Source organism: Bos indicus, chromosome 18 (assembly GCF_029378745.1).
Source record: "Bos indicus isolate NIAB-ARS_2022 breed Sahiwal x Tharparkar chromosome 18, NIAB-ARS_B.indTharparkar_mat_pri_1.0, whole genome shotgun sequence".
NCBI classification, from domain to species: domain Eukaryota; kingdom Metazoa; phylum Chordata; class Mammalia; order Artiodactyla; family Bovidae; genus Bos; species Bos indicus.
In genome coordinates, this window is record NC_091777.1 from 61,368,513 (window position 1) to 61,496,600 (window position 128,088).

A 128,088-nucleotide genomic window follows, 5' to 3' on the forward strand; every position below is an offset into this window, starting at 1 on the left:
ATCCAACATGTGTCAGAATTCCCTTCCTTTCTAGTACAGTCAGTGGGCACTTGGGTTGCTTTCATGTTTTAATTATTGTGAAAAATGCTGCTGTGACCATGGGTGTACTCTCAGTTCTTTTTGGTATATCCTCAGAGGTAGAATTGCTAGATCATAAGGTTTTAAGATTTTTATCTGCTTGTGATGGAGAAGACGTTCACATATTGAGGTATGGGGAAGTCATTTTCCTTATACATGATTCATCTTGAACTGTGCATGAACTAAAACAGCCTGTTTAACCCTCACAGCTCATCTGCTTTAACCATTGAGGTAAAGAGCATCTGTTTTGAAGATAAGAATGAGTAACTCCCTTTTCATGGTGTCCAAGTTAACACTGCCTCCAAGATAAGGTTCCCTTCCTGGACACCAGGGCCCTGCTGTCTCACTGTCTACATACTAAGTCTGTCTCTTTTGAAACCTTGAAGGAGTACACCCTGTCATGTGTGATGTATGTTCTCTGTTGGATGAGACATAAGACTGTGCTGGAAACCATGCTTCAGTGGGACAGTTCTGAGAATTCCCTGGCAGTACTCTGTGTTCTCACTGCAGTGGGCATGGGTTCGATCCCTGATTTGAGAACTAAGGACCCTGCACACTCCCCTCCTCCCACACGCCATGCAGCTGGGCCAAAAAAAAAAAAAAAAAAAACCACAGCAGTTCTTCAGAGTTATTTAAGTGGTTGCCTCCCAGGCTATAGTGCTCAGCTTGGCTCAAATAAAACTCTTTTATTCCTGTTAGATTGTTTATTGATTCTTTCCATGGACACCTGAACTCATTTGATCATAAAGGACCATGAGACATGTGAGCTGTAAGACTTGGGACCCGACTTACAACCCTGCTCCCTCCCAGTCCTCTTGCTGGATACCCACTGTCTATACATGACCTGAGACACTCCAGTGCGGGGGGACACACAAGCCCGGCTGGACCCCAACCAGGAGAAGGGGAGCTTAAAGCCTCTGATGTTAATTCAAGCAACACAAACATGGAACCAGCCTCTCACGTGCACCCAGCCTTGCACAAAGGAGGGAAAAGGGTAAAGAGGGTGTGACTTGGACTGCTTCTTCAGGGAGCTCTGTTTGCTGGGAGAGCTGAGCACAGAGACAGAGAAGGAAAATGATGCAAGAGATCAGGAGCTCTGCTCCTCTTGGAAGGAAAACCCGAGAGTGAGAGGGGAATGTTGCAGTTTTGGAGGATGCTAGTGAAGTGGTGACTAGATTCTGACCCGAGTCAAGTGACCCACATGCTAGAACACTGGGCACAAACCAGCAAAGTGAAATGAAAGTCGCTCAGTCGTGTCTGACTCTTTGTGACCCCATGGACTATACATTCCGTGGGATTCTCCAGGCCAGAATACTGGAATGGGTAGCCTTTTCTTTCTCCAAGGGATCTTCTCAACCCAGGGATCAAACCCAGGTCTCCCTCATTGCAGGTGGATTCTTAACCAGCTGAGACACAAGGGAAACCCAAGAATACTGGAGTGGGTAGCCTATCCCTTCTCCAACCGATCTTCTTGAGTCAGGAATTGAATTGGGGTCTCCTGCATTGCAGGAGGATTCTTTACCAACTGAGCTATCAGGGAGTAAAAGGAGACATAAATGCAGTACTTGATTGACTCTCACATTAACTTTTTTAACATTGAAGTATAGTTGATTTATAATATTGCAAATTAAACAAAACAAAAACCCAAACAGCCACACAAGATGAAATGGCTTAACCTATTCCAGAAAGTTTTAGTTGGTCGAGTGAGGACTCATTTGAAACCCCAAAGTTGGTAGGAAAAGTGTAGTGTTAGTTGCTCAGTCATGTCCAACTCTTTGTGACCTCATGGACTGTAACCCACCAGGCTCCTCTGTCCATGGGATTCTCCAGGCAGGATTACTGGAGTGGGTTGCTGTTTTCTTCTCCAGGGGATCTTCCCAACTCAGTGTTTGCACCAGGGTCTCCTGCATTGCAGGCGGAGTCTTTTCCATCTGAGCCACTTCTGTGTTTCTTTTTGGCTGGGAAGGGTCTTTGTGCTGCGGGGGCTTTCTCCATTTGCAGTGATGGGGGAGGGGGCTGCTCTCTAGCCGCGGTGCTCAGGCTTCTTTTGTTGGGGAGCATGGACTCTAGGGTCACAGACTTCAGCTGTGGCACAGGGGCTGTAGAGCACAGGCTCAGTAGTCAGGGGGATTACTTTAAAAGAAGACATTGGAGATGCAATGGATGCAGAAAGAAGTCTTCTCAGAGCCTCTCTTCTCAGACTTGAAGCAGAAAGTTCTGGTAAGTATAGCTGCCAGAAAGTCCCTCTCTGGGGAGAGGCTGCTCCCAAGAGGACGGTGAGTGAAACTATGACAATAATTGTGGACATGGGGAAGGAGATGGTGGAATGCATTGAGAGAGGAGCATGGAGACATACACTTGACCATGTGTAAAGCAGATGGCCAGTGGACATTTGCTGTATGACTTAGGGAGCTCAGACCTGATGCTCTGTGACACCTAGAGAGGTGGGATGGGGTGGGAGGTGGGAGGGAGGCTCAAGAGGGAGGGACACATGTCTACCCAGGGCTGATTCACGAGGATGTATGGCAGGAACCAACACAAAGTTGTAAGGCAATTATCCTCCAATTAAAAACAGAGACATTTACATTAAAAAAAAATTCACCCTCTCAGAGTTTTCTAGCCTGAAGAAGCTGGAAAGACCACTCACACCTGTAGAGACAAACATTATTACAAAGCGTCTCATCTCTGGTTTCTTATTTCCCTTTCCCAAAGAAACCCATTTGTTCTTCCCATAAAACCCTTTCTCCCTACACCCCTCTACTAAGCTAGGTACAGAAGCCTGTAGCTTTAATCATTTAGCAAGTTATACTTTTGTTGTCTCCTGTATATAATCCTTCCTCCTGGTAATTTGCCTTTTCTGTGTCTTTTTTGCAGACTTCACTCAAAAAACCTAAGAGGATAAAGGGGGGAAGTGTTTCTGTTCCAAGAGCAGCGAGGTTTAACTGTTTCCACTGTATAATGTTGTTACTGCATAAAATGTGTGGCCAGGTAAAGGAAGTAGTGGACAGCATTCAGGCATTTAACGTTGCCATAGAGACGACTATGTGTCAGGAACTAAAATAGGCATCAGAGACTAAGGAAAGAGCACTCCCCACTTTACAACAGGGGGCATTGGAGACAGTTTATCTGGAATACATTTCACACATCCTTTTTTTTTTTTTTAATTTTTAATTGGAGGATAATTGCTTCACAATGGCTTATTGGTTTCTGCCATATATCACCATGAATCAGCCATAGGTACATGTATGTCCCCTCCCTCTTGGGCCTCCTCTCCCACCTCCCACCCCATCCACCCCTCTAGATTGTCACAGAGCACTGGGTCTGAGCTCCCTGGGTTATAGACCAACTTCCCATTAGCAATCTGTTTTACACCTGGTAATGGAAATGTTTCAATGCTCCTCTCTCCATTCGTCCACCCTCTCCTTCCCCCACTGTGCCCACAAGTCTGTTCTCTATGTCTGTGTCTCTACTGCTGCCCTACAGATAGGTTCCTCAGTACCACCATCTTTCTAGATTCCATACCCACGCGTTAATGTAGGATATTTGTTCTTTTCTTTCCAACTTACTTCACTCTGTAGTAAAGGCTCTAAGTTCATCCACCTCATTAGAACTGAGTCAAATGCATTCCTTTTTATGGCTGTGGGTCATACTATTTAATTGGTATAAAAACTGAGCCATTTTTCTGCCCTGGAGAATTGTCAACATTCTGGTTTTGGTTGACTGTGTTTTCAGTTGAAATGTGAATCTGTCCCTTATGTTCACGATGAGCTGTAGTTGATCTAGAGGCTTGATGACTTTCTGATTCAGCTTTTCATCAGGACTGTGTTCCAGGCGGTATTCTGTATTGCCTGTTACAGCACACCGGGTAACACTGGATATCTGGTTGTCCCCCAGCGGTTAGGGAAGAACAGCAATCAGGTGATGTCAGCCTCTTCCATCAGAGTTTCACCCGACAGTTTCAGTCTCCATTGTTTTCCCAGTCTGTATTTCAGTAGACCTTGCAAGACAGTGAACTTGCAGAATTTTCCTAATTCTGTTCATCTTCCTCTATTTATTTTTAAATTCATTTAGCAACTTTGCAGTTCAGTTTCTTGATCTCCATCCCTCCTTCTCTCTACTGCAGTTGCTCATTCCCACAAACAATCCTCTACTTCATGATTACCAATATCTTTCATGTCCATAATCTCTGTTTCAAGCATTATATTCTTCAGTAACACCTTTTTATTTTTACTTTTCTAGTTTCACTTCCTGTCTTTAGTTCTACCCATTCATAGACCAACCATAACTTCCGACGCTCTTCCCTCACCTCTGGCAATGCAGGATTTTTATTTTTTCAATTAAAGAACTTTTTCTCATCAACTCCACTATATAAATCTAAGAGTCTGTGACAGAAAAATAAAGTGCTTATTATACAATGTGATATATATCTCAGTAAAGCTGGGGGAAGAGATAAAAATCACCATTTCTCTTTCTCATTGCAAAATAACCCATTTTATTTATTATTATTCTCTTTTTCTTAAAATCTCTTTTATCTGATATTAATATGGCTGTGCTAGCTTTCTTGTGTTACTGACTGCACAATATATCTCTTCCTTCCCTTCTGCTTCCAACCCATCAGTTTTCTCATATAAAAATGCAATTCTTTTTAAAAATGTATTATGTATTTTTTTTCTTATTTTTTGGCCACACTGCACAGTTTGTAAGGTCTTAGTTTTCTGACCAGAAATTGAACCCTGGTCATGGCAGTGAAAGTGCTGAGTCCTAACTCCTGGGTCTCCAGGAAATTCTCTAAAGTGCAACTCTTTTTTTTTTTTTAACATGGACTATTTTTAAAGTCTTTATTGCTTCTGTTTATGTTTTGGTTTTTTGGCTGTGAGGTATGCCCACATACCTTAGTTCCACAACCAGGTATTGAAAGAGCACTCCCTGCATTAGAAGGCAAAGACTTAGCCACTGGACTGCCAGGGAAATCCCCTAAAGTACAGCTCTTGTCACAATATATGGTTACCCGTGTTTCCTCCCCATGTGACAATCTATGTGTTTTCCCTGGAAACAGGCACAAGAAGACACTGCTTACGTGCTAGTTAATACTTTATTTCTTTCTCTTGAAACAGAGGAGGACTCTTATGATCGTTGCCCCCCTGCCCCACCATGTTCTCTGCCTGCCTTTTGCCTGTGAAACACTTTAGTCAAAGAAGAAGTGAGAAATGCTGAAATTTTCAAAGGATAACAGTCTAAGGAGACTAAATAATAATAATATAGTCATTAAGCACAATCAAGGATCTTCAGTCCTTTCTCAAGGGCTGTAGATAATATTCTGAGCCACATCCTGTGAGCTGTCTTATAGATACTAAAATCTCAGGTGGAGAATTAACTACATGATGGCCAGATTGTACCCAGGACCTGAGCTGCCACCATTCCGAGAACTGACCCCCCAAAATGGGAACAAGTGCACCCCAGAACTAAAGATAAACTGTACCTAAAACAACCAAAGCTATGGCCAACCTAGACAGCATATTAAAAAGCAGAGACATTACTTTGCCAACAAAGGTCAGTCTAGTCAAAGCTATGCTTTTCCCAATAGTCATGTATGCATGTGAGATTTGGACTATGAGGAAAGCTGAGAGCCGAAGAATTGATGCTTTTGAACTGTAGTGTTGGAGAAGATTCTTGGGAGTCCCTTAGACTGCAAGGAGATCAAACCAGTCAATCCTGAGGGAAATCAGTCCTGACTATTCATTGGAAGGACTGATGCTGAAGCTGAAACCACAATACTTTGGCCACTTGATGTGAGGAACTGACTCACTGGAAAAGACCCTGATGCTGGGAAAGAGTGAAGGCAGGAGGAGAAGGGAACGACAGAGGATGAGAGGGTTGGATGGCATCACTGACTCCATGGACATGAATTTGAGCAGACTCCGGGAGTTGGTGATGGACAGGGAGGCCTGGTGTGCTGCAGTCCATGGGGTCACAAAGAGTCGGACATGACTGAGTGACTGAACTGACTGAAAACAACCAAGATGATGGTAGTCAGACCACTGAAGACCAATTGAAGATATGAAATGACTGTGCTGTTTCTGCATGTAACCCCCTCCCCCAACTCTGTCTATAAATGCTCTTACACTCTGCTTGTCAGCTAGGGGAGTGGGGGAATTGGCTTTTGGACAGATGTCTGCCACCCTCCCCTCCTACCCTCCTCTCCAGTTGCCAGCATCTGAAATAAAGCAAATTTTCCTTTCCACCAGCCTGGCCTGTTTACTGGCTTTTGAGCAGTGAGCAGCCAGACCCCTCCCCCAACCCCCCGTCCCCATACATACCTTTCAGTAACAGATTTGGGTGCCCAACGTGAGGTCAGCTACTGCTGGCTATGACTGGCACCTGAGCTTTCATGATGCTTGACTCTTCTGGGTCTTCCAGGGGAGAACTATGTCTATGACAGTGAGTCAGCCTGCTGCTCATGGCTAGCTAGCCTGGAGTAGGGGATTTGGGAGACATTCCTAGAAGCTGCCAAAACCATTTGTTTTGAGGATACTCCCTGTTTCTCTCCTGCTTGGCACTGGCTGACAACTTACGCTCTTCTTGGTGGGATGGAAACTTGCATTTGGAATAAGTGGATGAGCTCCAAGACCTGGTAAGTCCACTGGTGTGCACACAGATGGCCTTCCTATTTGTGAGTGCTAGTGCTGTTTGGACATTCTTGCCAGTTGCTTCTGATGTGTGTCTGATGTTGAGAACTGTTTGGGACACGAGGTGTTATTTGGGCATTTTGCCAATTGATTCTGACATCTGAGTATGATTGCGGACTGTTTGTGTCAGGGAAGTGTTTCTCTGGGACTCTGTACTGGTCACTCTCAGAGAGGGTTTATGACAGATCTGTCATTTGGTGTGTGAGTGTATATTCCATTTGTGTGACTGGTACTCCTGTTGCCTTATGTAAAATGGGAAATTCAGATTCAATTCATTAAGAAAAATTTAGCTGTGAAATTATGACTGAAAAAGAAAGATGATTTTTTTGGACAATGTATGGCTACAGTATTCTTTAGACTCCAGAGAAAATTGGTTAAGATGAAGGTCTTGAAATTCAAAAAAACAGTTCTTTTTGCATATGCAGTTAGTGAAATCTAGCTTGATAAAACACTTTTTTCAGACCCTGAGGAAATAGAAAAATGCCTAGGAGAAAATTTGAAGTTAATGCTTATCATGTCCTTGAAATACAAACACCATCCACTTTGCTTGGATCTTCAGCCTTGGGTAAATTGTTAAACTTCAAATCAAAGAAAAAAAGGAGAAAAGCCTTTAAAATTAAATGTATAATTTGGCTATTCTGGCTCTATTCCATAAACTGATTACCTACTTTTGTCTTTTTCTAAGACAAAGAGGAAAACTAAAGATGTTTGGGTTTATCATACATGCCGTACCACTGAAGAAAAATCATGCTACGAAAAAAATGTATGTTTTTTGAGGTTATGAAATATGTTCTTAAGTTGTCAATCAGAAAATGCTGATGTAACATTTCAATCACTCGTTTCTTGGTGTTGTTAAATTTTTCAAGGGTTAAAAACTGTGATATGTAAGAATGATAAGTGAAACATTTCGGTATGTAAAGCAAGTAGGATACATGTAGACAAAGAGAAGATATAAAGAATGGAGATATTTTTGTTGAGGAAAAATGATGATAATAATTTTGTCCTCTACTTGTTTATTTCTGGATGAAGAAATGCAGGGCAAATTTGTTTGGATCTAGAAAGTGGCAAAAGGTTTGTGAAAAAGGAATTTTGAAAAAAAAATTTGTATGTTGTCAGGATTAAGATTAGAATGACTTTAATTAGGTAAATGAATTTTGTTACTAACAGAAAACTGATGCAAGACTGAAGTTGGTTTTCTCTGTTAAGAAAACAAAGTTCTTCTGGAATATTGATCTGATTTTGGTAACAGAGACTTCTAACAGGAAGTAATAGTTTTGTTTCTAATCATACTTTTGACCCCAAGATTCAGGATGGAAAAGTTGTCCAGTAAAGCTGTCTCAGAGTAACTGCTCATGATGTGTAGCACTACTGGCTTTAAGTGTACTGCTTAAAGCGCAGGTATGGATATGAATGATAAAGTGTATGCTGCTGCTGCTAAGTCGCTTCAGTCGTGTCCGACTCTGTGCGACCCCATAGACGGCAGCCCACCAGGCTCCCCCGTCCCTGGGATTCTCCAGGCAAGAACACTGGAGTGGGTTGCCATTTCCTTCTCCAGTGCATGAAAGGGAAAAGTGAAAGGGAAGTCACTCAGTTGTGTCCAACTCTTAGTGACCCCATGGACTGCAGGCCACCAGGCTCTTTCGTCCATGGGATTTTCCAGGCAAGAGTACTGGAGTGAGGTGCCATTGCCTTCTCCGGATAAAATGTATAGCATTTCCCTATTAACCTCCGAGTCTGTTCATGATATCTGATTAGTTAACTAGACAAATACAAACATAAAAAGGAGGTCTAGCACCGAGGGATGTGGATGGACCCAGAGCAGGCAAATGAACCACTCTGGCAGCGTTAGAAAAAACATATTGATTATCATTGCTCTCCATGGAAAGAGTTAACAACTTAAAAGGTGAAAAATGAGGGAAGAAATAGTCACATTTTGAGGTATGGGGAAGTCATTCTGGCCTATACATGATTTAATTTAAACTTGAGGCTAAATGAAACAGCCTGTTTGTGGCCTCTTAAACATATATTGTATATCTGCTTTAATCATTAAGGAAAAAAAATAGTACAAAGGTGGATTTTTATTATTGTACTCATTGAACTATGTCTCCAGGAGTTGGCGATGGAAAGGGAATCCTGGCCTGCTGCAGTCCATGGGGTCACAAAGAGTCAGATACGACTGAGTGACTGAACTGAACTGATGGATGAGGTGGGCATCTCATGGAAAGCTGTGAAGAATTTTTAAAATGATTTATTCTTGGTGTAGATTGATTAGGGGGATAAAATAGTTGGCAAAAGCAGGAGACGGAGCGATTCATGAACGTGTTATTCCACCGAAATTCATAAAGATGGGTGGTTCCCACAGGGCAGGGAGTCAGTGAATGGTTGTGAGCAGGGCAAAAAGGTGAAGAAGGGGTTTTGGGAGATGACTGAGGATCTGCTGTCTTTCCAGGGACTGCAGTGCAACATGGACACCCTCCAGGCTTTATACATTCCTCTTCTCCCACCACAAGCCTCCCACTTTACTGGCCACATAAGCCTAGAAAAGTCACCTAACCTTCCCTCTAACCCTCTAAAGATTTGGCAAAGAAGTGGAGAAATAAGACAAAGGATGAGTCCTTACATAACCTATGTAAGATGGTGTTACCGAAAGGTACATGTGGGGTCATTCGGCTGCTTGCCGGTCAAAAGCTAATAAACAAATCAGGTTGGTGGAAAGGAAAGTTGGTTTTATTTCAGATGCCAGCAACTGGGGACAGGGGGAGGGTAGCAGACATCTGTCCAAAGGCCAACTCCGCGTCTGCCCTGACAAGCAGTGTTGAGGGCATTTACAGACAGAGTTGTAGGGGGTTCCATGCAGAAACAGCACAGTCATCTCTAACAGTCATCTTTAAATAGGTGATCACTGGTCTGACCAGCATCATCTTGGTTGTTTTCAGTTCAGTTCACTTCAGTTCAATCACTCAGTCATGTCCGATGCTTTGCGACCCCATGAATTGCAGCACGCCAGGCCTCCCTGTCCATCACCAACTCCCGGAGTTCACTCAAACTAATGTCCATCGAGTCGGTGATGCCATCCAGCCATCTCATTCTCTGTCATCCCTTTCTCCTCCTTCCCCCAATCCCTCCCAGCATCAGAGTCTTTTCCAATGAGTCAACTCTTCCCATGAGGTGGCCAAAGTACTGGACTTTCAGCTTTAGCATCAGTCCTAATGAACACCCAGGACTGGTCTCCTTTAGGATGGACTGGTTGGATCTCCTTGCAGTCCTAGGGACTCTCAAGAGTCTTCTCTGGCACCACAGTTCAAAAGCATCAATTCTTCGGCACTCAGCTTTCTTCACAGCCCAACTCTCACATCTATACCAGACCACTGGAAAAACCATAGCCTTGACTAGATGGGCCTTTGTTGGCAAAGTAATGTCTCTGCTTTTGAATATGCTATCTAGGTTGGTCATAACTTTCCTTCCAAGGAGTAAGCATCTTTTAATTTCATGGCTACAGTCACCATCTGCCATGATTTTGGAATTCAAGAAAATAAAGTCCGTCACTATTTCCATTGTTTCACCATCTATTTGCCATGAAGTGATGAGACCAGAAGGAAAGTTATGACCAACCTAGATAGCATATTGAAAAGCAGAGACATTACTTTGCCAACAAAGGTCCGTTTAGTCAAGGCTATGGTTTTTCCAGTGGTCATGTATGGATGTGAGAGTTGGACTGTGAAGAAGGCTGAGCACCGAAGAATTGATGCTTTTGAACTGTGGTGTTGGAGAAGACTCTTCAGAGTCCCTTGGACTGCAAGGAAATCCAACCAGTCCATTCTGAAGGAGATCAGCCCTGGGATTTCTTTGGAAGGAATGATGCTAAAGCTGAAACTCCAGTACTTTGGCCACCTCATGCGAAGAGTTGACTCATTGGGAAAGACTCTGATGCTGGGAGGGATTGGGGGCAGGAGGAAAAGGGGATGACAGAGGATGAGATGGCTGGATGGCATCACTGACTCGATGGACGTGAGTCTGAGTGAACTCCGGGAGTTGGTGATGGACAGGGAGGCCTGGCGTGCTGCAATTCATGGGGTCGCAAAGAGTCGGACAAGACTGAGCGACTGAACTGAACTGAACTGACTGATGAGACCAGATGCCATGACCTTAGTTTTCTGAATGCTGAGTTTCAAGCCAACTTTTTCACTCTCTTCTTTCACTTTCATTAAGAGGCTCTTTAGTTCCTCTTCACTTTCTGCCATATGGGTGGTATCATCTGCATATCTGAGGTTATTGATATTTCTCCTGGCAATCTTGATTCCAGCTTCTGCTTCACCCAGCCCAGCATTTCACATGATGTACTCTGCATATAAGTTAAATAAGCAGAGTGATAATATACAGCCTTGACACACTCCTTTCCCAATTTGGAACCAGTCTGTTGTTCCATGTCTGGTTCTAACTGTTGCTTCTTTACCTGCATACAGATTTTTCAGGAGGCAGGTCAAGTGGTCTGGTATTTCCATCTCTTTAAGAATTTTCCAATTTGTTGTGATTTACACAGTCAAAGTCTTTGGCATGGTCAATAAAGCAGAAGTATATGTTTTTCTGGAACTCTCTGGCTTTTTTTGATCATCTGACAGATGTCGGCAATTTGACCTCTGGTTTCTCTGCCTTTTCTAAATACAGCTTGAACATCTGGAAGTTCACAGTTCACGTATTATTGAAGCCTGGCATGGAGAATTTTGAGCATTACTTTGCTAGCATGTGAGATGAGTGCAGTTGTGCAATAGTTTGAACATTCTTTGGCATTGTCTTTCTTTGGGGTTGGAATGAAAACTGACCTTTTCCAGTCCTGTGGCCACTGCTGAGTTTTCCCAAATTTGCTAGCATATTGAGTGCAGCACTTTTACAGCATCATCTTTTAGGATTTGAAATAGCTCAACTGGAATTCCATCACTTCCACTAGCTTTGTTTGTAAGTGATGCTTCCTAAGGCCCACTTGACTTCACACTCCAGGATGTCTGGCTCTAGGTGAGTGATCACAGCATCATAGTTATATGGGTCATTAAGATCTCTTTTGTATAGTTCTGTGTATTCTTGCCACCTCTTCTTAATATCTTCTGCTTCTGTTAAGTCCATACCATTTCTGTCCTTTATTGTGCCTATCTTTGCATGAAATGTTCCCTTGGTATCTCTAATTTTCTTGAAGAGATCACTAGTCTTTCCCATTCTATTGTTTTCCTCTATTTCTTTGCACTGATCACTGAGGAAGGCTTTCTTATCATTCCTTGCTATTCTTTGGAGCTCTGCATTCAGATGGATATATCTTTCCTTTTCTCCTTTGCCTTTCCCTTCCCTTCTTTTTTCAGCTATTTGTAAAATCTCCTCAGACAACCATTTTGCCTTTTTGGTTTTCTTTTTCTTGGGGATGGTCTTGATCACTGCCTCCTGTACAATGCCTGTGGTATTTGCTTGCAGTGTCCCTCCCTCCCCACAACACAACTGAACAAGTGACCCTAATTAAATAGTCACCTTCATCCCCTTGTGTGAGGGCAGAAATTAGACACTGAAGAGACTTGCAAACAGAGGAAGCCAAAATAAACAAAGAAGGGGGGGACCACTCTGGAAGTGACAGGTGCAGCAGATTAAAACCCTGCATTTATGTATTTATTTTAAATTTATTTATTTTAATTGTGGGCTAATTATAATATTGTAGTGGTTTTGCCATACATTGACATGAATCAGCTATGGATATACATGTGTTACCCATCCTGAACCCCCCTCCCACCTCTCTCCACATCCCATACCTCAGGGTCATCCCAGTGCACCAGCCCTGAGCACCCTGTCTCATGCATCAAACCTTGACTGGTGATCTGTTTCACATATGATAATATACATGTTTCAATGCTGTTCTCTCAAATCATCCCACCCTCGCCTTCTCCCACAGAGTCTGAAAGACAGTTCTTTTTCATCTGTGTCTCTTTTACTGTCTCACATATAGGGTCATCATTATCATCTTTCTAGATTCCATATATATGTGTTAGTATACTGCATTGGTGTTTTCCTTTCTGACTTACTTCACTCTGTATAATAGGCTCCAGTTTCATCCACCCCATTAGAACTGACTCAAATGCATTCTTTTTAATGGCTGAATAATATTCCATTGTGTATATGTACCACAGCTTTCTTATCCATTCATCTGCTGATGGACATCTAGGTTGCTTCCATGTCCTGGCTATTGTAAACAGTGCTGCGATGAACATTGGGGTACACGTGTCTCTTTCAATTCTGGTTTCCTCAGTGTGTATGCCCAGCAGTGGGATTGCTGGGTCATATGGCAATTCTCAGGGAAGGCAGTGGCAATTCAGTCCAGTACTCTTGCCTGGAAAATCCCATGGATGTGGACAGAGGAGCCTGGTAGGCTACCGTCCATAGGGTCGTGAAGAGTTGGACACGACTGAATGATTTCACTTTCACTTTTCACTTTCATGTATTGGAAAAGGAAATGGCAACCCACTCCAGTATTCTTGCCTGGAGAACCCAAGGGACAAAGGAGCCTGGTGGGCTGCCGTCTATGGAGTCGCACAGAGTTGGACACGACTGAAGCGACTTAGCAGCAGCAGCAGCACCACCAGCAGCAGCATGGCAGTTCTATTTCCAGTTTTTTAAGGAATCTCCACACTGTTCTCCATAGTGGCTGTACTAGTTTGCATTCCCACCAACAGTGTAAGAGGGTTCCCTTTTCTCCTCACGCTCTCCACCATTTATTGTTTGTAGACTTTTTGATAGCAGCTATTTTGACTGGCATGAGATGGTACCTCATTGTGGTTTTGATTTGCATTTCTCTGATAATGAGTGATGTTGAGCATCTTTGCATGTATTTGTTAGCCATCTGTATGTCTTCTTTGGAGAAATGTCTGTTTAGTTCTTTGGCCCATTTTTTGATTTGGGTTGTTTAATTTTCTGGAATTGAGCTGCAGGAGTTGCTTGTATATTTTTGAGATTAATTCTTTGTCAGTTGCTTTGTTTGCTATTCTTTTCTCCCATTCTGAAAGCTGTCTTTTCACCTTGCTTATAGTTTCCTTCGTTGTGCAAAAGCTTTTAAGTTTAATTAGGTCCCATTTGTTTATTTTTGCTTTTATTTCCATTACTCTGGGAGGTGGGCCATAGAGGATTCTGCTGTGATTTATGTCAGAGAGTGTTTTGCCTATGTTTTCCTCTAGGAGTTTTATAATTTCTGGTCTTATGTTTAGGTCTTTAATCCATTTAGAGTTTATTTTTGTGTTTGGTGTTAGAAAGTGTTCTAGTTTCATTCTTTTACAACCAGTTGATCAGTTTCCCCAGCACCACTTGTTAAATATATTGTCTTTTCTCCATTGTGTATTCTTGCCTCCTTTGTCAAAGATAAGGTGTCTATAGGTGCATGGATTTATCTCTAGGCTTTCTATTTTGTTCCATTGATCTATATTTCTGTCTTTGTGCCAGTACCATACTGTCCTGATGACTGTAGCTTTGTAGAGCCTGAGTTCAGGTAGGTTGATTCCTTCACTTCCATTCTTCTTTCTCAAGATTGCTTTGGCTATTGGAAGTTTTTTGTATTTCCATACAAATTGTGAAATTATTTGTCCTAGTTCTCTGAAAAATACCATTGGTAGCTTGATAAGGTTTGTATTGAATCTATAGATTGCTTTGGGTAGTACACTCATTTTCACTATATTGATTCTTCTGATCCATGAACATGGTATATTTCTCCACCTATTTGTGTCATCTTTGATTTCTTTCATCAGTGTTTTATAGTTTTCTATATATAGGTCTTTTGTTTCTTTATGTAGTTTTATTCCTAAGTATTTTATTCTTTTCATTGCAATGGTGAATGGAATTGTTTCCTTAATTTCTCTTTCTGTTTTCTCATTTGTTAGTGTATAGGAATGTGTCAGGAAGCATTTAACAGGAGGCTTTCTGTGTGCTGTTTCAGATCTTTCAGGAATCCTCTGTACCTTATTAATTCCTGAATATTCAGGAATTAAGAGGAGAGGCAAGCCTCTCCTGGGGCTGAGGAATCCAGGCATTTCCTTAGTTAGTTTTTCAATATGGTGATAAGTACCCTCTTCCTTCTTATGAACCATACGGTAAAAGTGATTGTTTACAACTCTCTCTCTCTTTTTAATATGGATCGCCTATGTTTTGTAAGTCTGGAATTTTAATCTTTATCTTTGCTGAGAATAACTACAGTATATATGCCCACACCATGTAATTAAAACACCTTTGCTCCATCAGAGCTTTGGTCCCTGTGTCTTGCTTTCTCTCTCTCTCTCTCTCTCTCTCTCTCTCTCTCTCTCAGACTAATTCTTTTGGAGCACAGAGACCTGTCGTGCTCATTCTCCTGCCCAGGCTTCACCCACTAAATAGGGCATCAGGTGCCTTCATGAGCGACACAAAGCCCTGTGTTATTGGTTTTCTGCATAAACCAAGGAAATATCAGCCTCTTTCTTTCTCTTTTTTACTTTCTTATAGTTGACTCCTGACCACCAGGTTCTGGTCCATTAAAGGACCTCAACAGGAATGCAAGGGATTTCTGTATGTTAATTTTATATCCTCCAACTTTACTATATTCATTGATTAGCTCTAGTAATTTTCTGGTGGAGTCTTTAGGGTTTTCTATGTAGAGGATCACATCATCTGCAAACAGTGAGAGTTTTACTTCTTTTCCAATCTGGATTCCTTTTATTTCTTTTTCTTCTCTAAGTGCTGTGGCTAAAACTTCCAAAACTATGTTGAATAGTAGTGGTAAGAGTGGGCACCCTTGTCTTGTTTCTGACTTTAGGGGAAATGCTTTCAGTTTTTCACCATTGAGGATAATGTTTGCTGTGGGTTTATCATATATGGCTTTTATTATGTGGAGGTATGTTCCTTCTATGCCTGCTTTCTGGAGGGTTTTTATCATAATTGGATGTTGAATTTTGTCAAAGGCTTTCTCTGCATCTATTGAGAGAATCATATGGTTTTTATCTTTCAATTTGTTAATGTGCTGTATCATATTAATTAATTTGTGAATATTGAAGAATCCTTGCATCCGTGGGATAAAGCCCACTTGGTCTTTTTAATATGTTGTTGGATTCTGTTTGCTGAATTTTGTTAAGGAATTTTTGCATCTATGTTCATCAGTGATATTGGCCTGTAGTTTTCTTTTTTTGAAGCATCTTTGTCTGAAAACCTCACATTTAATACTGGAGGCTCTGCATTTGGGTGGCACCTATAGACCCCTCAGTCATGTCTGACTCTTTGTAAGCCCATGGACTGTACAGTCCATGGCATTCTCCAGGTCAGAATACTGGAATGGGTAACTTTTTCCTTCTCCAGGGGATCTTCTCAACCCAGGGATCGAACACAGGTTTCCCACACTGCAGGCAGATTCTTTACCAGCTGAGTCACAAGGAAAGAAATATCAATAACCTCAGATATGCAGGTGGTACCACCCTTATGGCAGAAAGTGAAGAGGAACCTAAAGAAGCTCTTGATGAAAGTGAAAGAGGAGAGAGTGAAAGAGGAGAGTGAGAAAGTTGGCTTAAAACTCAGTATTCAGAAAACTAAGATCATGGCATCTGGTCTCATCACTTCATGGCAAATACATGGGGAAACAGTGGAAAGAGTGGTTGGCTTTATTTTGGGGGGCTCCAAAATCATTGTAGATGGTAACTGTAGCCATGAAATTAAAAGATGCTTGCTCCTTGGAAGAAAAGTCATGACCAACCTAGACAGCATATTAAAAAGCAGAGACATTACTTTGCCAGCAAAGGTTTGTCTAGTCAAAGCTGTGGCTTTTCCAGCAGTCTGGTATGGATGTTAGAATTGGGCTATAAAGAAAGCTGAGTGCCAAAGAATTGATGGTTTTGAACTGTGGTGTTGGAGAAGACTCTTGAGAGTCCCTTGGATTGCAAGGAGATCAAACCAGTCCATCCTAAAGGAAATCAGTCCTGAATATTCATTGGAAGGACAGATGTTGAAGCTGAAACTCCAATACTTTGGCCACCTCATGTGAAGAGCTGACTCATTGGAAAAGACCCTGATGTTGGGAATGATTGAAGGGAGGAGGAGAAGGGGACGACAGAGGATGAGATGGTTGGATGGCATCACCAACTCAATGGACATGAGTTTGAGTATAATCTGGGAGTTGGTGATGGACAGGGAGGCCTGGCATGCTGCAGTCCATGGGGTCACAAAGTGTCAGACATGACTGAGTGACTGAATTGGACTGAACTATAGACCCCACAAGAGACTGACCCAGACTTGCCTGTGAAAGTTCAGGAGTCTCTTGTGGAGGCGTGGGTCGACAGTGGCCCGTTTCAGGATCACGGGTACTGAATACCACAGTTCGTGCACAAGACCTTTTGAAGGAGGTTGCCATTATCTTCATTACCCAGGCCATAGTCTCAGGCCAAACAACAGGGAGGGAACACAGGCCCACCCATAAACAGAAAATTGGATTAAAGATTTACTGAGCATGGCCCCCCTCGGAACAAGGCCCAGTTTCCCCCATAGTCAGTCTCTTCCATCAGGAAGCTTCCATAAGCTTCTTATCCTTATCCATCAGAGTGCAGACAGAATGAAAACCACAATCACAGAAACTAATCAAATTGATCACATGGACCACAACCTTGTCTAACTCAATGAAACTATGAGCCATGCCATGTAGGGCCAACCAAGATGGATGGGTCATGGTGGAGAGTCCTGACAAAATGTGGTCCACTGGACAAGGAATGGCAAACTACTTCAGTACTTTTGCCTTGAGATCCCCATGAAGAGTATGAAAAGGCAAAAAGATATGACCTCATCCATCACTTCATAATTTTCATATGAAAGTGAGGCCAGATCAGGGAATAAGTTCTCATCTCACAGAGTCCCTTCATCACCTTCTCTTCACTCCCTCTTCTCTCTCCTTGCCCCAATTTCCCTCTGCATTTCTTTCCTCCTGCAACACAATCTAGGCCTCACCATTGATAAATGAGACATGACTTTAAAGACTCATTTTGTATTCTAAGTAGTTTAACAAAATGTTTCCTCTACAAATCAAATACTGTGGTCTCCCTTTGATAATTTCTGGTAAATGAAAGGTTCCTCATCTTGGGTCATGTAAAATATTATGTGTAGGTGAGATTCTTTCATTATATGGCTCATCAAATGTAACTGAGCACTTACTGTGTTCCAGACCCTATTTTAGCTACTGGGAAGCAAAAGTGGGGGTCAAGTGTTATGGTCTGAAGTTCTCCCCACTTTTGAATTCATAGGTTGAAGTCTTAACCCCTACAACCTCGGATTGTGACTGTATGTGGTGGTAGCGACTTAACGAGGGAATGAAGGGACTTCCCTGGTGGTCCAGTGGTTAAGTATCCACCTTCCAATACAGAGGATGTGAGTTCGATCTTTTGTTCAGACTAAGTCCAAATGGCAACTACTGAGCCCAAGCACAGCAACTAAGACCCGAAGTAGCCAATAAATAAAGGTGAGACTTAAATGAAGAAAGGTTTTCCCTGGTGGCTCAGCAGATAAATAACCTGCCTGCAATGAGAGAGACCCGGCTTCGATTCCTGGGTTGGGAAGATCCCTTGGAGAAGAGAATAGCAACCCACTTCAGTATTCTTCCCTAGAGAATCCCATGGACAGAGGAGCTTGGCAGGGTACAGTCTATGGAGTTGCAAAGAGTCGGACATGACTGAGCGACTAACACTTCACACTTCAAAAGAAGAAAATTATCTTGAAACGAGGTAATTAAAGTTAAATGAGGTCATAAGAGTGAGCCCTAAAGAAATAAAACTAATGTTCTTATACCAAGAGGATATTAGAATGCAGAGAACATACACAGAGACCAAGGGGTGAGAGATTTAGCAAATAATATTACAAGACAGCCAGATACATTGAATTTAGGTAAAGAATGAACACATATATTTTAATACATATATTATATACACATATCTTATGCATATTAATTATACTTATTTTTATATGTATACATACACAGGTGCAGGCATATATAATTTTACTATGCTTCACAGATACTGCATTTTTTTGCAAATTGAAGGTTCATGGCAACCCTGAGTTGTCAGATAATGGTTAGAATTTCTTAGCAATAAAGTATTTTAAAATTAAGGTATGTACCTTTTTGGGGGGGCGGGGGCATACTGCATGGCTTGTAGGATCTTAGTTCCCCAACCAGGGATCAAACCTGTATCCCTTGCTTTGGAAGGCAGATTCTTAACCACTGGACCGCCAGGGAAGACTTTTGTCTGTTCAGTCTCAATTACTACCTTTTAATCCCAACCAACTATTTATCAACTAACCATTACTTCCCACCCACTTCTTCCACCACTGGAAATGCAGGTTTTTTTTTTTTTAAGAACTTTTCCTCATCAACTCTATTGCATACCTCTAAGAGTCTCCTACAGAAAAGAAAAGAAAAAAGACCATTTATACCATGTTACACTACACCTTAATAAAGCTAGGGGAAAAGATACAAATGATCATTTCTCTTTCGCATTACGAAGTGATCCACTTTATTATTATTCTCATTTCATCAAAGTCCATTTTTATAGTAAATAGCTAGCCTAGCTTTCTCATATTGTGGTTGACACAATGTATACACTCCTTTCCTTTTATTTCTGACACATTTGCATCCTCATATTTAAAATGCAATTCTTTAAAAAAAATTTTTTCACTTATTTCTTTTTGGCTGTGGCAGGTCTTTTTTGCTGTGCAGGCTTTTCTCTAGTTGTGGTGAGCAGGGGTTACTCTTTAGTGGCAGTGTCTAGGCTTCTCATTGCGGTGCCTTTCCTTGTGGTTCCCAGGCTCTAGAGCACAGGCTCAGTAGTTGGTGCACCAGCTTAGTTGCTCCACGGCATGTGGGATCTTCCTGGATCAGGGATTGGACCCATGTCTCCTGAATTGGCAGGTGGACTCTTTACCACTGAGCCCCCAAGGGAAGCCCCAAGGTATTGTCTTTCGTTATTGTGGACTCATTGTTGTTTACTCACTAAGTCATGTTTGACTCTTCTGTGACCCCATGGCCTGTAGCCCACCAGGCTCCTCTGTCCATATGATTTCCCAGGCAAGAATACTGGAGTGAGTTGCCATTCCCTCCTCCATAAAGTGCAACCCATGACACAATACACTGATTGAGTTTCTTTCCTATGTGAATTTCTTTCCTCTTGCTGGAAATAGGCACAAGGAGGAGATTTTTATGTGCTAATTGATATTTTATTTCTTCCTCCAGTTCCTGCTTATATTCTCGTACATTGTTTTGTGAACTTTTATCTTGTTGTATGCTTATGAAACATGGACTTTTCTGTATGTATATTTTTAATTTATACAACTTTAAAGTCATTTTATCTTCTGTCAATGAATACACAGCTATAAGTGCATGCTGTGTTCATACTGTATCAAGGCTCACAGTGTCCCATGAACCAACAGACTCTCAAGTGTGTGGAGGGATTCCACACAGCAGCTGTTTCCTGTGGTTAAGATGACTCAGGACCGGGGATGTTTTTGTAAAGAGTTTGGGAGGTGGAGGCTGGTGGTTATTGCTCATTGTTTTCCTCCAGGCTGTGTCAGATCCCGTATCCAAAGTATATAACAGATCCTAGTAGGGAAATGAGACAGTGAGAAGGGAAATTAGGTGCTCTACTCACTTACAAATGCCCAGTTGTTCTTTAGTCACTAAGTCATAAAAGGCCTCCTATTATGGCATCTGACGCAGTTTGGGGATGAAGTAAAAGGAAGTGGTTCAGTCACCCAAGAGGCCTCTTTAGCCCAGAAGGCAACTTACCAATGGCATTCCAGACTCCACATTGGGCCCATGTTGCAGGGGTTAACTGCATCATCAAGTAAACATTCACAAAGATGCTCACCAGTGGGAGGACAGGCAGAGCAGGGGCCTGTGGGCAGAGTCAGTTCATCCCTGAGCACAGCCCAGACGTCTGAAAGGGAGACCCTACCCCATGTAGGCAAGAACACTAGTCCTCAGCCCATGTGTTAAGTCCCTACTGAGACTGGATTTTTTTTTTTTTTAAACTTTACGTAATTGAATTAGTTTTGCCAAATATCAAAATGAATCCGCCACCGGTATACATGTGTTCCCCATCCTGAACCCTCCTCCCTCCTCCCTCCCCATACCATCCCTCTGGGTCGTCCCAGTGCTCTAGCCCCAAGCATCCAGTATCGTGCATCAAACCTGGACTGGCATCTCGTTTCATACATGATATTTTACATGTTTCAATGCCATTCTCCCAAATCTTCCCACCCTCTCCCTCTCCCATAGAGTCCATAAGACTGTTCTATACATCAGTATCTCTTTTGCTATCTCGTACACAGGGTTATTGTTACCATCTTTCTAAATTCCATATATATGCGTTAGTATACTGTAGTAGTATTTTTCCTTCTGACTTACTTCACTCTGTATAATAGGCTCCAGTTTCATCCACCTCATTAGAACTGATTCAAATGAATTCTTTTTAATGGCTGAGTAATACTCCATTGTGTATATGTACCATAGCTTTCTTATCCATTCATCTGCTGATGGACATCTAGGTTGCTTCCATGAGACTGGATTTTTAAACACTGAGTGTGGATCAGGGACAAGTCCACTGGTTGTAGCAGCTCCCCTCAATTCCTTGTCCATTGAAGGATTTTAGACCTCAAAGCATGTGACTTTATTCACTCAGGTGGATATTTTCAGCACGTAAGATCACCTACCTTGAAGTGAAGAGGAGAGGGGCTCTGGCGCTGCCTCCAGATGATGACCGTGACCCCAGTGATGAGCAGCAGCAGCAGCACAGCCACTGTTGTGAGCACGGGGTCTCAGGAGAACAACTAACTGGGCCACTGGGCCAGGATCAGGCTCAGGATGATCAGCAGGAGAACTGCAAGGGTCAAGATGGAGGAGAATGGCCTGGACCCAGAAGACAAAGATGTCAGGACCTTGGGCCACACCCCTCCCCAGGCTCCCCACATCAGGAATGGCTATCATATTTCCAAGATTCCTCCTCAGCTGACAAAGACACAGAATTCCACCCTATCCTGTCAGTTTTAGAATGCAACCAAAGAGAAATCCCACTGCTCACAGAGCAGGAAGGTACACCCCTAGACAATCTGGCCAGATTTCCAGGTGGGGGTGGTGCTGGTAGGGAACCACAGAGTCTTTAGGATGTTTGAGGTTCCTGTTTCAGGTACAGAGTTCAGAGGATATTCTTCAACTTTAGTCTCCATCTCAACTTCCTCCTCTGTTTTCTCATTCAGGTCTAGCTGGTACCTGGATAGAGGTATTAAGGCAATAATAACAACAGTCCCTACTAATCCAACATCAGACAGTTTATTTGTCTCTTTCCTGCCTTATGAAGGACAGGACATATAGAAGGCAGCATGAAACCAGAAGGGGATTACCTCTCTATCCACCCCCAGGGGTCCAAGACCCCCAGCCAAGGTATAGGGGACTCTTATCTGAGAACAAGCACAGAAAAAGTCGCAAGGGTGTAAGCAAGCATGATCCCAGTTAACATGAGTTCCACAATATGACCAAGGTCCAAGAGTAACACCTTGATGGCTAGAATGAGGACAGGAGCAAGGTAGAGAAGGGGGTGAGAAACCACTAGAAAAATCCAAGTTAAGTAAATTGGTTGGAGAAAGAGTGGGTTTTGTTTACTCACCTGCAAGACTTCCAGAAGACATGATGGCCATGATGGGGGTGCTTGTGTGGGCATGGATCTGGGCAAGGCCCCGGAAAAGGAGCCCATCCTTAGCCATTGCACAGGTGAACCAAGACATGAAAAATATGCTAAACAGAAGGCTGGAAAACAAAATAGAAACACGTGTGGAGACGTGGAGAAGAGGGATAGACTAGGGCATCTCCTCTCTTGTCTTCATGGGGTAAGGTGTCTTCTCGCTTGTCTGTCAATCTCAAGGGCTGGAACACCTGAAAACCAGACAGTAGACAGGGAGAAAACCATGGCACTGACCTGTATAAAAAAGAACACAGGAAAAGAACAGCCATGATGTAGCTGGCAGGAGCCCACCCGATTTGGAGAAAGGCCTGCGGTAAAGGATTGTAATGATGAATCTGGTAGTAGGGCACCATGAGGCTGAGTGCTGCTGAGACTCCAAAATATGTCAAAAAGCCGACAGAGATGGAGATCATCATGCTCAAGGGGATGGAATGCTGAGGATTTCGGGCTTCTCTCCCTGCATGGTGAGTAGAAGTCTTGGGTGAGGAAAACACACTGGTATGAAAGGAAAAAAAAAAAAAAAATCCCCTTTCCTCTTGCATCTTCCAAAGCAGGCTAACCATCTACCAACCCCTGTGCCAAAGGGCAGTTGAAATTGTGCCCAAGCCCCAGATGGGACACATAATGACCATGTTACCTGTAGCAACCACGGCTTCAAGAGCAAAACATGGGTAGAAACATAAAGCTGCTCCTCGGAGAATCCCATTAAAGCCCAAGGGCACAAACCCTCCACCACTGAGAGGGCCCAAGCTATGGTGAGAGAAGGAATGAGAAAGAACATGGATGGGATGTGCTCAGCTGTCTCTACTGGATTCCTCCCTTCATACCACAAGTCCTGGGCTCCAGCACCCCCATCATCTGATCATGTGGCTTCACCAGCCCAGATCTCTCTAGTCCCTACCGTATTCCCAGCTCAGCACTGCCCCCTCCCCCACTTCACAAGCATTACTCTGGCCAAGGGTCATAGCGTCCTAACCTATAGATGTCACTGGATCCGGATGTGTTCAGTCTATAGTCCTGTTCTGTGAGCTGCCAGTTGTGCAGGTCTCCCTTAATAAAGCCAGAGATGATCGTGAAGATTGGAACAAAAAATTTGATGCCTGTGAACACTTTGATAATCAGGGGTGACATATGAGGTCCCAGAAGTGTTACTCCTATGGGAAAAAAAGGAATATGAAACACTAAAAAAATAAAATAAAAACTATATATAGAGAAAGTAGACAATGGTTGCTAGAGGTGGATAATTGGCAGACTGCGGCGAGGTGGTGGACGGATAGTGACTGCTCAGTGGGTACAGGAAGCAGTCTTTCCTTTGAGGAGATGAACATGTTTGGAAGTAGATGGAGGCGATGGTTGCACAACATGGTGAATGTACTAAGAGCCACTGAATTGTACACTTTCAGATGGTTGATTTTTTATCTCACAATACATGTCTATGAAATCATCAGGTTGTATACCTTAAACTTATACAGTGCTGGATGTCATATAGATCTGAATAAAGCTGGGAGAGAATAATAAAATTTTTAATTTTATGCTATGAGAATTTCCTTTAAATTGAAAAAAAAATTACTTTTGGTCTCAATGCAGAGGAAGAAACTTGTTGGTCTAAGTAAAAGATTCTGAGCAGGGGTGATTTTGTTCCCCAAGCAGTTGGCTCTGTCTGGAGACTTTCTGATTGTCACAGCTTTTTGAGGGGATGGGTGTCACTGGTATCTAGTGAGTAAAGTCCAGGGATGCTACTGAACACCTGAAAATGGTTTCTTAAAAACCGTATAATGCACAGGACAGCCCCCCCACACCAAGAATAATCCAGCCCAAATTGTCAATGGTGCCAAGGATAAAAATAACAGTTATGTTCTCCCCTCCTGGCACCTTTGTTTCTAGTCCTAACCCCCCTCATTCTGCCACCCAAGCCTTTCCCTCCCCAGCTCCTGCTCCACATCCCACTCTTCTCATACTGTCTCTGTCCCCTTCTCACCAATCATCACCAGCAACAGGGCCAGAGCGACAAAGTCTGGGAACGTGGCCAGGAAAGAGGGCATATACGGAGAGAAAGTCTCCTTTAATGCCTGAGAGATGTGGTTTCTAATTAGACTGTCAAAGGTGATGCTCCACACTTTGGACAAACTGGCAGTGGCTGCAGAGGCAGAAGGAATACTCAGTAACAAGCATAAATTGATTCTTGACTATGTGTCATGGGATGTATTAAAAAAAAGAAAGACAAAATACCTAATCTCAAAGAGCTTCTCTTGGAGTGGGAAGAGCAGACCCAGATAACTCACAAAATAGGTCACTATTTGATATAATTAGGAGATCAATGTTATGCAAGAAAAGAACACAGGAAAGTGGGACCAGGGAGGCTGGGAGATGAGGGTGGAAATTTTATATCTAGTGGTAAAGGAAAATCCCACGAAGACAACAGCTGAGCAGAGGCTTCAATATGGTGAAGGGATGAGCCTGTGGGACATGCAACCCACTCCCTACAGTTTCCTGTCCTTTGAATTCTTGGTATATCATTTAAGGAAAACAGGATAGAGCTGAGTAGAATGAAGTGGAATTTTCCTGCCACTATTATCCACCTCACCCACGAGGTAGATAACAAAGTGCTTGTGAATGAGAGAAGACCCCAATCCTCCTCTCTCCTAGTTTCCTGATCTTAAGTCCCAGGCCTTCCTCCCCATGCCCCTCCGCCCCATCACCTCACCAATGAGTAAGGTCAGGATGAGGTTCCAGCCAGTGATGAATGCGCGCAGTTGTCCCATGGTGACAAGCTGTAGAGATACACAGAACCGGAGCGTGGTACTCTGGCCCATAACTCAGTGTAGCAGAGAGCACACATCACACAAGGCAGGGCGGCCACCAAGAAGGAGATGGCAATCGCTGGTCCAGTTATGTATTTGGCCACTATACCAGCCACGATGTATATGCCAGCTCCCAGGGTGTTGGCCACACCCAAGATCACCATCTGCAGGGTGTTCAAATGAGCCACAGGACTCTCAGTCTCCTCTCTGGGCTCCAGCCGCCACCTGCGGACCAGCTTCTGACCAAGTTGGTGAACATACTGACGCAGCATCCTAGATGGAGTTGAGGAGGCTACGATCTGCTGAGAATGCAAGACACAAGGTCATTAAGCATGTCCATCCTAAACAACAGGTCCTACTGTGTAGCCCAGGAAACTCTTTTCGATATCCTGTGATAAAGCATAATGGAAAAGAATATGAAAAAGAATGTATATATATGTATCACTGAATCACTTTGCTGTACAGTATAAATTAATACAACACTGTAAACAGCTTTACTTCAATTAAAAAAAAAAAACGGTTCCATCTGCCCTTGACCCTGGGAATCCAATTCCATGGAATAATGGACTGATGTGGAGCAGGTGGTAAAAGGACACACTGGGTAAGTTCTCTGTCTCTGAGCTTTTGTTTCTTAAACATAAATACATCTTTTAATATGATTCAAAATTACTGGAAGGGTTGCTTGAAGAGAAGTGAGATAAAGTGGATTATCTCTGCCCAAATGTGCCTCTTTGGCAGGTAGACTGTTTTGAGTTGAAGGCCGTTAAGACCCAGCAGACTCAGGAGAAGCTCCTTGTCTCTCCCTTCAGTTCATTTCATTTCAGTTCAGTTGCTCAGTTGTGTCCGATTCTTTGTGAGCCCAGGGACTGCAGCACACTGGGCTTCCCTGTCCACCACCAACTCCCGGAGCTTACTCAAACTCGTGTCCATTGAGTCAGTGATGCCATCTAACCATCTCATCCTCTGTCGTCCCCTTCTCCTCCTGCCTTAAATCTTTCCCAGCATCAGGGTCTTTTCCAATGAGTCAGTTCTTCGCATCAGGTGGCCAAAGTATTGGAGTTTCAGCTTCAGCATCTGTCCTTCCAATGAATATTTAGGACTGATTTCATTTAGGATGGACTGGTTTGATCTCCTTGCAGTCCAAGGGACTCTCAATAGTCTTCCTCAACACCACAGTTCAAAAGCATCAGTTATTCAGCACTCAGCTTTCTTTATAGTCCAACTCTCACAACCATACATGACTACTGGAAAAACCATAGCTTTGACTAGACGGACCTTTGTTGGCAAAGTAATGTCTCTGCTTTTTAATACACTGCCTAGGTTTGTCACAGTTTTTCTTCCAAGGAGCAAGCATCATTTAATTTCATGGCTGCATCCACCATCTGCAGTGATTTTGGAGCCCCCCAAAATAAAGTCTGTCACTGTTTCCACTGTTTCCCCATCTATTTGCCATGAAGTGATAGGATCGGGTGCCATGAATGTTTGAGTTTTAAGGCAGATTTTTCATTCTCCTCTTTCACCTTCATCAAGAGGCTCTTTAGTTCCTCTTTGCTTTCTGCCATAAAGGTGGTGTCATCTGCATATCTGAGGTTATTAATACTTGTCCCGCAATCTTGATTCCAGCTTGTGCTTCATCCAGCCCAGCATTTTGCATGATGTACTCTGCATATAAGCTAAATAAGCAGGGTGACAATATACAGCCTTGACGTACTCCTTTCCTGATTTGTCTCTCCCTTAAGTCTCAAAATAATTAGATTAGTGGACCTATGGCAAGAAAATAGGTATTACCAGAGAGAACTTATAACCTCAGAAAGACTTCCCTGCCTGGAGTGGCAAACATTTTTTCACCAAGCACTTGCTCTTCCCATCACCCTATGGATGTCCTCCCTTTTGAAGCCCCAGATCCTTACCTCATTCTGTTAAACTAATGGTACATATGAGCCTCCACTGGCTGACTCTCTTGAGCCTCAAGTTTTTATGGGGCTCTCAAAACACAACAAATTAAATTTATTAATTTGTCTCATGTCAGCTTAATTATTAAACCAGCCAAAAAACCTAGAAAGAAAGGTTTCCTACTTCTTGAGAAGCCAAAGATTCAAATGCAGTGTTGACACACAGTAGGTAATTAACTGGTATAAGTTGAGTGCATAAGAAGAGGGGCTTCCCAGGTGGTTCAGTGGTAAGGATTCCGCCTGCCAATGCAGGAGACGCAGGAGACATAGGTTCACCCTGCATTGGGAAGATGCCCTGAGGAAGAAATAGCAACATACTCCAGTATTCTTTTCCTGGAAAGTTCCATGGACAGAGGAGCCTGGTGGGCTACCATCCATGAGGTCACAAAGAGTCAGACATGACTGAGTGACTGAGCAGGCATGAATGAATGAGCGGGTGAGAATATATTTTTTTTAATTGAAATCAACCAGCTCTGCTGGTTCAAATCCAGCTCTGGAACATATAAATTTTTCTGAGTTTTCACAAACTACCTAACATCTTTGCCCTCCTGTCCTGTATAACACAGGGAAAATTGCTATCATCATTATTCCCTTCCCTCTTTGATATGTGTGAAATGACTCTTTTAGGAGCTTGGTAATCAAAGAGCTCAGACTCCATACATTTCTTCAGCAAGGATCCTGAAACCTAATAGCTTTCTGCTTCATTGCTTGCAGAGTGACATGAAATAGGAACTCTGCTTTGGGACAGAAGAATATGGAATTTGTAGGAGGAACAGACTCTAGCCCAGCTCAGTCAAAGCATCAAACCAGAGAGGTCTCACAACTGCCTGGAGGGGGGGCAACTAACCTTCATTCTGAATCAGAAATGACAGGACTCTGTTTCCTGCTCCTTTGAGGCCTGAAATGTTGCCTCACTATACTGTTCTGCGGGGCTAGGATGACCCAGTGACCACAAGTTACCTTCAGGGGGCTCTCTCTTCCCATGCTCTTAAGCTCAAGCTCAGCATTTGGGTTAAGAGCAAGGATTACAACGTGTTCCCCATCCTGAAACCCCCTCCCACCTCCCTCTCTGTACGATCCCTCTGGGTCATCCGTATACACCCATGGCGGATTCATGTTGATGTATGGCAAAACCAATATAATACTGTAAAGTAATTAGCCTCCAATTAAAATAAATAAATTTATATTTTAAAAAAAGAGCAAGGATTATGAACCCAGGAGAATATTATTAGAATGTTGGCTTTCTCACCACTCCTATGGCTTTGAAGAACTCATTTACTTCTCCAGATCTCCGTTTTCCTCTTTTTTATGTTCTGCAGATGAATCCTTGTGCATGTTAAATGGTGCATCTGCTATGGACAAAGTATGATAATTTCCCCAAAAGCTAAAAGTGGATTGATTTAATATATGATCCATTCACCCTATGGGTGTATACCCAAAATAACAGAACAGAGATTCTCAAAGAAATATTTGTACACACATATTCAAAAGAGAATTATCACAATAGCTGAAAGTTGGAAGCAACCCAAATGTCCTTCCACAAAGAATGGATAAACACAGTGTGGTCTGTATATACAGTGAAATATTATGCAGCCTTAAAAAGACAGGAAATTCTGATGTGTACTACAAGGTGGAGGAAACCTGAGGATATTATGTTAAGTAACCTAAACCAGTAACAAGAAGACAAATACTGCATGATTTCACATCTATGAACCTCCGAGAGTTATCCAATTATAGAGACAGAAAGCAGAAAGGTGATCTTCCAGGGGCTGGGATGAAGGGGGAAGTGGAGAGTTATTGTAAAGTGGGGACAAAGTTTTAGTTTTACAAGATGAAAAATGGTCTAGAGATTGGCTGCACAACGATGTAAACATACTTAGCATAGTGAACTGTGTACTCAAAAAGTTTTTTAATTGGAGGATAATTGCTTTACAATGTTGTGTTGGTTTCTGCCACACAACAAAAGGAATCAGCTGTAACTATATATGTGTTCCTTTCCCTCTTGACCTTCCCTCCCATCCCCCCATCCCACCCCTCTAGATCATCACAGAGCATCAGACTGGGCTCCCCATGATATACAGCAGCTTTCCATTAGCTATCTATTTCACACATGACAGTGTATACATGTCAGTGTTGCTTTCTCAACTTTCCACCCCCCCTCCTTCCCCCACTGCATACTTAAAATCATTAAGATGGTTAATTTATGCCATGTGTATTTTACAACCATTAAAGAAATTGCTGCCAATGATAAACAACAGAGCCAGCATCACAGAGTTCCTAGATGTAGCAAACCCAAAACTGACTTAATATAAGTTACCACACAGTTGTCCTCCACACTTACCAAAATCCATAATTTTTCATGTTGATACGGTTGCCCCAATATCTGCAGTTGAGGAACCCATAGATTTGGAGGGCCAACAGTATACAGGAGACTGAGATCAGATTCACATAATGGAAACCCTAGATAAAAGTAATCTTTTTTTTAAGAGTAATTTAACCTTTTTATTTTGCATTATAGCCGATTAATAATGTTGTGATAGTTTCAGGTAGGCAGCAAAGGGATTCAGCCACACATATAGATGTATTAATTCTCTCCCAAACTCCCCTCCCATCCAGGCTGCCACATAACACTGAGCAGAGTTCCCTGTGCTGTACAGTGGATCCTTGTTGGTTATTCATTTTAACCACATATAGCAGTGTGTGCATGTCCATCCCAAAGTCACTAGCTATACCCCTTCCCCCTATCCTAAAGGTATTCTTTCATATTGTTTGAACATCAGTCTAAGAAGAGTTTCCCAACCTCCAGACTTGATCCAAATCCCGACCCCTACCCATTCACTCACAAACACAAGAATTCTCAGCTCTTCCTCCTTTCAACTAAAAACTGGTCTCTCTTCCCTCAGGCTGGAGCCGGGCTAACCCCCTGCACTCTGGGGTTGCAGAGGTCTCTTTGGGAGGATGTGAACTTAGCGCCCAGTCTCCTACAGAAGACGGTGACCGGAGACTTACTGGATCCTTGGAGCAGAGCCTGGAGAACTGGGTCAGTCAGGGAGGCTGAGGTTAAGCCATGCAGGGCTGGAGCTGAGACATCTCCAAGAACTGAAGCGGGGAGTCCTGAGCACAGAAGACAGTCCTCACCCTTGGGTTGTTGGGGTGGAGATGGGGCTGGGCCAGAGGGGAGTTTCTGCAATGTTGTTATCAGCTCTTGACTCTTCTGTTGTTACCCTCAGGGTGGGGGGTGATTCTGAATTTTTTTTATTGTGTAATATATAGTACATAAAATTTACCATTTTAACCATCTTTAAGTGTGCAGTTCAGTCGTGTTAAGTATTTCACATTTTGTGCAACCAAACTCCAGGACTTTTTTCATCTGGCAAAACTGAAACTCTACCCATTCAACAAAATTTCCCCTTTCTTCTTTCCCAGTTCCTGGAAACCACTACTACTTTCTCTCTCTATAAATATGACCGCTCCAGGTACTTCATTTAAATGGGATCAAATAGCTTTTGTCGTTTTTTGTCACGATTCTTTTACTTAGTACAATGTCCACAAGGTCAGCTGCATTGTAGCTTATATTTCCTTCTTTAAAAGAACATTTTTAAAAATTTTGGCTGTGCTGGGTCTTTGTTGCAGTGGGCAGGCTTCATTTAGTTGCAACTCTCAGACTTCCTCTATGGCATGTAGGATCTTAGTTTCCTGACCAGTGGATGAACCCACATCCCCTGCCTTTCAAGGCAGATTCTTAACCACTGAACCACCAGGGAAGTCTCTTCCCTTCTTTTTAAATACTGAATAATACTTTATTATTGGTACATACCATATTTGGTTTACTTATTCTTTGGTCAATGGACACTAGGGTTGCTTTCATGATTTAACTATTGTGAATAATGTGTTATGAACATGGTTGTTCAAATATCTCTCCCCAAGTGTGCTTTCAATTCTCTGGGTACATCTTCAGAGGTAGAATTGCTGGATCAGAATGTTCTAAGATTTTACCTGCTTGTGATGGAGAAGATGTTCACATGTTGAGGAATGGGGAAGTGATTTTGACTTATCCATGGTTCACCCTGAATTGTGTGTGAACTAAACAGCCTGTCTAACCCTCACAGCTCATTTGCTTTAACCACTGAGGTAAAGAACATCTGTTTTGAAGATAAGGATGAGTAACTCCCTTCTCATGACATCCATGCTAACATTTCCTCCAAGATAAGTTTCCCTTCCCAGACATCAGAGTCCTGCTGTCTTGCTGTCTATGTCCTAAGTCTGTCTCTTTTGAAACCTTGAAGGAGTACACCCTGTCGTGTGTGAGTATATTCTCTGGATGAGGCATAAGACTGTTCTGGAAACCATGCTTCAGTGGGACACTTCTGAGAATTCCCTGGCAGTACTCTGTGCTTCCACTGCAGTGGGCATGGGTTCAGTCCCCGGTTTGAGAACTAAGGACCCTCCACCCTCCCCTCCTTCTTCATGCCATGCAGCGGGGCCAAAAAAAAAAAAAAGAAAGAAAGAAAGAAAGAAAACCAGAGCAGTTCTTCAGAGTTATTTAAGTGGTTGCCTCCCAGGCTATAGTGCTCAGCTTGGCTCAAATAAAACACTTTTATTCCTGTTAGATTGTTTATTGATTCTTTCCATGGACACTTGAACTCATTTGATCATAAAGGACCATGAGACGTGTGGGCTGTAAGACTTGGGACCCGACTTACAACCCTGCTCCCTCCCAGTCCTCTTGCTGGATACCCACTGTCTATACATGACCTGAGACACTCCAGTGTGGAGGGACACACAAGTCCAGCTGGACCCCAACCAGAAGAAGGGGAGCTTAAAGACTCTGATGTTAATTCAAGCAACACAAACATGGAACCAGCCTCTCACGTGCACCCAGCCTTGCACAAAAGGATGGAAGAGGGTAAAGGGGATGTGACTTGATCTGCTTCTTCAGGGAGCTATGTTTGCTGGGAGAGCTGAGCACAGAGACAGAGAAGGAAAATGGTGTAAGAGATTAGGAGCTCTGCTCCTCCTGGAAGGAAAGCCCAAGAGTGAGAGGGGAATGTTGCAGTTTTGGAGGATGATAGTGAAGTGGTGACTAGATTCTGACCCAAGTCAAGTGACCCACATGCTAAAACACTGGGCACAAACCAGTAAAGTGAAGTGCAAGTCTCTCAGTTGTGTCCTACTCTTTGCGACCCCATGGACTATGCAGTCCATGGAATTCTCCAGGGCAGAATACTGGAGTGGGTAGCCTTTTTCTTCTCAAGGGGATCTTCCCAACCCAGAGACTGAATCCAGGTCTCCTGCATTGCAGGCGCATTCTTAACCAGCTGAATCACAAGGGAAACCCAAGAATGCTGGAGTGGGTAGCCTATCCCTTGTCCAGAGGATCTGCCTGATCCAGGAATTGAACCGGGGTCTCCTGCATTACAAGTGATTCTTTACCAACTGAGCTACCAGGGAGCAAAAGGAGACATAAATGCTTGACTGACTCTCACATTAACTTTTTTTTTTTTTTAACATTGAAGTATAGTTGATTTACAATATTGTAAATTAAAAAAAAAAAAACAGCCACACAAGATGAAATGAAGTGGCTTACCTATTCCAGAAAGTTTTAGTTCATTGAGTGAAGACGCACTTGAATCCCCAAAGTTGGTTAAAAAAAGCAGTGTCTCAGTCCTGTCTGACTCTTTGTGAGTCCATGGACTGTAGCCCACAGGCTCCTCTTGTCCATGGGATTCTTCAGGCAAGAACACTGGAGTGGGTAGCCATTTCCTTCTCCAGGGAATCTTCCCAAACCCTGTGTTTGCACCAGGGTCTCCTGCATTGCAGGCGGAGTCTTTACCATCTGAGCCACGTCTGTGTTTCTTGTTGGCTGGGAAGGGTCTTCATGCTGCGGGGGCTTTCTCCATTTGCAGTGATGGGGGGTGGTGTGGGTGCTGCTCTCTAGCCGCCTTGCTCAGGCTTCTCTTGTTGGGGAGCACGGACCCTAGGGTCACAGGCTTCAGCTGTGGCACAGGGGCTGTAGAGCACAGGCTCAGTAGTCAGGAGGATTACTTTAAAAGAAGACATTGGCCCATTTATTTGATTGGGTCATTTATTTTTCTGGAATTGAGCTGTAGGAGTTGCTTGTATATTTTTGAGATTAGTTATTTGTCAGTTGCTTCATTTGCTATTATTTTCTCCCATTCTGAAGGCTGTCTTTTCACCTTGCTTATAGTTTCCTTTGTTGTGCAAAAGCTTTTAAGTTTAATTAGGTCCCATTTGTTTATTTTTGCTTTTATTTCCAATATTCTGGGAGGTGGGTCATAGAGGATCCTGCTGTGATGTACGTCAGAGAGTGTTTTGCCTATGTTCTCCTCTAGGAGCTTTATAGTTTCTGGTCTTACATTTAGATCTTTAATCCATTTTGAGTTTATTTTTGTGTATGGTGTTAGAAAGTGTTCTAGTTTCATTCTTTTACAAGTGGTTGACCAGTTTTCCCAGCACCACTTGTTAAAGAGATTATATTTAATCCATTGTATATTCTTGCCTCCTTTGTCAAAGATAAGGTGTCCATAGGTGCATGGATTTATCTCTGGGCTTTCTATTGTGTTCCATTGATCTATATTTCTGTTTTTGTGCCAGTACCATACTGTCTTGATAACTGTGGCTTTGTAGTATAGTCTGAAGTCAAGCAGGTTGATTCCTCCAGTTCCATTCTTCTTTCTCAAGATGGCTTTGGCTATTCGAGGTTTTTTGTATTTCCATACAAATTGTGAAATTATTTGTTCTAACTCTGTGAAGAATACCATTGGTAGCTTGATAGGGATTGCATTGAATCTATAAATTGCTTTGTGTAGTATACTCATTTTCAGTATATTGATTCTTCCAATCCATGAACATGGTATATTTCTCCATCTATTAGTGTCTTCTTTGATTTCTTTCATCAGTGTTTTATAGTTTTCTATATATAGGTCTTTTGTTTCTTTAGGTAGATATATTCCTAAGTATTTTATTCTTTTCATTGCAATGGTGAATGGAATTGTTTCCTTAATTTCTCTTTCTATTTTCTCATTATTAGTGTATAGGAATGCAAGGGATTTCTGTGTGTTGATTTTATATCCTGCAACTTTACTATATTCATTGATTAGTAAATCAATTAATTTAGTAAATCAATGAATGGGCCAAAGAACTAAATAGACATTTCTCCAAAGAAGACATACAGATGGCTAACAAACACATGAAAAGATGCTCAACATCACTCATTATCAGAGAAATGCAAATCAAAACCACTATGAGGTACCATTTCATGCCAGTCAGAATGGCTGTGATCCAAAAGTCTACAAGCAATAAATGCTAGAGGGGGTGTGGAGAAAAGGGAACCCTCTTACACTGTTGGTGGGGATGCAAACTAGTACAGCCACTGTGAAGAACAGTGTGGAGATTCCTTAAAAAACTGGAAATAGAACTGCCTTATGATCCAGCAATCCCACTGCTGGGCATACACACTGAGAAAACCAGAATTGAAAGAGACACGTGTACCCCAATGTTAATCACAGCACTGTTTATAATAACCAGGACCTGGAAGAAACCTAGATGTCCATCAGCAGATGAATGGATATGAAAGCTATGGTACATATACACAATGGAGTATTACTCAGCCATTAAAAAGAATACATTTGAATCAGTTCTAATGAGGTGGACGAAACTGGAGCCTATTATACAGAGCGAAGTAAGCCACAAAGACACCAATACAGTATACTAACGCATATATATGGAATTTAGAAAGATGGTAACATAACCCTGTATATGAGACAGCAAAAGAGACACTGATGTATAGAACAGTCTTTTGGACTCTGTGAGAGAGGGAGAGGGTGGGATGATCTGGGATAATGGCATTGAAATATGTATAATATCATATATGAAACGAGTCACGAGTCCAGGTTCGATGCACGATACTGGATGCTCGGGGCTGGTGCACTGGGACGACCCAGAGGGATGGTATGGGAAGGGAGGAGGGAGAAGGGTTCAGGATGGGGAACACATGTATACCTGTGGCAGATTCATTTCAATATATGGCAAAACCAATACAATATTGTAAAGTTAAAAAATAAAATAAAAGTTAAAAAAAGAAAAAAAAGGATTACTCTACCAAAATATGATTATTCTTAATAGAAGCAATTTGTGTGCATTAGTTGCTCAGTCACATCTGACTCTTTGTGACCCTATGGACTTTAGCCTGCCAGGCTCCTCTGTCCATGGGATTCTCCAGGCAAGAATATTGGAGTGGGTTGACAGTTCCTTCTCCAGGGGATCGTCCCAACCCAGGGATTGAGATGTCTCTTTCTTCAGTGGCAGGAGGAAAGAAACTACAAGTGTCCCTCTTTTCCCCTTCTCTATACAAAATTAAAAGGAGGTTCCTCTTAAAATTCTGTGTTGCCATGATGACACCTGGTTCTACCTGAACTTGTATCAAACTTTGAGCTAACCAATGCGTTTTTCTTATGGAAATGTTTGTCTTAAGCCATGTTGAAGAACTATGTATTTACCCCAGACTCTGTCTTTCTCCAAGTCAATTAGGGGCTCAACAAACCAGTATGTTTTGCTCATACCTTGTTCTCCTAATCTATGTTAATGAAACTATATATTTACTTGGAAACCTGCCTTTCTTCAAGATTCATGTCAATCATTTTATGGCCCAGGACAGCTCGCCTTGTGCCAATGTTATCTCAAAATGCATGTTGTGGGTGAGGGCCTGGTACTAGTCTTTGAGTTTTGAGAATTCCCTTTCTCTAATTAGCAGCCTGCTAGTAGCTATATAACATCTGGCTAAAGACGTGCAGGGGGGCACTGTTTCTGCCCGCTTCTGAAGTCTATGTCAGAAGCTTTTTCTATCTCTTTTATGCTTTAATAAAACTTTATTACACACACATAAAAAAAAATAATAAAAGAAGACATTGGAGATGCAACGGATGCAGAAAAATCTTTCTCGGAGCCTCCCTTATCAGACTCAAAGCAGAAAGTTCTGGTAAGTATGGCTGCCAGAAAGTCCCTCTCTGGGGACAGGCTGTGCCCAAGAGAAGGACGGTGAGTAGAACTAGGGCAATAATTGTGGACACAGTGGGGGAAGGAGAGGGTGGGACGCATTGAGAGAGTAGCATGGAGACATACACGTGATCATGTGTAAAGCAGGTGGCCAGTGGAAATTTGCCGTATGACGCAGGGAGCTCAGACCTGATGCTCTGTGATTCCTAGAGGGGTGGGATGGGGTGGGAGGTGGGAGGGAGGTTTAAGAGGGAGAGGACACATGCCTACCCAGGGCTGATTCATGCAGATGTATGGCAGAAACCTACACAAAGTTGTAAGGCAATTATCCTCCAATTAAAAACAGAGACATTTACATTTTTTAAAAATTTCACTCTCTTGGAGTTTTCTATCCTGACGAAACTGGAAAGACCACTCATACCTGCAGAGACAAACAAAATTACAAAGCGTCTCATCTCTGGTTTCTTAATTTATTTGTTTTTCCCAAAGAAACCCATTTGTTCTTCCCATAAAACCCTTTCTCCCTACACCCCTCTACTAAGTTAGGTACAGAAGCCTGTAGCTTTAATCATTTAGCAAGTTATACTTTTGTTGTCTCCTGTATATAATCCTTCCTCCTAATAATTTGCCTTTTCTGTGTCTTTTTTGCAGGCTCCAGTCAAAAAACCTGAGGATAAAGGGGGGGACGTTTTTCTGTTCCAAGAGCAGCCAAGTTTAACTGTTTCCACAATATGATGTTGCTACTGCATAAAATGTGTGGCCAGGTAAAGGAAGTAGTGGACAGCGTTCACGCATTTAACGTTGCCATAGAGACGACTATGTGTCAGGAACTAAAATAGGCATCAGAGACTTAGAAGGAAAGAGCACTCCCACTTTAACAACAGGGGGTACTGGAGACAGTTTATCTGGAATCCATTTCACACACCTTTTTAAAAAAAAATTTAATTGGAGGATAATTGCTTTACAATGACTTATTCGTTTCCACCATACATTGCCATGAATCAGCCATAGGTACACGTATGTCCCCTCCCTCTTGGGCCTCCTCTCCCACCTCCCACCCCATCCACCCCTCTAGGTTGTCACAGAGCACTGGGTCTGAGCTCCCTGGGTTATAGACCAACTTCCCATTAGCAATCTGTTTTACACCTGGTAATGGATATGTTTCAATGCTCCTCTCTCAATTCGTCCCACCCTCTCCTTCCCCCACTGTGCCCACAAGTCTGTTCTCTATGTCTGCATCTCTATTGCTGCCCTACAGATAGGTTCCTCAGTACCACCATCTTTCTAGATTTTATATATATGTGTTAATGTAGGATATTTGTTCTGCTCTTTCTAACTTACTGCACTCTGTATTAAAGGCTGTATGTCCATCCACCTCATTAGAACTGAGTCAAATGCATTCCTTTTTATGGCTATTGGTCATACTATTTAATTGGTATAAATACTGGATCATTTTTCTGCCCTGGGGAATTATCAACATCCTGGTTTTGGCTGATTGTGTTTTTACTCAAACTGTGAATCTATCCCTTATGTTCACGATGAGCTGTAGTTGATCTAGAGGCTTGAGGACATTCTGATTCAGCTTTTCATCAGGACTGTGTTCCGGGCGGTGTTCTGTGTTGTCTGTTGCAGCACACTGGCTAACACGGGGTATCTGGTTGTCCCCCAGCGGTAAGGGAAGAACAACGATCAGGTGATGTCAGCCTCTTCCATCAAAGTTTAACCCGACAGTTTCAGTCTCCATTGTTTCCCAGCCTGTATTTCAGTAGACTTGCAGGACAGTGAACTTGCAGGATTTTCCTAATTCTGTTCATCCTCTTCTATCTATTTTTTTAAAAACTCATTTAACAACTTTGCTGCTTAATTTCTTTACCTCCATCCCTCTTTCTCTCTACTGCAGCTGCTCCTTCCCACAAATAGTTGGGTACTTCATAATAATCAATGTCCTCCATGTCCATAATCTGTTTCAAGCATTATTTTCTTCAGTAACGTCTTTTTATTTTTACTTCTCTAGTTTCGCTTCCTATCTTTTAGTTCCACCCAGCCATAACCATGGTCTTCCCTGTGGCTCAGCTGGTAAAGAATCTGCCTGCAATACAAGAGACCTGGGTTCGATCCCTGGGATAAGAAGATCCCCTGGAGAAGGGAAAGGCTACCCACTCCAGTATTCTGGCCTGGAGAATTCCATGGACTGTATAGCCCATGGGGTTGCAAAGAGTCGGACATGCTTGAACAATTTTCACACAACCGTAACCATTCATCAACCAATCATTACTTCCCACCCTCTTTCCTCACCTCTGGCAATGCAGGGTTTTTATTTTCCAATTAAAGAACTTTTCCTCATCAACTCTACTATCTAACTCTAATAGTCTGTGACAGAAAAGTAAAGTGCTTATTACACAGTGTGATATATGTCTCAGTAAAGCTGGGGGAGAAGATGAAAATGACCATTTCTCTTTCTCAGTAAAATAATTCCATTTATCTATTATTATTCTCTTTTTCTTAAAATCTCTTTCATCTGATATTAATATGGCTATGCATCTTTCTTATGTTACTGTTTGCACAGTGTATCTCTTCTTTCCTTCTGCTTCCAATGCATCTGCTTTCTCATGTTTAAAATGCAACTCTTTTTTTAAACTCGCATTTATGTTTTGTTTTGTTTTTTTTCTTATTTTTTGGCCACACTGCACAGTTTGCAGGATCTGAGTTCTCCAACCAGGGATTGAACCCTGGCCGTGGCCGTGAGAGCACTGGGTCCTAAATCCTGGACCTCCAGGGAATTCCCTAAAGTGCAACTCTTTTAAAAAAAAAAAAAAAATTTTTTTTTTTAATGTGGACCATTTTTAAAGTCTTTATTGCTTCTGCTTTATGTTTTGATTTTTGGTTGTGAGGCATGTGGGATCTTAGCCCCACGACCAGGGATCGAACTGGCACCCCCTGCATTAGAAGGCAAGTCTTAACCACTGGAGTGCCAGGGAAACCCCCTGAAGTACAGCTCTTGCACATATGGTTACCTGTGTTTCCTTCTCCTGTGACAATTTGTGTGTTTTCACTGACAACAGGCATAAAAGGACACTGCTTATGTGTAAGTTAATATTTTATTTCTTCCTTTGGTTTCTGGTTACATTTCTGTACATTTTTCATGAAAATTCTCTTTTCTGGGTGTGTATTACCCAACTCGATGAACAAGAATTTGAGTGAACTCCGGGAGTTGGTGATGACAGGGAGGCCTGGCGTGCTACGATTCATGGGGTCGCAAAGAGTCAGTCACAACTGAGCGACTGAACTTAACTGATTATGCTTTTAAATGCTTCCTTCAGCATTTGCAGCATTAAAGTCACTTTGTCCACTAGCAATAAATACACAGCTATAAATGCATTCTGCCTTCACAGTCCATAGAGGCTCACAGTGCCTCTCAAAGCAGATCCTCCAGTGCATGGAGGGATTCCACACAGCATCTCTCACCTGTGGTTAAGATGATTCATCACTAGGGATGTTTTTGTCCAGCATTTGGGAGGTGGAGGCCAGTGTGTTGCTCAGTGTTCTCCTCCAACTTGTGTCGGATCCCATATCCAAAGTATATGGCAAATCCTAGTAGGGAAATGAGACAGTGAGAAGTAAAAGCAGGCACTCTCCTCACTTATAAATGCCCAATAGACCTCCTATCATGGTATCTGACACAGTTTAGGGGAGAGGTGGTAGGAAGATTGGGTTCGTTTATCCAAGAGGCCTCTTTACTCCAGAAAGTCACTTACCAATCCCCATCCAGATGCCAAATAGGACCCAGGTCCAAGTAGTCATGTGCACCATCAGGTAAATGTTCACAAAGATGCTCACCAGTGGGAGGAAAGGCAGAGCAGGGACCTGTGGGCAGAGTCAGTTCATCCCTGAACACATCCTAGGCATCTGAAAGGGAGACCCTATCCCATGTGGGTGGGACAAGTTCAGTGCCATTCAGGCTGTGTGTTCAGTGGCTACTTAGTGCATGTAAAGCACTGAGTGTGGATCAGGGAAGGGTCCATAGGTTTCAGCAACTCCCCTTCTTCCCTGGTTCAGCAAAGGAAGCTTAGACCTAAAGCACGCAGACCTCCTTCACTCAAGGTGGACACTTTGGGCACATGAGGTCACCTACCCTGAAGTGAAGAGCAGTGGGGTCCTGGGGCTGCCTCCAGATGATGGCCGTGACCCCAGTGATGAGCAGCAGCAGCAGCACAGCCACTGTGGTGAGCACGGGGTCTCCAGAGAACACCTGGCTGGGCCACCGGTACAAGATCAGGCTCAGGATTATCAGCAGGAGAACTACAAGGGTCAAGGTGGAGGAGAACAGAACAGGTTCGACTCCAGAAGCCAAAGATGTCAAGATCTTGGGTCACACTCCTCCCCAAAACTTCTCACATCATGAAGGCTCATCATACCTTCAGCATTCCTCAACTGATGAAATACACATTCCCACCTTATCTTGTCAATTTCAGAATACCGCCAGAGACAGATCCCAATGCTCACCAAGCACTATGGCACATCCATAGACAATCTGGCCAGATGTCCGGGTGGGGATGGTGCTGGCAGGGAACCACAGACTCTTGAGATTCCTTGAGATGTTGGCTTCAGGTACAGGGTCCAAAGACCTTTCTTTGACTACAAGCTCCATCTCACTTTCTTCCTCTGTTTTTTGGTTCTTGCTTAAATTCTGGTCTGAGTGATACCTGAATTAGAAGTATGATGCAACATGAACAGCAGTCCCTACTCACCCAACATCACACAGTCGAATCCATCTTTTTTTCCCACAAAAGCAGAGCAGGACATTTAGAAGGCAGCATGAAGGCAGAGAGGATTAGCCCCCATCAATCCCCACAAGTCAAAGACCCCCAGTCAGGGTGGAGTGGAGTCTCACCTGAGCACAAGGACAGAAAAATCGACCACCAAGTTAGCAAGCAGGGACCGAAGTGACATGAGATCCATCAGATCACTGAAATGGAAGAGTAACGCCAAGACCCCTAGAAGGAGGGCATAAACAAGGTGGGGGGATGGAGTGAGAAACAGCTGGAAATATGCAAGCCAAGGAAGATAATCCAAAGGCAGTGGGTTTTGTTTATCTACCTGCAAAGATTCCAGAAATCATGATAACCTTGATGTGAGTGCGTGTACGGGCGTTGATCTGGGCAAGAAATCGGAAAAGGAGCCCGTCCTCTGCCATTGTGTAGATCAACCAAGACATGGCAAACATGGTGTTCAGGAGGCTGGAAAAGAAAACAGAGAGGAGTGAGAACGTGCAGAAGCAGGAGAGACCAGGGCATCTGCTCCCTCGTCTACACGGGGTAAGGTGTCTTTCTCTCTTGTCTCTCAATCCCAAGGGCTGGGATACCCGAGCATCTGACAGTCAACGAGGAGAAAGCCATGACACTGACCTGGATGAAAGAGCACAGAGGATGCCAACAGCCACGACATATCTGGCAGGGCCCCACCCAACATGGAGAAAAGCCTGTAGAAAGGGGCTGTCAGGGTGAATTTGGTAGTAGGGCACCATGAGGGTGAGCGCTGCTGAGACACCAAAATATGCCACAAAGCAGATCAAGACTGAGACCACGATGCTGATGGGGATGGACCGCTGAGGATTTTGGGCTTTTTCCCCTGCAGGATTAGAGGAAATACTGGGTCAGGAAACACACCAGAGTGAAAGCACAAAATCCGCTTTCCTGTTGAACCTCCAAAAGAAACCCCTATGCCCAAGGGCAGCCCAATCCGTGCCCACACCCTGGATGGGACACAGGGTGACCATGTTACCTGTAGTGACAATGGAATCAAAACCAATAAACATGTAGAAACATAAAGCTGCTCCTCGGAGAATCCCATCAAGGCCAAAAGGCACAAACCCTCCAGAACCCAGAGGGCCCAAGCTATGGTGAGAGAAGAAACAAGAAAGAACGTGGGTGAGGTGTGTTCAGCCATGTATACTGGACTCCTCCCTTAATATGACAAGTCCTGGGCTCCAGGACCCCCTCCACCTGGATCTCTTTAGGTTAGTTTCTCAGTTGTGTCCAACTTCAAACTCAGATTGTAGCCCACCAGGCTCCTCTGTCTGTGGAATATTCCAGGCAAGAATACTGGAGTAGTTAGCCATTCTATTCTCCAGAGGATCAGGAAGACCCAGGGACTGAACCCTGGTCTCCTGCACTGCAGGTGTATTCTTTATCATCTGAGCCACCAAAGAAGCCCAAGATCTCTTCAACCCCCAGATTCCCAGATGGGTACCCTTTCTCACGCCACACTTTACTAAGGTCAAGGACATCCTCCTAACCTATAAATGTCATTGGATTCAGATGTGTTCAATGGGTAGTCCTGTTCCGTGAGCTTCCAGTTGTGCAGGTCTCCCTTAATGAAGCCAGAGACGATGATGAAGCTGAGGACCGAAATGTTGATGCCCATGAACACTTTGTTAACCTGGGGTAACACATGAACTCCCAGAACCAGTAGTCCTGTGGGGTAAAATTGGAAAATGAAACTTTCCAAATAACTAAATCCAGGACTCCCCTGGTAGTCCAGTGGTTAATACTCCAAGTTTCCATGGCAGGGGGCACAGGTTTGATCTCTGGTTGGGGAAGTTCTGCATGCTCATGATGAGGCCAAATAAATAACTAAATCCGTAGAGATAGAAAGTAAACACATTTTTGCCTAGGACTGGTGGTTATGGGTGGTGGACAGACAGTGACTGCTCAGTGGGTATGGGGCTTCCTTTTGTTGTGAAGAACATGTTTGGAACTGGAAGGAGGTGATGGTTACACAACATTGAGAATGTACTGAGTGCCACCAAATTGTACACTTTCAGGTGGTTAATTTCTTATTGTGGCCATCACCTCACAATATACATGTCTATCAAATCATCTTAAACTTATACAGTGTTGTATGTCAATTATATCTCAGTAAACTGGAAAAGTTTCCTCTCAGTTAAAAACAATCTTTGTGGGGTGGGAGGGAGGCTCAAAAGGAAGGAGATATATGTGTACATATGGCTGATTCACAATGATGTCCAGCAGAAACTAACACAACATTGTAAAATAGTTATATTCCAATAAAATAATAAAGTAAAAAAATAATAAAAAATAATTTTATAAAATCTTTGGTACTTCCCTAATGGTGCAGAGGTTGAGAAACTGCCTTGCATTGCAGAGGATATAAGTTTGATCTCTGGTCCAGGGACTAAGATCCCATGTTCCATGCCGCAACTGCTGAGCCTAAGCACAGCAATGAAGAGCCTGAAGGTCACACAAGAAGACCCAGTGCGGCCAGGAAGAAAAAAAACAACTTTGATTCTCAACTGGGGTAATTTTATCCCACAAGGGACTTTTGGCACTGTCTGGAAACATTGTGATTGATACAGTTTGGAGAGCTGGGTATCATTGGTATATAGTACATAAAGTTCAGCGTTGCTACTCAATATTCAACAATGATCTTTTTTGGGGGGGAGGGGTGACCCGCTTGCCAGGTGGGATCTTAGTTCCCCAATCAAGGATTGAACCTGCACCTTTATTAGTGAAAGCACAGAGTCCTAACCACTGGACCACCAGGGAATTCCCCAAAAAATGATTAAAAAAAAATACTGAAATGCCCAGGACAGCCCCCAACCCCAAAGAACAAAAGTGTTAGTCATTCAGTCGTGTCCGACTATTTGCGACCCCATAGACTGTAGCCCACCAGGCTCCTCTGTCCGTGGGATTCTCCAGGCAAGAATACTGGAGTGTGTAACCATTCCCTTCTCCAGGGGATCTTCCGGACTCAAGGATGGAACCCTGGTCTCCCGCATTGCAGGCAGATTCTTTACTATCTGAGCCACCTATTACCTCTACCTCAAAGAATGATCCAGCCCAAATTTTCAATAGTCCAAGGGTAGGGAAATTGCCTTCCTCTCTTTTTTATTCCAAACCTTCCTTCCCAGTGCTAATCCCCTCTCCACTCAGTAACCCTGAGGCTTTCCCAACCCAGCTTCCCTTTCACATCGCACTCTTCCCATCCTAACTCTGACCCCTGACTCACCCATGAGCAGCAGCACCAGGCCCAGGGCGAAAAAGTCTGGGTACTTGGCCAGGTAGTAGGGCATATACAGGGAGAAAGTTCCCTCTAACCCCCGAGAGATGTGGTTCCCAGTCAGGCTGTCGAAGGTGTAGCTCCAGGCCCGGGCTATACAGGCAGTGCCTACAGCAGCAGAAGAAGGAATGTTTATGAGCAAACAGAAATTGAACCACAATGATCTAGGGAGAGGAGTGAACAACAGCAACAACAAAAAACCCATAATATCTAGGGATTCAAAGAGTTTCTTCTCATCAGGTGGGGAGGGCAGGCCCAGATGATTCACAACATAGGTCAACTCTTTAATATGCTAGGAGATCAAAGTTACAGAAAATAAACAAAAAGCACAGGGAGGTGGGACCAGGATGGTGGGATCGGAATTGGCATTTTAAATCAGAGTGTCAGGAAAAATCCCGGGAAGTCAGCAGCTAACCAAAGTCTTCACTATGATGAGGAGATAATCCTGAGGAATTTGCCTCCCTCTACCCACTCCCTGTGCAGGGGGTGGTTCAGATGGTAAAGAATCCGCCTGCAATGCGGGAGACCGGAGTTCGATCCCTTGCCTGGGAAGATCCTTGGGAAAAGGAGATGGCAACTCATTCCAGTATTCTTGTCTGGAGAATTCCATGGATAGAGGAGCCGAGAGGGCTATAGTCCATGGGATTGCAAAGAGTCGGACAAGACTGAGTGACTAACACACACACACACACACTCCCTAGAGTTCCCTTTCCTTCAGGGTTATTTGTTGTCACTGTGTTTAGCCCTTAAGTCGTGTCCAGCTCTTTGTGACACCATGGGCTGCAGCACACCAGGCTCCTCTGTCTGTGGAATTATGCAGGCAAGAATACTGGAGTAGTTTGCCATGGCTTTCTTCAGGGATTCTTCCTGACCCAGGGATTAAACCCAAGTCTCCTGTACTGGCAGTCAGATTTTTTGCCACTGAGCCACCTGGGAAGCCCTCAAGGTTCTTAGTCTCATCGTTTAAGGAAAGCAGGATTGAAGGGAAACCTGGCGTGTTGCAGTTCCTGGGGTTGCAAAGAGTCAGACACAATTTAGAGACTGAACATCAACAATGGCATCAAACTGAGTAGAATGAAGTTGTAGAGCCTTTCTGTCACTATTACCCATCTCCCCCCACAAGGTGGGGTTTGATCCCTGGATTGGGAAGATCCGGGAGGAGGGCATGGCAACCAGGACATGGCAACTCACTCCAATATTCTTGCCTGACAAAATCCCAAGGATAGAGGAACCTAGAGAGCTACAGTCCATGGGGTCAAAAAGAGTTGGACACGACTGCAGTGACTAAGGACAGCACAGCCCCGCAAGGTGGATAACATCTGCTTGTGAATGAGCAAAGATCCCATTCATATCTCCTAGTCTCTTGATCTGAAGCCCCACCCCTTCCTGTACCCCAATATCTCACCAACAGTTAAGGACAGTATGCGATTCCAGCCGATGATGAAGCCATACACCTGACCCATGATGGTATAGCTGTAGAGATACATAGAACCAGAGCTTGGTACCCGGGCCCCAAATTCTATATAGCAGAACCCAGACAACAGAGAAGACAGGGCAGCCACCAAGAAGGAGAGGACGATTGCTGGTCCAGCGATGTACTTGGCCACTGTACCAACCAGGATGTGCACGCCAGCTCCCAACATCCTGCGCACGCCTATGATCACCAGGTCTAGGGTGTTCAGACAACCAGCCATGTGATGCTCAGTCTCCTCTCTGGGACCCAGTGGCCGCCTGCGCACCAGCTTCTGACCAAATTGGCGAGCATCCTGAAGCATCCTAGATGGAGGTCACGAGGCTACTATCTGCTGAGGAAACAAGATGCAAAGCCATCAAGATGATAAACCCCCCCACTTCTTCTGACACAGCACAACAGCTCCCAGCTCCTTCTACTTTCATCTGGAAAATGGGTCTCTCTACCCTCAGGCTGCAGGCGGGCTGACCCCCTGCACTCTGGGGTTGCAGAGGTCTCCTTGGGAGGATGTGAACTCAGCGCCCAGTCTCCCACAGAAGAGGGTGACCCGAGACTTACTGGATCCTTGGAGCAGAGCCTGGAGCACTGGGTCAGTCAGGGAGGCTGAGGTTAAGCCATGCGGGGCTGGAGCTGAGATATCTCCAAGAACCGAAGCGGGGAGTCCCTGTGAGCAAAAGACAACTTTTTGTTGGGGTGGGGATGGAGTTGGGGGCAGGAAGGAAGCATCTGCAGAGTTGCTATCAGCCCTTGATTCTTCTGTGGTTACCTCAGGGGGTGCTTCTGAGAGGGTTTTTTTGTTTGTTTGTTTGTTTTTTTTTAATTGTGTTGTAATACCCAGAATGTAACATTAACTATTTTAATCTTTTTTAAGTGTGTAGTTTAGTTAAGTACATTTACATTTTGGGCAACCAAACTGTAGAACTTTCTTCATCTTTTAAAACTGAAACTCTGTACCCATACAACAAAATTCTTCCTTTCTTCTCCATCAGTCTTGGCAACCACCATTACACCCTGTGTCTCTGTGAGCCTGACCACTCTAGAGCTAGTGCTAAGTTGCTTCAGTCATGTCCAACTCTTTGGGACCACTCTAGGTACTTCATTCTTGTGGGTTCATACACTATTTCTCTTTTGTTGTCAGGCTTTACTTAGTACAATGTCAACAAAATTCATCCATGTTGTAGCATGTGTTAGAATTCCATTTTTAATGCTGAATAATACTCCATAGTATTATAAGTACATGCCACACCTGGCTTATCTGTTTCTTGGTCAATGGACACTTGGGTTTCTTTCATGCTTTGGTTATCGTGAATAATGCTGCTATGAACACAGGTATACACATATGTCTTCCAGACTGTGCTTCTCTCCAACTCTTCTGGGTGTATACTCAGAAGTAGAATTGCTGGATCATATGGTTTTAAGATTTTTATCTGCTTGTGAGGGAGAAAATGTTCATATATTGAGGAATGGGGAAGTCATTTTGGCTTATTTGTGGTTCAGTTTGAACTTTGTGTGAACTAAGACAGCCTGTCTGACTCTCACAGCTCATCTGTCTTAACCACTGAGATAAAGAACATCTGTTTTGAAAATAAGGATGAACAACTCCTTTCTTATGGTGTCCATGAAAAGACAAGGTTCCCTTCCCAGACGGTGTCCTGCTGCCTGAAGAACTTGTAACTGTGGTCTCTGACTATTTCTGTCGCCCACCCAGTTGAATCTCTTAAATTCTGTCATACTCGACACTGTTCTGAGTCAACTGGCCTCTTAGGAGGTACCGTAACTCCCTTCACCCAATGTCACTTTGGCTTGATATAATCGTCTGAACCTTGCAATTTTCCTTCCAGCACCTCAAGATGACAGCAACCCTGACTGCTTGGTGCTAACTGATTACCTTCTTACTCCTATACCTGTGCTATTAGGGTGGCTCCTAACCCCACATGACTAATGCTCTTCTAAGAAGAGAGTAGAATACAGAGAGTATACATGGACACCAAGGAGTGAGCGATTTAATAAATAAAAATACAAAACACCTAGATATACTGAATTTCAGACAAAGAGTGAATATTCAAATACATATTTCAATACACAGCTTTTATATAAATGCATATTTGTGCATTAATTATACTTATATTTTAAATCTGTACATATCCATGTACAAGCACTATCATGCACTGATTTATTGTGCCTCAAAGATACTGCCTTTTCTTATAAATTGAAGGTTTGTGGCAACCATGTGATGGTCAAATGATTGTTAGCATTTTTTCTTTTTACAAATATAGTATCTTAAAATTACAGAAGAATCTGAAAGAGCAAGAAAACTTGGAGCCTGGCTGGCTACAGTCCTTGGGGTCGCAAGACTCAGACACGACTGAGCAGCTGAGCAACAGCAACACAGCAGGGAGCGATTTGCTGGTGGTGGCTGTAGGCGCCCAGCTCTGATTCCCGGCGTGTTTCTCGAAAGTTGATGAGGAAGCACTGCTTGGGCAAGGGACATGCTGGGAGTTGTAGATCAGGCAGACAAGAGAAAGAGGAAAGGAGAGAGAAAAACATTGGCACCCCACTCCAGTACTCTTGCCTGGAAAATCCCATGGACAGAGGAGCCTGGTGGGCTGCAGTCCCTGGGGTCGCTAAGAGTTGGACACGACTGAGCGACTTCACTTTCACTTTTCACTTTCATACAATGGAGAAGGAAATGGCAACCCACTCCAGTGTTCTTGCCTGGAGAATCCCAGGGACCCGGGAGCCTGGTGGGCTGCCGTCTATGGGGTCACACAGAGTCGGACACGACTGAAGCAACGAAGCAGCAGCAGCAGGGCTCCTTCACTGTGCGGACCTAGATTCAGCCCTGTGGGTCTTGGAAAGAGAACAAAGCAGAGAGTGAGAGTAAGCAAGTTGTCATGGGAGAGAGAGAGAGTCAGAAGTCTCCAGCCAGCAGTTTGGGGAGACTGGCAGTTTACCTTGAAATCCCAGGCTTCAGCATCAGTAATCTTGGAGAGAGATCAACCGTGAGGAGTGGCTTATTTCTCTGCCCAGGAATTGGACCCGGGTGGCCTGGGTGAAAAACCAGGAATCTTAATCTCTAGTCCACCAGTGGCTAGAAACTAGAAACAAGGTTCTCCTGGTTCTTGCTCCCAGTAAAAAATGCATTTCTCCAGGAGGCAAAAACTAAAAATATGATAAACGTGCGTTACTGGAGACACAGCACAGTCGTGGGGGAGCACACAGGAGATTTGTTAAGACAGAAGTCAGGCAGAGTTCACACACAATAGAAAGGCTGTGAGCGTCCTCCCGAAGGAGGAGGAGCCCCATAAAGAGACTGTTAAATCATCTGTACAGGGTGGTTCTTCCCGTCTTTGTTTGTCTTTGGCTAATTATCTGCCCTGCCCTACGACCCTCCCTGACAAGTGTGTGCAGCCTTTTTCCCTAGACGGATTCCAACACACAGGCCTCTGGGGGCCCTGGACATCACCTATTACGGGATGGCACTCCCATCTTTTTGCCCCCCAAGGAGACTTTCTGTGCATGTGCGGTGCCCTAAAGATAGAAAATATGTGACCTCTTGATCTTTTACACACACAGGGTTTAGCCCCTCTTTGTCCGTGCCATGATTGTTATATTACCGTGTCCACAGCAGACAAAGTCCAGCTATTTACTCTGTTCCTGTCATTTCCATCTCCCAGTGGGAACAGAAGGCAGATTGTAAATATCTAGCCTAGAGCCCACTTGCCTTCTTTCTTGGGAAATGTAAACAGAAGGCTTCTTTCTCCTGTTCATCTACTCTTCGTGTGTCTACTTTGCAGGTTCCAGACAAAGCACCTAAGAGGATAGAGGACACGATATTCTGCCCCAACAGCAATAAAGTTTAAATGCTTCAACAAGATGATATAAGCTTCTCTGGTGGCTCAGACAGTTAAAAAATCTGCATGCCATGCAGGAGACATAGACATGTGGATAGTGAAGATCCCCTGCAGGAGGGAACTGCAACCTGCTCCAGTGTTCTTGCCTGGAGAATCCCATGGACAGAGGAGCCTGGCACCCTATAGTCCATGGGGTCACAAAGAGTTGGACACAACTGAACAACTAACACTTTCACTTTTCTTTCACTAATAAAATATGTGGCCAAAGAAAGAAGCAGTGTACAGATTCATCCAGCTAATATTGCCAAAGTTCAGTTCAGTTCAATCGCTCAGTCGTGTCCGACTCTTTGCGACCCCATGAATCGCAGCACACCAGGCCTCCCTGTCCATCACCAACTCCCAGAGTTCACCCAGACTCACGTCCATCGAGTCAGTGATGCCATCCAGCCATCTCATCCTCTGTCATCCCCTTCTCCTCTTGCCCCCAATCCCTCCCAGCATCAGAGTCTTTTCCAGTGAGTCAACTCTTCACATGAGGTGGCCAAACTACTGGAGTTTCAGCTTTAGCATCATTCCTTCCAAAGAAATCCCAGGGCTGATCTCCTTCAGCATGGACTGGCTGGATCTCCTTGCAGTCCAAGGGACTCTCAAGAGTCTTCTCCAACATCACAGTTCAAAAGCATCAATTCTTCGGCGCTCAGCCTTCTTCACAGTCCAACTCTCACATCCATACATGACCACAGGAAAAACCATAGCCTTGACTAGACGGACCTTTGTTGGCAAAGTAATGTCTCTGCTTTTGAATATGCTATCTAGGTTGGTCATAACTTTCCTTCCAAGGAGTAAGTGTCTTTTAATTTCATGGCTGCAGTCACCATCTGTAGTGATTTTGGAGCCCAGAAAAATAAGTCTGACACTGTTTCCACTGTTCCCCATCCATTTCCCATGAAGTGATGGGACCGGATTCCATGATCTTCGTTTTCTGAATGTTGAGCTTTAAGCCAACTTTTTCACTCTCCACTTTCACTTTCATCAAGAGGCTTTTGAGTTCCTCTTCACTTTCTGCCATAAGGGTGGTGTCATCTGCATATCTGAGGTTATTGATATTTCTCCCAGCAATCCTGATTCCAGCTTGTGTTTCTTCCAGTCCAGCGTTTCTCATGATGTACTCTGCATATAAGGTAAATAAACAGGGTGACAATATACAGCCTTGACGAACTCCTTTTCCTATTTGGAACCAGTCTGTTGTTCCATGTCCAGTTCTAACTGTTGCTTTCTGACCTGCATATACATTTCTCAAGAGGCAGATCAGGTGGTCTGGTATTCCCATCTCTTGAAGAATTTTCCACAGTTTATTGTGATCCACACAGTCAAAGGCTTTGGCATAGTCAATAAAGCAGAAATAGATATTTTTCTGGAACTCTCTTGCTTTTTCCATGATCCAGCAGATGTTGGCAATTTGATCTCTGGTTCTTCTGCCTTTTCTAAAACCAGCTTGAATATCAGGAAGTTCACTGTTCACATATTGCTGAAACCTGGCTTGGAAAATTTTGAGCATTACTTTACTAGTGTGTGAGATGAGTGCAATTGTGTGGTAGTTTGAGCATTCTTTGGCATTGCCTTTCTTTAGGATTGGAATGAAAACTGACCATTTCCAGTCCTGTGGCCACTGCTGAGTTTTCCAAATTTGCTGGAATATTGAGTGCAGCACTTTCACAGCATCATCTTTCAGGATTTGAAAGAGCTCCACTGGAATTCCATCACCTCCACTAGCTTTGTTCGTAGTGATGCTTTCTAAGGCCCACTTGACTTCACATTCCAGGATGTCTGGCTCTAGGTCAGTGATCACACCATCGTGATTATCTGGGTCGTGAAGATCTTTTTTATACAGTTCTTCTGTGTATTCTTGCCACCTCTTCTTGATATCTTCTGCTTCTGTTAGGTCCATACAATTTCTGTCCTTTATCGAGCCCATGTTTGCCTGAAATATTCCCTTGGTATCTCTAATTTTCTTGAAGAGATCTCTAGTCTTTCCCATTCTGTTCTTTTCCTCTATTTCTTTGCATTGATCGCTGAAGAAGGCTTTCTTATCTCTTCTTGCTATTCTTTGGAACTCTGCATTCAGATGGATATATCTTTCCTTTGCTCCTTTGCTTTTCACTTCTCTTCTTTTCACAGCCATTTACAAGGCCTCCAAAGATAGCCATTTTGCTTTTTTGCATTTCTTTTCTATGGGAATGGTCTTGATCCCTGTCTCCTGTACAATGTCAGGAACCTCATTCCATAGTTCATCAGGCACTCTATCTGTCAGATCTAGGCCCTTAAATCTATTTCTCACTTCCACTGTATAATCATAAGGGATTTGATTTAGGTCATACCTGAATGGTCTAGTGGTTTTCCCTACTTTCTTCAATTTAAGTTTGAATTTGGCAATAAGGAATTCATGATCTGAGCCACAGTCAGCTTCTGGTCTTGTTTTTGCTGACTATATAGAGCTTCTCCATCTTTGGCTGCAAAGAATATAATCAATCTGATTTTGGTGTTGACCATCTGGTGATGTCCATGTGTAGAGTCTTCTCTTGTGTTGTTGGAAGAGGGTGTTTGTTATGATCAGTGCATTTTCTTGGCAAAACTCTATTAGTTGTAGCCATCATGGTCAACAAAAGAGTCCGAAATGCAGTATTTGGATGCAGTGTCAAAAACGACAGAATGATCTCTGTTCGTTTCCAAGGCAAACCATTCAATATCACAGTAATCCAAGTCTATGCCCCAACCAGTAACGCTGAAGAAGCTGAAGTTGAACGGTTCTATGAAGACCTACAATATTGCCAAAAGGCACCCTAAAATAGGCACTAAAAGAGACATATAAAACATGGCCAACTCGCACAGGAAAAGATGGCCATCATTCATAATTATTCAGTTCAGTTCAGTCACTCAGTCTTGTCCGACTCTTTGCGACCCCATAAATCACAGCACACTAGGCCTCCCTGTCCATCACCAACTCTCAGAGTTTACTCAAACTCATGTCCATCAAGTCGGTGATGCCATCCAGCCATCTCATCCTCTGTTGTCCCCTTCTTCTCCTGCCCCCAATCCTTCCCAGCATCAGAGTCTTTTCCAATGAGTCAACTCTTCGCATGAGGTGGCCAAAGTATTGGAGTTTCAGCTTCAGCATCATTCCTTCCAAAGAACACCCAGGACTGATCTCCTTTAGAATGGACTGGTTGGATCTCCTTGCAGTCCAAGAGTCTCTCAAGAGTCTTTTCCAACACCACAGTTCAAAAGCATCAATTCTTTGGTGCTCAGCTTTCTTCACAGTCCAACTCTCACATTCATATATGACCACTGGAAAAACCATAACCTTAACTAGACAGACCTTTGTTGACAAAGTAATATCTCTGCTTTTTAATATGGTACCTAGGTTGGTCATAACTTTCCTTCTAAGGAGTAAGTGTCTTTTAATTTCATGGCTGCAATCACCATCTGCAGTGATTTTGGAGCCCCCCAAAATAAAGTCTGACACTGTTTCCACTGTTTCCCCATCTATTTCCCATGAAGTGATGGGACCAGATGCCATGAGAAATGCAAATCAAAACAACGATGAGGTACCACCCCATGCTGTTCAGAATGACTATGATTAACAAGTTTACAAATAATAAATGTTGGAGAGGGTGTGGAGAAAAGGGAACCCTCTTACACTGTTGGTGGGAATGTAAAGTGGTGCAGTCATTATGGAAAACAGTATAAAGGGTCCTCAAAAAATTAAAAATTGAGTTGATGTAGGATCCACTTCGGACTGTATACCCAGACAAAACTATAATTCAAAAAGATACATGCATCCCTATGTTCATAGCAACACTATTTACAATAGCCAAGGCATGGAAACAACCTAAAACTCATCAATATGTTAGGGGAAGTATGCTGGTTGAAACCGCCCACCCTAGCCAAGCACCATAATAACCATTTTCATGAGCTGTTTTATGACAGGAGGTTCTGGTAAGGAACAGGTAACTAATAAGCCTCCACCAACCAGAAGAATTTGGGAAAGGTCAAAAGGAGACACCACCTGTCCACCCACCTCCCAGAATCCTTCTCTCTTGTATCCATCTTGGCTGAACAAGGCATGCACCGCGAGGAAGAACTCTGAGTCTGATTGGCTAAAGACAGCCCAGAAACTAATCCCATCACCATAAAACCCGAGACTGCAAGACATGAGACAGAGCTGTTCTCCTGAGTTCCCTTACCCTACTGCTCTCCACCTGGGTGCCCTTTCCCAATAAAATCTCTTGCTTTGTCAGCACACGTGTCTCCTTGCACAATTCATTTCCAAGTGTTAGACAAGAGTCCAGTTTTGGGCCATGGAAGAGGTCCCCCTTCCTGCAACAAATAGATGAATGGATAAACAAGATGTGATATATATATGTGTGTGTGTGTGTGTGTGTGTGTAAATATTTAGTGGCTCAGTGGTGAAGAATCTGCCTGCAGAAGAAGATCTCCTGGAGAAGGAAATGACAACCCACTCCAGTATTCTTGTCTGGGAAATTCCATGGACAGAGGAACGTGGCTAACTACAGTAAATGGGGTCGCAAAAGAGACAGACAGAACTTAGCAAATAAACAACAACAAATATATATATTCAGACATACATACATACTGACAGACTGCTCAGCCATGAAAAATGAAACAATGCCACTTGCAGCAGTATGGACGGACCTAGATAATGGGATTATCATACTTAGTGAAGTAAATCAGAAAGAGAAAGACAGATACTGTATGATATCATTTATATGTGGAGTCTAAAATACGACCCAAATGAATCTATCTATGAAATAGAAACAGACTCACAGATATAGAGACCAGACTTATGATGGCCAAGGAAGAGGGAAAAGGAAGGATTGGGAGTTTGGGATTAGCATGTGCAAACTATCGTATGCTGCTGCTGCTGCTGCTAAGTCGTTTCAGTCGTGTCCGACTCTGTGCAACCCCATAGATGGCAGCCCACCAGGCTCCCCCATCCTTGGGATTCTCCAAGCATGAACACTGGAGTGGGTTGCCATTTCCTTCTCCAATGCATGAAAATGAAAAGTGAAAGTGAAGTCGCTCAGTCGTGTCCGACTCTTCACGACCCCATGGACTGCAGCCCACCAGGCTCCTCCATCCATGGGATTTTCCAGGCAAGAGTACTGGAGTGGGGTGCCATTGCCTTGACTAGATAAACAACAAGGTCCTATTGTATAACACAGGAAACTATAATCAATATCTTGTGATAAACAGTCACGGAAAAGAAAATGAAAAAGAAGATATCAATACATATGCATAACTGAGTCACCTTGCTTTACAGAAGAAACTAACACAGCACTGTAAATCAACTATACTTCAATAAATTAAAAAAAAAATTCAGGTTGAGGCAGCCAAACAAGAGAGTATAAATTTAGAAGAAAAAAAAAAAAAGACATCTAAAATAGGCATTGGGGATTTAGAAGTAAGGAGCACTCCCCTCTTTAATAACAGAAAGACATTTGGAATCAAGTCCACATACAAATGTTGAAAAAAATTCCACATCATGTTTTTAAGAGTCTGACTTTTCAAACAGCTATAATATAATAGGAGAAAACATACAGAGTTTAAAGTAATGTGAGGACAGACACTTAAGCCTTGAGAATGGCATGTCTGATATCACATCGTACAGAATTCTTTTGCTTTTGTTGCTGTTTAGTCACTCAGTTGTGTCTGAATCTTTGCGACCTCATGGACTGTAGCCTGCCAGGCTCCTCTGTCCATGGTATTTCCCAGCCAAGAATACTAGAGTGGGTTGCCATTTTCTCCTTTAGGGGATCTTCCTAACTCAGGGATCAAGCCCATGCCTCCTGCATTGGCAGGAGACCAATTGGCTTCTTACTGCCTGCATTGGCTTACCACCTTCTCCTGCATTGGCTTCTCACCACCAAGCCACTAGGGATGCCCAGTAGACAACCCCAATTGTCAGGTACTGTCTTCCTGTTATGATTCATGAGAGAGTCACTCAGGTCCACTTCTGCTGCTTTTTCCCCACCCTCTCATCTTTTCAACATAATTTCCCATGTTTTTAATTCATCTCACGGAGACTGAGATATCACAGATATGCTCACATTCCTTTTCTTTTTCCTTTCTCATTGAAGAGCCACCCTGTATTTCAAGGTGAGTGTCCTGATCATCACCCCTCCCCTAAATTTCCCAGCCTTCTGACCTCTATCTCTCAAATGTTAACACCTTTTCTTTTTCATGTACTTCCTGAAGCATCTGAAATTATTTCTCAATTGTATAACCATTGCTGAGTTTGGGTGCTTTGCATATACATTATATATGAATATTTTAAATTGATGTTGCATTCATGGTGACCTGTAATTCACTATTGATAATCTGCTCCTACCTTCTCACCGCCAGTCTTTAGTATCTTAATCCTTCTGTCTTTGCCTCCTCCTCCTGCCTCTTTTGGGCTTCCCTAGTGGCTCAGACAGTAAAGCGTCTGCCTACAATGCGTGAGAGCTGGGTTCCATCCCTGGGTAGGGACGATCCCCTGGAGAAGGAAATGGCGACCCACTCCAGTACTCTTGCTTGGAAAATCCCATGGAAGGAAGAGTCTGGCTGGCTACAGTCCACAGGGTTGCAAAGAGTCGGACCCGACCGAGCAACTTCACTTCACTTCACTTCCTGCCTCTTTTCTATCTCAGATGGAAACACTTCATCTCACTCTCTCTCTCTTGCCTTCTGCCCCCTCCCCCCATACATCCTGTTTTTGACATGAATTCATTACTGTGCCTTGGACCAGTAGATTTCCTGCCTTGGTTGCATTTGGAAACCATCCAAATCTCTAGCCCTGACAGAACAGAAACTAAGTCAGAGGGGAGTTGAAAGAAAACCATGTGACATGAGAAGAGAATGAAAAAATTCCCAATCACGGTATCATCAAAGATTCTTCCATTATGAGGGGACCCTCCAAAGAATACACACTGACAACTCAGGTTTTCTCCATTATCTTATACAAGGAAGGAGTCTAGAAATAAATGTAGTCTTTTGTGTTTGTTAAAATTCTTAGTTTTTTGGACTTCCCTGGTGGCATAAGTGAATGAGAATCTACCTGCTGATGCTCATGCTGAAACTCCAATTCTTTGGCCACCTGATGTGAAGAGCTGACTCATTGGAAAAGACCCTGATGCTAGGAAAGATTGAGGGCAGGAGGAGAAGGGGGCAACAGAGGATGAGATGGTTGGATGGCATCAATGATTCAATGGACATGACTTTGAGCAAACTCCAGGATACAGTGAAGGACAGGGAAATCTGGCGTGCTACAGTCCATGGGGTTGCAACGAGCGAGACAAGACTGAGGGACTGAACAAAAACAGCAGCAACTGCAAGGAGAAGCATGCATACGAAAATGGAGAGTAGCCCCGGATCACTGCAACTGGAGAGAAAGTCCTCCCGCAGCAACAAAAACCGAGTGCAGCCAAAATTGTTTAAAAATTTTTTTAAATCAAATGTTTTGTAGAATTCACCGATGAAACTATCTTTTCTGTGTTGAGAGGTTTCTTATCACTGATTCAACCTCCTTTCTAGTTATTGGTTTATTCAGATTGTTTATTTTTTCCTTCCAGGTTATCCAATTTGTTGGCGAATACTTTTTCATAGTAAAGAAATGTGTATAAGACATTTGAAGTACCATTTACAATATCTCCTCTTTCATTTCTGATTTTACTTATGTGAGTGTTCTCTTTTTTGATTTTTTATTGGCGTATAACTGTTTTACAATGTTGTGTTAGTTTCTGCGACACAAAGAGGTGAATCAGCTTTGTTGTTGTTTAGCCACTCAGTCATGTCTGACTTTGTGCCACTCCATGGGCTGTTGCCCACCAGCTCCTCTGTCCATGGGATTCTCCAGGCAAGAATACTGGAGTGGGTTGCCATTTCCTAATCATGGGGATCTTCCTGATCCAGGGATCAAAACTGTGTCTCCTGCATTGGCAGGCCAATTCTTTACCACTGAGCCACAAGGGAAGGAAGCCCAGTGAACAGCTATATGTATACATATGTCCCCTCCCTGCTGGGCCTCCCTCCCACCCCGTCGCCCACCCCAAGCCTCTAGGGCATCACAGAGCTGCAAGCTGAGGTTCCTGTGCTCTCTGCAGGTTCCTATTAGCTTTCTGTTTTGCACATGTAGTGTATGCATGTCAATCCTAATCCCCCAGTTTGTTCAACCTTCTCCTTCCCCCACTGGGTCCACATGTCAGTGAGCTGTCACCTCACAGATGTCAGAATGGTCACCATTGGAAAATCTACAAACAATAAATGGTGGAGAGGATGCGGAGAGAAGGGAACTCTTCTGCCCTGTTGGTGGGAAAGTAAGCTGACACAGGCACTATGGAGAACAGGATGGACATTCCTGAACAAACTAGCAATAAAACTACCATATGACCCGGAAATCCACTACTGGGCATAAACCCTGAGAAAACCAAAGTCAAATCAAACCAAATCACAAAGATACATGTATGTGAATGTTCTTTGCAGCCCTGTTTACAACAGGCAGGACATGGAAACAACCTACATGTCCTTAGACAGATGCATGGATAGAGAAGATGTGGTACATATAGGCAATGAAATTGCTCAGCCATAAAAAGGAAAGAATTTGAGTCAATTGTAGTGAGGTGGATGAACTTAGAACCTGTTATACAGAGTGAAGTAAGTCAGAAAGAGAAAAACAAATATTGTATATTAATGTGTGTGTATATATACATATACATATATATATATATGCAATCTAAAAAAATGGTACAGATGAACCTATTTGCAGGGCCAGAATTGAGATGGAGTCATCGAGATTGGACTTGTGGACACAGCGCAGGAAGGAGAGGGTGGGATGAATTGACAGAGTAGCATTGACATGTATACACTATATGTGTAAAATGGAGTTAGTGGGAAGCCTCTGCACAGCTCAGGTTGCTCAGCCTGGCTCTCTGTGAGGATGTAGACACATGGGATGGGAAGGGGGAGGGAGGCTCACCAGGGAGAAAGTATATTTATAATTAAGACTGATTCACTTTATCATACAGCAGAAACCAACACAACATTGTAAAACAATTATCCTCCAATGAAAAAGCAAAAAAAAAAAAAAAGTTCCTAATTAATTATTATTGAATATCGAAAAAAAGGAAAACCAAACCAACCTCCCAAGAGCCTGGAGGAAGAGAGGACTAATCTTCATTCTGAATCAGAAACAAAAGACTCCATTTTCTATCCTTTGGGACATAGAATGTCTCCCCATTACACTGCTCTGCAGGGCCAGGCTGACTCAGAGAACACGAGTTAAGAGCAGGGGGCTTCTGTCCATGTTACTCTAAGGTCCGAGTTGAGCATTATGGTTGAGGGCAAGCATTCAAAGAGTCAGGAAGCCATGATTAGGATCTTGGCCCCACCTCTCGGCCCTTGAACAAGTCATATACTTCCCTGGACCTGTGTTTCCTTCTTGTTCAAACGCTGCTGATGAACTTTTGAGCCCTGTCTTTAGGAACATAAAATGGTACAGTTGCTGTGGGTAAAGTATGGTGGTTCCTCCGAAAAACCAAAAGTGAAATTACCATCATGGTTGAGCAATCCCACTCCCGAGTGTACACCCAAAAGAACTGAAAGTGAGGTCACAGGAGACGTTTGTACACCCATGGTGGTATTATTCAGATTAGCTGAAAGACGAAAGCAACCCAAATGGCCATCCATGAAAAATGGATAAAAACAATGTGCTCATACCTACAGTGGAATATTATTCAGCCTTAAAAATATGGGAAATTCTGACCCATGCTATAACATGGAGGAAACTTGAGGACAATATGCTAAGTGATATAAGCCAGTCACCATAAGACAAATACTGTATGATCCCACTTCTATAAAATAGCTAATACAGTCAAATTTACAAAGACAGAAAGTAGAATGCTGGTTTGCTAGGTGCTGGGTGAGGGGGGAAATGGGGAGTCATTGTTCAATGCACACACGGTTTCAGTTTACAAGACAAAAAGAATTCTGCGAACTGGTTACACAGCTGTGTAAATTTACCCAGTACTGCTGAAGGCTCATTTAAAAATGGTGAAGTTGGCAAATTTATGTGTATTTCACCACAGCTTTTAAAATTGTATGCCGGGGATAAACTGGAGAGCCAGCTTCACAGAGTTGATGAGTGTACAAAACTCCAAGGTAATTCAACACAAAACACCACTGAATTGTCTTCAGCAGAATGCTCAGCTCCTAGAGGAGGCATCAGCAGACGTGGAGGGCAGAGAGGAGACAGGAGACTGACGGCAGTGGTACCCGCATCACAAACTCTCTGTGAGGGTCATCTTAGGGTTGTGTGAGCACCAGACCAAAACCAGTCCAAGAGCCCCTGGACATTGATCCAATCTCTCCCAGCCCCTCCTCTCCTCACACAAACACAGACAGTTCCCAGCTGCTTCTACTTTCATCTGTAAAACGGGTCTCTCCACCCTCAGGCTGGAGCCGGGCTGACCCCTGCACTCTGGGGTTGCAGGGGTCTCTTTGGAAGGATGTGAACTCAGCACCCAGTTTCCCACAGAAGAGGGTGACCCGAGACTCACTGGATCCTTGGAGCAGAGCCTGGAGCACTGGGTCAGTCAGGGAGGCTGAGGTTAAGGCGCACAGGGCTGGAGCTGATGTTTGTCCAAAATTTAAAGAGGGAAGCCCCTGAGCACAGAAGACAACCCTTAACCTTGGGTAATTGGGGTGGGGATGGGGCTGAGAGGACCTGAAGCTTATGCAAAGTTCCTGTTAGCACTTAACCACAGCCCTCTGTGGTTACCCTTGCGAGATTTTCTAAGATGTTTTTAACTGGGGTAACATACACGTAACAGGAAATTTTAACCGTCTTGAAGTATTCAGTTCAGTCATTTTGTAACCGAAAGCAAAGTCTGGCTGCTGGCTGCTCAAAAGCCATTCAGGAGGCCAGGTTGGTGGAAGGAAAGTTTGCTTTATTTTGGATACCGGCAGTGGGGGGAGGGCTTTACACTCCTGCCAAAGGTCGACTCCCCTCCCACCCCAACAGGCAGCGGGTAAGAGGTTTAGACAGAGGGAGGGGGCTACATGGAGAAACAGCATGGTCAGCTCTGACAGTCATCTTGCAACTGGTCATGGATGGTTGGACCAGCAGCATCTTGATTGTTTTAGGTACAGTTACTCTTCAGTCACAAGGTCAGTGTGTTCCCATTTCCTTGAGGCCATTCGTTCCCATTTCCTTGAGGCGGTTCTCAGAATTGGGGCAGCTGTTGTCATGGCTACACTCTGGTCCTCAGCTAGTTACTCTCTTGCACCTGATGGAGGTGTCCGTCTCTACACACTCTCAGAATATTGTCTGGAGCCCTTGAGAAGGAACTATAGGTCCGTGACTATGCTTAATCACCACATTATTATTATTTGTTCTCCTCTGGCTGCTGTCCTTTGTTTCCGCATGCTCTCACGTCTTGGATTAAACTTATTCTTTGGCTAAGCTTTTCCCACAGACAGAAGGCAGGCAGAGGACATGGGGGTCAAGGACCCTAGGGTCCTACTCCGTCTCCATGTTAAGTACATTCACATTTTGTGCAACCAAACTCCAGGACATTTTTCCTCTGGCAAACAGAAACTACACATTCAACCACAACAATAAAAATCCCCCTTTATCCTTTCCCAGTTCTTGGCAATCACCTTTCTATTTTCTGTCTCAATGACTCTGATTACTCCAGGTTGTTCATTTCGGTGGAATCATCCAATATTTGTCCTTTACTATCGGGTGTATTTTACTGAGTGTAATATCCACTAGGTTCATCCATGTTGTAACATGTGTTATGTTCCCTTCTCTTTAAATGCTGAGTATACTCTACTATTGGTACCTACCACGTTGGCTTAACCATCCTTTGGTCAATGAGCACTTAGGTTGCTTTCATGTTTTAGTTACTGTGAATAATGGTGCCGTGAACACTGAGTGTACACATGTCTTTCCCCGAGTGTGGCTCCAACTCTTCTGGGTATATCCTCAGAGGTATAATTGCTGGATAATATGGCTCTAAGATTTTTAGCTGCTTGTGATGGAGAAGATGTTCACATATTGAGAAGTGGAGAAGTCTGTCTGTCTTATACATGATTCAGCCTGAACTTTGTGTGAACTAAGCCTGCCCAACCCTCACAGCACATCTGCTTTAACCACTGAGGTAAAGAAAATCTGTTCTGAAGATAAGGATGAACAATTCTGTTCTCATGGCATCCATGTTAACACTCCCTGGAAGATAAAGTTCCCTTCCCTCACACCAGGGTCCTGCTGTCTCACTATGTACTAAGTCTTTTTCTGAAGCCTTGAAGGAATACACCCTGTCATGTTTGATACATGTTCTTTGTTTGGATAAAGTATAAGACTGCGCTGAAAACTCTTGCTTCACTGAAGCAGTTCCTCAGAACTATCTGAGCATCTCTCACCCACAGTACAGTCCTCAGTTTGGTTCAAACAAAACCCTTTCATATTCTTATCATAGATGGTTTGTTGATTATTTCTTTGGACACTTGAATTCACGGATCTCAGAAGGGGTGTAAAACTGGGGGCCCCACTCAGATCCTGCTCCCTCCCAGTCCTCTTACACTTCTCAGCTCCCCACAGTCTGCACCTGACCTGAGACACTCCAGTGTGGGGACCCCAAGGCCAGCTGGACCCCAACCAGGAGGAGGGGAGCTTAAGATCTCTGATATTAATTCAAGCAACAAAAGCATTTAACGAGCCTCATGCCTGCATCCAGCCTTGCACAAAGGGATGGAAGAGGACAAAGGACATGTGACTTGGTCCCCTTCTTCAGGGAGCTCTGTTTGCTGGGAGGGCTGAGTGCACAGGCAGGGAAGGAAAATAGGAGATAAGAGACAAAGAGCTCTGGTCTTCAGGAAGGAAAATCCGGCAGCAGGAAGTGGAATAGTGAAGAGGGTGGGGGTCCTGGTGAAGGGCTGACTAGATTCTGAAATCTATAAGTGACCCATAAGGTAAGACCCTGGACACAGTCCATCAAAACAGGACTTAAGTGTAGTAGTTGACTCTTATATTGACTGTGTTTTTTTAATTGAAGTATAGTTGACTTACAATATTGTAAATTTTTTTTTAAAGGCAACCACACAAAGTAGGGGATTCCCTCATGGCTCAAAGGGTATAAAGAGTCTGCTTACAATGCAGGCGCCCTGAGTTTTATCACTTTCACTTTAAGCTGTCATGGAGAGTTTAGACACTATCCATCTGTTATAGGAATTAGCCTCTAAGTGGCATGATACCTCCACAGACAAACTACAATTCTGCTCACCAGTTGTGAAATATTTAAGTCATTTCATATCTAAGGAAGAATGTTGATTGATTCTGAAAGAATTAAGGGAACCCTGGCTTTCTCAGTTCCTGATATCTCAGGGCATTTCTAAGTCTAACCAGACATCAAGAGAATTAGGTGCCTAGATGTTCCTGCATTACCCAACCTCTCTATGCATTACTAAACTCTACCCAACCAGACCCAGCTGAATGAATAAGCAGAAAAGACTATCGATGCTTTAAAATCTGCATTAGCCCAGGCTCCAGCAGTAGGCCATCCTAACTATAAATTACCACGTTTAATCTTCATGCATGAGGAGAGAGAACTCACCCTGGGTATATTAACTCAGAGGCAAGGTGACCAGCATTGACTCATTGGCTATCCTAGCCCAGCACTTAGATCTGTAACTGACGGCAGGTTTGGCCACTTACTGCTCAACAGACAATACATCAAGTGACAGGTTTCCATAGAGAAGAAAGATTCTTTCTTCAGAAAAGCCAGCAATCTGGGGAGAACGTGGACTTGTCCGTGACAGTTCCCCTCAGCCAAAACAATCTTTAAAGGGAAACAGTCTCAGTTAATCATTAAGCCGGGAGGTCAGATTCTCTGTCATTTGTCCATTGCCACAAGCCTGCTGATTCCCTCTGTCTTCCCTGGGACATTGTCCTGCTCAAGTGACTCACCTGCAACTGGAGGCTCTCTTGCCCTTGTGGTCCACTTGCAAGTTTACCAAGAGGAAGCTAGGGGCAGAGAATCAAGCATTCTTAAACTACTTAATTCTTTTTCTTTTTTTCTTTTTGTGGCCACATCCTGCAGCATGCGACCCACTAGGCTGTAGCCCACCAGTCTCCTCTGTCCATGGGAATCTCCAGGCAAGAATACTGGAGTGGGTAGCCATTCCTTTCTTCCAGGGATCTTCCCAACCAAGGGTCAGACCCGGGCCTCTTGCATTGCAGGCAGATTCTTTATTAATGAGCCACCAGTGAAGCCCCTGAAACATCTCAGATTCTATTATGGATGATCTCACCTGGACTACAAATGATACACTGAAGCTGAGTAATCACTTACCTCTATGTCTATCTCCATAGATTGTGGAGTGGGTTGCCATTTCCTTCTCCAGGGGATCTTCCCAACCCAGGAATCGAACCCACGTCTCCCTCATTGTGGGCAGACACTTTAACTACTGAGCTACCAGGGAAGCCCATAGAGATTGTTAAATCTAACCTAATTGTTGGGTACAAACCATGCATGTCTAATACATTGCATTTTTTTCTGAGCCAAAAAAAAAAAAAAAGCAGAATTGCCCTTCAGTTAACAACATTATTGGAATCTGGAGTTACATTCCAAGAACTGCTCATCCTGGGAACCAAGGGAGGTAAAATATTCCCTTTAGGGATTTCCTGGTGGTCCAGTGGCTAAGACTCCATGTTCCCAATGTGGGTGGCCTGGGTTCAGTCTCTGGCTGGGGAACGAGATGCCACATGTCACAAGTGCAGGTCCTGCATGTCACAGCTAGGACCTGGCTCAGCCAAATAAAACAAACAAATTTTTTTAAACTCCTCTATATGGGTCATACTTATTCCATGAAAATTTCCGTTTACACTAACACCTTGTTAGTAAAATTGTGTTCCGCTTGAAGATTCGTTGATTCCCTTTTCCTTTTAGTTTGTGTTCTAGACCATATCTTCAAACAGATACGCTTCTTCTGCAGCACGGCCATAATCAACTCTTTTCAAACCCTTATGCTATGAATCACCAGCCCTAAAAAGCTTGGGTTCATTTTTGTTTTACTCATTTACAACATTAAATGAAAGAGCTCCCAGTTCCGGTGCAGCTCATTAGCATGTGTGTGCATGCTCAGTCGTGTCTGACTCTTTGTGACCCCATGGACTGTAGCCCACCAGGCTCCTCCATCCATGGGATTCTCCAGGCAAGAATACTGGAGTGGGTTGCCACTTCCTCCTCCAGGGGATCTTCCCATCCCAGGGGTCGAACCCAAGTCTCTTACATCTCCTGCATTGGCAGGCAGTTTCTTTATCACCAGTACCACCTGGGTAGCTCCCATTAGCATGTAGTCAGGTATAAATGGTTTGTCTGGTAACGAGTACCATGAAAATTCACCCAGGCACAGAGGAAACTGGGATGGGTGTGGGAGCAGCTGTCCTGGCTGGGTTGGTCTGGATGTCCTGTCAGCGTTGGAGCTGAGCCCTTGATAAAGTAAGACGTGTAACCATGGTAAGGAAATACCTGAAGATTCATTGGAAGGACTGATGTTGAAGCCGACACTCCAATAATTCGGCCACCTGATGCTAAGAGCCAACTCACTGGAAAAGACCCTGAAGCTGAGAAAGATTGAAAGCAGGAAGAGAAGGGCAGCAGCAGAGGATGAGATAGCTGGATGGCATCACCAACTCAATGGACACGAGTTTGAGCAAGCTCCAGGAGTTTGTGATGGCAGGGAAGCCTGGCGTGCTGCAGTCCATGGGGTCAATAACAACAATGATGGTAAGGAGGCTGAGAATGAAAGAGATTGATATGGGGTGGGGTGGGGGGAGGTGGATGAAGAAGTTTGGTACAGAAGGTCAGAAGCCCGGCAGGATGCACACTCTGGACAGACGACCTGCCCAAACCCAGCCAGTTCCTCCAGTCCAACCATCCTTCCTGCCCATATTTTAGACCTTGTGGAGAATTCATGGATCTGGCAGGGTTTCTGAAAGTGATGAAGAGCCATGACGATACAATCCCTTCGGTGAGATTTCCACATTCCAAGTTTTTGCTGAAAATACAAACCTTCTGGAGAGATGTCTCACTGAATTCCCCAGACGAGCTTACCCTGATAGCATGCTGGATTGAACAAGTGAACTATAGGATATCCAGTACAACTTGAAATTCAGATAAACAATGGATGATGTTTTAATATAAATGTCCCATATATTGAATATTTGGGACATGTGAAAATGTTTGAAAATGTTAGCTCAGTCGTGTCCAGCTCTTTGCAATGCTATGGACTGTATAGCCTGCCAGCCAGGCTCTTCCGTCCATGAGATTTCCCAGGCAAGAATACTGGAGTGGGTTACCATTCCCTTCTCCAGGGGATCTTCCTGACCCAGGGATCGAACCTGGGTCTCCTGCATTGCAGGAGGATTCTTTACCATCTGAGCCACCAGGGAAGCCCTCATTTGGGACATTCTTATAGGGAAAAAAATGAGTTGCTATTGAAGTGAGGAAATTATCTGTTATTTAAGCCTGTAATATGTGAGAATACTTCTTTGAATAGCAGACGATTCATTGTTTACTAGGAATCCAAATGTCACTGAGCATCCTGTATTTTTTTTTTTTTTTGCTATTTATTTTTATTTATGTGGCTGCACCAGGTCTTAGTCGCAGCATGTGGGACCTAGTTCCCTGACCAGGAATCGAGACCGGGCCCCTCGCATTGGGAGAGCAGGGTCTGAGCCACCGGACCACCAGGGAAGTCTTGAGCATCCTGTGTTTTTTTTGTTTTTAACATCCTGTATTTTATGTGGTCACCTCTTCTGCCACCCAGAGGTCTGTGAGTGCACTTGCCTCACAGAACCATCTCTGCACCTTTGTTGATGTGGCCAGACAGCTCTAAGTCCCACGTTGGAAGACATCATTTCTGGTTGAGAAACATGTTTGGGGGCAAGAAGCTACATCAAACACTACTACTGTTGGGATGGGTGAACTCAAGAATGACAACAGTTCTCAAGGAACTTATGGTCCTAGCAGAGCAGAGAAAATCACATCATGAAATAAAATAGAGATCGATGAACAATCTTCCCTTTTCTGCTGCTTCCCCATCACCCAGACTCTTCCCCATAAATTATATTCCCTTTGTTCTAGTCTGTATTGTAGAACTTGAGCAATTTGACCTGTAAGGGTGTCCCATGGTCTGGATTTTTCTGGCCAAATCTTCCTGGTGCAATGACCATTGGTCTTTATTTCCTGCCAGTTGACAGTAAGATCTGGAATTGGTTCAGATGCTTATACCTGGTATGCTTCCTGTTCATTTTGTAACATTTTATTTCATTTTTTAAAAAAGTTCCCATCTTCAAAAAAAAAATCATTACAATAGAAGCTTCTGAGTATGATCCACCACACCCTGCAAAAAAAAAAAAAAAAATGTGGTCTGTTTTGCAGAGAAAAAGAGAGGGTACTTTGGTCTTGCCAGGAACATATTTTCTGAGGAAATGGCATTTACCTTTAAAAGGACACACAGGGTGGTGATTAGCTAGCTAAAAGCATTCCAGGCAGAGTGGATCAGGCTGACAGCCCTCTTCAGAAAAGCAACAAAGCACAGTGAGCGGGGTTGACATCTAATGAGACAGAGAGGGGTAATGATGATTCAGAGCTTGCAGGGATAGTTATTTAAGTCCCTGTAAGGGCTGGTAAGAATTTGCCTTTACAAGGACTTTGGTTCCATTAACGTTTTTTTTGAGCTGGGTTTAGGTCAGGATAATTATGTGCGTTTTGAAAAGAACATTGTGGTCTAGCTCCAGAGCAAATCCTGGAGAGGCCAGAGTGGATGCAGGGCAAGTGCAAAAAGGGATACTCACAGAGCATCCTCCTCTGGGTGAGATGCTGCCGCCCAGTGAGACGCAGCAGGAGGAAGGGGCTTGTTTGCAGGCTGGATCCTTCAGCAGCTGGAATCAAGGCCTTTAAGTCTGAGGAATGGGAGTGTGTATGAAAGGAACGGGACGGTATACAACAGGTAATGGATGAAGATCAACAAGCCAAGTTTGACCTCTATCCAAAGTGACCTGCACACGTCTCTGTGTGTGCTCAGTCCCCAAGTTGTGTTCGATTTTTTGCAACCCCATGGACTGCAGCACGCCAGGCTTCCCTGTCCATCACCATCTCCCGGAGTTTGCTCAAATTCATGTCCATTGAGTCGGTGATGCCATCCAACCATCTCGCCCTCTGTTGTCCCCTTCCCCTCCTGCTTTCCATCTTTCCCAGCATCAGGGTCTTTTCCAATGAGTCAGTTCTTTGCATCAGGTGGCCAAAGTATTGGAGCTTCAGCTTCAGCATCAGTGCTTCCAATGGATCTTCAGGGTTGCTTTCCTTTAGGATTGACTGGCTTGATCTGCTTGCAGTCCAATCGGCTTTCAAGAGTCTTCTCCAGCACCACAGTTCAGAGCCACCAGGGAAGCCAGCAAATGCTTTTTGGATTTAATTGTTGCCATAGGATTTTTCACTTTGAAGTACAGCCTCAATGTTTCAGCAGTTCGGTTTCTCACTGGTTTTTTTCAGCAGAACGAGTTTCACTTCCATGGACTATTTGTTCATATCTTTTGCCCACTTGGGGGCACAGATTTCCAAAGATATTTGATCATTTGTTTTGGGATGTACCCCAGTCCTCTCTGTTCACAAGGGCTGATCTGAATGATCTAGCATCCCCTTATTTTATGTCATTCTCACTCACCCTGACTATAACACCATAACATTGGAATTTTTTTTTTTTTGGTTGTGCTGTGTGGAATGCTGGATCTGAGATCTCCACCCAGGGATCTAACCCTGTCTTGGTAGTGGAAGCAAAGTCTTAACCATAGGACCAGAAGAGAATTCCATTCCTTTCCCCATGCCCCCTCACCTCCATTTTTTAAAAAATTATTTTTTATTTGAGTATAGTTGATCTACAATGTTGTGTTAGTTTCAGGTGTACAGCAAACTCATTCAGTTATACATGTATCTATTCTTTTTCAGATTCTTTTCCCATATAGGTTATTACAGAGTATTGAATAAAATTCCCTGTGCTGTACAGTAGGTCCTTGTTGATTATTTTATATACAGTAGTGTGCATATGTTAATCCTAAATCCTAATTTATATACCTTACAGAAAGAAAATGCAATTTTCAATATCATCATTGAAAAAAATGAAATTGGGCATAGTGGGAAATCTATGTAAAGTGACTGACATCATGGCTTACTTGTGATAATCTTATCACATTAACCTTATCTCATTAATTGGGAGGCAATACTTTGGCCACCTGATGCAAAGAGTGGACTCTTTGGAAAAGACCCTGATGCTGGGAAAGATTGAAGGCAAAAGAGAAGAAGGCGGCAGAAGATGAGATGGTTAGATAGCATCATGGACTCAATGGACATGAGTTTGAGCAAACTTGAGATAGTGAAGAACAGAGAAGCTTGGCGTGCTGCGGTCTATAGGGTTACAAGAAGTCAGATGGGACTTAGTGACTGAACGACAATTAACAACCTGAGGCCAAAAAAAAAAAAAAAATCCCAACAAAAACAAAAAAAATACCAGAAGCTTCCAGTAGATGGGGTAATAACACAAATTAGATCTGGAGCCAGCGTGTAAATCCTGGCTTGTAGGAGCTTCTAGATTTTTAAGCAAGGGGCTTGACATCTCTGAGTCCTGAAGTCACTATGAGAACTGCGTTAGCCATGTCCGGGGTAAATAAATGTAAGCACATGCTCTTTACGCACTGGGAATGCAGATTTGCTAAATGGAGCCATAATCTGAGCTCCTCCGCCAGATCTTCTGAACAAGGGCTCAGTGAAATCACTCACTGGTTCATTTCAGCCACTCAGCAAGCTCTCTGCAGATCAGCACACACGCTGAATCCAGAGACGTGTCTGTCTTGTTCTTGGCTTTGAGGTGCTCCCACTCTGATGGAGAAGACAGTCACAACCCAGGTGGCACAAACAATGGATTGCTTGTGTTGATTTAAAAACACGCACGTAGTGAGAGTTGGGAGCCAAGGACGTTTGTGTGCTTGTGATTGTCGCAGTCGTGTCTGACTCTTCGAGACCCCATGGACTGTAGCTGCTAGGCTCCTCTGTCCATAGGGATTCTCCAGGCAAGAATACTGGAGTAGATTGCCATGCCGTCCTCCAGGCAGTCTTCCCCACCCAGGGATCAAACCCAGGTCTCCCACATTGCAGGCAGATTCTTTACCCACTGAGCCATCAGGGAAGCCCCCAAGTAAATTTATTTGGGGGCAAAATGAGGACCGCCGCTGGAGAGACAGTACCTCAGGCAGCTCTGAGAAACTGCTCGAAAGAGGCAGGGGGAAGGTCAGCTATGTGTGTGATTTTGGGGAAGAGAAGTATATGCAATCAAGCACTTTTTTTTTTTTCTCCCTGCAGGTTTCTACTAGTCACGAGGAGCAGACATCACCATGTAGGATTTTAGTGCTTTCCTAGATATGGGAAGATACAAGACCTGGGCTCATAAAATCAGCTCCTGGAAATATCTTTCTGAAGACCTGTCCTGCCAGTTTTTCCTGGAGTACAGACTACCTCATTTTGTTACTGAGTCCAAGCTGCTCTGCTTGCTGCACAATAATAGGCCAGTGAATCGGAGAGGCGAGGTGTTGAAGCAAAGAAGAGAGTTTAATCGGGAGCCGGCAGACGGAGAAGAGGGCAGGCTAGCACCTCAAAATCACCATCTTACTGGGGTCTGGATGCCAGGTTCTTTTCCAGATCAGAGAGAAAGAAGCAATGAGGGACTAAAGTCAAAAGGCGAGAGACGGAGAGGCAGAGAGGAAGTAGTGGAAGGGTCTTCAGGCCTGCAAAACGTCTCCAAGGGGGGGTCCAGCCTTCAGAAGGGGTGTGTTAATCTGTTCTGTTCACAGGTGCGGAGGAGCACATTATCTCTCCTTGAGCTGAACAAAGGCACTTTAGTTTACAGACAGGCAGAAGGGCAGAGTCCTCCAGGCAAGCCATTAAGTATGATTATAATAACAAAGGCAGGCCGAAGAAACAGTTTCCAGCATGGAGTCAGAGTTGGCCTCCTCTCTGCAACAGTTTCTGCTCTCCACCCTGAGCTCCTTTCAGGGGGTGTTGAAGGTCAGCAGCTGCAGTAGCATCAGATTTAATCCTTGTAGAGGTGGATGGCAAGTGCCAATTTGTAGCTGAAGCATGTTGAGTCACAGATTTCACTCACTAAACAGAAGTTTTCACTCCAAAATAAAGTCCTGGGATAACTGCAGACATGTGTCTTCCTGGGGGGTTACACCTCTTCCTCAAAATTTGTTTCTAGTCTACTCAGCCCCTCTTCTTTCTCCACGTTCACCCCAAATTTGCTTTCCTGTTCAGTTAGCTGATTTGTCAGCTGGGACCACATTTTGCTGGGGTCTCAGTGTGCCCATCTGTGAAATGGGTATCTGCTATATTGTAAGTCACTTCCAGTCATGTCTGACTCTTTGTGACCCTGTGGATTGCAGCACACTAGGCTTCCCTGTCCTTCACCATCTCCTGGAGTTTGCACAAACTTATGTCCACTGAGTCAGTGATGCCATCCAACCATCTCATCCTCTGTCACCCACTTCTTCTGCTCTCATTGAGCTTCTATTTCAGAAATCGGGTTCTTGACTATGAAGTTTCAGCTTTACTCACCAGCCCCACCATTCCAGCCTCATAAAATCTGGAAAAACATTCAAGAGGAAATTCTCTGGCGGTCCAGTAGTTAGGACTCTGGCTTTCACTGCCCAGGGTGCTAGAAGCCACAGGCCTTGGCAGTGGAACCCCACTCCAGTACTCTTGCCTGGAAAATCCCATAGATGGAGGAGCCTGGTGGGCTGTAGCCCATGGGGTTGCTAAGAGTCCGACACGACTTAGCGACTTCCCTTTCACTTTTCACTTTCATGCATTGGAGAAGGAAATGACAACCCACTCCAGTGTTCTTGCCCGGAGAATCCCAGGGACGGACGAGCCTAGTGGGCTGCCGTCTATGGGGTCGCACAGAGTCGGACACGACTGAAGCGACTTAGCAGCAGCAGCAGCAGCAGGAAGTTTTGTGGACAAATTTCAAAAGGGGTTATAACACTCAGTCAGATACAATCATATAGATCACTGGGAGACTATATTCACTTAGCCAAAGTAACGAAGATTTCAAAGGTAAACAGAACAGATCCCTTCAGAGGTAAAGAAACTTAAAATCCAGTATCAAAGGCAGCTCAACATCTCAAGAAAACTTGTATTTATGCACAAGACTCTTCCCTTGGGGTCCACTTTCCATAAAATATTCTTATCTCTTTCTGTACCCATTACAAGGCAATGGCACCCACTCCAGTACTCTTGCCTGGAAAATCCTATGGACAGAGGAGCCTGTTAGGCTGCAATCCATGGAGTCGCTAAGAGTCGGACACGACTGAGCGACTTCACTTTCACTTTTCACTTTCATGCATTGGAGAAGCAAATGGCAACCCACTCCAGTGTTCTTGCCTGGAGAATCCCAGGGACGGGGGAGCCTGGTGGGTTGCTGTCTATGGGGTCACACAGAGACAGACACGACTGAAGTGACTTAGCATAGCATAGCATAGCATAGCAATGGCTCCAAAACAAAGCTTTTCAGATTAAACTTTTTATCCTGTGAATGTGAGTTTTTATAACACCTTTACATACCCCCTCACCCTACTATGCTTGCCTGTCTTACTTCCCTTTGAAATGGGGGCCCACATGGAATCCCAGAGTTCACGTAAAATAATCTTTAATCCCCAAACTATCCTTATTCCTGTGTGTGTTGTTTGTTTGTTTTGACTGTACTGTGAGACAAATGTGATCTGAGTTCCCCAACTAGGGATTTTAACCTCACCCCTGCAGTGGAAGCAGTCTTAATCACTGGACCACCAGGGAAGTTCCTTTTGTCCCAAAATTATATTTATCCCAAAATAAAAACAATTCAGCTGCTGAAAGTGCAGAAAGAAATCTTAGATAAGCTTCATTTGCCTCCCCCAAAAATAGCTGCCCTCAACCACTTCCTCCAAGGGAAGTTTCCTGTAAATTCAGTTGCCAAGGCAGAAGGCCCATAGCCCTAGCATCAAAAAGCCCCATAGAACTTTCCATACCCTCCCACTGAAGCCCTTATGCGCTCCCCTTCAGTTAAAGCGTTAATTGCTCTTTGCAACACGGTGCACTGTAGCCCGCCAGGCTTCTCTGTCCATGGGCTTCTCCAGGCAAGGATACTAGATTGGATTAGCCATGCCCTCCTACAGGGGATTTCCCAACCCAGGGGTCAAACCCAGGTCTCCTGCATTGCAGGCGGATTCTACACCATCTGAGCCACCAGGGAAGCCTTATGTAAAAGTTTCTCTCGTTTCTCGATACTGGGAGGTCCCTCATGCACTTGTTAATAAGCTTCTTTTCTCCTGTTAATCTTGCTACTGTTAGTTTTCTGGCCTTCAGCTACTAGACCTGATTTGGAAGAGGAATGTTTTTCCTCCCAAAGCTTTCTTTAGAATGTCTTTCATAGGATCTCAGACCAGAGGAGTCACCCCATACTGTCCCCTCCACCCAGTGGCCATAGCTCAGCTTCTGAGCTTTTGAGCATGGACCCCAAGTACTAAGGGATTATATCTCCCTTTCTTACCAGTGAATTAGGACCCAGAAAATAGATTTCAACTAATACCTAATGAACAAATAAATTGCTCAAAAGAAATCTTCAGGAATATTCAGTGAAATTGGATTTTGGAAACTAAAAAAGTGTCCTAGCAAATCCTAAACAGATGCAAAAGAAAATGAGATTAAGCCCTACCCTCAAACCTCTTCAGGATTCTAGAGTCATCCAAGAGGAATTTCCTGCTAAGTAAGCTATCTTCTTTGTGTTAAAAATATCTTTTTGCATCTAGCTCAGGAGACTCAGTTCTTTGAAATGAGCTGAACATCTGAAATCTCTTTTCCAGGAGCTGTAATACCTTGGAATATTTTCTAGACCTCTTCTCTGTCAATGAAAGATCAGTCAATCCAAGAAAAAAATGGAAAACTTTATTCTAGCTGAATTTGAGGATCAGCGGGGCTCAGAAAATAAAGAATGCCCCTGCAATGCAAGAGACCCAACTTTGATCCCTGGGTCAGGAAGATACCCTGGAGAAGGAAATGGGAACCCACTCCAATATTCTTGCCTGGGAGATCCCATGGACAGAGGAGCCTGGCAAAGAGTTGGACAGAAGCAACTCATACACACGTACAAGACTAACCTTGGTGGCTCCTGTGACCCCTTACAAGATCTCGAAGGAATCCTCTTTTTTTGTTTTGTTTTGTTTGCCTTGCTGCAAGACTTGCAGGATCTTAGTCCCCCACCAGGAATCAAACCCATGCCCCTCGAAGTGGACGTGTAGTCACAGCCATTGGACCCCTGGGGAATTTCCGCAGCTTCAGATATAACTGTTCATCCTGTATTTTGCCTGGCAACTCCAGACTGAGGAGCTGAATTTTTTTCCCCACCTGTTTCTTTTTTTTTTTATTGAAATAAAGTTGATTTACAATGTTGTGTTAATTTCTGCTGTACAACAAAATGACTAAGTTATACATATATACAAATTTTTAAAATCTTCTTTTCCATTATGGTTTATCTCAGGATACTGAATACAATTCCCTGTGCTATTCAGTAGGACCTTGTGAGGAGCTGAATTCTTAATTAATTAAATTTTAAAGAGCTACACATGGCTAATGGTTATTGTGTTGGAAACACAGTTGATGGTAAAAATGAGTCCAGAGAGCAGATAACAGGACCTAATTATTGAGATGATTCCCAGGGCTGAGTAGAGAGGTCCTTCATGGCCCATCCCTTTCCTCCCTTATCTCCAAACCTTCATCACTGTAGCATGTTCTCTCTCTTTTTTCTTAAAGTACATCATCAGTAAAACCCATCTGAGTGTAGAATCCTAGAATAAATGGTATGGTTCTGAGTGTTTAACCGTGCGGGTTCTGGAACAAGTATTAAAAAAAAATCCACTGGACACTTGTTAAAAGTTGGTGAAGACTTGGGAATTCTCAGGTGGTCCAGTGATTAGGACTCCATGCTTTGGTCCTTGCCCCCCACACCGTATCTTCTGCCTGCCTTTTGCCCGTGGAAGACTTTAGTCAAAGAATAAGTGTGATCAGAGAAGGAGAAATGCTGAAACAAAGGAAAACAATCAAAGGAGACTAAATAATAATGTAGTCATTCAACATAGTCAAGGACCTTTAGTTCCCTCTCAAGAGCTATGGACAATATTCTGAGCCGTATCTGTGAGCTGTCTTATAGATACCAAAGCAGCAGGTGGAGAAGTTAACTACAGGGCGACCGGACTGCACCCTGGACATGAGCTGCCACAATTCAGACAATTGACTGGAAAGAAATGCGAAAAAATGGACCCTGAAACTGAAGGTTAACTGTACCTAACACAATCAAGTTGATGCTGCTCAGACCACTGATGACCAATTTGAAGATGACTGTTGGAGAGGACTGTGCTGTTTCCGTCTGTAGCCCCCCCTCCCCCTGTCTATAAAAGCTCTCATCCCTTTTTGGGGTGGGGTGGAGTCGGCCTTTGGATCGATGTCCACCATCCTCCCCCAACCTAGTTGCCAGCATCTGAAATAAAGCAAACGTTCCTTCCCGCCAACCTGGCCTGATTATTTGCTTTTGAGTGGCAGGCAGCCAGACCCCACACACGCTTTTGGTAACACTTTTTGCTGAGGGCCCAGGTTCAATTCCTGGTCAGGGAACTAAGATCCCATAAGTGGCACCGTGAAGCCAAAAAAAGGTACAGACGATCAACTGCAAGTTCGCACTTGACTCTACAAGGACTAAATTGTGAGCTGTGGCAGCTGTTGCCCTTCAAAGGAGCTCACAGAAAGGAGGCACGCTGTGCTCAGTGGAAAAACTGGCAGGACAGGTCTTCAGAAATTTAGATATTTTCAGGAACTGATTTTATGAGCCCAATTCTTGTATCTCCTCATATCTAGGAAAGGCACTAAAATCCTTTTTGGTGATATCTGCTCCTCCTCGTGATTAGCAGAAACCTTCTGCAGAAAAAAAAAAAAAAAAAAAAAAGTGCTTGATTGCATAACTTCTCTTCCCAAAAATCACATACAGACTGACCTTCCCCCTGCCTCTCTGGAGCGGTTTCTCAGAGCTATCTGAGGTCTGTCTCTAGACTGCAGTCCTCATTTTGTCCCAAAGAAAACTTAACTCGCAACTCTCACATAGTGCTTTCTTTCTTTCTTTCTTTTTTAAGTTGACAAGACTTAACAGAAACAGACTAACAGATTTAGAGAAGGAACTTATGGTTTCCAGGGGGGTAAAGGGGGAAAGACAGACTGGGAGTTTAGGATGGACACGTACACACTGCTATTCTAAAACAGGTAACCATCAAGGACCTGCTGTATGGCACAAGGACCTCTACTCAAAATTCTATGATAATCTAAATTGGAAAAGAATTTGGAAAAGAATATGTGCTGTGCCCAGTTGAGTCTGATACTTTGTGAGCCCAGAGACTAGAGCCCACCAAGCTCCTCTGTCCATGAGGAGAAGCCTGGAGGGAGTTGGCATTTCCTCCTCCAAGGGTTTCTTCCCAACCCAGGAATTGAACCTGGGTCTCCTGTATTGTAGGCAGATTCTTTACCATCTGAGCCACCAGGGAAGCCCAGGGGGATTGAGATTGGGCTCAAATTCAGGGAGTCAGAGCCTGAACAGTGGAGTAAAGGTGAGTGAGTGGCTGGAAAATTACCAGGAGGAGACCTCATGGTGGGGGGATACTTACTAAACTCGCTTAACAGGATTCTTGCTGAAAGCCAGCCAAGGGTTTAGACATCAGGGGTGTTGGATGAGGAATTTGATCAGAGATCAGAAGTTATCGGTTAACAAGGGTGGGGTGGAGACAGGCATATTTTTTTGCCAAGATTGGACTGGGAGGGCCACGGGCAAGTCAAGGTCGAGGTGTAGTTAAGAGGCTACAGGGGAGCCTGACTCAATCAGGCTTAAGTCAAAGACAGAGTCTTGGTCAGTGTTGTCCAGAAGGAAGAAATGTGCCTCTCCTCTTCTAGGTTCTCTTGTTCTAAATTGACATGAGATCAATAATTCCCTGGTGGACCAGTAACTGGGACCCGGCGCTACCACTGCAGGGGGAAGACTGGGATGCGACTGAGCGCCTGAACAACAATACATGAGGGAGCCTGAGGAAAATGGAGTAAATAGCCAGACTGGCCCAAACCTTTGCCTTAAAATGCCACCTTCAGCTAAGACAAAAGAAGATGCTGAGGCTGGTGGAATGGGACTTGAGAGAAGGGCAATTCACATGGAGATGAAAGCAAATGTTTGGTAAACAAACATTTGCTAGGGCCGGGCTGGGACCATGGAACTCAGAGGGGAGTCTGATCTCCAGGCCTCCAGGTTCTCCCCCTTCTCGACACACATACTTGCCACATATTCTTTGTAGACATCGCTGGTGGTAGCTTTATTCTGGGAACAGGTTGTCTCTCTCTTTTCTTTTAATGTGTAAATTTCTTAAATTTTTGGCAGCACCTTGTGGGATGTAGGATCGAATCTGTGCTCCCTGCATTGGAAGCTCAGTCTTAGCCACTGGCTGCTGCTGCTGCTGCTAAGTCACTTCAGTCATGTCTGACTCTGTGCGACCCCATAGACGGCGGCCCACCAGGCTCCTCCATCCCTGGGATTCTCCAGGCAAGAACACTGGAGTGGGTTGCCATTTCCTTCTCCACTTAACCACTGGACTACCAGGGAAGTCCCCAGGCTCTCTATGTAAACTCTTAAGGCCGTTCACTTGTGTCCGACTTTTGCGACCCCATGGACTGCAGCCCACCAGGCTCCTAATCTAATTATGAGAAAAACAGGAGACCAATCCCAACAGAGAAGGCTGGCAGATTAGGGTTCCTGGGGTCCCCAAGAGACAGACACAACTGGGCAACTGAGCACATAATCCCAGCTGAAGCACATTCTATAAGATCTGAGCAGAAGGCCTCAAAACTGTCCCAAAATAAAAGCCTGAGAAACCCTCCCAGCCAAGTGTAACCCCCCCCCCCAAAAAAACTAAGGAAACCGAATTAACCATGGATTACAGCTGATAATAATATTGGCTTATTAAATGTAACAAGTTTATTGTACTAATGTTCTAATAGCAAAGCTAAGGAAATATAAATTAACTATGGACTGCTTGAGAGTCCCCTGGACTGCAAGGAGATCCAACCAGTCCATTCCAAAGGAGATCAGCCCTGGGTGTTCCTTAGAAGGAATGATGCTAAAGCTGAAACTCCAGTATTTTGGCCACCTCATGCGAAGAGTTGACTCATTGGAAAAGATTCTGATGCTGGGAGGGATTGGGGGCAGGAGGAGAAGGGGACGACAGAGGATAAGATGCCTGGATGGCATCACCGACTCGACGGGCGTGGGTTTGAGTGAACTCCGGGATATGGTGATGGCCAGAGAAGCCTGGCATGCTGCGATTCATGGGGTCTCAAAGAGTCGGACACGACTGAGCGACTGAACTGAACTGAACTGATGGACTGCAGCTAATAACAGTAATGATATTGGTTTATTCACTGTAACATGTGTGTTCTACCAATGTACTAATGATGTATTTTAAAATTTAATTTTATAGGTATCAGTTATTTTTCAAATTCTTTTACCATTTAGGTTATTATAGAGTACCCAGTTCTCTGTGCTCTATTACATTTAAAAAGCCAATATATTGCAGGCAGACGCTTTACCGTCTGAGCTACCAGGGAATCCCATTATTAGCTGCAGTCCATGGTTAATTCAGCTTTCCCTAGGTTTTTTTTTTTTTTTAACCTTAACCTAATGTCATTTTCTGTTCCAGCATCCCACTCAGAACATCGCATTACACACAGTTGTCCTGTTTTCTTAGGCTCCACTTCTGCCTTTGGCTGCGCGGGTTTCTCAGTCCTTGTTGGAGTTATAATGTATTCATGTATAGGGGAAACTGGGAGTAGGCATAGTGGAAACTCTACATGTTGCAGTTTCTCTGTAAATCTAAACTTGTTCCAAAAGGAAAAGTTTCATTATTTAATTTTTTTAAGTTTCTTTTTTTAAAAAAGAAAAAAAGCCGTAAATTAAAAAACTGTTCTGGCTCAGTCATTTCTTAGAAATCCAAAGAATGAGAGTAAGTCCCACCTAGTCAAGTCCCCACCCCTAGGGCTTTCATAGTAAATTTGCCTACTCTTTGTGTGCTGGTGATATTCAAAATACTCTCTGAAACAGCTATCAAATCTCATTATTTGTGCTGAATGAGGGTCTGAACCTCTTTCCTGAGGAGAAGGAAGGAATTTCTGCCCTTAAGTCCCCTTTTCCCTTTCAGATTGCCACCCCCATCCATCGCCATTAGCTTTTGCATCAATTTCCGCAGCCTGGCCCCACGAAATCTGTCCTTCTGCCCCACAGGTAGAATTTGTAATTGAGGGAATAATGAGCTTGACTTTGACCCTGAGCCTGCCTTCCAGGTTTTAGCAAAGAATCCTGCTAAATCTTTTCCCTGACCCTTGAGAGCTAATCACCTCTCATGCCAGATCAAGTTCCTCTCCCTCCATTTAATCTCTGAGTCCTTGACCTGCCTTAATGAGAATCCTATTAGACTCACTTAGTAAGATCCCTCCTCACTTTGGTATCTCTTCTCAAGGATTTTGCATCCACTGACCCCGTCACTCAACACTCTGGCTGCAAATCGCCATTTCACCTTGAGAAAGACCCTGATGCTGGGAAAGACTGAAAGCCAAAGGAGAAAGGGACGGCTGAGGATGAGATGGTTAGATAGCATCACCGACTTAATGGACATAAATTTGAGCAAACTCCAGAAGATAGTGAAGGACAGGGAAGCCTGGAGTGCTGCAGTCCATGGGGTCACAAAGACACGACTTAAAAACTGAACTTGTAATCAGATATTCTCTCAATCCATCTCCCCTACTGAGAAAATTTGTACCCTGAAAGAATTCAGAACAGGCCACCCCAAACTATGTGGCTGTGTGTCCACTGGAGAAATTGATTAGTGAAGTGGTTTGCAAGATCTTACAAGATTTGCCTTCAGAATCCCCTGAATTAAAACTCCTGGGACTTCCCTGGTGGTGGTCCAGTGTTTAAGATTCCACACTTCTGCTGCTCTGGGCATGGGTTCCATCCCTGGTTAGGAACTAAGATCCTGCATGCCACGTGGGTGGCCAAAAAAGAAAAAAACTTAAAACTCGTGACTTTGCTTCCATCTAAAGCTGAGGCAAACTCATGTCTTCTCGGTGTTAACAACAGTGTCAGACATATTTGAACACCTCTGACACTTGGAAGCTCATGACTCTCATACCTTCCTCTCTCTTATCAATTACATTCATCCATCACCAATATTAGTTAGAATGGCCATCCTCACAGGCTTCCCTGGTGGCTCAAGATGGTAAAGAATCTGCCTGCAATGAGTCAGACCCAGGTTCAATCCCCAGGTCAGGAAGATCCCCTGGAGAAGGGCATGGCAACCCACTCCAGTCCTCTTGACTGGAGAATCCCAAGGACAGGAGCCTGGTGGGCTACAGTCCATGAGGTTGCAAAGACAGACATGACTGAGAGACTAACACTTTCTTCCTCACAGAGCTTGAATATAGATGGTTAAATTAGGCAAAAGTCATAAAAACATATACTCTTTAAATGAATTTCTTATCCACACAATGTAAAGAACCCTGAAGGAAATGCAAAATAATCAAGGTGAAAACCAGGACACAACTCTTAAGATGCCTGACAAATATTCTCGATGAGGGCTATGTGACTCCAAGCATACCCCATCCTAAGTGACTGTGATCAACATTTGAAATGCCTCCCTAAGGTTTCCTCTTGGTTCTCTGCTGCTTCTGCTGCTAAGTTGCTTCAGTCACGTCCAACTCTGTGCGACCCCAAAGATTGCAGCCTACGAGATTCCCCTGTCCTTGGGATTCTCCAGGCAAGAACACTGGAGTGGATTTGCCATTTCCTTCTCCAATGCATGAAAGTGAAAAGTGAAAGTGAAGATGCTCAGTCATGTCCGACTCTTAACGACCCCATGGACTGCAGCCTACCAGGCTCCTCCATCCATGGGATTTTCCAGGCAAGAGTACTGGAGTTGGGTGCCATTGCCGTCTCCCTTGGTTCTCAGTGGGCGTTACTAAAAGTAGAGGTTTGCTTTTTGTTTTTGCAAACAAAAAAATGTAAAATTATCATTACACAGATTCACATTCACAGGGATTCTCGCATTTTCTAAAGTTTTCTCCCAGACTCTTTTTTTTTTTTTCCAGTTGGCAGATTCACTTATTCAGTGAATATTTTCAAAAGTCTGTGATGGACCAAGCACTGGGGACACAGTTCTGAACAAAATAGAAAATGTCCTTCCTTCATCAAGCTTACATTTTCGTTTTGGAAACAGATGACAAAGAAATAAGCAAATGAGTTTTTAATATCAGCTAATTATGCATACCAAGTACTCCAGATACAGCATGGAGGTGAATGTCAAAAATTACAATTTTTTTTTCAAATGTGCACTAACTTTGACACTTTCTGAAATATATTCATGTGTTCATGCTCATTTATTTATTTATTTTTTGATTAGATGAAAATTATTTTACAACATTATATCGGTTTCTGCCATACAACAATGTGAATCAGTCATAACTGTACCATTTTATTTATTCCATGTATTTCTTTTGGCCTCATCACATGGCATGTGGGATCTTGGTTTCCTGACTAATAATAAAACCCGTGCCCCCTGCATTGGAAGTTCGGAGTCTTAACCACTGGACCATCAGGGAAATTCCATGGAATTGCTATTTTAGAAAAGCTGGTTGGACGAAGTGTCCTTGAAGAGGCATGATTCAATGAAATTAGGGAAGAAAGCAATTAAAAGAACTGGAAAATTCTGGACATGTAGACCTACTATGTTTCGTGTCTGTATCATTACAACTCAAAAGTTTGCTCTATTTCTTTCCCATATCCTGTGATGTCCTAGGGCTTCCCTGGTGGCCCAGCATGGGGCCTGGTGGCCTGCAACATGGGAGTCGCAGAAGACACAGGTTCGATCCCTGGGTCAGGAAGAGCCCCTTGAGGAGGGCATGGCATCCCACTCCAGTATTCTTGTATGGAGAATCACATGGACAGAGAAGCCTGGTGGGCTACCTGTGTCCCAAGTGTCACAGAGCTGGACACGACTGAAGGGATTTAGCACTCACTTGATGTTCTAACATAACTGCGTACTTGATTGGTTTTGAAGGCCATATTGAGTATCGCCTTACTCAGTGGTGTCCAACTCTCTGTGTCACCCTTTGGACACAGTGTAGCCCACCAAGCTTCTCTGTTCATGGGAGTCTCCAGGCAAGAATCCTGGAGTGGGTTGCCTTTTCTTTCTCTAGGGGATCTTCCTGACTCAGGAATCAAATCCAAGTCTCCTGCATTGGCAGGCAGATTCTTTATCCTTGAGCCACCAGGGAAGCCCTGATATATTCAGTTAAGTTCAGTTCAGTAGCTTAGTTGTGTCTGACTCTTTGCGACCCCATCAATCGCAGCACGCCAGGCCTCCCTGTCCATCACCAAGTCCCGGAGTTCACTCAGACTCACGTCCATTGAGTCAGTGATGCCATCCAGCTATCTCATCCTCTGTCGTCCCCTTCTCCTCCTGCCTCCAATCCCTCCCAGCATCCAGAGTCTTTTCCAATGAGTCAACTCTTCGAATGAGGTGGCCAGATATATTAAATGATGTCTAATAAATTTCAGCTGTCAGGTAAGGTCTTCTAAAGTGTTTCATCTAGTCTGGAAATAGTCCTCCCTTCCCCCCACTTTTTCTTCTCAACTTCAGCACAAAGCAGTAACTTTACATTAAATTGTAGGAATCCTTTTAAAAAACACGATTATCACCCATTCACCTTCAGGCTGTACCTCACTGTTGAGCAAAGAACTCTGTACACAAAAGGATTTCAAAAACTGTTGAGGATCTTTTTTTTTTTTTTTAAGCTATTCTTACTGGTATGCAGACCAGCCAGATAAAGGTATGAATTGGGTGGGGACGGTGGAGAGACCAGGTGATTGTAATGACAACAAGGTCTAGTGATTTGCAAATGAAGAGCTTTCAATTCTGCAGGAAGAATGTTTGACTTAGCAAACTTTTTCCATTTAGTCCTAGTCTCCCCCAGCCACCCCAGGCTATCAAATCTCATTTCTTAAATCTTTGAAATTTTTTAATCCAAAAAAAAAAATAAAGAAGGAAAAAAAAAAGTGGCTCAGTAAAGAGGAAAGGTAAAGAATGTTCCTGCAATGTAGGAGACCCAGGTTCAACCCCCGGTTTGGGAAGATCCCCTGGAGAAGGAAATGGGAATCCACTCCAGTATTCTTGCCTGGAGACTCCCCATGGTCAGCAAAGTCTAGCAGGCTACATTCCATGGGGTTGTAGTGTCGGACTGGAATGAGTGACTAATACCTTCAAAGAGGAAAGATATTAACTTGAGACTTAAGGTTCATTAACAGTTAATAAATCAAGTATACACCAATAAAACTTTAATAGTTAACAAGTCAATTGTACATCAATAAAGCTGGGGGAAAATTGGAAAAAAGCAGCTAATAAACATATTAACTTGAGATTTTAATGGGCACGTTGGTGGTTGTTTAGTTGCTAAGTCACGTCTGATTCTTGCAACCGGGTTTCTCTGTCCATGGCATTTCCCAGGCTAGAATACCAGAGCGGGTTGCCATTTCCTTCTCCACGGGATTTACTTAAAATCAACTTTGAATGGAAGTCTTTGTTTCACATTTCTTAAAGTCAATTGCATTAATAGTTTTTCACCCTTAAGAACAAATGCTTCTTGCATTTTGACTAAGTGCGGGCCCCAGCGCTGATTTGGGGGTGGGGGGCTATAGGTGAATAAGACCAACCACTGTCCCCTGGGAGCTGAGCTCAAAGGACAACTGTGACAAGTAATTGACTGGTGGCTAGTGATTAGACAAAGAGAAATGCTAAGCCCTTGAAATGTGAGAGACACATAGGGGTCGGCCCTGAACGTGCTCCGTGAGGGTGAAGGGCAGGAAGAAAAAGCTGTCGGTGGCTGAGAAAATAAGGTGATGAAAAGGACCTTGCTGGGTTTGGGGACAGAGCAGAGGGTCCAGGTGGAGAGGAGTGGCGAGGTTAGATCTGGGTGGAAACCAATGTCTCCATTTTTACCAAAGCTGCTCTCAAAAATCCACATTTTAGGGAATTCCCTGATGTTCCAATGGTTAGGACTCAATGCTTTCACTGCCACGGGCCCAGGTTTGATACCTGGTTGTGAAACTAAGATCCCACAAGCCTCTCAGGGTGGCCGGGAAAAAAAAAAAAGCTCATTGTAAAAAAGAAAAAAAATTCTTTAAAGAAAAAACAGAAAAGGAAATACTTTAAAATGCTCATTCTAACACAACATTGCCAATCAACTATTTGCCAATAAAAATATTAATTAAAAATGCTCATTATAGCACTATTAATAAATTATCCTAAATTTGTAAAAATTGAAAATGTCTAACAGGGGCTTAATGAAATAGGCTAAAGATATACTCTGTATTGCCATTAAGCATTAAGGCACATGTATTTATTGGTTTTACCATTTTATTTATATAGTTTTTGAAATTTATCCAACAATCTTTAGTAAATCCCATGGACTTGTTATCTTTGTCCAGAATTTCTTACAGGGAGAATACTCAGATCTCAATAATACGCATAAATTTATGCACATTTTTAAAAGATACTGAAAATATTTTGAGAAATTGTAATATTCATAGTTGCTAAAAAGAAACACTTAAAATACCTTTTAATGGGGTGCTGGATTTAAAGAACTCCGAAGCGATCCCTACACCAACGCTTTGTATGAATACACAGAGATTCAGAGATAACATGAACAGAATTAGACGTGTTCTTGATTGTTTTTTTCCATCACCCTTCCTCTAGGTTTCAGTCTCTCAGCTTCCACACTATTCACATTGTAAAGCGCTGTACATAGTTTAGAATGTTTGCCAAGACCCCTGGCATTATCCACAAAAGGCTGAAGGTGCTCCATTGCCTTCCCCAGTTGTGACAACCAAATGTGTCTCCAAACTTTGCCAGATGTCCCCTGGGGAGGGAAAAAAAATACCCTCAGTCGAAAAACAGTATTCTAGACTATAAAATCCGTCGTTTTATTCACCCCAAACACCCCAGACACTAACAAGCATGCCTTGGCATGTCTTATGTGCTCAACAAATATTGCTAAATAGTAAATAGTAGTTGAATGAATAACTGAGTCCCCAGAAGGTACAGTTATGTTCTTTGGGGGTACTTCTATGTATTTTCCTAGTTTGTTTATAATTTGTTTGTTTTGATGGTATAAACAATGAAGGAGTCGACGGTTTAAAAAAAAAAAATACTGGAGGATGGGTCTCACTCAGAATGGGTTAGGGTGGGTCTGGGTGGAGACCTGTGGAGGGGAGTGGTCTTCCCCGCAAAGGCTGGGTCTTTGGCTTATATAAGAGGTCGGCAGGTCTGAGACCTTACTTCCTGGCTAGAGAAGCAATGAAATCCTGCTTTTTGTGAGTATCACCTGCACATTCTTTTCCTTAAATTGTTCACCCTTTTCTCTTTCCAGCTGCTCGTCTATTTTCAGTAAGTTTTATTGCTTTCAGTCTTCTGAAATTGCACTGGGTTGTTACCTCTTAGTTTGACTCGAAGCTACCTTTTCTCATTTAAACTGCACTTATGTATTCTAATAGTTTTTTCGTTTTTTTTTTTTCAGCCTGGAGGCATGCAGGATATTCCCAACTTGGGATCGAACCCACGTCTCCTGCATTGAAAGTACAGAGGCGTAACCACCGAGAATCCCACCCCGACTCGCCCAGCCTAGTGTATTCTCTTCTGGTAGCTGACCTTTTGTGTCCCCAAAGTTGGTATAGTGTTTAGCCAGCGACATCTAGGGAGGGGAATTTTCTTGCCTCATTTCAGCGTAAATTGAGGCAGCCTGAACTTTTCACTACCGCGCGACGTGGCATGAGGGGTCCTAGTTCCCAACCAGGGATTGTACCTTCCCCGCCTCCGTGCTTCAAACGCAGAGGACTTGGTTGGGAAGTCCAAGGCAAAGTGTAGTCGAATAACCTCAGCATGCATTTAACTCTCCTTAACCGAAGTTCTAGTACTATGGTAATAGTGCAGGGGCGGGGGGTAAACACGAGCTTCATAATCGGACTTCATGTTAGCTTTCCCTCTTGCTCTTGCGGTTTGGGTTAGTGTTAATCCTTTGAAGCGTTCTGTCTTCTAATTCCTTTACTTAGTGATCCTGGCCCGCAACTTCTCAGCCTGTGGTACTCAAACTGTGGGGGCACTTCCGTTTTACGAAGGGAAGTGCCGCCATGTTTTGAGTGTTACCGGTTGAGAGAGTAGCTTCCACTTGGTGAAAACTAACTGGGGGCCTGGTATGAAAGTTGTCTATAAAGTTTGCTTAACGTCTCCTTACAGCAATGACTCTTACAGAGATCACCAATGACTTTTACAGAGATCCTTGCTAGGATAAGGGTCAGAACTGGTTCCAGTAACCCAGACCGGGATGCTCAAAATGGGGGTGCTTGCCGATTTGTGACTGGAAAGTGCTCCCATTTTCGAGCGTCCCTGCTCGGGAAAACCATCTAAGGATTGGAATCTGCGATATCTGCTCGCGTTTACCGATCCTGCTCTTCATTACTGACTCAAGTCGGAGATTCTGTCAGCAACCAAGGACTTCTGTTTAATCAATGGTGGGTTTTACTTCCAATTCCAGGGGTTTTGTCTGTAATTTGCCGTGTTGAATATGCTGCTGCAAAGTCGCTTCAGTCGTGTCCTACTCTGTGCGACCCTGTAGATGGCAGCCCACCAGGCTCCCCCGTCCCTTGCTCAATTAAAAGCTCTGCGTATCATAATTTTATTCAATTATCATAATTGTTAATGTCAAATGTTATGTCATATATAAATGTCATAAATGTTAATAAAACAAATTTTAATGTCATAAATATTAATAAAACAGTATACCTATATTGTGTCCTGTTTATTTTTCCAGTCATTTATTTCCAAAGTTGGTCCTTGAACACTATGAGGAGTTTCTGGGGGCTTGCTGGAAAGTGGGACTATCTCAGTGGGTGCCTCCAGGGGTCTCTGGGTCCCTAGACCATTCTTAAGGGTGCAGCTTCGATCCCTAGTGGGGAAAACATTAATTCCTCATAGGATTAATTAAGCCCTGGAAGTGGTTTCTAGGCCTCTAGCAATCTCTCCCTGGGTTGGGGACTAAGGTCACAAAGTATGTCCAGAAACTTCCTGGTTCCCAAACTAGGGACCAGGGACTAGTTTTGTGGGTGCAGTTTTACCACGGGGGTGGGGACATGTGCTCATTGAATCAGAAATTGTGAGCAGCAGATAAAGCTCTGCTTAATTCTCACCTCCTGTGTGATCCTCCATCCCTTTGCAGCTGGGGTGGAGCATCTCTAATGTTTTAGGGATGGCTGCTGTGGTCTCAACATATTTTCCCCAAGTTTTGGCTAGTAGCACCTGGGACATAAAATACCCAGTTATTTTTAAAAAAGGGGGAGTTAAAAAGGGGATTTAGCTTTCTGACAAGCTCCACACAGATTGGCAGAGTGTTAAACAAGGGCATGCTGCTAAGTCACTTCAGTCCTGTCCTGGTAGCCTGCCTACCAGGCTCCTCCATCCATGGGATTTTCCAGGTGAGAGTACTGGAGTGGGCTGCCATTGCCTTCTCCGAAACAAGTGCCTAAATGGTGTTAATTTAGGGCTTCCCTGGTGCTCAGGAATAAAGAATCTGCCTACAGTGGCAGTTTGTATCTGATGTGGCTTCCCAGGTGGCTCAGGTAAAGAACCCAACTGCTAATGCAGGAGACATAAAAGACTTGAGTTTAGTCCTAGAGGTCAGTAAGGTCCCCTGGAGAAGGCAATGGTAACACACTCCAGTAATCTTCCCTGGAAAATGTGGACAGAGGCGTCTGGCAGGCTACAGTCCATGGGGTCCCAAAAGAGCCAGACATGACTTAGCAACTAAACAGTCTGGCTATTTAACACTCAATGTTAAGAATTAAATTTGTTCAGAAGTTCAAGTGGCTGAACTATGATCTTAGAATCAATGGGCTAGCAGTTTGCCAAGATGCTTAACCTATAGGTAAATGTGGAAAGTCAGTTGCCAGGACTCCTGTGCTTAGAATTGAATTTAGAGATACAACTTCATGTAAAGTTTTATTGATAATTAGGTAATTCTGAAATCTACTAAAATGCAGTTGATATGGTTATAGGTGTGTAATAATGGTGATTCACAATTTCTAAATGTTATAGCTCATTCGTAGTGGGAAATCATTATAATTGGGACATCCCATCTCAGAAGTGCCCTGTAGTCCTCCCCAAACCACTCCAGCCATGGAACCTTGAGTGTCCAGTAATTAAATCCTGGAGTCCTGTGTTGCTAGTTTTAAACTAAGGCGGCTCATCAGTAAAGAATCAGCCTGTAATGCTGGAGACGCAGTTCTGACTACAAAGCCAGAAAACTCATACCTTCACCTTAAGGTGTACTCTCAACTTGTATGCCCACAAGTTTCCTTAGCCTTCAGCTTTATGACAGCCTGTGCATGTGCTAAGTCCCTTCAGTCTCACTCTTTGTGACCCTATGGGCTGTAACCTGCCAAGCTCCTCTGTCCGTGGGATTCTACGGGCAAGAATACCGTTGCCATGCCCTCCTCCAGGGGATCTCCCTGACCCAGGGATCAAACCTGCGTCTTTTACATCTCCTCCATTGGCAGGTGGATTCTTTACCACTAGCGCCACCTGGGAAGCCCTTATGACAGCCTAGGGATTGCTTTAAGTGAGTCAGATTACCCCTAGTTCAGCTTGCTCATGAATTTAGGGCTGCCAGAGGGGAAGGGGTAGTTTGGGATGGATAATATACTGCTATATTTAAGATGGATAACCAATAAGCAGCACCAAGTTCCTTATCGGGACCTCCTGTTGTGAGAAAACTCAGGCAAGCAGACCTGGCCAAGGAGGGTGATTATGGTCAACAGTTCCCTAACACTTTGTTGTGGGGACTGTCGGTGTATTTTTATTTTCTAGGATATTTATAGCAGGACTTCACAAGATGCCAACAACTCTCCCAGCCCAGTGTCCTCTGACAATGCCGGGTGTCCTGGGAAAGGGGAGGTTGGAGGGGGGCTGACAAAAATCACCCTCAGTTGAGAGCTTCTGTTTTAGAATCATCTGGGACCCTGCCTTGAATTCTCTCCATGGCACCAATTCTCCAAACTAAAATTCCACCCTCTTGCCCAGCAATCGCACAAACCCCAAGCAGCAAAGATTATCCTGCAGAGCATCTTGTCTCTTGAGGAAGTAAAGAGACAGAGGTCAACGTTGATTCATGGGTCCTGGGATGGTCCTCTTCTGTCCTGACTTCAAGAGAAGAACCAGCAGCCCAGCTACTCAGCAGCCAACGTCCAAGTAAGGTTTTGTCATTCGAAGTGCCTCTAAACTTCGGTGGGTCATTTTATTCAGGTCCATTCCAAACAACCTGAGGACACAAGAAGGGAAATATTCCAGGCCACTATCGTGGCATTCAGTCCTTACAGCAAATCTCTTATACATCCTGCTTGGTTACAATATGTTAATTCCATTAAGTAGTTCATCATTGTAAATCAAATCTTATTGGGAGATAAGCTTGCTCTAAGCTACATCCCATTTTTAAGACCCTAGCCTATGTTAACAAATTTAATTTATAATCATCTTACGGAAGGGCTTTCCCTGGTAGCTCAAACAGTAAAGAATCTGCCTGCAATGCAGGAGACCCAGGTTTGATCCCTGGCCGGGAAAGATACCCTGGAGGAGGAAATGGCAACCCATTCCAGTATCCTTGCCTGGAGAAGCCCACGGACGGAGGAGCCTGGCGGGCTACAGTCCATGAGATCACAAAGAGTCGGACACGACTCCTGACCCCAAGCCCCGGGTCCTGTCTCCTCCAAAGGCAGGGACCATCTCTCACCAGAGGACTCGGAGTTTGCAGCCCGGGTGGCTCAGCCTCTCGCACAGCAGCCTGACACCTGTGTTTCCCAGGGCGTTGTTGGTCAGATAAAGGTCTGTGAGGGTCTGGTTGATGCCCAGGGCAGAAGAAATGTCCTCACAAGCTTTGCCTGTGAGGCTGCAGCTGTCGAGCCTGTGGAAGACGAGAAGTGGTTGAAAATGTCAGCAGTTTGTGTTGGAAAGTGTCAGCTTCATAGGGAATCAGAGTGACGTTTTTAGGGATCAGTTTAAGAAAGAAGCAGACTAGAATCAGATCAGTCCAGGTTAAGGGCAGTGTGGTGAGGGAAAGCATTTCATAAAGGCATTTAAAGACAGTCCCCTTTGCTGTACAGTAGAAACTAACACAACATTGTAAAGCAACTATACTCCAATAAAAATTCAAGTTTTTAATTTTATTTATTTTTATTTATTTTTGGTTGTGCTGAGTCTTTGTTGCTGTGTGGGCTTTGGTTGTGGTAAGTGGGGGTTACTCCCTAGCTGTGGTGCTTGGGCTTCTCATTGCGGTGGCTTCTCTTGTTGCAGAGCTTGGGTTTCACCTGATTCAGCTCATGGTCTCAGTAGTTGTGGCTCACAGGCTCTCGAGCTGAGGATCAGTAGCTGTGGCACTCAGGCTTAGTTGCTCCCTGACATGTGAGGACTTCCTGGACCAGGGATTGAACCCGTGTCTCCTGCACTGGCAGTCAGACTCTTTACCACTGAGTCACCATTTAAGCCCCAAAATTAATTTTTTAAAACAAAAGAAGAAAGAAAGAAAAAAGATTTCTGAATTCATAGCTCCATCTGTAATAGATATCCTGGTTCTGCAGCCAAGAATTTCTCCTTCTGGTAATTCTATCCCAATTTCTCATTGAAACCCCCATCTCAGGGATTAATGTCTACAAGCTCTAGCAGTAGATATAGGGTCAAGGGCTAAGCTGGTTGGTTTCCTTGTCCCCAGCCACCACAAGTGGTTCCCTCTGGGCACAGGATCCATCCAAAACAGTGAATCAGAATCATGCTTTCCCTAGAGATTTTTTTGTTCAGAATTTGCACCTGAAAAGAAGTCATCTATAGAGCTGTAGGCATTTTGCCACCATGTACTGGATCAAGGCTAACCTTAACTCATAATGGAGCCAATACAGCAATAAGTAGAGAAGATAATGGAGATCAAGTATCTGAATGCCTAGATCAAGCCATACCTGAAACCTACACTTCCAGTTACACAACTTGATCAATGCTCTCCCCCATCTTCTTCTTCTTCTTCTTTTTTTTTTTTTAAAGAAGTCAGCATGATTTGGGCTGCTTCCTGCGCCCCCCCCCCCCCCAACACTATGCCATCTGATTTTCTCTGGTTTCTATTCTGTTCAGTTGTGTTTCTTTCTTGTATCCCATGCTGTTACAGTAAAAATAGGTAGCATTGAAGTGCTGTTATAGTTGGGATGTTAGATGGAAATGTTTTCATCTTTGGCTGAGGCTGTGAAGCAATATGTGCCTCCAAACAACGTATAAGGCAACAGTTCAGGACTTGAAATGGAAGAGAAAGACCCAGGTGGGTGATGTATAATCACGCACCTCACAGGCACAGAAGGGTCAGGAGTAGGACATATGGTGAGATCTGGGGAGGGGATTGTGGAAAGAGCTTGACCCAGATCATTTCATGTCAGGAGCACCTCCTCTGGGGTCCCCATGAGAACACACATATGATCCCCATGAGACAGGTATCATTTGGACACCTGCCAGACTGGGAGGGGGTGGAACTGACATCCCAGAGGGAACCTAGCCGCACCAATGAAGGGAGAGATGGGGCTTCCTTGGTCCAGTGGTTAAGAATCCACCTGCCAGTGCAAGAGACGTGGGTTAGACTCCTGGTCCGGGAAGACCCCGCATGCTGAGGAGCAGCTAAGCCCATGAGCCACAACCACTGAGTCCGTGCTCTAGAGCCTGTGTTCCGCAAAAAGAGAAGCCACCGCAGTGAGAAGCCTGTGTACTTCAACTAGAGAAAGCCCTCTCGCAGGAACCAAGACCCAAGTGCGGCCAAAAATAAATAAATAAAAGGGAGACATGCTGTCCCTAAGCTCTCATCTTCGTTTCCAGTTACCCAGGGCCCCAGATAAGCAAGAGATTCACGAAGGGAAGAAAATTAAAAATAGATAAGCCTGGGCTTCCCTGGTAGTCCTGTGGTTAAGAATCTGCTTGCCCATGGAGGGAGCAGGGGTTCGATCCCTGGTCCAGGAAGATCACACATGCCAGGGAGCAACCACAACTACTGAGTCAGAGCTCTAGAGCCGGTGAGTCACAGCTACTGAAGCCTGCCTGCCTAGAGCCTCTAAGAGATTCTTGACCATCTGAGCCACCAGCATAGACCCCCAAGAAGAGAAGCCAAGGCAATGAGAAGCCCTTGCCCCACAACAAAGAGTAGCCCCTGCTCTTTGCAACTAGAGAAAAGCAGTGAAGACCCAGCACAGCCAAAAATAATTAACACAATTAATTTAAAAAAATAGATTGGGAGGAAGGGATGGGCTGGTATTGGGAGAAAGGGGAAGGAAGAAAGGTTCATTAACATTTGACTGAAGGTTATTCTGGACCAGACTAAATTTAAAAAAATATATTTATTTATTTATTATTTATTTGACTGCATCAGGTCTTAGTTGAGGCGTGTGGGATCTAGTTCCCTGACCAGGCATTGAACTCAGGCCCCCTGCATTGGGAGCGAGGAGCCTTATTAGCCACTGGACCACCTGGGAAGCCCCAGATTGAACTTTTATTACATAAAGGTTACCAGAAAGCTATAAATCTGCCCAAGTAAATGCCCAGAGAAAAGGGGAATTTTACAGAACATGTTTAGAGGCAATGACTGGATGGAAAAATTTAGCCTCTCTGTTTGCATTCCAGAGGATGAAATTACTCTTCGACTCATTCACACAGCTTTTCTTTCCACCTCTGAGCATCTCGTATCTTCCAGAGAGATGGAGGCATGGAAGGATAACCGTCCAACAGAAAAAAAGATCAGGACAGATCCCCTCCCACCCCGCCAGGGACCAGCATCATACCCAGCAGTGCATCCCAGCCACTCACCACAGTTTCTGGAGTCTGCAGGTGGGGTGTCGCAGCCCCTCACACAGCAAGGACATGCCGCGGTCTCCCAGGTCATTAAAGCTCAGGTCCAGCTCCCGAAGGTGGGAGCTGACCCCAAGCACAGCAGAGAGACCCTCACAGGCCACAGAGCTGAGCCGACAAATGCGGAGCCTGGGAAGACATTAAGCACAGGAGAGAGCTGTCTCATTTCTTCTGAAGTTTTTTGGGGGAAAGAGAAGGGTTGGATCTTACTTCCTCCACCAGGGATTGAATCCCAGTCCTCAGCAGTGAAAGCAGGAAGTCCTAACTACTGGACCACAAGGGAATTCCCAGATGTCTTCAGCTTAATGGGGTCGAAAATGCTACCGTATTAACTAGTGAATATTATGCAAAAGAAGCAGACTCAAAGACATAAGAACAAACTAGTGTTTACAGGTGGGGAGAGGGAATGGGGGAGGGGCAAGATGAAATTGACAGTCCTGCTGCTTTTTTTTTTTTTGCCCCACCCAGCAGCTTCTGGGGTCTTAGTCCCCCAACTAGGGATTGAACCTCAGCCCCCAGCAGTGAAAGTGTAGAGTCTTAACCACTGGACCACCAGGGAATTCCTCATTTTCTTTTTTTTAAATTTGCTTTTTCATCTGTTCCATCATTTAAAAATATAATCTCTGAGCCAGATCTTATGCTAGTCACTGGAACACGTTGTTGCCACAATGTTGTTCCTGTACTTCTGGAATACAACAACACACACACAAACTCTGATAAGTGACACAGAAAAATAAGGTCAAATAGGATCCTAAAAGTAATCTTATCTAGGGATTGGAGAAGGTGTGCATGAAGAAGAAGCATTTGCTTTGGATCCTAACAGATGAAACAGGTATTATCAGGGTGAAAAAAAGGAGAAATCAGAGCAGAAGTGCATCTCAGGGAGATTTCCCTGGTGGTCCAGTGGCTAAGACTCCAGGCTACCAATGCAGGGGGCCTGGGTTTGATCCCTAGTCAGGAAACTAGATCCCACATGCTACAACTAAGAGTTTGCATGCCACAACTAAAAATCCTGCATGCTGCAAGTAAGACCCTGGGGGCAGCTAAATAAATAAATAAATAATAAAATAAATGTTAAAAGAAAAAAAAAAAAAGGAGTGCATTCTAGGAAGAAGGAACTGTTTGTGCAAAGGCCCTGTGGCAGAAAAACCTTTGACAGGAGGCCGAGGGAGCTAGAGGTTAGGAGAGGAGGGGAGGGAGACAGCCCCCCTGAGCCCAGGCAGGAGGGCAGGAATTGTGACTTTGGACTCCTAGGAAAGTGAGGAAAGCGGGGACTCACCGGAGGGTCTGGAGTTTGCACTGTGGGTGCCTGAGGCCTTCACACAGCAGCAGCACCCCGGGATCCCCCAGGTCATTCAGGCTTAGGTCCAGCTCCACCAGGCTCTGGTTCACGCGGAGGGTGGACGCCAAGTCTTCACACGCAGCACCAGTGAGGAGGCAGATCTTCAACCTGCAGAAAATCCAGTTTGGGAGTGTTTCCTGTACAATGCTGATGCTATCCTCCCTTCCCCCAATCTTTTTTAAAAAATTATTACAGTAGACTTGATTTACAATGTTCTCTTAATACCTGCTGTGTAGCAAAATGACTCAGTTATACGTATGTGTTCTTTTTCATATTCTTTTCCATTATGGTTTATCACAGGATATTGAAGATAGTTCCCTGTGCTGTACAGTAGGACTTTGTTTATCCATTCAGTTTATAATAGTATCTGCTAACCCCAAACTCCCGGTCCTTCCCTCCTCCACCCTGCCTTCCCCTTTGCAACCACAAGTCTGTTGTCTGCAACAGTGACTCTGTTTGTTTCATAGATAAGTTTATTTGTGTCATATTTTAGATTCCACGTATAAGTGATAGCATTTTAGATTCCACCTGTAAGTGATATTATTTGTCTTTCTCTTTCTGTGTTGTTAGGAAGCACAGTACAAAATAGCCGGTTGGAGGAAGTCTTTGGGAAAATGGTGAAGGGCCAGAAATATCCCGGCTTGGTGTGCTGCGGGCAGAAAAACATTTCCTGCCTTTGGTTATGCCTGGCGCAAGATTTAATAATAAATATTAAGGATGTTATTTGAGAAAACGAGTTACGGGATAAGCACATGGGTCACTTAGAGCGTGTTGTCCTTGAAATATTTTTACTGATTAGATGTTAACCCTGTATGCATTCTGTTGGCTGTATATTCTAAGCTCTTTGTTCCTGCTTTTATAAACAGGCTTGATTGCAGAAATAAACTTGTCAGTCCTTGCAAGAGACTGTCCGAGTGTCATTCTTTCAGGTTCGTTGTTTCCAAGTCCCAGGGAAAAAATCCCCAACACTGAGTGACTGCTTAGTACAATAATCTCTAGGTCCATCCATGTTGCTGCAAATGGCTGCCCCCAATCTTAAAAGTAATGTTTGCAAATAAACGACTTGTTCGAAATACGGCCAAAGGCCTAAATAGACATTTCTCCAAAGAAGACATATAAATGGCCACAAATCACGTGAAAAAAAATGTTCAATATTATTAATCATTAGGAAAACACAAGTCAAAAGCACAGTGAGATATCACCTCATACCCGTTCGGATAGACATTATCCAAAAAACAGAAAACAACAGGTGTTGGTGAGGATGTGGAGAAATTGGCACCTCTTTGCACTGTTGGTGGAAATGTAAAATGGTCCAGTGGCTACGGAAAATAGTATGATGGTTCCTCAAAAAGTTAAGAATAACTGTGTGTGTGTGTGTGTGTGTTCAGTTGTGATTGACACTTTGCAAACCCATGGACCCTGCCAGGCTCCTCTGTCCATGGGATTTCTCAGACAAGAATACTGGAGTAGGTTGCCATTCCCTTCTCCTGAGGATATTTGCCACCCGGGGTTTGAACCCGGGTCTCCTGCGTTGCAGGCAGATTCTTTACTCTCTGAGCCACAGTGAAGCCCACATGAGGTTGCTGGAGGAGTCAGATTTACAGAGACACCGGTAGAACTCACCACAAAATCCGCAGCCTACAGACTGGGTGCCTCAAACCTTGACACAGGAGCCTCAGGCCTGAGTCTTCCAGTGCATTTCCTGTCAGGTCCAGCTCCAGCAGATGACGACTGGTGCTGAGCACAGAGGCGAGCTCCTGGCAGGCCCCGGCCTCCAGATGGCACTTCCTCAACCTTGGGAGGAAAGAGAAAAGTTGAAGAGGGCACCATCTTGCTTTTCCATATCCTGATGGTTCCTGCCCTGGCCATCGAATCAGCTGATGTACTTCCCTTGTGGCTCAATGGAAAAGAACCTGCCTGCCAATGCAAAAGACATGGGTTTGATCCCTGGGTCAGGAAGAACCCTTGGAGGAGGAAATGGTAACCCACTCCAGTATTCTTTCTTGGGTCCTGGGAAACTCCATGACAGAGGAACCTGGTGGGCTACAGTCCATGGGGTTTCAAAAGAGCTGGACATGAACCTACAATTGTCCCTAAAGTTACAGAGACAAACAGGATTTTGTCACTTCCAGATAGAGAATCTTGTCTAATAAGATAAATGAGTGAGTAATTATGATCCAGTATAGGTGGTCTCTGGAGAAGGAAATGGCAACCCACTCCAGTACTCTTACTTGGAAAATTCCATGGATGGGGGAGCCTGGTAGGCTACAGTCCATGGGGTCGCAAAGAATCAGACATGACTAAGCGACTTCACTTTCTTTCTTTCTACAGTTCCTTTTGGAGAAGGAAATGGCAACCCACTCCACTGTTCTTGCCTGGAGAATCCCATGGACGGAGGGGCCTGGTGGGCTGCGGTCTATGGGATTGCAGAGAGTCGGACACAACTAAGCAACACACACACACACACACACACACACAGAGGTGGTCTCATGGAGGCAGTGTACACAGAGTAATAGTTCAGAGCAAGGTCTCTAGGGTTCAACAACCTGTTCCCCACCCCCCATACTTTGACCTCAAAGGAGCATTTTGTTTTGTTTTTTGGGTTTTTTGTTTGTTTGTTTAGCTGCACCCTATAGTGGCTTGTGGGACCTTAGTTCTCAGACCAGGGATTGAACCCTGACCCTTGGCAGCGAGAGGACAGAGTCCTAACCACTGAACCACCAGGGAATTCCCTCAAGAGAGTTTTCATCAGGTCTCAGCTTTCTGTTACATGTGCCACCATGTCTCAAGTCACAGACTAAAATAAGGATAATAATTATGCCGGCCTCAGGTTTGTTGTGAGGATTACATAATTTATTAAAAGCAGTGGGTGTAGAACCAGCCTGACACATGGTCAGTGCTCCATCAACGTGAGTTACTGTTTGTTGAACATCCTGGTGGAGGGGCCTCCTCACCCAGCTTTGGCAAGTGGTGTGCAATGAGGGAAGGCTCTCTGGGAGAATTTGAGCTGGTTCTTGAAGGGTAAATAGAAGTTGATTTGGAAGAATAAGATGAGGGGCAGTGAGATAATAGAAAAAAAAAAAAAAACACACACACATAGGTCTCTGCTCTGGCTCCTGGCACAGAGTTCCTAAATCTCTAATTTCCTAAGTGATAAAACAAAAGCAAAAACATGGGACTTCCCTGGTGGTCCAGTGGTTAAAATCTGCCTTGCAATGCAGGGGACACAGGTTCCAGGTAATGAAGCCTTACTCTGACGCCATCTCCAGGTAGATAGTGTTAGAACCAAGATAAACTCCAGGACGCCCAGTTGGTGTCACATGCCTTCGTGTGGGGATAACTCCACACATAAAAGTGTCAGAAGTAGAGTGTTGGGGGACTTCCCTGGAGGTCCAACGGTTAAGAGTTTACCTTCCCATTGGGGAGGGGTCTGGGTTTGATCCCTGGTTGGGGAACTAAGATCCCACATGCCTTGTGGCCAAAAAACCAAAAATACAAAACAGAAGCAATATTGTAACTAATTCAATAAAGAGTTTAAAAGTTGTCCACATTCAAAAAAAAAAAAGTCTTAAAAAATGGGGAAAAAATGGAGCGTTCTTATGAGTAGTAGTAATGAAGTAGTTATGAAGACATAGAGGGGGAAGGCAGGGTGTTTTTTGGAAAACAGTGGCACTGAACAAAAAGGAAGTTGCACAAGAAAAGGATCTTTGCACGGAGACCTCTGGGGTTCTGAGTACTCAGGATGTGGTCAATAAATAGGGTGTGGGTTCTGGGTGGGCAGGTGGCCCCAGGGACTCCTCACCATGTGGAAATGACTGGGGTCAGAAGAGGCCAAAAACAGGTTCTCCAAAATGCAGAGTCCAGAGCAGGGGTCTCAGGTCAAGGGTCTAAGGGCAGCTCTAATTTGAGCTCAGTGGTAAAGAATATGCCTGCCAAGCAGGAGATTTGGGTTCGAACCCTGGGTCGGGAAGATCCCCTGGAGGAGGAAATGGCAGCCCACTCCAGTATTCTTGCCTGGAGCATCCCATGGACAGAGGAACATGGTGGGCTACAGTCCATGGGGTGGCAAAAGAGTCAGACACGACTAAAGTGACTAAGCACACTCGCACAAAGTGCAGAGGCCAGGAGGGGTGGCATCTCAGGTCACGGGTCTAAGGGCAGCTGTGATGAGAGGTAGGGGTTTGGGGATTGGCATTTGGGGAGATGCTTCGAGCCCTGGGACACAACCAGCTTGTCCCAGGAGGTCACAGAGGTGAAGAATGTGTTACTGGGGGGGGGGGGGGGCGGGACACTCACTGCACCACTTGCAGCCTGCATTTGGGGTGCCGGAGCCCCTGACAAAGCAGCTGTGCACCCAGCAGCCCCAGGGCATTGCCACTGAGGTCCATCCTCAGTAAGTGCTTGTTGGCAATCAGTGCGGTAGTCAGGTCCTGGCAGACGGAGCTGGAAACTTGGCATCTCTTCAACCTGAGACGCAAAGAAGAAAAGAGCCAGGTGATTTCATTTGGGGTTGTTTTGTAAAGGGGCTTCCCAGGTGGCACCAGTGGTAAAGAACCCGCCTGCCAACGTAGGAGATGTAAGATGCAGATTCGATCCCTGGGTTGGGAAGATCCTCTGGAGGAGGGAATGGCAACCACTCCAGTATTCTTGCCTGGACAATCCCACGGACAGAGGAGCCTGGTGGGCTGTAGTCCACGGGGTCACAAAGAGTCAGACACAGCTGAGTGATTAAGCACGCATAGTTGGTTTACAAAGTTCTGTTAGTTTCAGGTATACAGCAAGGCAAGGTGGTTCAGCTATACCAAATATATACATATATAAAAATTATATGAATACATATATGAATATATATATATATCAGATTCTTTGCCTTTGTAGGTTATTATAAGATACCGAGTAGAGTTCCTTGTTCTCTACAGTAGATCCTTGTTGGTTATCTATTTTATACGTGAGTTTTCCTGGTGGCTCAGAGGTAAAGAACCCACCTGCCAATGCAGGAAATGTGGGTTCAATCCCCAGGTTGGGAAGATCCCCTGCAGAAGGCAATGGCAACTCACTGTAGTATTCTTGCCAAGACTACAGTCCATGGGATCGCAAAGAGTGGGACCCGACTCAGCGACTAAACAACAACAACAGAGTGTGTATATTTTAATCTCCACCCCCTAATTTATTCCTCCTCTCCCCATTCTCTCTTCTTTTCTCCATCACTACAAGAAGGTAATTAAGTTAAAGTGAGGTCATGAGGGTGGACCCTGGTGCAATATGACTGGTGTCCTTCTATGGAGAGGAGGTTAGGACAGAGACACACAAAGAAGAAAGACCCTGAGAGGATGCAGGAAGAAGGTGGCTGTCAGCAAGGCAAGGAGAGGGGCCCGGAGGAAACCAAGCCTGCTGACGCGCTGAGCCGGAGCTTCCAGCCTCCACGGCTTTGAGAAAATCAAAGTCCATCGCTTAAGTCATCCAGCCTGTGGTGCTTTCTTATGGGACCTCAAGCAAACATCATCCTATGATTTTTTGTTTTTTGGCTACACCACGCGGCTTGCAGGATTTTAGCTCCCCAACCAGGGATTAAACCCGTGCCCCAGGCAGTAGAAGCTGGACGTCTTAACCACTGAACCACCAGGGAAGTCCCAACCTATGCTCTTTCTGACGGAGCCCCTTGAGATGGAACGGTAGGGCCCCCAGAAGCTCACAGACCAGCCTGGACTCACCTCAGGTTCTGCAGTCTGCAGTTGGGGTGTCTGAGTCCTTGACATAGCAGCTTCACCCCCTGGCTTCCCAGGGCGTTGCTGTGCAAAGCCAGCTCCACCAGACTGGGGTTGGTGCTGAGGGCAGCAGCCAGCTGCTCGCTGTAGATGTCAGGTAAAACGTGCCTCTCGGGGCTGCGGGAAGGACAGACAGGACGGTCGGTTTACGGAGATGTTTGGCCCTTGCACGTGTGCTCAGTCCCTCAGTCGTCTCCCACTCTTTGCCTGCCAGGCTTCTCTGTCCGTGGAATTTCCCAGTAAGAAGACTGGAGTGGGTTAGCATTTCCTTCTCCCGGGTATTTTCCCAACCCAGGGATCAAACCCACGTCTCCTGTGTCTCCTGCATTGGCAGGTGGGTTCTTTACCACTGAGCCTGAGGGCTTCCCAGGCAGCGCTAGTGGTAAAGAACCTGCTTGTCAATACAGGAGATGTAAGAGACAGAGGTTCGATCCCTGGGTCGGGAAGATCCCCTGGAGGAGGGCATGGCATCCCACTCCAGTATTCTTGCCTGGAGAATCCCATGGACAGAGGAGCCTGGTGGGCTACAGTCCACGGGGCTGCAAAGAGTCGGACACAACTGAAGCAACCTAGCACACACGCATGCACCAGGGAAGCTCTATATTTGAATATGGACTGAGTATTAGAAGATATTAAGGAATTGTGTTTTTTGGTTGTTGCTTTTGTTTTTTGCTATGCTGATCCATTCCTGGGTTCAATCCGGTATTGAACCCAGGCCCTTCGCAGTAACAGCAGGAAGCCCTAACCACTGGAAAGTGAAAATGAAATTGCTTAATCGTGTCCAGCTCTTTGCCACCCCATGGACTGTAGCCTACCAGGTTCCTCTGTCCATGGGATTTTCCAGGCAGAATACTGGAGTGGGTTGCTGTTTCCTTCTCCAGGGGATCTTCCCGACCCAGGAATTGAACCTGGGTCTCCTGCATTGTAGGCAGACGCTTTACTGTCCAAGCTACCAGGGAAGTCCCCTAACCACTGGACCACCAGGAAATTCCCAGGAATTGTTAATTTTGTTAGGAATGATGATGCCATGGTGAGGGAAGGGGGCACAGGTTCAATCCTTGGTTGAGGAAATAGGATTCCACAAGTCTAGCAGGAACAATCCCCCCCAAATTTTTTTTTGAGGAAAAATAAAAAGCAAGACAGGGAACAATAGATGAAGCACATTTGGCAAAATGTTGCTAACTGGTCAAATAAATGATGAATATATATATTCATCTATCTATCTCTATATAAATACTCTGTGTATATTTGAAATATTCCATTGTAATTTTTTTTTTTCCAAAAGCATTAGCAAGCAACTTAGAGAGGGCAGAAAACCATAGAGCTCCACTACTTGATTGAGTTACTATCAGGGAGCTCTTTAAATTTATTGGTTTATTTATTTTGGCAGTGCATGCAGCGTGGGGGAATCTAAGTTCCAAACAAAGATTAAACCCATGCCCCCTGCAGCAGAAGCACGGAGTCTTAACCACTAGACCACCAGGGAAAGCCCCAGGGAGGTCTTTAAAGCCTTTCATCTGTACTTGTGGTTCCCAAGTGTGGTCCCCAGGCCAGCAGCATCACCTGCTCTTCGGTCTTCATTCTTTTAATAAAGTTTGGGTGTTTCCCCCATAATGCTGTCTTATGTCAATTTAATTCTTAGGCCCAGTCAGAGACCCTAACCTCAAGGAAGAGGATTCTTCTTCCCCCGCAGTTCCAAAGCTGATGAAATCATTGTGAGACTGCACAAACGATTATTCCATCAGTTTTCCCACATATATGCCTTTCCACAGCTTGCCACACCAGAAACTCAAGTCTTGTCATAGCCCTACAAACATATTGTTCTTTTGTTAAGACTGTACATAAGCCCAAATTCTTTTTGTTTAAAATTTATTTTTAATTGAAGGATAATTGCTTACAACATTATGTTACTTTCTGCCATACAGCAACATGAATCAGCCATAGGTATATATATGTCCCCTTCCTCTTGAACCTCCCTCCCATCTCCCACCCCATCCCACCTCTCTAGGTTGTCACAGAGCACCAGGTCGAGCTCCCTGAGTCAGACAGCAGATTCCCACCGGCTGTCTAATTTACATATGGCAATGTATATTTCCATGCTCCTCTCTCAACTCCTCCCACCCTCTCCTTCCCGCACTGTGCCCACAGGTCTGTTCCCTTTGTCTGCCTGGGTCTCCACTGCTGCTCTGCAAATAGATTCATCAGTGCCATCTCTCTAGGTTCCATATATATATGCCTTAGCCCAAATTCTACAGATCCCTTAGGGTTACTCATTTCTGGGTCCATTCTCGTGTAAGTAGGAAGGGACGTGCCACTAAACTTCTATTTTTTTTTAGCTTGTAAATCTTGTCTTTTGTAAGTCTAATTTATAAGTCCCCAGTTTCACAACCTAAGAGAGGAGAGGGAACAAGAATGTTTCCTTTCCACTCCACTTACGTTGAAATCTTTGCTTCTAAGGTGATTCCTCAGGGAACCCAAACCAAAACAAAGTCCTAGCCAAACAAACACACAGAAAATGTCACTTGCTCAGAGTTTCCTTCACGGACCACCTCCTTTCATGTTGCCCTTCCCCCTTCAAGTCACTGTCTGTTATATAATATTACCCGGTTTTACTTTCTTCCTAATAGATAACTCTGTTTGCAACTACCTTAATCAATTTCATTTCATTTGCCTATTGATTTATTTACTATTCTTTGTCTATCTTCCTTCTCCATTGACTGTTTGCTCTGTTAGGGGCACTGGCTGGCTTATTGATACTGTCTTCAATCTATAAAAAAAAAAAAAAATGCCCAGCAACAAGGACTTACTGTATAGCACAGGGAACTATACTCAATATCTTATAATAACTTACAATGGAAAATAATCTGAAAAAGTATATATATATGTATTATATATCTGAGTCACTTTGCTGTACACCTGAAACTAACACAGCATTGTCAATCAACTACACCTCATTGTGAAAAAACTTTTAAGAAAAAAAAAAAAAGACCATATAGTAAGATTAGAAAATCACTGGGAATTCCCTGGAGGTCTAGTGCTTAGGACTGTGTGCTATCACTGCCAGGGGCCCAGGTTCCATCCCTGGGCAGGGAACTAAGATCTCCTAAGCCCAGCAGGGCAAGGACAAGGAAAAAAAACTGAAAAAAAGGGATAGCCCAGCTCACAGATATAAGGCCCTGGATAATATATGTTGACTGGATACATTCTCCTTGACATAGGCCACTATTTAGTCCTAATAAGTATTGCCTGGGGCTTCCCTGGTGGCTCAGTGGTAAAGAATCCACCTGCCAATGCATGAGACCTGGGTTCCATCCCTGGGTCGGGAAGATCCCCTGGAGCAGGGCATGGCAACCCACTCCAGTATTCTTGCCTGGAAAATCCCATGGACAGAGAAGCCTGGCAGGCTACAGTCCACGGGGTCTCAAAGAGCTGGACACACTGAGCAACTGTTAGTGTTTTTGTTCTTTTTGTTTAAGAACTAGAAAATGACCTGGACACTGTTGACACTTCGGAGCCAAATAGTTGTTAGTGATGGAGGCTGTCCTGTGCATTATAGGATATTTTTGCAGCATCCCTGACCTCCACCCACTAGACCCCTAGCATCTGTCTGATCTCCCCTAACTGTGACAGCGAAATCCTTCTCCACATATTGCCAAATATCTCCTAGGATGGAGGGAAAAGTCACCCGCTTTGAGAACATGAACTTGGCTAAGGGCATGAACTCGGGGAGCGAGCCCCAGCAAATACTTACAACGTTGCCAGGGGCCATCTCAGCCCGTCTTCTCCATGGGCTTGGTAGGCAGCCCCGAAGAGCTGCAGTACCTCGGCGTTCCTGCAGCTCTTCACACAAAAGGAGGACACCATGTGTTCCATCTTGGTGGTGATGTTGTTGACCACGACCACCTGGAAGTGGCTGAGGGCTTGTTGGATGAATTCCTCCTCCTGGAGCTCGTACAGGCAGCCGAAGACCTCCAGGGCGCCCTGCTTCAGGGTGGACCCCTCGCTCCGAGCCTTGCGGCGGATCCACTCGAGCAGCTCGGTCTTGACGCCAGGCGAGACCTTCCAGCCCAGCGTCTTCTCCAGGTAGCTCCTGGTCTCCTCGTTCAGGAGTCCAAACAGGAAACGGACTGTGAGGGCTAAGAAGCTCCTATCGGAGAAGGCGTACTCGGTCAGCAACCTGCTGAGGTTCCGCTCGGGGCCGGACCCGCTCGCTCCATCATCCAAGACATAGTGCATGGCCGCGAAAAATTCCTGGAAACTCAGATGGATGAAACTGTAGAGCGTCTCACAGATGATGTCCTTCTGGAAGATGTTCATGTTGAGGAAGGAAGAGACGTCGGCAGCGTCCAGGCCGTGCTCCCGGAGGTCGCGCTCCGCAAAGAGGATCTTCTGTTCCCAGAGGCCGTGGGCCGCCAGGGCGCACAGCCCCCTCCGGTTGGGCGGGGACGGCAGGGTGGGGGTCCCTGGCTTGGGTTGCATCAGACTCAGGAGGTAGAGCAGGTACACGGCCGTCGTGGTCCTCGACCTCCGTCTTAAGAGCCCCCCGTCCTCCAGCTGCTGCTTGAGGCAGGTGCAGACCACCCAGCACACCATGGGGACAAAACACAGAGTGAAGAGGGGCTCGTCGTCCCTCACGAAGCTGAAGACCTGGCTGGCCTGCTCCCTGTCGTGGAAATACCTGTGGAAGTACTCCTTGCGCTCGGCCTCGGAGAAGCCCAGGATCGCCACGTGCCTGGGATGCTCCAGCGAGCGCTGGAGCTTGGCCAGAGCGGTGGGCCGCGTGGTGATGAGCAGAGACAGCTCGGGCAGGAGCTTTTTACGAATCAGGCTGCCCAGGAGGACCTCCGCGGGCGCTTTCTTCTCCCAGCAGAGGCACCAGGGGCCCTGCGGCTCGTGGAAGGATGGTCTGAGTTCGTCAAAGCCATCCATGATGACGAGCAGACGCTCAGGCACGCGGACGAGCTCCTGGAGAGGTGCGCAGGGCTCCGGCCAGCAGCTGGCCAGGAGGTCTCGTACGCTGAGCTCTGCGGTGCCCCGGTTCATCTCCCGGCAGTTGATGTAGCAGACGTAGTCGAACCTGTTTTGGAAGAGCTTCCCGTCGGCCCAGTCGAGCATCACTTTGTGGGCCAGCATGGATTTGCCCATGCCCGCCGCGCCCTGCAGGACCACGGTGCGCGGGGGCTCCGGACGCTCTTCATCTGGCTCGAAGAGGGCCTCGATCTGGATGAGGCTGGCCGGGTGGCCAGCGGTCCCCGCGTGTCCCCGGCCCGTGTCCAAGAGCTTCTGCTGGGCCCACCTGGGGCTGGAGTGTTCCTTCGCCAGGAGGAGCCGCGTGTACCGGTGGCTGAGGTTGACGAACTCCCCCAGGCGCGCGTTGCGGTCTTCCATTAGCCGAAATTTCCTGCGGACGTAGTCCCTGTAAGTTTCCTGGGGATCTAACGGAGAGGAATGAAGGACCGTGAAAGATAGATTGGTCAGCAGCCTTTAATGAATGCATGCATTAATGCAAACTGTGGTCTAGTGAACTATCTGCTTTGCGATGACGTTGGAAGTCTTTTCTAGATGGAGCCTGGGAACTTCGGTACTTCGGTACAACACCACAGATCTTGCCTTCTTGTGGGAAGCAGAAGCAACATGGGAACTATTCTTTGTTGTTGTTGTTGTTTTTTTTTTAACTTCCCAGGTGGCTTAGATGGTAAACAATCCTCCTGCAATGTGGGAGACCTGGGTTTGATCCTTGGGTTGGGGAGATCCCCTGGAGAAGGGGACAGCTACCCACTCCAATATTCTGGCCTGGAGAATTCCATGGACAGAGGAACCTGGAGGGCTACAGTTTATAGGGTCACAAAGAGTCAGACACAACTGAGCGATTTTCACACTTTACGTTAATAGGTGGCCCAGTGATAAAGAATCTGCCTGCCAGTGAAGGAGATGCGGGTTCAGTCTTTGGCTTGGGAAGATTCCCTGGAGAAGGAAATGGCAACCCACTCCAGTATTCTTGCCTGGGGAATACTATGGACAGAAGAGCCTGGTGGGCTACAGTCCATGGGGTCTCGAAAGAGTCAAACATGACTGAGCACACGGCAGGGATAGTTGATTTATTTACAGTGTGGTACCAATCTCTGCTGTACAGCAAACTGACTCACTTATACACATATAGACATTCGTTTTCTAAATATTCTTTTCCATTATGATTTATCACAGGATACTGAATATACTTCACTGTGGTACTGTAAGACCTTGTTGTTTATCCATCCTACATAGACTAGTTTGGATCCGATAATCCAAAACTAGCCCTTCCCTCCCCCACCCACCTCCCCCTTGGCAATTAGGAGTCTGTTTTCTAGGTCTGTGAGTCTGTTTTGTGGATAGGTTCATTTGCACCATATTTTAGATTCTACACGTAAATGATATCATATGGTATTTGTCTTTCTGACTTCACCTAGAGCAATAATCTCTAGTTGCATCTATGTTGCTGCAAATGGCCTGATTTCATTCTTTCTCATGGCTGAATAGCATTCCAGCTTCTTCAGGCTGGAATGGATAAAGAAGATGTAATATATATATTTATCTTTATCCATTCAACTGCCGATGGACATTTAGGTCATTCCCATGTCTTGGCTACTGTGACTGGTGCTGCTGTGAGCAAAGGGGTGCGTGTATCTTTTTGAATTAGAGTTTGTTCGGGTATATGCCCAAGAGTGGGATTGCTGGGTCATATGGTAATTCTAGTTTTCGTTTTTTGAGGAACCTCCATGCTGTTTTCCATAGTGGCTGCACCAGCTTACATGGCTCGTGGCTCACCTTTTCTCGGAGCGGCAGCCAAGACGTCCAGAGAACATGCTGACTCACTGCCCAGTGAGGGTGGGCCACCAGATGGAGCGTCTGGAAGAGGCATTTTGTCAGATCAGCTGGCATGTATCTGACTAGCCCTTCACGACAGTAACTTCCATTACATCAAACTGTCTACATGGTAATAACTCACTGCCCATGGGTATCGATCATAGTGATTGGCACCTCCATCCATCTGATTAATCCCTCAGCCAGGGCATTCTGAGTCGGCTTGGATTCCTCCTCCCCTTCAGCCCCACACCAGAAACTAGCATTTTTGAAATGTCTTTTATACATGTGTACTGGCATATTTTTTTTATTCAGTACTTATTTATTGAGCATCTTCTATTCTTTCATGGACTCCAAAATATATATTTATTAAGCACTTAGTATGAAAAGTGGGGTTTTCAAGCCAGCCAGGGTGATTGAGCAGGGGGAGGGAGAAAATGAGTAAAGGAATCACAGAGAAAGTAGTGCCTTCAGGGTTCTGACGGATGAATAGGAGTTTTCCAGGTGAAGAAGATAGAGGGAGATACTCCAGGCACCAGAGGGATGGGTTAGAGTGGCTCTTGGGAGCCCAGCAATCATCAGGAAGGAGAAGGGTGATCTTCCCCAGTGGTCCAGTGATTAAGAACCTGACTTCCAGTGTAAGGGGCACAAGTTCAATCCCCAGTGGGGGACCTAAGATTTCACATGCCTCCATGCAACTACAGAGAGAAACTGGCATGCTACAACGAGGACCCCACATGCCACAAGTAAGACCAGGTGCAGACAAATTAATTAATTTTTAAAACAGGAAGCAGGAGAAAAATCTTGAAAAAAAAAACACAGCAAAACAAAAACACAGAAGAAGGGAATCAGTGGGTGGCAGCTTCAGCCCGGGCCATCACCACCTCCTTACCCTTCCCTTGGTCCTCTCTGTGGCCTCTCTCCCACAGGTCCTTCCTGTTGATCTGATGAAAGACGCTGAGGGCCAGCAGCCAGGCCTCCTGTGGCCCGAAATGAGCTGCCAGCAGCTGGGCCATTTCCAGGGGACCCGCCTGCTCCATCCGCCCCCAGGGGATCTTGCCCTCCCCCATTTCTGTCGCAGTCCCCAGGTATAACTTGAACTTCTTCAGCTCCACGGCCTCCAGTTCCTCCAAGTAGGTGCAGAGGCGACCCAGGTCACTCCTGAGCGGGGCTGGGGACATGGGGGCGCTGTGGGCCCTCCAGGAGAGAGGCTGGAGGGGTGTTTCTATACCTGGGAGGAGCGAGTCCACATGCACAGCTCTGATCACCACAGGCAGAGATGTGAACGCCCAGACAGTCCTTCTGTTGAAATAGCGCCTCCTCCCCCTTCTATTCCTTCCCACCCCTCCCCACCACACCCTCACCTCACCAACAGGTCCATTTTGAAGAGGAGGAAGTGGAGACAGATTGGGAAATCGCAGGAGGCCTTGAGTGGTAGTGAGAAAGAACTTTCACTTCTCTCCTTCTTCCCCGCTCCCTGGACCAAACACTCTTTGTCCTGCCTGCTGTCTTCCTTGCCTCACTGGGTCCGAGGTAGATCTAACGATCAAAGTAGTTACTGCCCTTGGGGGTGAGGGGACGTTTCCCTGGTGGTGCTAGTGGTAAACAGCCCACCTGCCAATGCAGGAGACATAAGAGAGGTGGGTTCAATCCCTGGGTGGGGAAGATCCCCTGGAGGAGGGCATGGCAACCCACCCCAGTATTCTTGTCTGGAGAATCCCACGGACAGAGGAGCCTGGTGGGCTACAGTCCAAGGGGTTGTACAGAGTCAGACATGACTGAGGCAACTTAGCACGCACGCTTCCTCATGGGAGAATTAGACTTCCTTTCCGATGATATCGGACTTGGCTATGTCGCTTGCATTAACCAATGTCATGGGAGCAAATGTGAACATAAGATGTGGGTGAAGGGGAGCAAATTTTTCTTCCAGGTATTGATGAGGGAGACAGAAACTCAGAGGGGTACATGGATTTTCCACCATCACACAGCTAAACAAGGGCAGAAGTAGACATCTCATCTCCTTCAGACCAGGAAGCTGCCCTCGGATGAATGAAAAGGGCATAGTCAGGACTTCCTGGAGTTCAGAATCCCTCTTCCAGGGCAGGGGGTGTGGGTATGATCCCTGCTGGGGGAACTAAGCCCACAGACTCTGGAGCCAGCCTGCCACAATTAAGACCCCATGCAGTGCACCCCCCCATCCCCAACCCCCAAGAAGATACAGTCTGGAGAAGGATGTAGCTCAAATAGCTATCAGGTGTTTATGCTGGGGAAAGATTTAGGTTGGATGGGGAGAAAGGAGGGATCTTATAATTGGATATTCTTTTTTTCTTAAAGGTTTATTTATTTATTTTTGGCTGTGCTGAGTTTTCATCGCTATGTGTGGGTTTTCTCTAGTTGTGGCGAGTGGGGACTATTCTTCCTTGTGGTTCTCGGGCTTCTCATTGTGGTGGCTTCTTGTTGTGGAGCAGAGGCTCTAGGGAGATGGTCAGTAGTTGTGGCACACGGGCTTAGTTGTTCCATGGTACATGGAACCTTCACTGACCAGGGATCAAACCCACATCCCCTGCATTGGCAAGCAGATTCTTATCCACTGTGCATGCCTGCATGCTAAGTCACTTCAGTCATGTCTGACTCTTTGCGACCTTATGGACTGTAGCCTGTCAGACTCCTCTGTCTGTGGGATTCTCCAGGCAAGAATGCTGGAGGGGTTTACCATGCCCTCTTCTAAGGAATCATCCCAACCAAGGGAATCGAACCCACGTCTCTGGTATCTCCAGCATTGGAAGGCAGGTTCTTTACCACTAGAGCCACCCGGGAAGCCCCTTATCCACTGTTCCACCAAGGATGTCCAGGGAGCCAGTGAATGGTTTTGAACACAGCAACAAGGTGAAGAAGGGGTTTGGGGGAAATGCTTTGGTTTCTAGGTCTTTCTAGGGACAGTGATGCAATGTGGACACCCTCTATGGTCTTCACATTCCTGTCCCCCAACCCCTTGCCCTGGGGCTTTTCTGGTCAAGTGAGAGCTTGGAAAAGCTTTCTAAGCTTCACCCAAAACTTTTATAGGCTTGGTGAGGAAATGAAGAAGTAGGACTCAGCGTAAGTCCTTCCATAGTCTATGTAAACTGGGAATTTCAGAGATGAGCCGTTTGGCTGTGACGCTTACTTGTGACGTGCTTTAATCGTCCTGTTCTCACTTCCTTCTTTCCTCAACCACCATCTACACTGGAAGTCTGCCTCTTCAACTGCCAATGCTTCTAGAAGGAAAGACAGGACCCCTGTGCTTGGTGGAAAGGGGAGGCATTCGTGAGGGCCAGTCAAGTTTTCTGGACTCAGAATAAAGTTGGATTCATATATAAACAATATGGCTTTTCATGTAATAAACTATAGTGAAATAGAATAATATACATATATACATATTATATGACTGAATCACATTGCTGTATACCTAAAATTAACACAATACTGTAAATCAACAATGCTTCAAAAATTTTTTTTAGTAGTTAAGGAATGGAACTGGGGTTAGTGAACATTTCTGGTTACAATTGCAAAATCATGTTTCCAGGCAGGGATTCTCAAACCCTAATGTGCATCACCAGGAGACCTTATTGAAATAAAAATTCTATTTTAGTGGGTGTGAGGGTCTACATTTCTTTCTTTTTATTAATTTTACTGGAATAAAATTCTTTACAGTGTTGTGTTAGCTTTTGCTATACAGCAAAATAGATCAGCCATACATGTACACAGACCCCCTCTTTTCTGGATTCCCTTCCCATGTAGATCACTGCGGAGCACTGAGCGGAGTCCCCTGTGGTATACAGTAGGTTCTCACTGTTCTCTACTGGGCATGGATGTCAATCCCAATCTCCCAGTTCATCCCTACTTTCCCCTTGGCATTCATACATTTGTTCTCTACATCTGTTTCTGCTTTGCAAATAAGTTCATCTGTACCATTTTTCTAAATTCCACACATGGGCAATATTATATATTTGTTTTCAAGGTTCAGCATGTAATAGTATATATCAGTACTTCATTCCTTTTTTGGGGGAGGGGCTTCCTTGGAGGCTCAGATGGCAAAGAATCTGCCCACGATGTGGGAGACCTTTCGATCCCTGGGTCAGGAAGATCCCTGGGAGAAGGAAATAGCGACTCACTCCAGTATTCCTGCCTGGAGAATCCCATGGGTAGAGGAGCCTGGTGGGCTACATTCCATGGGATTGCAAAAAGTTGGACATGACTGAGCGACTAACACTTCATTCCTTTTTATGGCTGAATAATATTCTTTTGTGGGACTTCCCTGGGGACTCAGTGGTGAAAAATCCCATGGACAGAGGAGCCTGGTGGACTGCGGTCCATGGGGTTGCAATGGAGTCGGATACGAGTTGTTAACTAAACTGCAACAATATTCCTTCGTACGATATGGAATGGTTTTGAGTATGGGAGGGATGCAGTCAAACCTGCACCAGGGAAGATATCTCAGGGTGATAATGGACAATGAACCAAAGAAGGCAGCCTGGAGCCATGGTGCAGGCTCTGACCTGAGACAGGGAATGCATTCGAGGAATTCAGGGGTGAGTCACACGAGTTCTTAGGCAGGGAGTGAGAAAGAAGGTGGTGCTAGTCTGCACCCTCTAAGGGTTAGACCTGGGCTTCCCCGATGACGCTCTCATTACCTTACCTCTTCCCCTCCTTTCCCAGGAGGGAAAAACATAGTTCTAGGAATTCAGAGGGGAGGGAAGCTGAATCACTAACCTGTTTCCTAATACTCTTTCAAGAAAACCCTTCTTTCTCATGGGAAGGAAGAGACTTGGCAATTTTTGGGCCTTCTGGGGCTCAGCACTGTTTCTGGAAACACAGGAAAAGAGCCATTCCAGTGCATGACTTCACCTTCTGCTTCTATAGATAAGGAGGGACAATGTTTTTTTTTTTTAAAGCCAATTCAGGAAACACATAAAATACTTCTTGAGACTTTTCCCTCTCACTAAGAAGATGTGATTTTCTGATTGTAGACAATGACATCTCTGTCTCTTTCTCTCTTTTTTGACATGTGAGATTTTAGTTCCCTGCCCAGGCATGGAACCTGTGCCCCAAGCAGCTCAGTCTTAACCTCTGACCCTCCAGGGAAGTCCCAGCAATGCCATATCTTTATTTATAAGTATCCTAGTGTGTTAATAAGTGGAAAGAAATGTAAGGAGGTTAAGAAATTTGGGGGTTTCCCAGGCGGCTCAGCAGTAAAGAATCTGCCTGACAATGCTGGAGACACAGGTTTGATCCCGGGGTCAGGAAGATCCCCTGGAGGAGGAAATGGCAAGCCACTCGAGTATTCTTGCCTGGAGAAGCCCATGGGCAGAGGATACTGGTGAGTGACAGTCCACAGGTTCGCAAAGAATCAGACAGGACTGAGCTTCTGAACATAAGCTGGATAAAGTATACTGAAGAATCTCTGGCAGAAGTCTGAGACACGATTTTCATGTTGACTGTAAATCTAAATTCCCTCATGTAGGAGAGACATATCCTAGTTTTTTTAGATGTATCCTTGCTTTTTCTTTAAGAAGTTTTTTTGTTTTTTTTTTTTTAATTTGGCTGTGTTGGGTCTTAGCTGGGGACACATAGGATCTTCGTTTCATTGTGATGTACAGACTCACTAGTTGTGGTACTCAGGCTATTTTTGGCATGAGGGTTTAGTTGCTCCTCGGCATGTGGGATCTTAAATTCCCAGGGATTGAACCCATGTCCGCTGCATTGTAAGGCAGATTCTTAACCACTGGACCACCAGGTAAGTCCCAGTGATTAAAGGGAATTTTTAATTGTCTTACTCTATGCGGTATGATGAAAACTCTCTCTGCCCCCATTCAGCTCCATCATCGGTATAATCTACGTTACTCACTAACGCATTGTAAGCTGGACTTGTTTTACATGAGATGTGACAAAATGCTGAGTTCTTAGCAACTGAATGAGACTACAGGCTGCTCCATGGGCTATCACAATGGTGGCTTACATAAACCCTTGTTGTTCGGTTGCTAAGTCACATCCGACTCTTTTTGAGTCCATGGACTGTAGCAAGACAGGCTTCCCTGTCCTTCACTATCTCCCGGAGTTTGCTCAAATCATGTCCATTGAGTCAATGATGCCATCCAGCCATCTCATCCTCTGTCACCCCCTTTGTTGTCACATAAAACATCAAGCTCTAACCGCTCCCCTCCCCCCTGCCCAAACATGCTCATCACCACCAGCATCCCCAGCTCATAACCAAGTGACCAAAAAGAGAAACCATCACTCCCAGCTTACAGATGGGGAAACTGAGGCTCCGAGGGAGACCCAGAGAATGTGACCTGTACAGCAGGGCTAGAAAATAGATGACCTTCAAATTCAAGTCAGTCTGGCTCCATAGTTCAAGCTTTTAAACACTTAGCAGCTGGAAGCACTTATCAACCCGGCAGACTACTGCTCCAATTTGAAAGAGGCCAAAGCAGTGAAGTGACCTGCAGACATCACACAGCTCCCCAAAGCTGTCACAGTGTCAGTCCTCCCACTGCCCAGGGCCCCGCTGTCAACAGGTCCCAGTCATGCCTCCTGTGCCCCTCGAGGTTGTGCAACTTCCTCAGCCCTGTCCTCACTCTCTGACCACAGACCCCAGCAGGAAGCTCCCAGCCTGACTGGTCCCTCCCGCAGTGGGTTTGAGGTACAGTCAGATATTAACAGATCATTGCCCCAGAGGCTCCCACTGTTCCTGCCCGGGACCTCCACTTGCTGATGATATTGAAAATGAACATTGAGGGGGCTTCCCTAGTGGCTCAGTGGTAAGGAATCTGCCTGCCAGTGCTGGAGACATGGGTTTAGTCTCTGGTCTGGGAAAAGCCCACATGTGGAGAAGTACATAAGCCCGTGGGCCACAACTACTGAGTGTGCTCAAGAGCCTGGGAGTTGCAACTCCTGAGCCCACAGGCCGTTGCTACTGAAGCCCGCATTCCCTAGAGCCCGTGCTCTGCAACAGGAGAAGCTACTGCAATGAGAAGCCACGTACCACAACTAGACAGTAGCCCCCAAAGCAATGAAGACCCAGCACAGCCAAAAATAAATTTAAAAATAAAATGTATTTGAAAAATTAACATAGAGCAAAAATGGGTGGTACTTAAAGAAAATTTGTCAGGTTCTTAATATCACAGACCAGCTCATGTCTCTCTTTAGAAGCTCTCCTAGGATCTTGGACTTATCCTTCAGGGCACACAGAGTGCTTTGCAGCTATTGATATGTATTGCTCTTGCCCAATTAGCCTACGACCACCAGGAACAGACCCGTAAGACTGACAAAGCTAAGTTTATTCCAGAGGAAACAGGTGAGACCTGAGAGGGGACAGGGAGGGAGGCAATGGAGAACTCCCACCTCCTCTCTGGTTTCTGGATTCCTGAACAAGTGCGGTCCCTGGAGCCCAGCCTGATTTGTACTGGAACACCCTCTCCACCCCAGTGCACACCTTTTTTACTTCCACAGCAGTTCTCTCTTCCACCTTTTTCTTCCTTCCTTTCTTTTTTTCCCCTTGGCCGTGCAGCCTGTGGGATCTTAGTCCCATGCCCAGGGGTTGAACCCACACCCACCAGCGGTGAAAAAAGAGTCCTAACCACCGGACGGCCAGGGAATGCCAGGTTCTGTCCCTTTATCTTGGCTTCTCCAGCCCGGGTTTTACTCTGAGAATTTTCTTTTATAGCTGTATTACCAGGGAAGTTTATGGTAAGCTCATGTAACCAAGAATCCTAGTGGTGAGATAAGATAGACTTTCCTTTTCTCTTACAGAGGATGTCTGCGGTTGATGCAAGGCCAGCAGGCGGCGCTGTTCCGCACGCTCATCTAGGGACCCAGAGTGATGTGGTGTGTGGTGTTTGGTGGCTAAATTGTTTCCGATTCTGCAATCTTCTTGGCTATGGCCCACCAGGCTCCTCTGTCCATGGGATTTTCCAGGCAAGAATACTGGAGCGGGTAGCCATTTCCTCCTCCACAGCATCTCCCAACCTAGGGATCGAACCCATGTCTCCTGCTTTGGCAGCTGGATTCTTTACAATCCAGCCATCTGGGGAGCTCGATGGGGTCTCTACTCTCGACAGCTGCTTCCACCTTTTGTCCTTCCACAGAGATCACATTCCCCAGGCAGCAGGAAGATGGGAGGGGGAAAAAATGGAGAGAAGGCAATTTTCTTATGAAATCACAGTTCATGAAACACACAGATCATTCCATGTACACCCCATCCTCTAAGACTCAGTCATGAGAGCACAGGAGCTGCAGGAAGGATGGGAAATGTTACTGGACATTATGTGTCTGGATAAAATTCAAAGTCTTCTGTTACTAACCTGAAGACTGGATAAGCAGAATGACTAGCAGTCTCCATCAGTTCAGTTCAGAGGCTCAGTCGTGTCCAACTATTTGCAACCCCATGGACTGCAGCACCCCAGACTTTCCTGTCCATCACCAACTCCTGCAGCTTACTCAAACTCATGTCCAGTCTCCATGGTTACTGCCAAATGACTGTGCTTTCTGAGCAGAGGAGCAATCCATTTCATCTTCTATTCTGCTAGAATGCAGAAATAACCACCATCAGCTTTCCCACTAGGAAACTTTTTCTCCAAGGCCTTCACTGAAAAAAAAAAAGAAATGGATTAAATACCGAGCAGCCCCTCTGGAAGCCTTAGGCTCTGAGTTTCTTGGGAGAAAACCTCAGCCTCCTTGATCAGCAAATTCCTGCTAACTTTCTGGACCAGCTCATTCCTCAGGCAGCAGATGACGGGGTTCACCAGGGTCAACATGATCGTGTGGCAGAAAGTCCCTCCTTTTTATAGCTCAAGCCACGTGGTCTGCCTGGGGCTCAGGTACACAGAGAAGGGGCGGGGCGGGGGAGGCTGAGCAGCTCGCGGAGGTGAGGGAGACCACCAGGATGTGGGAAGAGTGGGTGGAGAAGGAGTCCCCTCGAGGAAGGCAGGTGCAGGCCTGAGCCAATGATGCAGAGCCGTAGGACATGCCAGGCCCTGCCACGGGGCCTGCCAGGGTGCACACGGCCACAGGAAGGATGCCAGCGGCAGGGGTCGGGTGGCCACGCACACCTGCTCCAGCAAGGGCGTGCTGTTGCAGAGGGAGTGGTCCAGGATGCTGGGGCCACAGACGGGGAGAGGACATCCAGGCGAGGGGCCCAGTGAAGAAGAGGAGGCAGCCCGCCCAGCCGCCGGGTCCGAGGACCTGGCAGACGCGCATGCGTGTGGGGCGCTGGGTACCACCCAGGCGGCGTGGCCAGGCAGCGGTCAGCGGACATCCCAGCCACAGCAGGGGCTCTGCGGGGCCCAGGGTGAAGTCGAGCCCCGTCTGGGCGAAGCATCCTGCTCCGGGGACAGTCCCACGTCCCATGAGGCGGTGGGCCAGCAGCTGTGGGGTCACGGCTGAGGTGAAGCCCACCTCCAGCAGCGAGAAGGGCCGCAGGAAGGAGTCCCTGGGGGATGGCCCGGCGGCAGTCGGCCAGGGTCAAGGTGATGATGAGCAGGTTTTCCAGAAGGGTCAGCGCCTAAGTGATAAGGAGCACCGCGAAGGGGAGGAGCTAGTGACCCCCAGAAGCATGAACCAGCCCCACCCCCGGCCCCGCTCCGGGGGGGTCCGCTCTGCTGGTTCTGTGTGTAGCCTGAGGGCCGAGCTCCTGGTTTGGTTCTGACTCTCTAGGGCTTAGCCTCTTTGGGGTCTCCTCAGTAATGCAGGGATGGGAAGAGTACCCATCCCACGGGGGAGTCGTGAAGAGGAAATGAAGGAAAACTTAGAACAGGGCTCGGCTGGTCAAAAACACCCTCCTGGATGCTCGCTATTATCTGTATGTAGTGGAAGAAATATTTCATCAGAATTTTCCAGGACTTCCCTGGTGACCCAGTGAATAAAAATCCACCTGCCAATGCTGGAGAGGCAGGTTCCATCCCTGGTCCGAGAAGAACCCACATGCCTGGGAGCAACTAAGCCCTTGTCCCACAACTACTGAACCTGAGTACCCTAGAGGCCATGCTTGGCAATAAAAGAAGCCACCACAATGAAAAGCCTGGACACGAAACAAAGAGTAGCACCTGCTCCCCACAACTAGAGAAAGCCTGCATGCAGAAACAGAGACCCACGGCAGCCAAATAAATAAATACAACTATAAGAAATTTTTTCCTCTTGCCTCCCACAAACCCTGTTATTTACTTACTTATTTGACTGCCGTGTCTGTTGCTGCAGGCCTGTGAAGTCTAGTTCCCTATCTAGGGATTGAACCCAGACCCCTTGCATTGGGAGCGGAGGGTCTTAGCCACTGGACCACCAGGGACGTCCCCAAACCTGTTATTTACTGATTAAATACTTTGTTAATCCATTGAGGGGTGAGACCTGTTACTTGAAGGGCTTTTATTGTCTATTGAGTGAGTTCATATAGATTGGAATCAGAAAAAGTAATATAGAGGACTGGGGTTTTGCATTTCACAGCTATTTATTTATCTGTTTGCTTATGTTTATGAATGGTAATGCCCTATACTTTTTCAGAAGTGCATGTGTCATTACCGGTTTTTTTGCATTGCTGTGTTTTCTCAAATAGAGCATACAGTTGTAATGAGCACCCAGATCAAGATGCAGAGTAACAACAGCACCTTGTGTCCCTTATAGTCACAACCCCCCTCCCAAAAGGTCTTTCCTGGTGACTCAGTGGTAAAGAACCTGTCTGCCAATGCAGGAGACCTGGGTTCCATCCCTGAGTTGGGAAGATCCCCTGGAGGAGGAAATGGCAACTCATTCCAGTATTCTTGTCTGGAAATCCCATGGACAGAAGAGCCTGGTGGGCTACAGTCCATGGGGGTGCAAAGCATTGGACAGGGCTTAGCCCCTGCTCATCGCAACTTAGAGAAAGCCTGTGTGCAGCAATGAGACTCCACTGCCCTCAAAAATAAATAAATTAATTAATCAAATTTTAAAAACAGGAGTCTACTGTTAAATAAATAAAAAAAGAAAACTGCATCTGATTGATTTAGGATGTCTGTATAAAGTTTATATACATACATATATATATGTATGTATATATATATATATAAAACCCATGCCCCCTGCAGTGGAAGCATACAATTTTAACCACAGGACTGCCAGGGAGGTCCTGAGCCAAAGTAAATTTTTGCTCCCCTTATCATTGATCTACTGTGGCAACCAGTTTAGGGTAGCCAAGGAAAATGCAGGGGGGCAAGGTAAATCTGAAGTTCCAATAGACAATGAATGAGCTTCATTTATTAAATGTGCATGTGTCATGTAATTTAGGATACATTTGCTGGGGACATGGTTGTGCCTAGTGTAGTGAAGTAGTCATCCTTACCTCTTACCTCCTCTTTCTCTTCTGCCTCCGTACTCATCTCTCCCAGCAAACAGAGCTGCTTGAAGAAGAGGACTAAGTTGCATTCCATTTCATCCTCTTCCATCCCTTTGGGCAAGGCTGGACTCAAGCATGATGCTTGTTAAAGGCTTTTGTTGCTGCGGCAGAAGTGATGAAAAAAAATGCTTTCGTTGCTAGAATTAACATCAGAGATTTTAAACTCCCCTTCTCTTGATTCAGGCACAGCTAGGCTTGGGGTCCCCCACACTGGAGTGTGTCAGGTCACGTGCAGACTGTGGGGACTGGAGTCGCAGAAGAGGACTGGGAGGGAGCAGGGTGAAGTGGGGTCCTGAGTCTCACAGCCCACACTTCTCAGGGTCCCTGATGGTCAAATGAATTCAAGTGTCCCCAGAAATAATCAATAAACTATCTGTAATAGGAATAGGAAAGAGTTTTATCTGAGCCAAACTGAGGACTACAGCAAGGGAGACAGTGTCCCTATAGCTCTGGGAAGCTGCTCCATTGAAGCCCGGTTTCCAGCACAGTCTTACACCTCATCCAAACAAAGCGCACACATCAACACGACAGGGTGCATTCCTTCAAGGTTTCAAAAGAGACAGACTTAGTACAGAGACAGCGAGGCAACAGCTCCCTGGTGTCTGGGAAGGGAGCCTTATCTTTCAGGGAGCGTTAACACGGACGCCATGAGAAGGGAGTTACTCATCCTTATCTCCAAAACAGACGCTCTTTACCTCAGTGGTTAAAGCAGATGAGCTGCGAGGGTTGGACAAGCTGTCTTAGCTCACACACAGTTCAGGATGAACCATGGATAAGCCAAAATGACTTCCTCATTCCTCAATATGTGAACATTTTCTCCACCATGAACATATAAAAATCTTAGAACCCCATGATCCAGAAATTCTACTTCTGAGAATATATCCAAAAGAATTGAAAGCACATTCTGGAAGATATATTTGTAAACACCTGTTCACTGCAGCATTATTCACAGTAACTAAAGCATGAAAGCAAGCCAAATGCCCATTGACCAAGAAAGGGTGAGTCAAGAGTGATATGTGTCAATAATAGAGTATTATTTATCATTACAAAGGAAGGGAATTCTAACACATGCTACAACATGAGGAACCTTGTGGACATTTTACTAAGTGATATAAGCCTGACAGGAAACACTAACAAATATTCTGTGATTCCACTTAAGTAAATATTCTGTGATTCCACTGGAGTGGTCAGTTTCACAGAGACAGAGAGCAGAAGGGTGATTGCCAGGAACTGGGAAAGGAGAAAGGGGGAATTGTTGATGAATGGATGTAGAGTTTAAGTTTTGCCAGATGAAAAAAAGTCCTGGAATTTGGTTGGACAAAATGTGAATGTACTTAACGTGATTGAACTGGACACTTAAAGATGGTTAAAATAGTAAATTTTACTTTATGAATATTATACTGCAACAAAAATCATCTTGGAACTAGTCCCTGAGGGTAACCACAGAAGAGTCAGGGCTGATAGCCACACAGCAGATGCTCCCCGCCCGCCCAGCCCCATCTCCACCCCAACAACCCAGGGGTGAGGACTGTCTTCTGTGCTCAGGACTCCCTGCTTTGGTTCTTGGAGATGTCTCGGCTCTAGCCCCACATGGCTTAACCTCAGCCTCCCTGACTGACCCAGTGCTCCAGGCTCTGCTCCAAGGATCCAGTAAGTCTTGGGTCACCCTTTTCTGTAGGAGACTGGGTGCTGAGTTCACATCCTCCCGAAGAGACCTCTGCAACCCCAGAGTGCAGAGGGTCAGCCCGGCTCCAACTTGAGGGTGGAGAGACCTGTTTTCTAGATGAAAACAGGAGCTGGGATATATGAGTCTGTGTGAGAAGAGGTGTGTGGGGGAGAGGGGTGATTGGATCAATGTCCTGACGATATAGGACTATATTTGACTCATGTACAACCAACAATTGGACTTCCCTGATAGCTCAGATGGTAAAGAAACTGCCTGTAATGTGGGAGCCCTGGGTTTTATCCCCAGGTTGGGAAGATATTCTGGAGAAGGGAATGGCAACCTACTCCAGTATTCTTGCCTGGAGAATTCCATGGAAAGAGGAGCCTGGAGGGCTACAGTCCATGGGGTCGCAGAGAATCGAACTCAACTGAGCGACTAACACACACAACCAATAATTACCCTTATATAGTGGATATGACATGTGGACCACTGATTTCAGTCTTCACTACATTGTCTGCCCTCTGTATCTGTGGGTTCCTCGTCTGTATTACGGGGCAACTATAAGGAATTAGAGCATCTGTGGATTTCGGTATTCATGAGGGAAGCCTGTTTGGTGATTTATATTAAATCGCTTTTGAGTTTTCTATATCCAGCAACTGTGAAGTCAGCTCTATTATTTATCATTGGGAGCAATTTTAGAAATACTGGCAAAATACACATAACAGAACTGACCGCCTTAACCATCTTTAAGTGTATAGTTCACTAAAATTAGGTATATTTACATTGCTCTGCAACCAATCTCCAAAACTCTTTTCATTTTGTAAGACTGAAACTGTGTCTGTATTTAATGATAACTCCCAATTCCTCCTTCATCACAGCCCCTGGAAAACCACCATTCTACTTTTTAGATTCTTTGGCTGGTCTAATAATTATATTGACATGAGACAGATTAACAGATTTAGTTTGTTATGTTTGGGAGCCCCATGAAAACCCTGAGGCTCAAGACAGTTAGACAGTTCTGGCTCAGAGGCTACTCTGAGCTAAGGAGAAGAGGGTAGGGATCTGGGGCTTTGAGGGGAAGGAAGACAATGCAAGGAAGATGGGACGAGCAAATGCTTGGTGAACAAATGTGCAGACAAGTCTTTCTGAGATGAAAACTTATCTGGTGATAGCTTTCTTCCTAGTATAGACCTCCCCCATCTGAATTATTAATATTTCAATCAGTTAAGGGAGAGGCAAGGAAATCCTCCTTTGTCTGCTGTGTCTGAATTGCCTTTAGCCCAAAATCCATGAGCCAAAGTGGCACATTTTGGGGAAAGGGATTTTGCTCCCCCTCACTTCTCTTCAAGCAAACTTTCCAATAACTGAAACATGTGAAAAATCCTATTTATGTTTGAAGAAACCAAACTCAGAGATGCAGAACTTGCCCCATGTGTCCTTGTATCACCTGCCCCTCATCACCCCATTGCTTCATGGAATTGGACTCCCAGGGCCAAGGGAGGGATGGACATTCTAGATGACTTTGTGTCTTTCTTTCTCAGCAGGTCTGAGCCTCCTCAACTATGTTGAGGCTGCTGTATCAGTATGTTCACCAGTTTGGTCAGAAGTTGGTCCAAAGGCGGCTGCTGGAGCCCATAGCGGAGCCTGAGAGTCCCACAACTTATCTGGACGTTCTAGACCTGGTCATCTTGGGTGTGGGCAGAAGCCTGGGAGCTGGCATTTACATTGTGGCTGGTGCAGTGGCCAAATACATAGCTGGACCAGCTATCATCATCTCCTTCCTGGTGGCTGCCCTGTCTTCTCTGTTGTCTGGGCTCTGCTATGCCGAATTATGGGCCCAGGTACCACGTTCTGGTTCTGTGTATCTCTACAGCTATGTCACCATGGGACAACTGTATGCCTTCATCACTGGCTGGAACCTCATTCTGACCTTATTTATTGGTAAGAGGATGGGGAGTGGGAAAATGTGGGCTTAAGATCTGGAAACTGGGTGACAGGATTGGGGTCTTCACTCTTTCATGAGCACTTAGTTATTGAACCTGCAGAAGTGAAGTGCATAATGATGGCAGGAAAACCCCACAATGTCATTCTACTCAGCTCTGTCCTGTTTACCTTAAATGATGGACCAAGAACCCAAAGGACAAGGAAATGTAGGGAGTTCCCTGGATAAGAGAGAGGCGTATCCCCCAGGCTCATCCCCTCAACAGATTGAAATCTTTGGTCAGTTGTCCTTGTAGGATTTTCCTTTACCCCTATGTTTGAATTTTCAACCCTCATCTTGCAGTCCCTCTGTTCCTATTTCACTGTGTTCTTTCCTCGCATAATATTTATTTCCTCCTAGCATACTGAGTAGTTGACCTACTTTGTGAATTATCTGGGCCTGCTCTTCTCACCTCAAAAAGAGAAAATCTTTGAGATTAAGTATTTGGTCTTTTTTTTTTTTTTTAAGATATCCCATGGTACTAGGTAGAGGAGTACTTAATTTTGTTAATGAATATGCCTTCTTCTTTCTCCATGCAGCCACTGCCTGTGTGGCTAAGGTCTGGAGCCTCACCTTTGACAGCCTGATTGGGAACCACATCTCTCAGGCATTAGAGGGGACTTTCTCTCCGTATATGCCCTCTTTCCTGGCCACGTTCCCAGACTTTGTCGCTCTGGCCCTGGTGCTGGTGATGATTGGTGAGAAGGGGACAGAGACAGGATGAGAAGAGTGGGGTGTGGAGCAGGAGCTGGGGAGGGAAAGGCTTGGGTGGCAGAATGTGGGGGGTTAGGACTAGAAACAAAGGTGGCAGGAGAGGAGGACATACACGGCTTCTATCCTTGGCACCACTGACAATTCGGGCTGGATCATTCTTGGTGTGGGGGGCTGTCCTGTGCATTGTAGGTTTTGAAAAATCATTGGTGGGCATTGAGTAGCATCCTTGGTACCCTCTGCCACCCAGTCCCTTGGCAACTACTGGTCTGCTTTCTGTGTCTATGGATTTGATTATTCTGGATGCTTCATATTCCATCTTTACCATAGGAGTATTGATTCCACAAGCTCGTGTGTCATCCCTGGTTATCAAAGTGTTCACAGGCGTGAAGGCTTTTGTTCCAATCTTCATGATCATCTCTGGCTTCATTAAGGGAGACCTGCACAACTGGCAGCTCACAGAAGAGGACTACAGATCAAACACATCTGAATCCAGTGACATCTATAAGACTGGAGGGTACTCTTGGCCATCGAAATGCACTTGGGTGGAAGTGAGGGCTGTGGGTAGAGCTGGGAACATGATGGGGACTAAAGAGAGCTGGGCTGGTGGATCCAGATAATGGGGATCCTGGAACCCAGGACTTGTGGTCTTGAGGGAGGATCCAGAAGAGGTGGCTGAACTCACCTCACCCACCTTCTTCCTCATTCCTTCTCTCACCATAGCTTGGGGCCTCTGGGTTCTGGAGGGTTTGTGCCCTTTGGCCTTGATGGGATTCTTCAAGGAGCAGCTCTATGTTTGTACGCATATTTTGGTTTTGAAGTCATTGTCACTACAGGTAACATGGTCATGGCATGCCCCATCAGGGGTGTGGGCACAGTTTGGGCTGCCCCTGGGCATAGGAGTTGGTAGAAGGTGAACTCAGATTTTGGAGGTGCAAAAGGAAAGAGGATTTTCTGATTTCATTCCAGTATGCTTTTCTGATCCAGTATTTCCTTCCATCCTGCAGGCAAAGAAGCCCGAAATCCTCAGCGTTCCATCCCCTTGAGCATGGTGATCTCCACCTTCATCTGCTTTTTGACATATTTTGGTCTCTCAGCGGCACTCACCCTCATGGTGCCCTACTACCAGATTCATCCTTACAGTCCTTTGCCACAGGCTTTTCTCCATGTTGGATGGGACCCTGCCAGATATATCATGGCTGTTGTCTTCCTGTGTGCTCTTTTATACAGGTCAGTATCATGGTTTTCTCCCTGTCTACTGTCAGATTCTTGGGTATCCTGTCCCTTGGCATTGAGACACAAGAGAGCAAGATGCATTACGACATGTAGACAGGGAAGAGATGCCTCACTCTGTACTGATTCTCTACATCCTCTCACATGTTTTTTGCCTTCCAGCCTCCTGGGTGCCATGTTTGTCATGTCTCAGTTGATCTGTGAAATGGCGGATGACAGGCTCCTTTTCTGGGATCTTGCCCAGATCCACGCCCGTACAGGCACCCCTGTCATGGCCATAACGGCTTCTGGATTTCTTGCAGGTAAGTAAACAAAGCCCACTCCTTCTTCTGGTCAAATTTCTTACCTTGGATGTTTATACTGGTTTTCACTCCCTCCCCACCTTGTTCGTGCCCTCATTCTAGGGGTCATGGCATTACTCTTCGAAATCAGTGATATCATTGAACTCGTGATAATTGGGGTCCTGCTTGCTTATACCCTCAGGACATTTTCTGTTCTCATCCTCAGGTGAGAATTCACTACATGTTGGCTGAGGGCTTTAGACTCATGGGGATTGATGAGGAGGTAATTGTCTTCTACCTTCATACTGCCTTATAATTGTCCTGCTGGGCTGAAGTCCAGAAAGATTTTAATTAGACTGCATGATGTTCCATGAGTAGGAGCTGCTATTAATATTGCCTTCATATCTTTAATTAAGGTACCAACCACCTCAAAATTTTGTCAAGAATGAGAAAACAGAGGAAGAAACTGAGATGGAGCCTACACTTGAAGGAAATCCTTTGGACTCTGAACCTGAAGCAGGAACCTCAAACATTCTAAAGAGTCTGTGGTTCCCTCCCAGCACCATCCCCACCCAGAAATCTGGCCAGATTGTCTATGGATGTGCCTTCCTGCTTGGTGAGCAGTTGGATCTCACTTTGGTGGTATTCTGAAATTGACAAGATAGGTTGGGAGCATATATTTTATCAGTTGAGGAATCTTGGAGATATGATGGCCCTTCCTGAGGTGGGCGGTTTCGGGAGGGATATGATCCAAGCTCTTGATCTATTTGGCTTCTGGAGTTGAAATTGTTCTCCTCCACCTTAAGTTCTCCTGATGCTCATCCTGAGTCTGATCCTGGCCCAGTGGCCCAGCCAGGTGTTCTCTGGAGACCCCATGCTCACAACAGTGGCTGTGCTGCTGCTGCTGCTCATCACTGGGGTCACGGTCATCATCTGGAGGCAGCCCCAGGACCCCTCTCCTCTTATTTTCAGGGTAAGGTGACTTTATGTGCCCAAAGTGTCTACCTTGAGTGAATGAAGTCTGCATGCTTTGAGATCTAAACATTCTTTTCTGGACCAGAGAAGAAGGGGAATTTCTAAAGCAAATGGATCTTTTGCTGATCCATGCTAAGTGTTTTAGGTCCTCAATCTGAGTAGGCACTGAACACACAGCTGGAATCAAACTGGAGTCTTCTCACCCATGTGGGTATGGTCATGTTTCAGACACCCAGGGTGTGTTCAGGGATGGACTGACTTTGCCCACAGGTCCCTGCTGTGCCTGTCCTCCCAGTGGTTAGCATCTTTATGAATGTCTACTTGATGACAAAGATAAACACTTGGACCTGGACTCAATTTGGCATCTCTAATGCCATTGGTAAGTGGTTTTCTGGGATAAAAACTACTATTGACTGACTGAACCCAACCCTCTTCCTACTATGTCTGCCCCAAACTTTGTCAGAAGCCATAATAAGAGGTCTACTGGGCATTAGTAAGTGAGGAGAGTGCCTATTTTCCTTCTCATCATCTCATTTCTTTACTAGGATTTGTCATATACTTTGGATATGGGATCCGATACAGCTCAGGGTAGAACTGTGATCAACAGCCACCAGCTTCCATCTCCCAGACTATTGATGAAGATATCCCTAGTGCTTATTCACAATAGCCAAGACATGGAAGCAACTTAAATGTCCATCAGCAGAGGAATGGGTAAAGAAGATGTGGTACATATATACAATTGAATATTGCTCGGCTATTAAAAACAATGAAACAATGCCATTGGCAGCAATGTGTATAGACTTAGAGATTGTCATACTGAGTGAAATAAATCAGTCAGAGAAAGACAAATATGATATGATATTGCTTATATGAAGATCCTAAACAAATGGTACAAATGAAATTATTTACAAAATAGAAATAGAGTCACAGATGTGGAAAACTAATTTGTGGTTACTAGAGGTGGAAGGGGTGAAATGATAAGCTAGGAGATTGGGATGAACATATACATACAGTAGTACATATACATACAAAAATAGATAACTAATAAGAACCTACTGTAGAACACAGGAAACTCTTGTCAATACTCTGAAATGGATGAAATGGAAAAGAATCTTTAAAAAATGTGGATATATGTATATATATAACTGACTCACTTTGCTGTACAGCAGAAACTAGCACAACATTATACATCAACTATACGCCAATAAAATTTTTTAAAAATAAAAATGACCAAGCATTGTAATGGCACCCCTCTCTAGTCCTCTTGCCTGGAAAATCCCATGGACGGAGGAGCCTGGTGGGCTGCAGTCCATGAGGTCGTGAAGAGTCGGACACAACTGAGCGACTTCACTTTCACTTTTCACTTTCATGCATTGGAGAAGGAAATGGCAACCCACTCCAGAGTTCTTGCCTGGAGAATCCCAGGGATGGGGGAACCTGGTGGGCTGCCATCTATGGGGTCGCACAGAGTCGGACATGACTGAAGCAACTTAGCAGCAGCAGTAGCAATCATGGTAAAAAGAAAGAAAATATTCCTAGCGGTGAATAATCTTAACCACAGGACATAGAGGCTGTTTGGAATCTCTCCGTGTACTTGAGGATCTTCTGGTTCAAGGGGCACTCTGAGTCTCTATGGATTGTGAAGGTGGGATGCACTTAGAGCCCCGGCAGAAGACAAAATATCTTTAATATTGTATAACTTCAGGTAAACTTCTCAGAGCATAATATGTATACAAAAAGTGCAGGCTTCATTAAGTGTGCAGCATGATGAATTTTCACAAAGACAGTACAACAATCTAACCAGCAACTAGAAGAGGAAATAAAATATTAAACCTGCACATAAGGTTGATCGTATCTTATGGCACATTTTCTTTATGCCTGCTTCCAGCAAGAACACAGAGACTGCCCCATATGAAGGAAACTCAGATAACTATTAATATGTGTTGTATGTGTTACACTTTAAATATTAGGGCACAAATAGTTCAGTTCAGTTACTCAGTCATGTCTGACTCTTTGCGACCCCATAAATTGCAGCACACCAGCCCTCCCTGTCCATCACCACCTCCCGGAGTCTACCCAAACTCATGTCCATCGAGTCGGTGATGCCATCCAACCATCTCATCCTCTGTTGTCCCCTTCTCATCCTGCCTTCAATCCTTCCCAGCATTAGGGTCTTTTCCAATGAGTCAACTCTTCGCATGAGGTGGCCAAAGTATTGGAGTTTCAGCTTCAGCATCAGTCCTTCCAATGAACACCCAGGACTGATCTCTTTTAGAATGGACTGGTTGGATCTCCTTGCAGTCCAAGGGACTCTCAAGAGTCTTCTTCAGCACCACAGTTCAAAAGTATCAATTCTTCGGTGCTCAGCCTTCTTCACAGTCCAACTGTCACATCCATACATGACCACTGGAAAAACCATAGTCTTGACTAGATGGATCTTTGTTGGCAAAGTAACGTCTCTGCTTTTAAATATGCTTTCTAGGTTGGTCATAACTTTCCTTCCAAGGAGTAAGCGTCTTTTAATTTCATGGCTGCAATCATCATCTGTAGTGATTTTGGAGCCGCCCAAAATAAAGTCTGACACTGTTTCCACTGTTCCCCCATCTATTTCCCATGAAGTGATGGGACCAGATGCCATGATCTTAGTTTTCTGAATGATGAGCTTTAAGCCAACTTTTTCATTCTCCTTTCACTTTCATCAAGACGCTTTTTAGTTCCTCTTCACTTTCTGCCATAAGGGTGGTGTTGTCTGCATATCTGAGTTTATTGATATTTCTCCCAGCAATCTTGATTCCAGCTTGTGGTTCTTCCAGCCCACCATTGCACGAATAGGCTGGAAATAAAAGGAAAGAACAGATACCTTGTGCAAACAGTTACATAAGAAAGTAGGGTAGCTATATTACTGTCAAAGTAGACTTTGAAAAAAAGAGAATGATAAAAGATAAAGTGGATCCTTTCATCATGATGAAGA

At 44.8% G+C, this 128,088-nt stretch overlaps 3 protein-coding genes across 18 annotated transcripts; all 3 read right to left on the reverse strand.

The window, feature by feature from the left end:
- Window positions 1-18,614: 18,614 nt before the first annotated feature.
- On the reverse strand, window positions 18,615-39,759 carry LOC109572793 (cationic amino acid transporter 3-like). Its single transcript, XM_070771663.1, is given in 13 exon segments — window positions 18,615-20,373; window positions 20,560-20,668; window positions 21,486-22,041; window positions 22,230-22,332; window positions 22,436-22,575; window positions 22,745-22,967; window positions 23,148-23,260; window positions 23,487-23,664; window positions 24,489-24,647; window positions 25,215-25,280; window positions 25,283-25,613; window positions 29,605-29,723; window positions 39,744-39,759. Coding segments are annotated over 9 exon segments (1,452 nt in total). The 5' UTR covers window positions 25,584-25,613; window positions 29,605-29,723; window positions 39,744-39,759; the 3' UTR covers window positions 18,615-20,373; window positions 20,560-20,668; window positions 21,486-21,872.
- LOC109572792 (cationic amino acid transporter 3-like) lies at window positions 39,358-60,446 on the reverse strand. Of its 16 annotated transcripts, none has more exons than XM_070771656.1 (15): window positions 48,783-49,161; window positions 48,401-48,678; window positions 46,387-46,492; window positions 45,920-46,162; window positions 45,763-45,830; window positions 44,307-44,465; window positions 42,574-42,675; window positions 42,060-42,172; window positions 41,684-41,906; window positions 41,376-41,515; window positions 41,170-41,272; window positions 40,782-40,981; window positions 40,411-40,577; window positions 40,034-40,142; window positions 39,358-39,869 (listed from the first exon to the last, which is right to left on the reverse strand). In XM_070771656.1, exons 4-15 carry the CDS (start codon window positions 46,130-46,132, stop codon window positions 39,766-39,768), a joined length of 1,701 nt encoding a protein of 566 aa, XP_070627757.1. In that variant the 5' UTR covers window positions 46,133-46,162; window positions 46,387-46,492; window positions 48,401-48,678; window positions 48,783-49,161; the 3' UTR covers window positions 39,358-39,765. The 16 variants fall into 16 exon arrangements, with proteins under 16 accessions (XP_070627757.1, XP_070627758.1, XP_070627756.1 ...); XM_070771657.1 differs by having other exon boundaries at window positions 45,974-46,162; window positions 48,783-49,158; XM_070771655.1 differs by having other exon boundaries at window positions 42,574-42,751; window positions 45,957-46,162; window positions 48,783-49,157.
- Window positions 60,447-84,412: 23,966 nt separating this feature from the next.
- NLRP12 (NLR family pyrin domain containing 12) lies at window positions 84,413-108,125 on the reverse strand. The gene is made up of 10 exons (XM_070770245.1): window positions 107,765-108,125; window positions 106,837-106,917; window positions 103,784-105,467; window positions 99,979-100,158; window positions 98,564-98,734; window positions 95,891-96,061; window positions 94,205-94,375; window positions 92,884-93,054; window positions 89,792-89,962; window positions 84,413-89,323 (listed from the first exon to the last, which is right to left on the reverse strand). The coding sequence occupies exons 1-10, from the start codon at window positions 108,051-108,053 to the stop codon at window positions 89,236-89,238; spliced, it is 3,177 nt and encodes a 1,058-aa protein (XP_070626346.1). The 5' UTR covers window positions 108,054-108,125; the 3' UTR covers window positions 84,413-89,235.
- Between the last annotated feature and the right edge of the window lie 19,963 nt (window positions 108,126-128,088).

Excerpts from the sequence above, each read along its gene's own strand:
- LOC109572792 (XM_070771647.1), bottom strand. The coding sequence starts at position 46,132 with ATGCTTCAGGATGCTCGCCAATTTGGTCAGAAGCTGGTGCGCAGGCGG. Across the intron at positions 41,516-41,683 it reads CTCTGTGCTCTTTCATCCAG|CCTCCTGAACACCATGTTTG; the intron begins GTCAGTGTCATG and ends TTTCTTTTCCAG. Across the intron at positions 41,273-41,375 it reads GATTTCTGGAATCTTTGCAG|GGGTCTTGGCGTTACTCTTC; the intron begins GTAGATAAACAA and ends CCCTCCTTCTAG.
- NLRP12 (XM_070770245.1), bottom strand. The coding sequence starts at position 108,053 with ATGTCCCCAGCCCCGCTCAGGAGTGACCTGGGTCGCCTCTGCACCTAC. Across the intron at positions 100,159-103,783 it reads AGATGGCCCCTGGCAACGTT|TTCCCGCAGCCCCGAGAGGC; the intron begins GTAAGTATTTGC and ends TCCTGTCTGTCC. Across the intron at positions 89,324-89,791 it reads TGCAAACTCCGAGTCCTCTG|GTTGTTTGGAATGGACCTGA; the intron begins GTGAGAGATGGT and ends TTGTGTCCTCAG.